At 39.4% G+C, this 144179-nt stretch overlaps 4 protein-coding genes across 10 annotated transcripts; 2 read left to right on the top strand and 2 right to left on the bottom strand.

Moving 5' to 3' along the window:
• The first annotated feature begins 2630 nt into the window (after nucleotides 1-2630).
• Nucleotides 2631-43017, top strand: RARRES1 (retinoic acid receptor responder 1). Its single transcript, XM_065876767.1, has 6 exons — nucleotides 2631-2910; nucleotides 28734-28796; nucleotides 31232-31415; nucleotides 34962-35098; nucleotides 42572-42634; nucleotides 42714-43017. The coding sequence occupies exons 1-6, from the start codon at nucleotides 2632-2634 to the stop codon at nucleotides 42861-42863; spliced, it is 876 nt and encodes a 291-aa protein (XP_065732839.1). The 5' UTR covers nucleotide 2631; the 3' UTR covers nucleotides 42864-43017.
• A 4703-nt stretch (nucleotides 43018-47720) lies between these two features.
• Nucleotides 47721-89768, bottom strand: GFM1 (G elongation factor mitochondrial 1). 3 transcript variants are annotated; one of them, XM_065876106.1, is made up of 18 exons: nucleotides 89563-89768; nucleotides 88094-88246; nucleotides 87114-87246; nucleotides 86461-86665; nucleotides 84386-84502; nucleotides 80671-80821; nucleotides 76858-77012; nucleotides 76202-76286; nucleotides 73720-73857; nucleotides 71850-71951; nucleotides 70132-70188; nucleotides 67033-67170; nucleotides 66059-66141; nucleotides 55577-55739; nucleotides 53819-53963; nucleotides 49048-49208; nucleotides 48219-48272; nucleotides 47721-48061 (listed from the first exon to the last, which is right to left on the bottom strand). In XM_065876106.1, exons 1-18 carry the CDS (start codon nucleotides 89659-89661, stop codon nucleotides 47930-47932), a joined length of 2271 nt encoding a protein of 756 aa, XP_065732178.1. In that variant the 5' UTR covers nucleotides 89662-89768; the 3' UTR covers nucleotides 47721-47929. The 3 variants fall into 3 exon arrangements, with proteins under 3 accessions (XP_065732178.1, XP_065732179.1, XP_065732180.1); XM_065876107.1 differs by lacking the exons at nucleotides 84386-84502; nucleotides 89563-89768 and having other exon boundaries at nucleotides 47930-48061; nucleotides 88094-88237; XM_065876108.1 differs by lacking the exons at nucleotides 84386-84502; nucleotides 86461-86665; nucleotides 87114-87246; nucleotides 89563-89768 and having other exon boundaries at nucleotides 47930-48061; nucleotides 80671-80817; nucleotides 88094-88237.
• LXN (latexin) lies at nucleotides 59917-66021 on the top strand. Its single transcript, XM_065876469.1, has 6 exons — nucleotides 59917-60269; nucleotides 61594-61656; nucleotides 62775-62952; nucleotides 63274-63410; nucleotides 65358-65420; nucleotides 65690-66021. The coding sequence occupies exons 1-6, from the start codon at nucleotides 60141-60143 to the stop codon at nucleotides 65786-65788; spliced, it is 669 nt and encodes a 222-aa protein (XP_065732541.1). The 5' UTR covers nucleotides 59917-60140; the 3' UTR covers nucleotides 65789-66021.
• A 4717-nt stretch (nucleotides 89769-94485) lies between the features above and the next one.
• Nucleotides 94486-129396, bottom strand: MLF1 (myeloid leukemia factor 1). Of its 5 annotated transcripts, none has more exons than XM_065876356.1 (7): nucleotides 129265-129396; nucleotides 111171-111318; nucleotides 101441-101524; nucleotides 100215-100343; nucleotides 98050-98209; nucleotides 96327-96465; nucleotides 94486-94785 (listed from the first exon to the last, which is right to left on the bottom strand). In XM_065876356.1, the coding sequence occupies exons 1-7, from the start codon at nucleotides 129309-129311 to the stop codon at nucleotides 94680-94682; spliced, it is 813 nt and encodes a 270-aa protein (XP_065732428.1). In that variant the 5' UTR covers nucleotides 129312-129396; the 3' UTR covers nucleotides 94486-94679. The 5 variants fall into 5 exon arrangements, with proteins under 5 accessions (XP_065732428.1, XP_065732431.1, XP_065732432.1 ...); XM_065876359.1 differs by lacking the exon at nucleotides 129265-129396 and adding an exon at nucleotides 106949-106983 and having other exon boundaries at nucleotides 94664-94785; nucleotides 111161-111305; XM_065876360.1 differs by lacking the exon at nucleotides 129265-129396 and having other exon boundaries at nucleotides 94664-94781; nucleotides 111171-111311.
• Between the last annotated feature and the right edge of the window lie 14783 nt (nucleotides 129397-144179).

The raw sequence follows: 144179 nt of genomic DNA, 5'->3' as shown, positions 1-144179 counted from the left end.
TGAGAGGCCCGCGTACCGCAAAAAAAAAAAAAAAAAAAAGGCAGATGCTTGCTTTTCCAGCCTCCCTTTCAGCTAGGGTTTGCTAGTGTGACCCAGTTCTGGCCAACGAGATGTATGGGAAGGTCGGGTGGGGAGAAGAGTGGGGGGAAGAGGTTCCAGAAAAAAAAATTTCCTTCTCTGATGAAAAAACAAAACAAAAACCAAAACAGGTGTATGATGTAGAGCTCTCTTGCTACCCCGGCAACCTACACTGTGCTACCTGCCTTTGGTTGCAGCATGTGACGATGTGGTGTCTGGAGCTGGTACAGCCATTCTAAAATTATGGAACTACTCTTCAGTCTATGGACAAAAAGCCAAACAGCTGAGGAGAGCTGTGTAGAAGGTTGGAGAGAGCCTGAACCCTTCAAGCCATCCCCGAGACCTCCCACTCCACACCACTGCAGAGTCCACAACGTTAATCAGTTTTCCTGTCGTTTGCAGCTGAAAGCAGCCCAACACCCACTGGGACTGAAGCACTGAAATAGAGTAAGGAATACTTAGTCTTTATAAGACGTAGAGGTGATAATTCTCAAGAAACCTACTACTATTACCCCTTGGAGGGGAAGATGACTGAGTTCTGGGAAGATAATTATCTGCGTTAGACTGCCTCTGAAGGCAAGAAACAGAACCTCCAGCTTCAAGGAACATAATAAATAAGCTCCAGGGTCAGCTGATCTGGGTGCTCAACAATGTCATCAGGAACCCAGTCTCCTCCCCTCTCTCTGCTCAGCCATTCTTCAGATGGGCTTCATCCCCAGGCTGTTAGCAAGATAGGGGCATAAGGAGTCCGCCTGCCGGTGCAGGGGACGCGGGTTCGTGCCCCGGTCCAGGAAGATCCCACATGCCGTCGAGCAGCTGGGCCCGTGAGCCATGGCCGCTGAGCCTGTGCGTCAAGAGCCTGTGCTCCGCAACGGGAGAGGCCACAAGAGTGAGAGGCCCGTGTACCGCAAAAAAAAAAAAAAAAAGATAGGGGCATACTTCCACGCGGCACACCCAGACACAACAAGGGTCTACCAAGTCCTGCATGCTCTGCCCCCTCTCCATTATCCCTCAGACTTCGCATCCTGATACTTTCCTCCTTGCCCTCTCCCTCCAGCTGCATTTGCTTGCTCTTCTTCAAACATGCCGGTGGACTCCTGCCTCAGGACCTCTGTACTCGCTGTTCCCTCCACCTACAGTGCTCTTCCCATACATGTCCATCTGGCGCCCTCATCTCCTTCAGGTCCTAAGTATCACCTTCCCAGCGAGGCCTGCCTTGACCACACTATTTAAAATTACAACCAACTCCCCATCCGCTTTCAGGCTTAATTTTTCTCCAGCATGTAACTGCATCCATCATTCCTTTGCCTCTCTGATTGTCTGGGCTCCCCTTGCCCAAAAGGTGTGCTCCAGGAGTACGGAGATGCTTATCTGATTACCCTCTCTTCACCTCCCCCAGGGCCTAGCAGAGTATGTGTTCCATAAATTTCTGTAGAAGAAAAGACAGACAAGAGATGGACAACATCCAGAGGGAGAAGTGGGGGAGGGAGGATGTTTTCAGAGATGGTGACCCCATCGCATCACCCCCTCCCCAGGCTTCCCCCGGCATATCTCATCCAGAATCGCACATGTGGGGCCTCAACCAGTCACTGGCAAGGAGAAGGGACTTCCTTTAGCTCCACAGTGGGGCTGGGGTCAGCGGGTGTTGGGGAGAGGTGGACCCCTGAACAAAATAAAGAGAGGTAGGAAAAAGGATGAGGGGAGTGCATCTACTTCCTGGTTCTCCTGGGCTTTCTCTCTGTGGCCTAAAAACAATGGCCATCTCATCCCTTCACTGCCAAGCGCCTAAAAAGAGTCGTCAACCCTCACTGCTTCCACTGCCCTACAGCCCAATCCATGCCTCACTTCCCTGGAATCTGGCTTCCACGCCCATCTGTGCCGCACCAGGGTTATCAATGTTTCTAAGTCCACTGGGGCCTCTGGGGCCTTATCTGGCTCTGCCCTGCTGGCCACGGCAGCCTCCTCTCCAGCCCCAGTTCTCTGGCGACCTGTCCCACTTCCAAGGTCATTGTACTATAAGGACCCCCAACAATGCCGGCTGCGTCCCGCCCCCTTCTCCACCTGTTTCCAATTATCATCTTCTGGGAAATGAGCTCCAAGCCTTGGAGAACTGAAGCAGGTTTGCTCTGAAACCCTAAGGGCTTCGAAATCACAGCAGCCTACGGGGAGAGAAACGAGGTCCCCAAGCTGGGTTGGGGGCGCGGGGTGGCGCCAACCCGGCCGCTCTCCCTTGGGGGAGGAGCGTCCACTGCTCCCCTCGTCCCCCTGCCCGCGCGGCCCCAGCCAGATACCCGGGCCCCGCGCCGCGGAGGCGCCGCCGCGTCCGCCGCGTAAGGAGACTGGGCAGCGGGAGCCCAAAGCGTAGTGGGGCGGGGCGGAGGGGCCCAGGGGCTGCGGGAAGCGCCGAGAGGGTGCGGCCGAGCGGGACCCGGACTCCTTCCAGCCGGCCGCCCCGGGGGCGGAGGGGAGGGGCCCGCGCGGCCTTATTGACTCGAGCGCCGGCGCAGCCCGCTCTAAGCCTCGACCCGTCGAGCGTCGCGCCAGCTCGCGCCCATGCAGCTCCGCCGGCAACCGCTTCCCGCGCCCCAGCCGGGGGACCCGTACCTCGCCGCCCCGCTGCTCGCGCTGCTCCTGCTGCTCGCCCTCCAGGGGGTGGCGGCGGCGCCCGCGGGGTCCGGGGAGCCCGAGGACTCCGGGTGGCGTCAGGACGCGGAGCTCCCGCACGGGCTCCTGTCGCAGGCGGCGCGCGCGGCGCTCCACTTCTTCAACTTCCGCGCGAGCTCGCCCAGCGCCCTTCGAGTGCTGGCTGAGGTGCAGGAGGGCCGCGCGTGGGTGAGTACCAGAGCGACACAGTGGGCGCGCGCGGGGACCGGCCGCGAGCCGCGTGGGTGGTGACGCCTGGGGACACGCGTCTGTGCGCCCGGCGGCGGATCCGCGAGGGAGACTGTGATGCGCCAGGCCCCTGCTGGGATCCCGGCTCGCGCCTCGGCGCCGGGAATTGTTTAGGCGTGGAAAGGCCAGTCAGTGCGCGGAGTCAGTAGAAAGCTGGCTCGTTCCTTCTGGCATTTACGAGGCCGTAAAGATTTTTTACAGGGCAGCTCCCATACCTGGGAAAGAGGTGCATGGGGAAACTGAGGAACAGGCCCAAAAGGCAAGGCTTGATGTTTTCTGCGACTACCCAGAGTTGGTTGCTATGGGGTGGTCACGGAGCATTAGTTCAGGGCGGAATTTCCAAAATCTAAGCCAGTTTCCAGGCCGAACCGCTGAAGTTCCCTGGTTAATTGCAGGCCATCTTGCAAGGGCTTCAGGATAATATTGCAATTTACGCGTTGGCCTGGGCAAGAACCTTCGTAATCCTGGCGTCTGCTTTAATCTAATGGGAGTGAGTGAACCAGGGCTGTTTTCTTTGTGAACGGAGTGAATAAGAACGTGGCAGTTCGTTCGGTTGCTGATTTCAAGGCACTGGCTGTAGGTACCATTTTGTGCCTGTGGAGCTACGTTGCTTTCATCAAGTAGAGGATTACGAAAGTTACAGAACTACACTTAGCCTGTCCCAAAAGTGACGATGCTTTTTCCAGTAATCCTCCAATATTCCACGAAGCCTGTAGACTCAGCCTTAAGGAATCTAGAGTTTAGTAAATAGTGTAAATAGAATTTTAAAGAGTGGCTGTAGGATTTTTCTTTAAGACTGTTCTAGACGTGGTGTTAAGGGTGTGAGAAAGCCATTTGGAAGTTCGGCCTTGGTTCTTTAAAGACTTAACCCTGCACCCAGCTTGTCTAGATTTATTGAATGGTGAAATAAAATTTTTCCTAAAAAAAGGCAACCTGTGCTTGTCACCTGTTCTAACAGATCTTGCTGTGTCAGGGAGGAAAAAGTTCAGTTTACCAGCCCAACAGAGAAGTGAGGGAACAGAGCTTGAGAACTTTCTATCAAAGTAAGGGAGTTGCCACCTCCCAGAGCCCAAAGAGGGGCCCCCCTGAATATTTCCTCCCTGGTTATCAGTGGCAAGGATTCCCTACAGAAAACCAAGCTCAGATTTCTAAAGTGCACCAGGAATTTTTCACGTCCTAGGAATTTTTTTTCTTCCTTCTAAGACCATAAAAATAATTAAATAATAAAATAATTTGCATTTTCATGCATTTAGTTAACCTCTTATTGAAAAAATAAAATACTTGGCACTTTTCATAAAATAAACTAAATCCAAGTGAGTTAAGAAAAACTTCCTGTCTTATCCACAGAGAGCTCAGTTACTATTTTCGTCTGTAATAATATAATCCTGAATTTCAAAGGGATCTCCTTTTTTGGCCTAAAAAAGCTGGGAGGGATAATAAATTAGAGGCAGGTATGCTTGAGAGAGATGAGGAGTTAAGAAGTAGAAGAATCCAGGACATTGACCCGAAGAAAAGGTACCTTCCTCGATCATCTGGTTTACCTTTACATTTCCTCCCAAAGTGATTATAAATGTTTTAACATCAAGGAGCCAAGGAAGAGAACTTAGTGATTTTCAGGGCCAAGACTCTAGAGACTAAAGTGGTTTCAGTTTCTCCCTGGAATTCAGTGAAATTGCTTGATTGATTGAAACTGCTTGAATGAGGAGAACAGGCACCACCTGCAAGGAGCCTTCAATGCAAGGAATTTCTGCTTCAATTACAAGAGCAGTCGTAGCATTGACAAGAGGTGGAAAATGATAGACCCTCAAAACTCTTTATCCAATCAGTGCATTATTAGAGTGAGCACTGAGTTGCTGGACAATATCTGTCGTTACTCTAGGACTGACCCGGGGTTAGCAGGTGGCTGGGTGGGCGAGAGAAGTGTAGCTGATAGCATCCTTCTCCATCCTCAGGGTCAGTGCATCCCTTTGTATTACAGATGAGAGGCTGGGACCAAGTCAGGGTTTTTCAAACTAATGGCACACTATTGGGTTATGAAATTTATATAGTGGTTGCAGTTTTTTGTTTGTTTCGTTTTAAATGAAATAGTTTGGAATACAAACTGTTTAGAGTGCATTGCAGAAGACAGGGTAAGTAGTGCCTCAAAATGTTACAAACATATATGTATGAACTGGGTCATTATGAAGCATGCGGTTCTTGCTATGTGTTTCAGCTGAAAAAATTTTGAAAGCCAGTGAACCAAATGATTCTTAAGACCTCTTAACAGCTCTGAAATTCCTTGATTCTAAGTGATTTTTCGGTTCTGCAACAAACCCTCATTTTAGGAACACTGTTGCCCTCTAGTGGTAAAATGCAGTAATAGCTGTGAAGGAAGTATTGAGAAGAAATCAGAGCTAGCTAGCGAGCTTGCAAGCATTCTGTTTTGTTTAGTTTACTAATTGTAAGGAGAGATCACAGACCATGACTTGTGTTCCCTCATTGCCCTTGTCTGATGACATCTCTTTCCTGACCATACACTACCTTTCCACGACCAGGAGGCTCCTATTTTTCTGATGCCTTAGGACCCAGAGCATGGAGGGGTGGTGTTGAGAGCTCCTATGCTACCCAGGGTATCCTAGATCAGCCCTGCTCCCGACGATGTGGGACTGTCTCTTACACTGAGACAACTATCCTCTGGCCAATCGTAAGTCCTATGACAACTGCCCCTGCCCCAAGCAGCCGGTGAGAGGCCAGCCCTTCCCTGGCATTTAGAGAGACTGGCGAGATCTTTGTGTGCACAAACTTCAGGAGAAAGGCAACAACCCATTTGAAATCAGCCCTTGCTTAGGGATTGCTCTCAAGGACCGGGCCAGGACCAGTAGTTGGAAACATATCAATAATTGAAACAATTGACCAAAGGTGGGGCAGGAGGGAGTTACACCCAAACCTTAACTGCTTCAATTTAAGTTAAACTCAGTAAATATAAAACCATCATCTGTCTTTTTGTGTAGGGCGAAGGCCATTAATTGGCACTGCTTGCAGTCTTTCTAGCGAGCAGACACACCCATAATGGGCATCTGTGATTTCCATTTTTGTTTCCTTACAGTGGAGGGAGCACTTACAAAGAATACAGTTCAGGATCCTCTCCTTTCACTTGTTTTTTGACTTTTCTTGCCTAACTATGACTCACCCATACGCAATTTACCAGCAAGAGTTTTAGAGACTTGATTTCATCAATTCTTTCTACTGCATTTAACTTGGATTTTGTGGACATGACATCTTTTTTTGGTGCCCCCTCTTCACCAGAACATTTAATTATGCAGCTAGGTAATGAGTACACCTGGCATAGGTAAGTTTGGGAGCAAAACAGCTGACCTCTGGTGAGAATCGCGCCGCCCCAGCGCAGGTGGGCTGGGCTGCTGCCCCGCCCCCCCACCCACCCGCCCCCGCGCGCCCGGTGTGTCTGAAGGCGGAACAGAGCCGGTCTGATGAGCCACAAGGCAGCTGGGAGAGCGCCTAGTCTACTAAGAAAAAGCTTCTTCTTTTATCCCTTTTCAATCTATGAAGCACGTTAATGCAGCACAATTCATCTAATTACTGCTCTCCTTGAAGGCTTCTCTCCATTAATGTCAATAATTTAGAGGTGATGGTTCACAAGAATAGGAAAGCAATACATCAAGCCGACCATAGAAATGAAAACTGGAGACTGAAGAAGGCCACAATGAATATGGAGGGGAAAGATAAGTGATAAAACCCTTAAGTGAAAGAATCTCTGCTTTCACGCTAGCAAGGCTCCTACGTGCTTTTACAGCCCTCATGAAAGAACAGTAGGGGGTGGCTGTCGGCAGGATGCAGGTGGCTCTCCTCAGCGCCCTCTGCCGTGAGGAAGAAACATAACAGTCCTGAAAGCACAGAACCGAGGCCCACGCCCGCCCTCCTTTCCGGGCACTGCCGCTGATGAATTGGCACAGGTGCCCCCAATGGCTCCGCTCACCTCCCACCGCGGCGCCCACCTGATCTTCAGGCTCTGATTGCAGAGTCTGGGTCCAGCATGGGGGTGGGAAAGGCCACTGGCCCTGAGGGTATACTTAGGCCTTGGCCTTCCTGGCGCATGTCCCTCAGTCGCTCAAGCCAGCTGCACGTGGATGAACTAACGCTTTAACCAGCCTGTAAGAATTTGTTTTCGAACAGCAAACTTTTTTTTTTTTTTTTTTTTTTTTTTTACCAGCCCACAGCATTTCCACTTGTCTTGCCACACGGGGAGTCATAGCCAAGGGTGCGTGTGATCGTGAAGCATTAGTAGTGATCCCAAATAAATTAGGCCACCGTTGGTGGGTTGTAAATTTAGCCATCAGGAGTGTGGCTTGGCTGCATGCTCTTCCTTGAACGGCCTCAGTGGTTCTGCTGCAGGTGGAATGTCAATAGCCCTAGAATGACTAATCTTAATGAGACAAGGAATGTTAAATCCACGCACATATACACACACACATGCACACACACAGTCTCCCAGATCCAGCCTGACCCTTGATCTCAATTCATCAGCATGAATCACCCTAAAGATTTATTCACAGTTTCGCAGCTGTGGTATTTATTTGCCTTTGTGACGGCCCCTCAGTTGAAGAGGTTTGCACAGAGCTGGTCCCACAGTAGCCATAGCAGCTCCCCACTCTGGGTTACTGCTTAGGATGGCCCAAGACGCCTCTGGCCAGTAAAGTCGAGTTATGAAAGAGTCTTGTACCGTAGCTGTGTACGAGATGTATATGAATCCACAACGGCCCCAAGAGGAGGTGCCAACACAGAACACTATGTAAAGGATCACGGGTAATTTTGTATCTGTATTAGTTTCACTGCTGTAACAAATGACCACAGACTTTGTAGAAAAAAAAACAAAACAGGACAACTCCCATAAATTTATTCTCTTACAATTCTGGAGGTCAGGAGTCTGAAATAGGTCTCACTGGGCTAAGATTAAGGTGTTGAAAGGGCTGCATTCTTTCAGAAGATTCTAGGGGAGAATCCATTTCCTTGCCTTTTCCAGCTTCTAAAGGCCGCCCGCACTCCTCCATCTTCACAGCCAGCAGGTAGCCTGAGCCCCACCTTGAGCTAGAGGGGAAGCGGAGGGGAACACTGCCTCTGGCCACTTCTACCCTGGCTCCTTTGGAAGAAGGGTCAAGAACTCGTACTCAGAGTTGGCCACACAGATTAACACACAGTATTCTGTCTCTTTTTCTCCACTGCTCCTTAGCCTGATGAAGTGTCCAGTGCAAAGATCTCCTTGGACCCCACAGGATGGGGCCTGATCTGGAGGTCATTGACTTTTGTTCCGTAAACTGCAATCGCCTTATCTGGCATTGCCCGAGAGAAGGAAAATGCAATGAGATAATTCCAGGATCTAATGTAATACGCTGATGTTCTCTCTGTCCAGAACATAAGAGCAGCATAGCAATTTTTGTCCACAGATGAGTTGTTTACTTGCCTCCAACTAAGCCTGACTCATAAAACTAACCTTATAAAATGAAGAAGTTTGCTTTTCCCGGAATGGCATGACATTTATGTTTTCTTACCAAATGTGGAGGCTGGAGGGGACATTTAGAAACCCAGTCCGTTAGGCCATTGAGGCCCACTGTGTGCCCGAGGGGAGATTAGCATCACCATTCGAGCTTTTGACAACTGGTCTGTCCCCACTGCCCACCCCCTCAATGTGGAAACATGAAGTTTAAGGCTGTCACCACCGGCTCTAAGGTCACATGAAGGAACCATAACTAGGAACCAGTGGCCGAGAGAAAAAACAAGAGACAGGCTTCCCCCAAGCACAGGGTTTTCTGTTTCCTTTTTTTTTTTTTCTCGCTGCGGGGCATATGGGATCTTAGTTCCCCAACCAGGGGGCAAACCCACATCCCTTGCAGTGGAAGCGCAGAGTCCTAACCACTGGACTGCCAGGGACTTCCCAAGGGTTTTCTTTCTGTAGATGAGCTTTGGGCAGAATCTTATCTTTGGAGACTCCCTGAGTCGCGGCGTTTTCGTGACCCCTGCAGCATCCGACAGCAAGGTTTCTCTGGGTACCGTCCCTGCTCTTATATTTGCCCTAGGTTTTTGTTGTGTTTTTTGAGTGCGTTTAAAGGGGGTGTTAGATTTTTTTAAATGGGCTCTTAGAATAATAAATACCTATTCTCCATCCCTTATCAAGTTCCTCAGTTTTATGTCCAGTACTCACACCCAGTATTTCAATGACTTAACTTTAAACAAGCAAGCAAATGTTGTATAGTATCTAATATAAAGATAGTTGGACACATGCTGGAGGAGACATCTCTGATCTACTGACATGAAAACAGAAGCTTTGTGTTTTACAGAAGATAGCTTTGTACTGAAAATGAGACATGGCTTAGTAGAGTTGCTATTGGAACATGTAACTTTTAACTTCCTGGATATAAATGGCATTACATGGCCAAGTCGTTATCAGTGTAGCAGGAAGGAAGGGGTGAATTTTCTTCAAAAATGATTTAAATCCAGACTGCCTTCTCCACGTGTTCCTGCTTGAAAAACAGCACATGCTGTGTTGCCACGGAGTTTTACCAGCTGCACCCCCTGAAGCAGAGGGTCGATCTGTCCCGTGAACTTCCTAAATCATCATGACCTGATTTGCCAAAGACTCCAGGTGGACCAAACTTTGAGATAACATTCCTCCGTTTCATTTAGTTTCACGATACCCTCAAACCTTTGGAGAGGATTAATTGTCATGTCCTTAATCTCCTGCTCATCTGTCTTCTAGTGACAGTCACTGGAGCTACTTGTTACTTCCTGTCCCTCCCTCTGGACTTCAGTGGTTCCACTCAGTGTCTAGAGAGAAGTTCTCAAAGTGTGGTCCCTGGACCAGCAGTAGCAGCATCAGCGTCCCCTAGAACTTGTGAAAATGCAGGGTCTCAGGCCCCACTCCAGGTTTACTGAATCAAAACTTGGGGTGGAGCCATCACACTGTGTCTTATTTAGTAAGCCCTCCAGGAGATTCTGTTCCAGCTCAAGCTTGAGACCCATGGCTCTGGAATAAAGTCCCTTAAGGGACCTTCTCTAATCTGGCCCCATCCACCATGGTAACCTCCACTCCAAGTATCTCCCCAGCCTGGCTGCTCACCTGTCTTCCTGAGTGTCCTCGCCCTCTCTCTCCCCAGTTGTCTCCAGCCTAGTCGTCCTGGAGATTGCCCCCTCCTGCACTGCACTGGCTCAAGCTCCCACTTAAACCCTGCCTGAAAGAGTGCATCCAGGGACTCCTTCCAGAGTCTCAGATCATCGTCACTTCCATACTGTTGTGGATTGTTGTGTCCTCAGAAAAGATACATTGAAGTCCTAACCCCCTGTACCTGTGATTATGACCTTACTTGGAAATAGAGCCTTTGCAAATGTAATCAAGTTAAGATAAGGCTATCCTGGGTTAGCATGGGCCCTAAGTCCAGTGACTGATGTCCTTATAAGAAGGTCATGTGAAGATACAGAGAGAAGAATGCCATTTAAAGACAGGCAGAGACTGGAGTGATCCAGCTCCAAGCCAAGGAAGGCAAGGATTGACAGCTGCCACCAGAAGCTCGGAAGAGGAAAGGAGGGATTCTATCCAGAACCTCAGAGGGAGGCCAGCCATGACAACACCTTAATTTTGGACTTTTGGCCTTCAGAACTGTGAAAGAATCGATTTCTGTTGTGTTAAGGTACCCAGTTTATGGTACTTTGTTATGGCCACCCTAGGAAATGGATACACACTCCACTCCCTGCCTGGCTCTCTCCCTTCCAGAAGGTCTGCGTGGTCTTGTCTACAGGAACTGTGGTTTTAAGCACAGTCCAACTCTCTCAATTCCTCTCTCTCTCCCCCTCCGTCTCTCACACTTCACGCCCGCACACACACTCACACTTCCCACACACACACCAGGCAGCTTTCTTTCCGCCCTCTCTTAAAGGGATTGACTGGGTCTGTTTGTATGACCTCTGTGCTGTATAAGGGGAGAGCAGGGCTCTGGAGCCAGGCTTCGCTACTTACTGGCTCTGTGACTTTGGACAATTCCTTAACTTTGGGCAAGTGCCTCAGTTTCTTCATCTTTAAAATGGGGATAAGATCAGTATTTACCTCAAAGGACTCTTGTGCTGTGTTAAGTAGTTCCTGGGCACTGTGTTAAACCACATGAAGCATGTAGTGAGAGCTCAATATATATATATATATATAAAACGTATATATTATAGTTTTTATCATGATTCTACCCAGTGGCTAGCAGAATGCTTTATACACAAGTGCTGAATAAATGCTTGACATTGATTAGATAGGGATTTGAGGAACATTTTTTTTGACCCCCCCTCCAAAAAAATCTAGTGAGATGAGTTTGTCCTATGAAGGCATTCTATGGTACACTTTCTTAAACAAGACTTTAAAAGTGGCCTGTTTCCCTCCGGACTGATTGCAAGGGAAGCCCCCAAACAGTGCTGGTCACCCTCCTAAAGAGCCTGTCCTGAGGCAGGGCGGCTGCCTGGGGCTACCCTTCCTCATGGCCTTCGGGGACAAAAACCAAGGAACCTACAAAATCAAGCAAACACACAAAAAAACAGGTTAGAACATAAACCACATCATTGGTGGTCCGTGACTGTAAAGCATTTAGTTCTAGGCCACAGTACATAAGTCCTCTTTTACACGTAATTAAAAAGAAATTAAAAAGTAGCAAAGAGCTACTAATTCATTCCTTCAGGTTATACAGCCATATAGTAATTTGCTTTGTTTGCCAACTTTTTCTTTACATAAAAAGCTTCATTCCGGAAAAGATTAGAGCAAGATGCTGTGCCCCTGGCTGTGCTTGGACAGGGATGTGAACTTCCTAATCCGTTTGGCATGTGGGCAGTTTGGGCAGCGTGGGGATGGGAGAAGCAGAGCCCCATGATCCGCTCTGTGGGAACACTCCTCACGTCAGGAAAGCCAGACCTGCCTGTCACCTTCCCTGCGACAGCCTAGGCTCTTCAAAAAACGTCTGTGTAGCTTTTCAAAAGATGTCTTTAAGTGAATGGATTAGCTTTGCACCATCTGGCCGTCACCACACGTGTTGTCAGCACAAAGGGAGGAACACCTGACCTTGAGAGTTTGGCTTTGGCTCCTTCCCAGGTACGGAGCTTCTAGATTCAAAACCACTCTAGCGGGCAGTTTACCTCACTCTGCAAATCTGATCACACCAACAACATGAGGGACAAAAACACAAGTTTAGGATACGGGGTGGGGACATCCATACCGAGTTACTTCAGACTTAACGTTTTTTAAATGACTTTCTATCTTGTTAAAAGCCCATTCATGCACTTGTTGGTTCCAGGTACAAAGCTGAGGGAATAACACCCTCATTACCGTTGCTTCCTGGAGACCCCTCTCTGATGGCTGTTTATTCTCTTTTATCCCCTTTCCCATTGTCGACTGAAAAAAAAAATGCACAACCTATAAGTTGAGAATTATGATTTATTCGATGAGCTTACTGAGAACTATAGCCCAGGATACAGCCTCTCAGAAAGCTCTGAGGAACTACTCCAAAGAGGTAAGGGAGGTGCCAGGATAAGTAGGAGTTTTTGCTGGAAAAAAAACAAAAACAGGGGCTTCCCTGGTGGCACAGTGGTTGAGAATCTGCCTGCTAATGCAGGGGACACGGGTTCGAGCCCTGGTCTGGGAAGATCCCACATGCCACAGAGCAACTAGGCCTGTGAGCCACAACTACTGAGCCTGCGCGTCTGGAGCGTGTGCTCCGCAACAAGAGGGGCCGCGATAGAGGCCCGCGCACCGCGATGAAGAGTGGTCCCCGCTTGCCGCAACTAGAGAAAGCCCTCGCACAGAAACGAAGACCCAACGCAGCCAAAAATAAATAATTTTAAAAAACCCCCACAAAAACAAAACAACATGTAGTTCAACGTCAAAAGATTACTGCTAATCACAAAAACATCTCAAGTTAGTGATTTTAGTGCTTTTCTATGTATGGGAAGATGCAAGAGTCTGGGCTTATGTAAATCATTCCTTTGATAAGTATCTTAAATATTTAGGGCCAGTATCCTGTGTTTCTCCATCCTGAATTCCCCTCTTTCGGGGGTTTTAAGCCTGCAACATCCTTTGTTTACTGAAATGGCAGGCGACATTCTTTGTCCACAGTGCCTCTTCTTTCTTTGTCCACAGTGCCTCTCCTTGGTCATAAATTTGACCAACATTTGGGAGGCATTTCATGACCAATTTTGTCCCGTGGCTCTAGGAAAGCTCATTCCTAGATCAGGTGAGGATTCTGTGGATAGGCCACTCGATGTGCTAAATTTTTTGGATTAGGCCCTGTCGATAATCTAAAATTCTCTGGATTGCCTGTTCTACTAGTCTGTTATGATCCAGGAAATGTTTTCTCTTGTTGCTTCTTCCCATATCTACAGTTGCACTCTTACCATTATTCTACGTAGAGTTATTATGTGATTGATTGCCTCAAGACATTTAGCCATCAGTTTTGTTGGAGGCCTGGTTACACGTTGGGTAATGCAAGAGACAATAATCTCATAAAATAGGATGTAAATAATACACCTGTAATGTTAATAAAGTATGGCAGAGAAAGGCACAAGCCATAAATAACTTGAAAACAACAAGAGAACAAATTAAAACAATGATTAGTATAACTAGTTGTAATCTGGTCTCAGTAAGCCACCAAACCCACAGGGGAGCCAGCTGGATAAGCCAAATTCTGGAAGGATCATGTAGAGAGAAAAAGGTAAATGTTTCATCTTTGTTTACAAAGGTCCACTTTATCAGTTTGTTGTAGATCAAAATTAGCGTAAAGAGAAAGATTTTCTGGAAAAAATTAAAAGCCGGTATATTTCAGAAAAAAGTCATAAAATTATAAACCATATTTATCAATTCATTCAGTCCCATGTAATTAATTCCAGTTGATCTGGATGAAGTCATCAGGTTTTCCATTAGGGTTTTGTAACTTAGTACTGAGTCCAGTGGTATGATCTAAAAGTTATCAGAAACAAATTTGTCAAAAGTCATTTTTACGAATCCTCTTGAGAATCTTCATTTTATAAAAGCATCAGAGTAAAATAGTGATTGTCTATAAATGACAGAAGACTTAAAATGGCATGGTAAAAGATCTGTTCACAGTGTAACTGACAAGAAACTTGGTTATTTCCGTGTCATGACATTTTAAGATAACAACTAGAATTATAACTGATAACATTATATCAGGACATATCAGATTTTTAGGAATTCCATATAAGTTTTGGAATATCTATATTAATGACATTTACCCATAAAATAAGAAGGTTTTATCACACTTATTTGACAATGTTTCCCGTGTAATTTAACATGGCAAATAAACCTAATTAGTTTAATATCTCTCCTTGGGATGTTTCAGGGGTCCTTTGAAGCATCCCAAAGTTAGTTGGAAAGTCAAAAGAATCTTAATTAGAATTTGATATTTGGGAAGTTTGTTATAAAAAAAAGTCAAGTTTTTAAAACACTTGGTCAAATAGGATCATAGGTCACTGTGAAGCAATAGTTATTCACTCAACCAAAGTGACAGTAAAAGATTTTTAAGGCAAATAACAGATCATTTAGAAGGCAAAGAAACTCACAATCTGTTACCAAAAGTATTTAGTTCAACATTCCAAGAAAACTCTGTTCTCTTAACACGGAAAACCAAACTCCAGTCCTGCACCAGCCCACCCTGAACAACAAAATTCACTTACCCAATTAAATTCAATCCAAACCCAGCCTGACCATGCATGGAACAACTTTTTCAGAGCTGTCTTTCTACAAACCTTTCACACTTTCTATATCCATTTTAGTTTGTCACTTACTTTTCCGCCCTGAGACAACCAGCTCTAGGACAAAATCTCTCTCTTCCCTTAACAAAATGTACTTCCACTCCTCATACCTTCTTTGCCAAAAACACTCATCCTACTTTCCTTGCATACTAGATCATGTGAACCTGGAATTCATTCTGGCCAGTTTCCTTTATATTTGGAAATATTTAATTTGTAAGTGCTTACTAGTTAATTAAATAGAGCTCTTTTATAAGTTTAATTTTGATAATATTTTCCAGAGGTAGAAATACCTATATGTGTAATGTACACACTGACATAAACAAAAATAGAGATATCATAGCTTCACTTTAACACTTAGTTTTGAATCAGGTATTACAGTATAAACTTACTAGTTTATAAATAAGTTGGAATAAGTCAAATTTATTTTCTCAGATGACCAAGACTTTACTATTGATATTTGTGGAAAAGACTTCTAAGATTTGTATTTGTTCTTGATAATCCCCTAAGGAAGCTGTGAATTAGATTTTGAGCGAGGGAGCCTTTCCAATGGTTTGAGTTTTAAAAGGCCATTTTTTTCCTTTTTTTTTTTTTTTTTTTTTTTACTTGTATCAGGTTTTACCTGATTAAGCGGATTAGGCTCAGTCTCAGGTCATTGTAGCTTATCTACATTTCTGATTTGTAGAGATGTGAAACACAGACTGTTGCTTTTAATTCCCCAGAGAACAGATCTGCTGCCTAAATTATACTAGAAGATTGATTTGTCCAAAAACATTTTCTTTAAGTTGCTTTTTTTATATCAGTGAGAAGATTTCCAACTAAACTGAAATTCAAGAGTTCTATGTCCTAGAATTTTAAGCTTTTATTTATCATGCTTTCAAAAGTTTGCATAAGGGATTCAACAAAGGCCCTCTTTCTAGAGTGCACAGGTTAAACCTAGAGCAAGAATCTCCATTATTGTTTGTATTGGCCCCTGAATATTAGCACTCAGTTTTTATTTCATATTGTGTGGTCTCAGGTAACCCTGTTGGTTTCTTTTAGAATGTTTAACTAATATTGTCTGAGGGGCAGATTTATATGCCCTGTCTTATACCAGGAAGGGGGAGACATAGTGTCTGTCTTACAGTATAATTAGGGAAAAGAGGTGTAACCACCTTATAAAGCCCATTTAAACATACCAATTTATGTAAGCTTTCATCTCAATTCTATCAACTTTTATACCTTTAGCTTTAGTTTCCTTTAGGACCCCATCAATAAGTCTTGGTCTTACAAGGAGTCTTAGATGCTTTTCCTTTTTTTAATCTCCCAACCATTTAATCTATTTTTGTATAAAAGGCTCTGGGGTCCCCAGTGAAGGGCTGAGCTGAGGGATTCAGGCCCTTTTGTCAATCTATTAACTTGATTAATTGGCCTAACTGTCGCCCCAAGCAATTGCTGGTCAGGTATCTCAATGTAATTCCGCCCCCGGCCCCCAGCCTTTATATATATAACTGGGGTAAATAAAGCAGACTTGTTTGGGGCCTTTTATGTTGGGGACCAATAGGGGTCCCTTTAACCTACCCAACCTTAGGTAGTGTTGTATCAAAACCTTTTGTTTTAATCCCATTAACATCTGTTTTATTTATCCCATTTCTTAATAACCATCTAAAGATTTTTATCCTTTTGGAAGGAGTCCCTTTAAAATTTCCACCTTGCTGGGAAGAAGTCTCTAGACTTTCCCCTCAGTTTTTTCTCCCTCCCTCCCCATTAATCAACCTAATTTACATTAGTTAACCTAATGTTTTTATTAGGATTTGTTAGACCCACTGAGGGGAAGCAAAGGCCACAAATAAGACATCCCAAACTGTTTTTTTGTTTGTTTAAACTAAGGGAGTGGGACTTCCCTAGTGGCACAGTGGTTAAGAATCTGCCTGCCAATGCAGGGGATATGGGTTCGATCCCTGGTCCAGGAAGATCCCACGTGCCGCGGAGCAGCTAAGCCTGTGTGCCACAACTACTGAGCCCGCTCTCTAGAGCCTGTGAGCCACAGCTACAGAGCCTGGAAGCCACAACTACTGAGCCCACGTGCCACAACTACTGAAGCCTGAATGCTCTAGGGCCTGTGTGCCGCAACTACTGAGCCTACATGCTGCAACTACTGAAGCCTGCGTGCCTAGAGCCCGTGCTCTGCAACAACAGAAGGCACTGCAATGAGAAGCCTGCACACCTCAACGAAGAGGAGCCCCCGCTCACCACTAGAGAAAGCCCACGTACAGCAATGAAGACCCAATGCAGCCAAAAATTAAAAAGAAATTAAAAGAAATTAAACTAAAGGGATTCTTATGATTAGCCATTTTATATATACATATACCTATACATCTCCACCTTCTGATTTGTTTTTTTTATAGGTGCCAATAAACTATATAATAAGAGCTCTCTAAAAATTTACCAATTTTGAATTTCTCCAATTTAAATGATCCATCATCTGGCCATTAACAAGATATATCTTAATAGTGACTCAAACTAGGAAGATGCAAGAGGCATCCCCACAAGACAGTGCAAAGCCTACACAAGATACAGAAAGTTTACTCATGGGAATCCCCTGGCAGTCCAGTGGTTGGGACTTGGCTCGTTCACTGCAGCGGCCCAGGTTCAGTTCCTGGTCAGGGAACTAAGATGAGGCAAGCTGTGCAGTGCAGCCAAAGAAACAAGAAAACTTTACTCCCCAAAATAGTCAAAGAAGGTAAAGACCTTTGTTGCACAGATTAAGATGACAAAGCCCCTGAGAGTTGGTACAGCCAGACAAAATGACTTCTCAGAATCCCAGCCTATTCCACCGACTGCCAAATGTGCACCATATGTGTACTTTCCGGTCATATGGTAGTTCTATTTTTAGTTTTCTAAGGAACCTCCATACTGTTCTCCATAGTGGCTGTATCAATTTACATTCCCACCAACAGTGCAAGAGGGTTCCCTGTTCTCCACACCCTCTCCAGCATTTGTTGTTTGTAGATTTTTTGATGATGCCATGCTGGCCGGTGTAAGGTGATACTTCATTGTAGTTTTGGTTTGCATTTCTCTAATAATTAGTGATGTTGAGCTCTTTTCATGTGTGTGTTGGCCATCTGTATGTCTTATTTGGAGAGATGTCTATTTAGGTCTTCTGCTCATTTTTTGATTGGGTTGTTTGTTTTTTTTGATATTGAGCTGCATGAGCTGTTTGTATATTTTGGAGATTAATCCCTTGTCAGTGGCTTCATTTGCAAATATTTTCTCCCATTCTGAGGGTTTTCTTTTCGTTTTGTTTATGGTTTCCTTTGGTGTGCAAAAGCTTTTAGGTTTAATTAGGTCCCATTTGTTTATTTTTGTTTTTATTTTCATTACTCTAGAAGGTGGGTCCAAAAAGATGTTGCTGTAATTTATGTCAAAGATTGTTCTGCCTATGTTTTCCTCTAAGAGTTTTAGAGTGTCTGGCCTTACATTTAGGTCTTTAATCCATTTTGAGTTTATTTTTCTGTATGGTGTTAGGGAGTGTTCTAATTTCATTTTTTTACATGTAGCTGTCCAGTTTTCCCAGCACCACTTATTGAAGAGGCTGTCTTTTCTCCATTGTATATTTTTGCCTCTGTTGTCATAGATTAGGTGACCATAGGTGTGTGGGTATATCTCTGGGTTTTCTATCCTGTTCCATTGATCTATATTTCTCTTTTTGTGCCAATACCATACTGTCTTGATTACTGGAGCTTTGTAGTATACTCTGAGGTCAGGGAGCCTGATTCCTCCAGTTCCATTTTTCTTTCTCAAGATTGCTTTGGCTGTTTGGGGTCCTTTGTGTTTCCATACAAATTGTAAAATTTTTTGTTCTAATTCTATGAAAAATGGCCTTGGTAATTTGATAGAGATTGCATTGAATCTGTAGATTGCTTTGGGTAGCATAGTCATTTTCACAATATTGATTCTTCCAGTCCAAGAACACGGTATATCTTTCCATCTGTTTGTGTCATCTTTGATTTCTTTCATCAGTATCTTAGTTTTCTGCATACAGGTGTTTTGCCTCCTTAGGTAGGTTTATTCCTAGGTATTTTATTCTTTTTGTTACAATGGTAAATGGGATTGTTTCCTTTATTTCTTGATGATCACAAGAGATTTCTGTGTATTAGTTTTGTATCCTGCAACTTTACCAAATTCATTGATTAGCTCTAGTAGTTTTATGGTGGCATCTTTAGGATTTTCTATGTATAGTATCATGTCATCTGCAAACAGTGACAGTTTTTTGTTTTTTTTTTTTTTCGGTACACGGGCCTCTCGCTGCTGTGGCCTCTCCCGTTGCGGAGCACAGGCTCCGGACGCGCAGTCTCAGCGGCCATGGCTCACGGGCCCAGCTGCTCCACGGCATGTGGGATCTTCCCAGACCAGGGTCACGAACCCATGTCCCCTGCATCGGTAGGCAGACTCTCAACCACTGCGCCACCAGGGAAGCCCAACAGTGACAGTTTTAATTCTTCTTTTCCAATTTGTATTTCTTTTATTTCTTTTTCTTCTCTGATTGCCATGGCTAGGACTTCCAAAACTATGTTAAATAAAAGTGGTGAGAGTGGACATCCTTGTCTTGTTCCTGATCTTAGAGGAAATGCTTTCAGTTTTTCACCATTGAGAATGATGTTTGCTGTGGGTTTGTCGTATATGACAAAATTTATGTTGAGGTAGGTTCCCTCTGTGCCCACTTTCTGGAGAGTTTTTATCATAAATGGGTGTTGAATTTTGTCAAAAGCTTTTTTCTGCATTTATTGAGATGATCATATGGTTTTTATTCTTCAATTTGTTAATATGGTGTATCCCATTGATTTGTGTATACTGAAGAATCCTTGCATCCCTGGGATAAATCCCACTTGATCATGCTGTATGATCCTTTTAATGTGTTGTTGGATTCTGTTTGCTAGTATTTTGTTGAGGATTTTTGCATCTATGTTCATCAGTGATATTGGTCTGTAATTTTCTTTTTTTGTGATATCTTTGGTTTTGGTATCAGGGTGATGGTGGCCTCGTAGAAGGAGCTTGGGAGTGTTCCTCCCTCTACAGTTTTTTGAAGAGTTTGAGAAGGATAGGTGTTAGCTCTTCTCTAAATGTTTGATAGAATTCGCCTGTGAAGCCACCATCTGGTCCTGGACTTTTGTTTGTTGGAAGATTTTTTTTTTTTTTTTTCAGTATGCGGGCCTCTCACTGCTGTGGCCTCTCCCATTGCAGAGCACAGGCTCCAGACGTGCAGGCTCAGCGGCCATGGCCCACGGGCCCAGCTGCTTCGCGGCATGTGGGATCTTCCCAGACCGGGGCGTGAACCCCCGTGTCCCCTGCATCGGCAGGCGGACTCTCAACCACTGCACCACCAGGGAAGCCCTGTTGGAAGATTTTTAATCACACTTTCAATTTCATTACTTGTGATTGGTCTGTTCATATTTTCTATTTCTTCCTGGTTCAGTCTTGGAAGGTTGTACTGTTCTAAGAATTTGTCCATTTCTTCCAGGTTGTCCATCTTTTGGCATATAGTTGCTTGTAGTCTCTTATGATCCTTTGTGTTTCTGCGGTGTCAGTTATAACTTCTCCTTTCTCATTTCTAATTTTATTGATTTGAGTCCTCTCCCTTTTTTTCTTGATGAGTCTGGCTAAAGGTTTATCAATATTGATTATCTTCTCAAAGAACCAGCTTTTAGTTTCATTGATCTTTACTGTTGTTTTCTTCGTTTCTATTTCACTTGTGCTGTGATCTTTATGATGTCTTTCCTTCTACTAATTTTGGGTTTGTTTGTTCTTCTTTCTCTAGTTGCTTTAGGTGTAAGGTTAGGTTGTTTATTTGAGATTTTTCTTGTTTCTTCAGGTGAGATTTTATTGCTATAAACTTCCCTCTTAGAACTGCTTTTGCTGCAGCCCATAGGTTTTGGGTCATAGGTTTTTGTTGTCATTTGTTTCTAGGTATTTTTTTTATTTTTTTTTTTGCGGTATGCGGGCCTCTCACTGTTGTGGCCCCTCCCGTTGCGGAGCACAGGCTCAGCGGCCATGGCTCGCGGGCCCAGTCGTTCTGCGGCATGTGGGATCTTCCCAGACCGGGGCATGAACCCGTGTCCCCTGCATCCACAGGCGGACTCTCAACCACTGCGCCACCAGGGAAGCCCCTTTCTAGGTATTTTTTGATTTCCTCTTTAATTTCTTCAGGGATCCATTGGTTATTTAGTATCATACTGTTTAGTCTCCATGTGTTTGTGTTTTTTACAGTTTTTTTTTCCTGTAATTGACTTCTTATCTCATAGCGTTGTGTTCAGAAAAGATGCTTGTTATGATTTCAATTTTCTTAAATTTACCAAGGCTTGATTTGTGCCCCAACATGTGATCTATCCTGGAGAATGTTCCGTGTGCACTTGAGAAGAAAGTGTATTCTGTTGTTTTTGATGGATGTGGTATAAATATCAATTAAGTCAATTAAGTCTGGTCTAATGTGTCATTTAAGGCTTGTGTTTCCTTACTGATTTTCTGTCTGGATGATTTGTCCATTGGTGTAAGTGGAGTGTTAAAGTCTCCCACTGTTTTTGTGTTACTATCAGTTTCTCCTTTTATGGCTGTTAGCATTTGCCTTATGTATTGAGGTTCTCTTATGTTGGGTGCATAAATGTTTACAATTGCTATATCTTCTTGGATTGATCCCTTGATCATTATGTCCTCCCTTATCTCTTGTAATAGTCTTTATTTTAAAGTCTGTTTTATCTGATGAGTATTGTTACTCCAGCTTTCTTTTATTTATTTTTAACATTTTTATTGGAGTATAATTGCTTTACAATGGTGTGTTAGTTTCTGCTTTATAACAAAGTGAATCAGTTATACATATACATATGTTCCCATATCTCTTCCCTCTTGCGTCTCCCTCCCTCCCATCCTCCCTATCCCACCCCTCCAGGCGGTCACAAAGCACCGAGCTGATCCCACCCCTCTAGGTGGTCACAAAGCACTGAGCTGAGCTGATCTCCCTGTGCTGTGCGGCTGCTTCCCACTAGCTATCTACCTTACGTTTGGTAGTGTATATATGTCCATGCCTCTCTCTCACTTTGTCACAGCTCACCCTTCCCCCTCCCCATATCCTCAAGTCCATTCTCTAGTAGATCTGTGTCTTTATTCCCATCTTACCCCTAGGTTCTTCATGACATTTTTTTTTTTTCTCTTAGATTCCATATATATGTGTTAGCCTACGGTATTTGTCTTTCTCTTTCTGACTTACTTCAGCCTGTATGACAGACTCTGGGTCCATCCACCTCACTACAAATAACTCAATTTCGTTTCTTTTTATGGCTGAGTAATATTCCATTGTATATATGTGCCACATCTTCTTTATCCATCCAGCTTTCTTTTGATTTCCATTTGCATGGAATATTTTTTTTCCATCCGCTCACTTTCAGTCTGTATTCAAGTTAATGAGTTTCATGCTTTTCTATGCACGGGAAGATGCAGGAGTCTGGGCTCACTGAAATCATTCCTTTGATATGCATCTTAACTATCTAGGGCCAGTATCCTGTTTTTCTCCATCCTGAATTCCCCTCAGGGTTGCGCGGTAGGGGCTTTATGGCTGCAGTATCCTGTGTTTACTGACATGGCAGGTGACATTCTTTGTCCACACCTTCATTCCATTGCCCTCCCATGGCAGCCACTTTGAAAAGGGCTGTTGTATATTCTTCTGTCTGTAAGTGCTCTTATAAAAGATACTGTTGGTGTGTGTGCAAATTTTTATTTAAAACATTTTTGTAAGTGCTATTTTGCCATGCGTTTTGTTGCTTCTGTTTGCACTCCCAGCCTTGAGGATCTCTGTTTGTTGCTGTATGTATGGCTAGTTGGCTACCTCTCCCTGCTGCACAGCAACCCCATTTTACCTGCCCACCCCCAAGGGACGCACACCAGATTGCCTCCCACTTCCCACCACACAGATGATGCCTCAAGGAACATTCTCCCACGAGTCCCCTGTAACAGCATCACAGTTTCTCTGGGATACATACCCAGCAGTAGGTTGTTGGATCATAAGGTGTGTGCAGTCTTGATTTGACCAAGTCAGCCAGACTGCCTTCCAGCAAGACTGCACCAAGCTACCTCCCCCCAGCCAGGTGGCAGGAAGGAGGACCCCTTCCAGGGCAGTCGGCTCTTGTTCAGCACTTGGAAACGAACTGTCGAGGAGACACCCGTGCTGACGAAGCAAGAGACTTTATTGGGAAGGGATGCCTGGGCAGAGAGCAGCAGGGTAAGGGAGCCCAGGAGAACTGCTCTGCCACGTGGCTCGCAGTCTCAGGTTTTACGGTGATGGGGTTAGTTTCTGGGTTGTCTCTGGCCAATCGTTCTGACTCAGGGTCCTTCCTGGTGGCACGTGCATTGCTCAGCCAAGATGGATTCCAGCGAGAAGGATTCTGGGAGGTTGGTAGGACATGTGGACTGGCATCTCCTCGCTCCTTTTGACCTTTCCCGAATTCTTCCTGTTGGTGGTGACTTGTTAGTTCTGCGTTCCTTACCAGGACCTCCTGTGGCAAGATAACTCATGCAAATGGTTTCCGTGGTGCCTGGCCAGAGTGGGCGGTTTCAGTCATTGGTTCCCCTATCAGCCATGAACCCCCCAAACCCGGCCAATGGGTTGGTCCTATGCATTTTCTCATTTATTGCCAATCTAACAGTTGTACAGTGGTCCCTCACTGCTTCTTTAGCTGGCACCTCCCGATTATTCACTTGTGCGCAGGCCTTCAGAGCTCTGTTAGCCCAGGTAAAACATGTGATGTGCTTAGAACCACACCCAGCACAGGCCCTAGAGGGTGTCTGTTGTTGTTGTTGTATAAATACAAGTGTCCTTTAAATGATGGTGGACATAATAATGTTGTCCTAATACAAAACATGTATTCTAGTGATTATTTCTGATCTTGAGTGATGTGACTGGTCAGTTGACCTGCTAGTTAGGACTTACATCCACATCTGTCCACCATAAAACTTCCCTCCATTTCTGCTGTCCCCAACCTGGTTCATCCACCCCGGTTCATCCACCCCCTCAATGAGCCTCCTGTAGTCTCTGCATTCACTCTGGACCCCTCCTCACTCCAGCACCACCAGTTCTCCATATGTGGGCTAGAGGGATCTTTAAAAATCTCTCATTCCTGTTCGTGGCTTCCCATTTCTCTTAGGAAGAAACTCTAACTGCAGCCTGCAGGGGACGGCCCCTGAGCACCCGGCCAGGGCCAGCCTCTTCCAGATCCTGGCTCCCATCTTTCTGCCCTCTGCCCCCCAGCTGCTCCCCAGCACCTTCAGCCCCATCTTCCCTCCATGTGGAATGTTTGCCAGTCCCCCACCTTCACCCTGACACCCCAAAGTCAATTCCTTCTTAATGATCAGAGTTCAGCTCAAATGTCACGTCGCTGATCCCCAGACTAGATCACTTCTCCAGTTATCCTTTCATAGCTCTTAAGTCATCCATGACCATATAATCAGCTCTACAGCCATCTATTTGAAGTTCTCTTCCTGCCACCTGACTGCCCTGAGGGCGGCTGTGACAGTCTCTGTTCCCCGTCATCACCTAGCCCTGGGCTCACACGTTCAAAGCTCCTGGGGTAGGTGTTGAACTACAAAGACCTCTTCATCACAGGATAGTTTAATTAAAGGCAGCCGCAGGGAACTCACAGCCCTAAAATGTCCCGAGGAGCGTGAGACACTTTGTCCCAGACAAGGAGGCCCTGGCTGCTTTGCCCAGGGCCTGAGGCTGCTACCTTATCTCAGGAGAACCAGCAAAGCTGCCTCAGGGGAACTTGTGGCTCAGAGGAAGGGAGCCGGGAGAGGCCTTTGTGGGAGAAAAAAGGGCTGTGTCTTGATAAAGGATAAAGTACAACCAAAAATATGAAAGTCTTATTTTGGACAGAATGTAGATGCCTTTAAGAGTGCCTAATTAAAACAAAAGAAGGAGATCAAATCGGGAAGGAAAAAATTACTCTTCAAAAGGACAGCTAAGGGAAATTCCCTGGTGGTCCAGTGGTTAGGACTCTGTGCTTCCACCGCAGGGGGCGTGGGTTCGATCCCTGGTCAGGGGAACTGAGATCCCACAAGCCGCTGTACAGTGGGGCCAAAAAAACCAGACAGCTCCATTCAGCTCACAGCCTTGGTTTGGTTAATCCACTTGTTCCTTTCCCTGCAAAGAATAGGTACTGGTACATCACTTTGCCTCCGTGTGTTTTCAAAACAATGTTGAGTTCAAATAATATCTTAAGTACTTTATCTAAAATATGCACATTTATATCAAGAATGAGGCAGATTTTTGTGTATCCTTGTGGGTAGCAAATAAGTGTGCCCAGTTTATTACCGATGGGAAGATTGGTGGTCCTCAAGATTCTTCTCAGTGTACACACCTTCCCTGGGGGAATTGCAGCCAATTCTGTGGCTTCAACCACCACCTCTACTGAATGTATTTTTATGACATGCAGCTGCCTCCTGGCCGTATTCCATGTCCCTGAGCACAAAGAATGTAGCGCCAACGCTGCTGCCCCTCCTCTGCCCATGAATGGCCTCACCACCCACCCCACTCACCCCCGGCTAGCAGCCTGAGGGGCATCCTGACTCCTGTGTAGGAGGCTGCGCTTAGACCCCTAAGTGGACGGGAAGGGCAGACTCTAGGTCGTGCATGCAGCAGGCCAGAGGGCCCTAGGACTGGCGCAGCAAGCAATTTAAGCTTCAGACCTGCCGGCTGGCGGAAGTGTTGCCTCCTTTGAGTCTCAGCTGTTGGTGCCCGAGTGGCTCGGGTGAGTGTTCCATGTGTCTCTCTAACTCGGGTGGGGCGACGAGGACACTGAACTTTAGGAGACTTGGAGACGGATGTATGGAGCGCCTTGTGCAGCCACTTGCGTGCAGGCCCTATTTACACCCTTTAATGATTCACTGCGAGCTCTAGGCAGGAGAAAACCAATGTAAGAAACAAGCTAGATGGAGTCTGTATCTCAGCCTTCCCTAGCCGCATCCTTGGGCCAGACCCTGCTTTCCAGCACAGTTCTTTCCCTCCCTGATGTGAATACGTTTTGTTTTCTTTGTTTTTGCATTTTACTTTTTTTAATTTAATTTTTATTTCATATTGGGGTATAGTTGATTTACAGTGTTGTGTTAGTTGCAGGTGTACAGCAAAGTGTTAGCTATACATATATCCATTCTTTTTCAGATTCTTTTCCTGTATAGGTTATTACAGAATATGGAGTAGAGTTCCCTGTGCTATACAGTAGGTTCTTGTTGATATCTATTTTATATATAGTATTGTGTATATGTTAATCCCAAACTCCTAACTTATCCCTCCTCCCCACCTTTCCCCTTTGGTAACCATAAGTTTGTTTCTGAAGTCTGTGAGTCTATTTCTGTTTTGTAAATAAGTTCATTTGTATCATCTTTTTAGAGTCCACATATAAGTGATATATAATACTTGTCTTTCTCTGTCTGACTTCACTTAGTATGATCATCTCTAGGTCCGTCCATGTTGCTGTAGATGGCATTATTTCATTCTTTTTTATGGCTGAGTAATATTCCATTGTTTTTAGGTACCACATCTTTTTTATCCATTCCTCTGTTGATGGACTTTTAGGTTGCTTCCACGTCTTGGCTGTTGTACGTAGTGCTGCAATGAACATTGGGGTGCGTGCATCTTTTTGAATTATGGTTTTCTCAGGGTATATGCCCAGGAGTGGGATTGCTGGGTCATATGGTAGTTCTATTTTTAGTTTTTTAAGGAACCTCCATACTGTTCTCCATAGTGGTTGTACCAATTTACATTCCCGCCAACAGTGCAAGAGGGTTCCCTTTCCTCCACATCCTCTCCAGCATTTATTGTTTGTAGATTTTTTGATGATGGCCATTCTGACCAGTGTAAGGTGATACCTTGTTGTAGTTTTATGTTTTGGCTGCTGCTGTGCGGCTTGTGGGATCTTAGTTCCCCGGCCAGGGATTGAACCCAGGCCCTCTTCAGTGAAAGTGCTGAGTGCTAACCACCGGACCGCCAGAGAATTCCCATGTATCCTGCAACTTTACTGAATTCATTGATGAGCTGTAGTCATTTTCTGGTGGCATCTGTAGGATTCTCTATGTATAGTGTCATGTCATCTGCACACAGTGACAGTTTTACTTCTTTTCCAATTCGGATTCCATTTCTTTTTCTTCTTTGATTGCGTGGCTAGGACTTCTAAAACTATGTTGAATAACAGTGGTGAGAGTGGACATCCTTGTCTTGTTCCTGATCTTAGAGGAAATGCTTTCACCTTTTCACCATTGAGAATGATGTTAGCCGTGGGCTTGAATAGGTTTTAATAATGCCAAAAAGAGTGAGCATATGTTGGACTTTTACCCCGACCCAGGCACAGTCGAAGCTCTATTTGTGCTGTGTCTTACTCTCCACAACAGCCTAAGTACTACATTATGTTAACTGGGGCTCCCACAGACTTTGGGATCAAGTTCCAAGTTGATCCCAAACTTTTTTACAAAAAAAGAGGCTTTTGTGACCTTGCGCCAACCTCCCCAGACAGCCTTTTTTCTAGCTTCACTGCCTTCCCTGGAACGCCAGGCCCTGCACCCCATTCCCACATCTTCGCCTGGGCCCCTTGCTCTAGATAAGCCCCCCCTAAACTGAGTGCCCGGCACACATGCAGCTCTGGCCACATAGATGAGCTGCACTGTGTAGCTGTTGATATATCTGTTTCCACACAGGAAGTAGGTTTCTGGTCAAGCTGGACTGGATGTTCTGTTTCCTTGTATATCTCTGGTGCCTGGCATAATAGGTGGCAAAAAGTGAATGAGAAGACAGACTTGTTTGTATGAATTCTATAATTTGTATGAATTTGTCATTGAAATCAATGTTTCAGCTTATACCAGGGCTTGTTTGAAGACTGAGCCCTAAGCAAACTGCTCTCGTACATGTGCTCTGGGTGCCCCCCGCGCCGTCTCCCAGCAATATCCATATATCCACATGTTTAAATATTCTTTACATAAATAATTGCCACAGAATCCTCGCCCTCCATTCTCTGGTTTCCCAGAATTTTTAAAAAATCTGTGATGGGAATAGATGATATCTGGTCTACTTCAAATAAGTCAACCCTGTTTGGTTGTTGTGTTCTTGATTCAAGGGGAATTGTTGTTTCCAGAATCGAACTTAATCAACACTATGTGAAATAACTTCAGCTCCAGGCTTGCGGGAGTTTCCTTTCTTCTGTAGAAAACACTCCTTTTACTGAATGGTCACTGTGGTGTTTAAAAAAAAAAAAAAAATGTTGGCCAATAACATAAAGTTCTTCTAAACAGTCTAATATGCTTCAATGATATGGGTATATATACTCTAAAACTATGCATTGGGTGCACGTGTGGGTGCCCCCCGCCTACCCCAGGTCCGGGTGTGGCTGCTTCCATACTGTCCCTTTGTTTGGCCTCAGCTGAGGTCTCCTCCTCCCAGATGCCTTCCTTGACCACCTTAAGAAAAGTAGCCACTCTGCCCCACCACTCTCTCTTCACCATTTGAAAACCCATTATTTATTACTGGGTGCACCTTTGTCGCTGGATCCCGTGTTCAGCTGTGAGTGGCAGGAGGGGGGCCGCTGATGGGGCCCAGCGCCCCCGCACAGGGCGTGGAGGGGCACTCCACGTCTGGGGAAGGAAGGAAGGAAGGAAGGACCCCGCGTCTCAGCCCTGTGTGCTCACATCTGTTTCTCTCACCTAGCTGCTTCCACAAAGCCAACTTGTAGCTTCAGGACCACTGCTTCCCCCGCTCAGCCTCCCTCCTTGTGAGGAGCTGTCAAATCAGCCAGCAGGGTGTCATGATCAGCCCAAAATTTGGGATCTTTTCTCTTTGTAAAAAATCACCGATTTTATTCAGGTACGAATGCTAGAGCTGCAATTTGCATGTCATGTTATTCTCAGAGAGCCAGCGGTTCTTGGATATGAAGGTGTTAACAGAGCTTCCACGAGGCTAAAGTTCTACTTCTGTGTTTCAGATTAATCAAAAGAAGGAATATAAAGTTGACCTGGTGTTTACCACGGAGCTCTACAACCCAGAGGTAAGCTGCCATGGTTTGTGAAGTGTGCTATTAACAACTTGTATGAATTTTTTTTTTAAGTGAGAATCTTAATACGTAGTGACCTGGAGGTTTGCCTTTTTTTTTTTTCTCTTTCCTGCTTTGTTTTCTATTTGTTCTCCAGAATTGAAGACAGCGCTAGGCAGGACCACTTCATGGTCTCACACAGGGTTCCTTTTACCGCGTCCACACAGCCGCCGTCCCCTCCTTCCTCTGCCGCTGGGAGGGCGTTTCACACCCCCTTTGGACCCGGTGCCCCTCCCTAGCACCTCCGAATCCCCAGAATGATTCACTCTCAAATGCCAACCTTCTCTCCTGTCAGCTGGTGGCATTTCTCGTTAGCGGGCCGGCATAGCACGAGGCCACCTCCAGGAGCTTCCGTGCACAGAGGCATTCCGCAACTCAGAGCAGCCCACGTGCGCCGCAGGCATCTTCAGCCTCTCCTTCTGACCCAGTGGGCCACGGTCGCCAAGTTTCCTTTCCCCACCACCTCCCCCTTCGCAAGAAGAGAGGAAACAGCGGACTCATACAGAAATTAGAGCCAGATGGACTTCCCAGGGCTGGGCCAGGCTGGGGGGCAGGAACCGGGGTGGAGGGACCAGCCCAAACCCCTTTGTGTGGCGCGGAGTCAGAGCGGGGGATGAGCAGGCAGCATAGGCATTATGGTGTCTCAGGAAGGCGGAGCTTCGGAGAAGGCATAACGCCTCCGCCGATGCTTCTGGAAGAAAGCTTACCAGCATTCACAAACAAGTTCTGACAAGAAAACACTACGCCAACTTTGCTAATTAACCTAAGAATTAACGTTTTCTTAAAGCATAAGCATAAGGAAGGTGCTTTTGGTTTCTGTGTTGCAAACGGAAGTGTTAGATTAAAGCTAAAAGGAAAACAATTACTAGATTACTTTGACAAACTGTGCTTCTCTGAAGGGCTAGCTAATTGAAATGCTTCCTTTCGGGAGGTAGGGAGAGTTCTTTCATCTTCTGGCAACTGTTTTGATTCTGTGGAGCTGGCGGGGGGGGGGGGGGGGGGGGGGGGGGGGGGGAAGGGAAAGAAAAACAAAAGGGGACGATACCTATTGCCTTTTCTCTTCCCTGGAAACGGTTTTGACATCAAGAGTCCAGGTACCAGCCCTGTCTTCTGCCTTTCATGAGCCTCTTCCCCATCGCCCCCTTCACCATTTTCCTGTATTGCACCGATCATTAGGATTTTAATGTACCACTTAAATTTGCTCTCTTGTAAACCAGCACTATGGGAGAAGACGTTGCCTACTGGAACGCCTATTTCAGTTTTTTTGCATTAGTTCAAGGAGGGGGCTTATTTAGCAGATCCAATTTTAAGTATGGTTTCATTGTGGGCTTTTTCTTTTTGTTGTCTTAACTGGGACTCCACCCAGTTTAAATGACTGTAAACGTGAAAAGAACTCAGTTGCTCAACCAACCATGTTGTAACAGGAGTTACAGCCCATGGATGGGTTTTGAGTGCCGCCATGAACTCCCTCAGATTCTAGGCCCAGTGGATGGTATGAGTGAATGTGCATTTTTCTGGGAAGCGGTTCCCTGGCTTTTATTGTCGGGTTAAGGAATCAGTGACCTAAAAGAGTGGAGAAGCACCGTCCCAGAAATGAGTTGTACCCTTGATGTCTACTTAAAGCATCCAGCTTACCCAGCTCCATGTGTCTCTGGATTGGAAAGTAAGTAAGGGAGATCCCAGAACACTCAGTGTGTCTACCTTTAAATATGAGTGCAAGCAGACTTCCCTCGGTCACTCAGGTAGTTGAATCAGTCCCATTTGGGTGATCTGTCCCTCCACTTCTTCTAGATTAGACCTCGGAGTAGAGAGATGGCGTTCTCACAGAGCTGGGGCCCTGGCATCACACAAGACACAGCTCAGGTCCTGGCTTACCACTTACTAGCTGTGAGATGTGGAGTAGGTTTCTCTTTAAACTTGTCTTAAACTGTAAAATTGGAACAAGAGGACTGATTTCATCAGGCAGCATGAAGACACTGTCATTTGTGTTGATGGGAATCAGCTTCCTTTTGGTTCAAGTCGGCCGGCTTGAGGGCCAAGTAAGCATGATGTTGGTTGGTCCACGGTAGAGAGGCAAGTACCTCCATCCTAGCTAGAGGTTTGAGCCGAGTAGCACTCACAGATGTCAGTGGTATTTCTCTGGAAGAGGCCCAGCATTCTTTCATAAGGGCACCATCAGAAAGCAGGAGTTTTTAAAATGACAGCAAAGACAAGATTGTTGTGTTTGGCTGTGAGCACAGAAATCATTTTCTACAAAGCAAAGCATACTACATATGGATGCCAGTGCATACCTGCCATGTACAAGGAACTCCCCGATCTTGTGTGTGTTTTTCATTGGAGTGAGTGGGGAGTGATAAGGAACCATTCTAATTCCAAAATCTTTATTTCAGGAAGGTAAGGAACATCTGGGGAAATGTTCTGCTCGAGTGTTTTTCAGGAACGAGAAACCCAGACCGGCCATTAATATAACGTGTACTCGGCTCATTGAGAAGAAGACAAGACAAGAAGAAGATTATCAGCTCTACAAGTACATGAAGCAACTTAAAAACCTCTTGGATGTTGTCAGCATACCTGGTATGAACCAATATCTGGAATTTTTATATTCAGGAATGCATGTCATTACTATATCTTAAAAAGAATGATCATGGAAGCAACCTAAATGTCCATCGACAGATGAATAGATAAAGAAGATGTGGTACCTATATATACAATGGAATACTACTCAGCCATAAAAAGAAACGAAATTGAGTTATTTGTAGTGAGGTGGGTGGACCTAGAGTCTGTCATACAGAGTGAAGTAAGTCAGAAGGAGAAAAACAAATACTGTATGCTAACACATACATATGGAATCTAAAAAAAATGGTTATGAAGAACATAAGGGCAGGACAGGAATAAAGACGCAGACACATAGAGAATGGACTTGAGGACACGGGGAGAGGGAAGGGTAAGCTGGGACAAAGTGAGAGAGTGGCATGGACATATATACACTACCAAATGTAATAATAGCTAGCTAGTGGGAAGCAGCCGCATAGCACAGGGAGATCAGCTCGGTGCTTTGTGACCACCTAGAGGGGTGGGATAGGGAGGGTGGGAGGGAGACTCAAGAGGGAGGGGATATGGGGATATATGTATGCATATGGCTGATTCACTTTGTTGGACAACAGAAACTAACACAGTATATTGTGAAGCAGTTATACTCCAGTATATTGTGAAGCAGTTATACATGTTTAAAAAATGATCATCTAAAAATGTATCCCCCAAATGGCAATTTAATTCAACTACAGAATGTGGTACACCTGATTATCTGAACAAACTTCAGAAGTATCCTTTTCCTGTTTTCCCCCTTGAGTACAATATAGTGACTTCATTGAAAACTATCTGTGCCCCTTTAATCTGCCCACTGCTCATCCCAGACGCAGGGCAGGGCAAGAGCCGGACTCCAGGGAGAAGAGGTGGAGGTCTTTGCAACAGGACCCACACGTAGGGGTGCAGTTCTCAGGGTTGAGTCCAGAAGCTGAGGAGAAAAATTCTAGAGGTTCTGGTGGTGGCTTTGGAAACTTTAGGTGATGGGACCCCGTCCAGGGCCTCTGTCGTGTGCATCATGGCCTTCTGCACCAGGGCCGGGCGAGCTGTCTCGGGGCCTTGCTGGGAGGCTGCAGTGGAGTCAGGCTGATCTCATTTTAGGTCCAGGGCTAATGGGCGGTGGTGCCGTCTCTTATAAGAAATGAGCCCTGCCTCTGAAGTGACTCAGCTGAAGTGAAGCAGAGCCCATTTGCGCTGGCACTCAGCAGGGTCTGCGGACAGCAGCTGACACTCGGCACTTACTGGCAAATCCAATCTCCAAAACCACACAAGTCATCTCTGGACTTGCACTGGGGTATTAAGCTTGACATCTGACCACCACAGCGCTCCCTGCCCCACTGTCTCTCTCTCAGTTCACTCATTTGCCCGGAGACTGTGACAGACCCGCGTCAGCGTGGAGGACCTGTGGTCTCCATTTCTGGCCGCATCTGTGTCCCATCCATTACTGAGACTAAGTGTTCTGAAAAACCCGGAGGTGGGATACTGCACCTTGGCGTTGCTCAAATTCAAAAGCTTGGCTCGTTCGCATTATAGTTCTCTGACAACTTGGATTAAATCCTGTTCCAAAGAATTATGAAGAAAATTCAGAATCTTACATTGTAGTAGCATTTGATTATATTTAACTGCCTGAAATAAATGGGCCAATGACTAATACTTAAAATCTACGGTTATTTAGGGATTGGTCCCCTCATTAGCATTAGTTGGGGAAATAGGGTTTTATATATTCTTCTTAAAACACAAATTTTAGAAATCGTATTGGACCCTTTCTTTGAAAGGGTCTCAGTCCTTTTGCCACAGGGTCTCTAGATTTTGGACAATTTTTAATAATGCAGGTTAACCAGATCATGTTAAGTCCTATATGCCCACAAGGATTATTCTGTAACAGTCTAACTTAATGTGGCTGCTATGAAGCTTTGAAAAAGTGTTTTGCTTAATATAGGGCACGTTTTCATCAACAAAATCTACAAGTTCTCTTGTCACTTTAAATTCAGCAGAGATGTTTAATGGTGCTTATAGCCTGTATATCTAAAATTATCTACTTAAAACTGAAAAGGTTTGGTTTTAGATAAGTTGAATCAAAACCTATGCTGGAGCAGCCAGTTCAGATCTCAGCAGATCCCATTCAGTATTTAAATCAATCCAGGGTATTTGACTGTTGAGCAGTTTTCTCTACAACTGCTAAGTGAGAAGATCTAATCCATTTTAGGCTATCCTTGCTCTGCACTGTTTTTCCACTAAAAAAAGTAGTTGTCTGGTTTTTATGAAGAGTAGGAATTTCTCCTCTTCTAATGAATTCATAAACTTCCTATAGATGAGCCCAACTATATGACATACAAAAGAAAAGACTGGGGACCTGGGAATAACCAACGTCCTAAGTGACTGTAGCAGTGCTACTGGCATTTATAACTTTCAGTTGTCCTCATTATTCACAGTATTTTGTATAACTAATTCTTCTCCTATGGTAATTCGTTTTGATCTCACAAGTTAAACTCCTAGTGGCACTGTAAGATGAAGGAAGTCTGTCACTCTCTCGCTTCCACACACACGACAGGAATTCAAGGCTCAGCTCAAATCTCATCTCTGTGAAGCTGTCCCCAACCTCTTCAGCCCAAAGAAACCTCCCCCTCCCTGTGTCCCCTCAGCTCTCTGATCCTCCCTTTTTCTTAAGGAAGGTGTCAGCTGCATTTCCACAGTCAAGTGGAGGGTAGGGCCTCTCTTTGCATCTCTCACAGCACCCAAGCAATCAGTGAATGCCTTTTGAATTGACTACCACTATAAACCAGCCAAGTCTAGTTCTACCAATACAGAGCAGAATTTATGCGAAAGATTATTTTACTAAGGATTCATTTCCTAATAAGCTGTTCGTATTCCTCACATATTATACTATTATTGGGCTTTAATATACACTATCTCTTTCAAACTGCATAAATGATGGTCCATGAATAGCTCATAAATTACTTGCTAAAATTTGAGTTCCTGAAAGTCACAAGAGGTAATTTATTAGTCATTGTATCCCTACCTATAGCAGTATCTGATATTAAGTAGATTTTTTTATAAATGTTTGCTGAATTTAAAAGATTACAGTTCCAAAAACAATGCCACAGGAAAAACCCACTTGATTTCTTCATGTGGTCAAAAGTGACAGATGCTGCCAATACACAGATTAGCTTTAACGCCAGGGATCAGAGAAGGACAAAGACGTTTGCTAGATTGTCAAAGACCAGCACATTGACTGTAGACCCAAACCAGAAGGTAATGTGGAGAAGATAACCGATAGATGTTTCCATCTAATTAAAAGATTTTAGATTAAAGGTTTTAGATTAACTTTGAGTATCATTATAGCTCTTAGTTTGCATTTATATTGTACAGCAAATAGCCCTTAAACTGTTTTATAGTAGCTTTACTTAGCAGGGCAAGTTGAAGCATGTAAGATTCCATACAATACAGAAACAGATAGTCACACTTCACTACTGGAACTTGTAATATTTTGTCCTGAAAACGTCTTAATATGAATGTACTTTTTTTTTGTGCCCTCAGATAGTCATGGACATATTGATCCCTCTCTGAGACCCATCTGGGATTTAGCTTTTCTGGGCAGCTCTTACGTGATGTGGGAAAAGACAACACAGTTTTTACACTACTACATGGCACAGCTCAGCAGTGTGAAGCAGTGGGTAAGAAAAACTGACAATTAACTTGTACCACAAGAGATACAACCAATGCAGTGTTCTTAGACTAAATTAATGTGAACTTCTAGTTCTGTGGGAAGAGTTTTAATTGCATTTCATTAACTCAATAAATATCTGAATGCCAGGTATGGTTGTGGGGACTGAGGATATAGCACTAAACAAAAAACTCAGTGTAGCTCTCCTTATTGAGACTAATTCTAGCAAGAGAAGAAAGACAGTGAAGCAATAAACAAGTAAATACGTGGTAGGTGCTATGGAGAAAAATAAAGTAGGGAAAAGGGAATGCAGGGTATTGACAGAATTAAACTTTAGTCTAAAGCAAGGCCCCTCTAATTTAAGCAGAGGTGACACTGGAGCAGAGGCCTAAGGGAAGTGAGAGTGAGCCACGCCTCCAGAAGGGAAGGCATTTCAGACAGAGGGGACGGAGGCAGCATTGTGGCTGATGGGTTGGAGAAACAGCAGTGAGGCCGGTATGGCTGCAAGTGATTGAGCAAGGGGAGCGTGCCGGGAGATGAGATCGGATGGAGGCGGTCAGTTCATGGAAGGCCATTAGAAGGACCCTGTCTTTTACTCACTACAGGGTTTTTAGCAGAGAAGTGACACGATCTGACTTACAACAGGATCATTCTGGCTGCTGTGTTGAGAACAGACTGTAGATAGACAAGGGTGGAAGCAAGGAGAGCAGTAATGTATTGCAGTGGCCTAGGCAAGGCCTGGTGGTAGCTCGGACCAGGGTGGCAGCAGTGGATGCAGTGAGAAGTGTTTGCATTTTGAAGGTAGACCAGCAGTATTTGTTGATGGGTTAGATATGGATATATCCAAGAATGAGAAAAGTCAAGGATGATTCTTATGATTTTGGCCTGAGTAACTGGATGGAAGGATAGAGTTTTCACTTACTGACTGGGGAAGACTACAGAGGAACAGATTTGGGTGGAAATTAGCTTGAGTTGGAGCATTCTAAATTCCATAACCAAGCAGAGAATTTGTATCGTCATCTGGACATAAGAGTCTGAAGTTCAGGGGAGATGTCTAGGCTGGAGTCATCACCACATAGATGGTTTTTAAAGCCTCAAGAGTGGATGAGATGAGAGAATGAGTGTAAACAGAGGAAGGTTATGTAGGGATTGAGTCCTGGAACACTTCCAACTTTAGAGGGTTTAGAGATATGAGAAAAAAAAAGTGTTTCAAGGATGAGAATTGACTAACTATCAAATGCTGCTGGAAAGTCAAGAAAGATGAGGACCGAGAATTGCCATTAGGTTCAGGCAAGCTGGAAGTAGATGGAGAGCTTATCAAGAGCTGCCTCACTGGCACAGTGTGCGCAAAGTCCTGATTAGAATAGGTTCAGGAAAGAACGGGAGAGGAAGTGGACACTCCATGTCTTTCAAGGGATTTAGCTATAAAGCGGAGTAAAAGGGAGGGAGGGGGCTAGAGCTGGAGGATGCGTAAGCACAGGGTTGAAGGAGGGTTTTCCGTTGTATTTTTAGATTGGGCAATTTAACGGCATATTTACTGGATTTTTCTCATCAACATATAGAGAGGGGCAAAGTAGGACTTGTACGGAAGAGAAGGGAAGACTTGTTGGAGTTAACATCTTTGAGGAGATAAAGAGAGGATATGATCGATCCAGGAGATGACTGGGCAAGGGCACAGAGTTCACCTGGAGCAAGGCTTTCAATGTGGCACAGATGCTGGCAGGAGGGTGGGTAACACGTGGCGGCCTGTGGAAGTTCATTCCTGACTGCTTCTGTCTTCTCAGTGAAAAATGAGGCAAAGTCACCAGCTGAGCGTGAGAATGGAACAGGAGGTGAGAGGGGGTGGGAGTGCGTGGATTCGAGCATCACGCAGCACCGCAGGCCTCTGAAGGTCTGGTCGCGAATTTAGAGAAGGGCCAGTCACTCAACTGGTGGGGTGCGGACAAGGAGGTGGCTGAGTGGGGGGTTTTGTCAGGCTCTTGTCATGTGGAGAGGGAGGGGCACTTCCAGAGTAAACAGTATCAACTACTCAGAGGCAGGCTGAGCCAACCGTAAGTACACATTTCTAAAAGTCGTTTTCTTCACGGGTGGCTGAAGCAGTACATTCGCCATGGATGGAGAGCAGTGAGTATCTTCCGAGTACAAGGAGTTGCCTGGCGTCCAGTCAGCATTATTCATGCCGGTAATAGCTCGGTGTACCTTTCAAAGGCCACTTGTGAAGCAGACAACTGTTTGAAATGTAGTTTCATTGCTTATCGAAATGAACGTTTCTTTCCCCTATGGAGTGGCTTTGATAGAAATGGCCGTGTAATTGACTGCTGTTACACCGGGAGTTAGGGCACAGCACCAATTCTTTGGCTGCAGGTAAAAAGTTTCTCTCGTCTACCAAGACAATCACGTCCTCAACAGAAGGCTTTTCCTTTAACTGAGAAGTTAGGGGAAATTTTTTGTTTAGTGTAGAAAATGGCGTCAAGATAATAGAACTAATTTTAATGAATGTCAGAGGAAAACTCAAGAATAGAGCAACAGGGACACAAGAGAAAAAATTAGGATCTTTTAATGGCATTGTTTTCCATTCTTCTGCATTTATAAATGACACATCACCTAAGTAAACACCAGGACGTACTATGGACGTACTATGGTTTGAAAACAGCCCCATTTCTCACTCATTCTAGCCAGTCTGTCTTTGATGTCCATCATCTGTCCATCAATATCCCTACAAGTAGGAAAGTGGGGACAAATGTAGTTGTAGAGCTAAGAAAACAAAAATGCAGGGGGAACAGGACTTTTAGATTTTTTTACCCTGTGGTGTCTGTGTTTTAGATAAATAGTAATTGAAGATGCAGCTGACTTGGTTGGGTCACCTAAGGCAAATGACTTCTTCTCTTAGGGCTATGAAATGAGGGTCAACAAGCTTATCGAATGAAGCCCTCGAAACTAACATAAAGCTAAAATACTGAAGCAATTGGGAAATTTGGATTAAGGTTGATAATGCATTTCAGATTAGAGTTTTGTTTTGTTTTAAAAGCCTACAGCACCCAGTATTCCCAGGCGGCCTCCCATCCAAGTTACTAATCAGGACCAACACTGCTTAGCTTCCAAGATTAGAGTTCTCTTAAATAAAAGCATGCACATACCCACATAGATTTTCAAATTCTGCTATTTGGTGGCTACTAAAGATTCTTGTGATCGTTCAGAAAAATAAGCAACATAACAACAAGCAAAACCAACAATTTCTAAAAAAGTCACTACGATCAGAAAGTCTAGGGACTGTCCCTGGAGACTAGAAGCAGGACAGTAGGGCTGACAAAGCAAAGACAGAGAAGCAGGGAGTGACTGGAGATGCCCGTGGCCCAAGGTAGCTCAGGACTCTCTATAGGGATTATAGTTTTTTCCAAAAGCTTACTCGGTGGGAATTACTATCTCTCCACTCAGGGATAATCCAATTGTGTAAGGCAGTGCAGCCTTATAAACTTCACAGCCCCAAATAAACACAGCCTGAGAGAAGAGTGGGCTAAGAAATAGCTGCAATACAAATATAAGACCCATCTTACCGGCAGTTATTGCCTTAGGACTGAAGAACAGATGTCATTCCCAAACCATGAGGACTAAGCCAAGGGCAGGGGAGATACTGATGGCTAGAAAAAAAAGAAAAACGGATAAGGACGTTCCTGACACCCTTTAGCCTTTCTTTAATGTGAACTGAGAAAAGTAAAACTGTTACTTTTCCAGGATTGTTCCAAATCTTATCAGTACCAGATACTGTCAGCATCCCAAACTATCTAACCGGCAGCACATCACTGGCAGCCAGCCCAAGTCTTCACCCTAACTAGAGGCCTCCATCAGCCGACAGTACATTACAGAAACCATCGTAACTACCTTATCTGCTAAGAAATCTACTTTTGACTTGACACCATAAAACTCCTTGAAAAGAACATAGGCAAAACGTCCTCTGACATAAATTGTAGCAATGTTTTCTTAGGTCAGTCTCCCAAGGCAGTAGAAATAAAAGCAAAAATAAACAACTGGGACCTAACCAAACTTATAAGCTTTTGCAGAACAAAGGAAACCATAAACAAAACGAAAAGACAACCTACGGAATGGGAGAAAATATTTGCAAACAATGCGACCAACAAGGACTTAATTTCCAAAATGTACAAACAGCTCCTACAATTCAGTATCAAAAAAAATCCAATCAAAAAATGGGCAGAAGATCTAAAGACATTTCTCCAAGGAAGACATACAGATGGCCAACAGGAAAAGATGCTCAACATTGCTGATTATTAGAGAGATACAAATCAAAACTACCATGAGGTACCACCTCACACTGGTCAGGATGGGCATCATTAAAACATCTACAAGTAACAAATACTGGAGAGGGTGTGGAGCAAAAGGAACCCTCCTACAACTGCTGGTGGGATTGTAAGTTGATACAGCCACTATGGAGAACAGTATGGAGGTTCCTTAAAAAACTAAAAATAGTTACCATATGATCCAGCAATCCCACTCCTGGGCATACATCCAGAGAAAACTATAGCTTGAAAAGATACATGCACCCCAACGTTCACAGCAGCACTATTCACAATAGCCAAGACCTGGACGCAACCTAAGTGTCCGTCGACAGATGAATGGATAAAGAAGATGTGGTATAGGCACACAACAGAATACTACTCAGTCATAAAAAAGAATGAAATTCTGCCATTTGCAGCTTCATGGATGGACCTAGAGAGTCTCATACTAAGTGAAATAAGTCAGAAAGAGAAAGACAAATACCATACGCTATTACTTATATGTGGAATCTAAAATATGAAACAAATGAACTTACTTACGAAACAGAAGTAGACTCACAGATGTAGAAAACACACGGTTACTAAAGGGGAAAGGGGGTGGGTGGGGGAGGGATAAATTAGGATTTTGGGATTAACAGATACAAACTACTATATATAAAATAGATATGGACTTCCCTGGTGGTGAAGAATCTGCCTGCCAAGGTAGGGGACATGGGTTGGAGCCCTGGTCTGGGAAGATGCCACATGCCGTGGAGCAACTAAGCCCGTGCGCCACAACTACCGAGCCTGCGCTCTACAGCCTGCGTGCCACAACTACTGAAGCCCGCGTGCCTAAAACCCGTGCTTTGCGACAAGAGAAGCCACCACAATGAGAAGCCCGCACACTGCAACGGAGAGTAGCCCCCGCTCACCGCAAGTGGAGAAAGCCTGAGCTCAGCAACGAAGACCCAACGCAGTCAAAAATAAATTTATTTTAAAAATAAAATAACCAACAAGGACCTACTGTATATCACAGGGAACTAGATTCAATATCCTGTAATAAACCATAATGGAAAAAATATTAAAAAGAATATATATAACTGAATCACTTAGCTGTATACCAGAAACTAACAACACTGTAAATCAACTAAACTTCAATTAAAAAAATACCAACTTTTGATAGCGTATATTAATAACCTAAGCCAACTTATTCTCTACTAAAACCACACTGGTTCTGTTAGGGATCATTCCTTTTTTTTCTAGTGGGGAGGGGAGCAGTAGGGGTAGGGTAGGTCACGAGTAAGTATAAGGAAACCAAATTCTTCATTCTGTCTCTAGGAAGATTAAAGTGCTAGGTTATCAGAAAAACGTGACAGTAAATCATCAATTTGGACTATAAGGATTTGACATATGTGATGATTTGAACAAAACCAAGGAGAGTATTAAAAATGATGGCTTCCTGGCAGAGCCTTGCTTGGTGTGGGCAGTGCCCCCTGGGGACTTTGCCAGGCTGGGCTGTGCCATGTCTGGGCTGCAGCTCTTTAATAAGGCCTGGTTTGGTTTGGTCTAAGGGCGCTTCCCCCTGAAGGAGGAAGAATCTGTGAACAGAAACATGAGGTGTGTCTCAGGAGCCTTACTGAGGAAGGTCTTAATTAAATGAAGAGGGTGCCCAAGCATTATAATAATCCAAATTTTTGTTGGATTATTAAAAAATGGGTAACACTTGGTATTGAGCAGAAGTTTGTCAGATGGACTTGGAACGCCATGATTTTTTTTGCCTAAAATCTGGAGATTGCCATGATCTCCTTAACGCTATTTTCAGAAACAGAAAGAGGCACTGTCCTGAAAAAGCACTTTATAAGACCAATTTTTTAACTGTAGAAATACATGGTAAACAGACCTTGAGAAAAAGTGCAGGCAGCACAAAAGTCTGAGACAAAAATTACACAGCACAGCAGCCAGCTGTGTCAATATAGTCCAAGGTCAACATCGTCACCAAATAAGAGTCAGACAAGGCTAAATGGACCCCCAAACCCAGCAATGCCCAAGTGATAACTGGAGCCTCCAGAAACTGTTCCTTTAGATAAAAGATGCTGAATTTTCTCTCATGAATTCTGACTTTGCAGCCTGTGTTTTGGATATTTGCTTTCACCATTCATGGGTACACTGCAAGGCAGAAGGGAAACCTACCCAATGACGCAAAGCACCACAGAAAAGCAGTCACTTTCTGATTGATCCAGGCCCTCTCTTGTATCATATCCCTCCAGTACCCCCTCCACCTGATGGAAACTTCATGGTTTGTAAAAGTCTTCATCACTGTAAGCAAAGGGAAGATAAAACTTAATGTCAAGTCTTTTGTTTTTGCATATTCTTAGTCTCAATGAAAGCCTGGTAGATTAAAATCATAATCCAAATTAATTTTTTTACTCCTTCTCTTCCATTTTTACTAGTAAAGGGATAAGCACTTTTGTGCCCCAACCTTTTCCCCTCAAAACAGTTACTGTCAAAAAGAAAGCAGGAAATCAATTTAGTCACTCTTAAAATTTATAGAAATCAAGAGAATAAAAGAGCTGAGGGAGACTGCCTGCTTACCTATAAAATGTGCTGGTTTTAGAAGCAGTGTGGTACAGCATGAAGGATGTGGGTGGTGGAGTCAGTAGATCTGGGTTTGAATCCCCACTTGTCACCTACTAGTTGTAACCTCAAGTTGCCTTCCCTGTAAAAGAAGGCTCATAATACATATTCTTGCAAGACAGAATTCCGTAAGAACATGTATAAAGTGCCTAGCAGAGAACCTGGCCCATGGTGTCCTTCTAGAAATCCTGATTGCCCTGCCCCTTGTCTTACTGCCTGGCACATCAGGGCTATAAATTAGTTTGAGGTGCATATACAGTATCTAGATTCCTTAGGTTGTCAAAAGATTCTCCCTATTCTCATAGACCTTAATCTCCATCAAAACCCATAAATATTAGAAAAAGTGACAGAAGGACCTTACTAGATTATCATGACAGTGGCAAAACAGTAAGAATCAACAACTTCCACATCTTAATGCAGGATACCACCAAAGGAGATGAGGCTAGAATCAAAGAGGTAGCAGGTGATTCAAGGCACCCATCCACCCATTCAAGGCAGGTGATATAAGACGAGCCTTCCAAATTCTAAGCTAATATAAACCCACACTATCTATCGCACTAACTCTTTCTTTCTTCTTCTAGAAAACAAATGAAGATGCAATTGATTTTGATTATACTGTTCTACTCCATGAATTCTCAACACAGGTAAAACAAAACGGTATATAGAACTGTTTAAACCACAAGTTTTTGCAGATCATAATATTTTAGAACTCTTATTTCCCAGGAAATGATTCCCTGTCATATTCACTTGGTCTGGTACCCCGGCAAACCACTGAAGGTGAAGTACCACTGTCAAGAGCTACAGACACCAGAAGAAGCCTCTGGAACTGAAGAGGCATCAGCTGTGGCACCGACAGAGCTTAGTAATTTCTGAAAAGCGAAAAAGATCTGTTTATACCAAATTCTGAACAAAATGACTATACTAAATAGCCTAAATCATTATTCTAGTAAAATAGCCAAGGTATAAGGCATTCTAATCATTTGGGAAAGCCTGTGATTACAAGTAAATACTCAAAAATTAAAAGATACTGGGATTTTTGTTTTTCGATTGGTTTGGTTTAGTTTTTAACTGTGGGAGCACATGCAAACTGAACTCTGCTCAGTGCTAAACAGTTACTCTGCAGGTTCCTCAGGGTTTCAGCCCTAAAATGTAAAACGAAGTCAGTCAGTGTATGCTGCAGCTGGACCAGTATTTTAAAAACATAACAATAAAACTGATGGTCACATCTATAAATCTGCATTTCTCAATATTTTGAACATATTGTAGCTAACTATTCTGTGTTGTTAAATTGCTTCTACCTAGTATGTAAAAAAGATAATATATTTCAATGAAAGCAAATTGTAGGGAAAATATTACCTGTTTAAAAGGAACTTTACTATGTTTTATGATTTTGAGCAAGTATTCCTTTTAAGTTTGATATCTACTTTTAAATGTTTGTTTCTAAATAAAATGTGTTACATGTGTTTGTAGAGATTTGTCTATATAGGCAAAATTTGTGCTAAGCTGGAATTAAAGGATATTTATATATTAATAAAAACTTTACAAATAAAAAGAGTGTCTCAGAGATAAAGCCGAGTGTCTGCAAACATGTATTAAATGGAACAGTGATATAACTGAAAGTACATAAAGTATTTACAATTTTCATTTGTACGGACAACTTGGACCCAGTGTTGGCCTAAGTAATTTATAAAAACAAACAATATGTACCATTATCAGCTTTGTGGAGTACCTCCCCAAGGCAGGAAGAATTGATCCAGGAAATGTGGCCAGCGTTTGCCTCTCAAAATTAGTATTTAATGGAATGCTTATATTCATGTCTCAAAACCCCTAGCCGGGTTCCTTGATCAGTAGCTGGTTAGGAAGCATCAGCCTTTTTAAAACATATCAAAATGTTACCTTTATGTCTGTAGTAGAAAACTGAAAATGTTTATACTAAATAGAAAAAATTTTAAGACATGGACTCTTACAAAATAAAAGTAAGATGAATTATACTGTTACTTTTTAGCAGAGGCAGATGATGTATTATTCTGTTTAAAACCCCAACCCCTCTGCATTCATCTTCCCAACATCCTCTGGATTTAAGGACTGTAAGTTTTCCAAAGCACTGGAAACAATCATTTAAAGAAAACATCAGATCTCCCACATATATGATAATGCAGAGAAAATACTTTCCCTAAGATATCAAACAATCTAGTGATAAACAATGCCAGAACCAAGTAATAAACTCTTCTAACTGAAGTTCCCTAAATATCTTGGGGAAAAAAGTGCCAAGAGCATTATAAGAGCATATTCAATGTACTGTGATTTTTAATCTTTCAGTGTCACGTTAAGAGCTAGAAAGGGGTTTCAGCTTTCTTGTCTCAACTTTCTAAAAGTCCTCTCATCCTTGTAAAGGCATTTTAAATTAGTGAGATTAGGCTCACAAATGTGATCATAATTCAATCAGGTAAGGAAGCTAAGGTGGTAACCCTTTAACAGATTTCGGTATAATAGATTATGAAGGTGAATTCTACACATATGACATACAAAAAGATTACCTAATTTATAAATTTACAAAACCTTTAAGTTAAACCAACTAAAAACTTTTCAATTTTACCACCAGAACATCTTTTCTAGCACAAACTCTAGAACTGCTGACTTGATTTTACTAATACTGATTTTGCTAGCTAACAGAGGGGAAAAATTACTTCATCTGCCTTGACATAAAATGAAAACCTCTAAATTCCCTAAGCCCTCTTTTATTCATTAAGAGTCTAAAGAATTCTGAATCACTCTGACCCCATGACAGTCACAGAGAGCATCACATTTATTTTCCTGATCTCTTTAGAATTTTCAAAAATTTTAAGACATACAAAATAACACCAGGATTTTGCCTGCATTCCATTGGATTCTACTTACAGTTTTGTTTTTCCTACCTGAGTTATGAACAGTTAGAAGTTAAGCAAGTTCTTCTGAAAGTCAATTGAAAGTTTCTATATTGGCCCTTGAATGGCAGTGCTTCATGACATGTGAGTTTATCACACTGATTTTTCTCAGCTTAGAAAATTCTATGACCTGTTCTGTGACCTTTCCTAACTTTCAAAGTGCTACAATCACTAGCTTGCTGCCTGGCACTTATTTGAAAGGATAGATGAACCCCTGCTCACAATAAATTGCCTGTGAAAACATGAACTATTTCAGCGATGCATTACAGTTTTATCTGAAGACGCTTTAAGCAGCAATTAAAGCTCTAGTTCAAAAACTGACAGTTCCAGCAATGCAAGTAGATGTTTTCTACAAAGGGATATATTCCTACATGTCACAATTTACTACTTACCTGGTGGCTGCCTCACTTCACTGGCATCAATTTTAAGTCTCATCCAGATTTCAAAAGTATTAAAATCTGAAAAATCCTAAAATTTCAGTATTAAATTTTAGTGACTTCACAACGTAAATCTAAGAGTGAGCAAGGAGGCAAGGAATAACAGAAAATTGACTGTACATCTTTAAAGATAAACTTACCAAGCTAAGAACCAACAGCCCAATCACTAACGTCACACAAAAGAATACTAATAATGTGACACATCTGAACAAATCCTGCATTTCATGTTTTGGAGGTACACGTTATACTGCAATGGTCTTTAACCTTGCCTGTATACTAGAATAAGCTAGAAAACTTTTGATCTTGATGCAAAGAATCAGAGTATCTAGGGGTTGGCCTGGGTATTTCTCTTTAAAGCTCCCCAAGTGATTTTTAAAGTGCTGCCAGGGTTGCGAATCAGGGCGCTACTGCAGCAGGCCTAGTGCTGCTACCATTCTCCAACACGAATCATGCTGTCTTTAAATTAGCCAACAATCATCCTTTACAACAGTAGTATAAAAGAAACCCTCATTTATGAATGTTCTCATTAATTTTTTCCTTATACAGACTTTGGCTGGTATGTGGTCTTTACCAACTCTAACCAAACTAATGAGTTAACAAAAGATGTGGGTTCTGGTCCTGGATGGGTTCCTATGTGATCCTATTCTAGTTACTCCCACCAGCTGGGCCTGTGTCATTGCCTGTGAAACGCTGGTGTTGTGTTAGGTATCTTGACTCTTTTCTGGCACCATATCTTCATAACCAAAATGTTTTAACAAGTTAAAAGCACTTCCAAATTTATCCATCTTAGTTCTAATATTTCTGACTGTTAGCAACAGCAAGAGGAACTGTGCTAAATTCTATGAAGGTATTTCCTCATCAGGAACAATATTCAAAGTCAGTGTGAATAGCATGAGATGCTGATGAAATGCCAAAGCAACACAATTTTTCAGGCTTGATGCTACTGTAGCAACAGACATATTCATGGGAAAATGCACTTGGTTTGATAAGTATCATAACTGCATTATCAATTTGAAAAGTTAATGAGCTGTGTGGTCTTCGATAAGTTATTTACCTTACTCTGCTTTTGCCTCCTCTATTACAAAATGGTCATAATAATAGTACCTAGTTTCATAGGGTTGTGAAAACTAAAATGGATAATGCATTTAAAGCATTTAACAAATGCCTTGAAAACATTTGCTCAATACTTTTTAAAGGTCTTTTTTTCTAGGAACCTGAAGTTATAGAGCCAAATCTACAAATCAAGAAAAACAAAGGAATTTAAAACAGTTATTTCATGTCTACTATCCACTAAGGGAAAGGACTAGGATATGTCTTTCACATCAGATGGTTTTTGGATGAAGCAGTTCTGCACAATATGGTAGAACTCCCTGGCAATGTCCAACATTCTCTAGCTTAACATTTGTTCTTTCACAATCTCAATGAATACAATATATGATACATTCCAGCAGACTCTAATTCAACTAGCATTTAATAGGTAGATGAAATAGACTAGCCACCAACCCTGTAGGTTATTAGTTCCAAGCTGCAGAAACAGTAAAATGAACATAGACAAGAATAGCATATGCAAGGGCCTTTTTTTTTTTTTTACCTCACAGGTCTGCAAAAAAGTAACATTTATACTCCTAAAAACAAGCAGTTCAAAATCTGCAGAAGCCACAAACTGAAGCAATCAGCTCTATATAAAACAGCTAGAAATTTAGCTAGCATTAGAAAATCTGAAAAGTGTTCTCCATTTGTTTTTAAGAAAACACTTTATCCCTGGGCCTCATTTATTTCATAATGAAGCTTGCACCTTTTCATCTCCCTCACCTATTTCACCCCTCCTGCCCCTCCCTCCCCTCTGACCACCATCTACTGGGTTGTTCTCTGCATCTGTGAGGCTGTTTCCATTTTGTTATGTTTGTTCACTTGTTTTGCTTTTTAGACTCCACATTTAAGTAAAATCGTACACTATTTGTCTTTCTCTGACTTATTTCACTTAGCATGATACCCTCTACGGCTAGCTATCCAGGTTGTCACAAAGGAATCCACTCTTAAACAAAAAAGGTGATGCTCCAAGAAGTGTTATGATATACGCAATTCACTTTCAAGTATACAGCAAGACAACTTGAAGAATGGAAGTATGCAACATAGATGGACAACAAACAAAAAGCAAATATGACAAAACAAATTATTATCCGATAAACACTTAACAAAATTGTTCATTGTTGAGTCTAGATGGAAGGTATATGGCTGTTCTTTGTAATATTTTTTCAGCTTTTCTGTATGTTGAAAATTCTTATGAAAAAATGTGGACGTTTATACATGTTCTAAGCTTATTCAGTATAACAGAAATAAGTATCTTCCTCAAATAAATATTAAATATATTTCAGTAATAATCATATTTTATTTGAGGTATAAAACCAATCAACCATTGAGATATACACAGAATTAACTATGATATAACAGAAGCTCCTGAATATAATAGGAAGGGCTTCTAAAATTACTTCTTTTCAGGCTGAATTTATTCCATGAATCCATTAACATATCTAAACCTTGCAGATACAGTTAAAGTTAGGCAACGAAGTGAGCAAAGTTAGTTCTTGGCGTTTCCTTTTTTTACAGGAAGTTGACCTGTAGCTTCCAAATACTTATTGATAAGGTCTTCTTGTGTAGCTGGTAAACATGGCTGATATCTGCAGTACTCCATTGTATATTCTCCCTTCCCCTGGGGGTTTAACACAAAAACAGAAACAAAAAGCAGATTTTTTTTTTTTTAAACGACTATCAAGTAAAGTCATGAAAAGACAAGATTTCACAAAAATGATGATTTTGCAGGATGGTCTCCTGAAGAACACTGAAGTAAAATTTAAACACTTGCTTACCTCTGTGCATGACCTAAGTTCAGTAGAATAACCAAACATTTCATTTAGAGGGACCTGAAAACATACACAGTAGGTATTTCAGCATTGCTTATTGAAAAATATTTGAGAAAAATACAAAGACTTAGTCATTTAATTCCCTCCTTTAGACTCAGGATTCAACTAACTACTCCTGGTTTAAAAGAATTAAAAGCCAAATAGAAACCTGTTTTTGTTTTACCACAGTAGAAACCCTATTTGAAAATAATTTCATTTGACAGACACAACTAGAAACCCAATCTTTCAGTTTTACGGAGCAGACGGACACCACTAACAGCCGTCCCTCTCATCCCCACTCCACGCAGCTGCAGCTCAAGCACTCAGAAGTGTTTCTTCTGTGAAAATGTGAATACAACTTTCCCTTGGACTCCTCAATGATAGGCCATATGCCAAGGGTAGTGTCTTCTAAGAGGCCTTAGGTAACGTGATAAACCCTTTCTCCCATGAGATTTAAGTAAGGGACAGGCAAGGGAATTAAATATTATCCCAATAAATTAGAACATAATAAAACGGCTATGCAAACAAAGCTATAATGAGAAAGGTAATTATGCATCTAAGAAAATGACATACTCACAAAAGGCCTACCTGAAATGAATCTTATTTTTAGATTTTGCACTTAAAGAGATACTCTAACAGCAAAGTACAGAAATTGCCACATACATATAAGCCACAAATTCAACACTCAGCCATGGAAATGTGCCAATCTGCTCTACAATTTCCAAAAACAAAAGCTAACTCTGATTTCCTCTTGTGGATAATAAAAGCAAGGTTGTCAGTGACTAACAGTACTTACATCTGCATATAGTGTAAAATAGTCCTCAATTCCATCTTGTCCCGTGATTATTCCATGGCGCCGGTTAATTCCTGCAATCACTGGTCCCTGAAATTCATTTGGAGCTACAACTTCCACAGACATAATAGGTTCAAGAATACATAATGTGGCATTTGCCAGGGCTAGGGTTTGAAAAAAAAATAAATTGGTTTATTAATCTTTAAACAAACTGGAACTCTTTCCTATCCACATATACAAAAGGGAAATAGAAAGTGCTCTCCCAAAGGTACACACATAAATGATATGGTTAAAATATGTGATCTGGACTCATTTTTCTAGTAGCAGCAGCAGTCACTCTTCTAAATGGAACTTACAGTAAGACAACACTTAATTCTAATATTAGTATGCCCATTACATATTTTTATCCTAAAAATCATTAGGTTGCAGAAATAATATAAAAGGGTCTTAAAACAACATTCGATCAAGTCCCTTCCCATTTAAATTATGCAGTTGAGGGTTACTAATTCTTTCTGAAATCCTTCGGGAATAAAGACCCTATCTGTTAAGCCTCCGACCAAGGTAAATCAATTCTTTCTTGCTGGTCCCTGGCAGACAGTTACTTATACTTGGAGACAATAATCAAGTCATGCCTGAGATATGTCTAGGCTAAACAATTTCAATACCCGATTGAGAATTAGAAAACCAAGTTTCTAGTTTCTGCTCTGCCTCTAATAAGTTATATGCCTTTTGGAAAAACACAATCTGTCCAGGTCATGTTTCTTCACCTACAAAATAAAGACATCGGCCTAGATGCTAAAGGCCATTTAAGCACTAAACCCCAATGTGTTTTTTATGTGTGTTTTTTTTAATTAAAAAAAACTTATTTTTTTAATCCCACTTAGTACATAACAAGAACACGTCTTACTGTGACAAATGCTGACTGAGGTTGAAAATGTAACAGTGTGGAGAGAATATAAAAAAACTTCAAACACTCATATTTAATTTGGACATTATGATAGTGTGGAATAATACTTCAGCCTCAGACTGGATGAATTATCTTTAAATAAAGACTTTAAGCATAACATGAAAAGGTGACAAAGAAAATGTTTTGTTTTAAAATAATCATAATTTTCCAAGCATCAATTTGTTTATAATAATCTAGTCGGCAATTATTCTTGTATATTCATTAAAGCACTTGTTCTAAAGACACTATTAGTTTAAGTGCAATAATTATAAGAACAGCCATTTAATATACTTGCATTTCTTTGAAATGTTTTCTAATTCAAATCATATCTTAGCTCAGACCTAACTGACTCATTACTCCTAATTCGTGAATTTTGTTCTGAAAAGAGGAATAACTGAACTCTGCAGACTCCTAAGTTTCATTAGCTAAGCCTGCAGAATTCTATGTAGACAGCTAAAGCAGTAGACTAAAAATTCTAGACTGCAGAAGAAGTTCTATTTCTTGTTAACTTCTTGGGTTACCACAACAGCAGAGCTTCCTTGGCTCTAAATAAATGTAATTAATGCAGAAGAAGGTACCCGGAAAGAGAGATGTGAACAGACATATTAAAATTTAGTTACACATTATCTAGTGTTTTCAATAGGTCAGTAATATAAAAGAGCTAGAGTGTGAGACAGTCATATTCTAAAGAGAAAGAAGGGGCCAAGTATATAGTGTATAGTATATAATTGTTGAGGACGACCTGTCCAGTTCTGAGTTTCATATTCCCTCACCCTGCTCCTTTCAACTCCCTCTTTCTTCCTAAAACCACCTTCTGATTCACCTCGCCCTTATTCATGCTTTTCTCTGTCCCATTCCATATGACAAGATACCAGAGCTAAATTCATCCTGCCATTTTTTAATAGTCACATGGCAGCCAAGCCCTACAAGCAATTTTTCCGGAAGTAGAATAAAAAGCAAGTGAAAATACCCACACCATCACAGGACCTTTTAAGCCAAAGTGGTGCGTAGAGATGATAATGTTTCTATTTCAGTCCCCTAGGGATAAAGTTGATAACACCAGGCTGGGTGCTAACAAGGTTGTGTGAGGAGGTGGTCAAGGGCTAGGCTCTGGTCTGGGTTTAACTCTCAGCTCCACCACTAACTAACATGTAACCTTGGGCCATTTGATTGACTACTCTTGAGTCTCAATTTTCTCATCTATAAGGCCACTGTTGAAGATATGATAATTCATGTACTCAACATAATACACAGCGCAAAAGTGATCCGTAAGCGTTATTATGACCACTCTGAGACCAAAAGCTGGCAAATGGGTGGCACTGCAGTGCTAGGTCAAAGGTAATGTGAAGGGAAGAGGGATTAGCCTTCACTATGCCCAAATATGTGTGTGCAAGTGTTTTCAAGTACATTCTCATCTAATACTTTGGCATTACTATCTCCAAACAGCCTGGACTTGCCCAGTTCCACAGAGTTAAGTATGAAGTAGAGCCAGCATTCAAACTCGAAGCCCAGGAGATCAGAAAGGGCACACTGCTGAGTAAAATGAGCTCACGTGACTCTGGGTAGGCCTTTATTTCTCTTGTAGAGTAGCTACAAGTTCAATGTTTCTGCAGAGACCAAGCACAGCGGTCTAAAGATTGGCCATAGACAATGATGGCAACGGTTAATATCCACGGGGTGAAAACAGTCCCTGAAAGAACATTCAATTTCACGTTTCAGTTTTAGTTACATCACTGATTAATCTCAGGGGCAAAGTTTACATTGTGACTGAAAATAGTTCCAGTTTTCATTTTTTTTTTAATGAAAACTATGTGAGAATTTGAACGATTTTTCTTCCAATTTTGATAATAGAGAATAGCTCAAAAGTATAAGCTAATCTGATACTAAGCTCATTTATCAACATTTTCCACCCTAAAACTCTCACATGATAATCAGTGGAGGTATATGCATGCATGAAAAGCTGATTTTCTTAAGAGCCCAGCAAAAATTTCCTTTTACCCTTCTATCTTTCAGTCATGGAGAAATAAGAATCAGATGATGATACAGCAAAGTAATTCATTTTTCACACTTGCAACCTGTTTATTTGCACATATTTATCTGGCAAAAACCAATACTCCTCAACTCAATTATTATCTGGTGCTTTTCCTTTGCACCCCACCAGGCAATCATCACACATAACAGTATTTGTACACTTAAGTATTTACAAACTGAGTGTACATATTTACCTGTTTAGTTAATATGCATAAACATCCAGACTTTTTTCATGGCTATATATGTGTATGTTATGGGCATATAATCTATATTTATTTATATTTCATATAGGTACAATTAAAAAGGTTGAGGCTCTTTGTTAATTGATTTTACCAATTACCTTGCTTTATGTAACCTCTATCCAGGAAAGCTACCAATTTCCAGTCAAGAACCAGCATAGAACAGTTGGTGATTTCTAATTTGTTTTAACTATACTTTAAAAAAGTATCACAATGTATACGTTTATCAAATCATTACTTTAAATATTTTACAGTTTTGTCAACTGCTCAATAAAGCTGAAAAAAAGAATATGAAGTGATTACAACCAATTTGCCAGTTTAAGATTTATTAAAGTGGTGAACCCCTAGAAGGCAAGAGGCAGGTGTTATCAGTACAATCTGAATCATGCCTAATAAAGTTTTATTTTCTTTGTGACTTTATTTCCCTTTTTCCTATTAATACAACTGACAGACTGTGACAAGGTTTCTAGATCATAAATTTCGAATGCATTTTTAATAGCTAGCTGGCATAAAGAAAATGGAGGATTCTCTCACCCTTTCACAACTGAGAAACAAACCCACAAATTACTAATGGCTCCCATTAGTTTAATTAAAATAAGGAATTAGCAACCTGGTCAAGGAATAAGCAACCTTCTCCAGCCATTGCCCCACACCTGGTCACAGATGCAAACAGACCAAAACCAACAAAGTCCAAAATTCATACAATAACATCCTGATTTTCTGAATGTCTGGAAATGATGTGTTAGGATTAATTTTCTGCTATTTTGACCCTCTTTGACAAAAATATCTCTGAAATGTTTTGTGAATCATAATGTAATTCTCTGCAAAACCCCACTTATGGACATAACTAATGAATTACCATATAACGGATATGGAAGAGATGACAAAGAGAATGAATTTTCTGGCTCCCAGTTACGACGTAAAAGCCCCCAATGTCAAACTGCTGTGCCGTCATTTGCTTTTCTCTCTTAAAAGCAATGAATCAGATATACCTGCAATTGCTTAGGGTTCTGTTTCATCAGGGTTTTAACAGACATATTACTCTATGTGGAAAAGGTTGACAATTTTAGCAGTTTAACAAGAAGTCTGCACTGAGAATAAGGTTTACTGAATTCTTTCAAATGCCTAAAAGCCTACAATGTCATATATGAAAAAGTTGTTTACAAATTTATAGATTTTTTCTGACATCTGAAATCACTAAAAACAGGATGACTATAATGTTTCTTTAAAATAATTCTGAGCATTTCTGTCTTCTCTATTAAAAGTAGAACGTACAGATTATCTATGAATTTAAACTTACAAAACATACCAGGTAATTTAGGAGAACAAAGTAGGATTTTAATTTTGTAAGAAAGAACACACAGTAATCTATCCTCACTTTGATTCTATGAATACTTGCCCAGAGCCTATCCATGTCCCCTGGTGTGCTGCTTACTGCTCTGGTGGGGTGGGGGGGAATGAGAAGAAGACCTAACCAACACAGTGCTGCCTTCTGCGGCTCTGATGGTCCACCAGGGAAATAGATGCACTGATGTGGCAACTGCTAGACACAGCATACCTTGTTTAAGAGCACCTTCTCCTGCGCGGATGAAAGAGATTTCATTGGAATCCACCATGTGATACGCTCCATCTTGCAGGACAAACCGGAGCCCAGAGAGCTTGTGACCAGACAGAGGGCCCTTCTCGCAGGCATCCAAAAACCCCTGTTAATGAATGAACACAACTTCTGGAGTGAGTGGGTTTCACTCACAGAAGCATTATGAAAAACCCCCAAACGTTTTAGTATTCAGAAGTGTAACATTTTTACGTATATTTCATTCTTTAAAAATAAATTTTTTTTTTAAGTTGAACAGCCTATTTAAGTATTATTATTGTGGAATCTAGATGAGCAATCCCTTGCAAAAGTCTATTACTTAAAGGTGAGAGCTGGTTTGAAAGTGATGCTGAGAGTGCTAGCAATCACTTTCTCAACCTTTTCTTCAAGAATTACTAAACTCTCATGATGCATTACAGAGACAGCATGATCTTAATTTTACAAGGAGGAAACAGAGGAAAGGCAAATCTAAGAAATTCTCTAAAATAAAACTTCAATCAAAACTAACATCTAATCAACAGCTGTGTCTTAAGCTCCTACTATATACCTATCACTGCTCTGCCTCATTGGCAGATCACTACCTAACAGCTTTAGTGTTATACAATGTCAGTAAGAACTAAAATTAAAAGCTAATTTCATTTTTCCAAAGCAATTCCTTTTTTAAAAAAGCAGCTTTATTGAGGTATAACTGATATACAATAAACCATACATATTTAAAGAGTACAATTTGATACGTGTGCAATTTTTTTTTCCATTCAGTCACTTAAATACTCGTAGAGCTCCTACAATTCAAGATAGTTTTTCATGGCAAGACAATCACACAGCTGCACATGTAGTACAATATATTTCTGACATTCAAAACTGTAAACTTTAAATGCTGAAAAACACCTGAGCTTTCCTTCACTTACATTAATCCTGGAGAATAAAAGATAATTTAAAAGTGTGTGAATGACACACTATTGTCTTGAAATAAAGTATAATGAATGAAACACACTAATCACAAAAAATGCTACCAAAATTAATGCTGAAGCCAAAATTATGATCTGTTAATAAAGATTTCTAAGTTAAAAGGTTAAAAAAACCTAAAAATCTCAATCTACAAGAATAGACAGTTGCTAAAGGTTTACAACAGTCTTAAAGCCAGTTGACCTAGAAAGTCAACAAATCACTAGTAACCCATTATATGTGCAAATCACTTCACAATTCCCAAAGAAATATCAGAGTCTTATCTGATCCTTGAGTTTGTGAGGGGTTCCGAATTAAGTACTATATGCTCAGTTTACAAAGAAAGTGGCTCTGAACACCATGATTTACCCAAGGGCATGTTAATCACTAGCAGAGATGAGGACAGCACCCAGGTGTTGGGAATCTTAATGAATGTACATTCTACTACATCAGTACACCTGAAACTTTCATAAACCCCTAACAGCTACTGCAAATTTCAAGTGCTGATTATAATCAATGAAGTAGTTTCAATTTATCAAGAGAAATACAATAACCATGATTAAGAAACAGAATGACTTCCCCTCATCATCATAGCATATATTTATAGCTCTTGAACTTAATGATTCTAATCAGATGGAAACTTAATGAGAAAAAGAAGCAGAACTGTAGTGAAAATGAACCACAGAAAACAATGTGATAGCAATGTGCTTTGATACCTAATAGACTGTTTTTGATTTTTTAAAAAATGCAATCAAGTTTTTTTTTGTTTGTTTTTACCTTTTCTACGGCAGGCACAAATTGCTTTGGAACATTTGACCCGAATGTTTCATCTGAAAACTCCAACTTAGTGTAGTTCTCTGGGTCCAGAGGCTCCAGTACACCTATCACTTTTCCAAACTGGCCTGCACCACCTGATTGTTTTTTATGTGTAAACTCAAACCTGAAAGTAATTTAGGAAGAAGAAGAAAAAAATCAACATAGCATTATATAATCACCAAAATGAAATAACTCCTAATTTAAATGAAAAACCAACTCTCATCATTTTTCCTTCAAATACGATGGCCTTGCTATAAAATTATTAGAGAATTTATTTAAAAAGTAATCCTGTCCTTTCTGTTCTTACTTGGAGGTGAGGGTGGGGCACACCACCAAAGTAATCCATGGTTTTAATTCTGCTAATTCTGAATTTCACAAGTAGAAAGTAAAAGTCAACAAATTAAAATAAAAAGTCTGTGTAAGGTTCTTATTCTATTAATAGTAATCTACATTCCAAGAGCTTACCCATTTCTTTTGGAATGCCTCCCTTCCCTGGGACACAGTGTTCTCTCCTTAAATCTCTATGAGGACAATTACCTGAAAATAGGAGCTATGCAGTTAGTTCATTGAGATAGTTGCTATTTGATTTTACAACTTGTACACTATGGATTGAGAAAATATGAGAGAAGGGAGTTTCAGGCGGAATAACTAACACCTGAAAATGATTAATGGCAAAATGATCATGATTAACATAAGTCATTCAAATAGACACACAGGGCTTCCCTGGTGGCGCAGTGGTTGAGAGTTCGCCTGTCGATGCAGGGGACATGGGTTCGTGCCCCGGTTGCCGCGGAGCGGCTGGGCCCGTGAGCCATGGCCGCTGAGCCTGCGCGTCCGGAGCCTGTGCTCCGCAACGGGAGAGGCCACAACAGTGAGAGGCCCGCGTGTCGCAAAAAAAAAAAAACCAAAAAACAAACAAATAGACACACAGGTCAGTGTTTACTTGAAACTACTAATGACACCATAAATAGGATGAAATAATCACCTTACATGCATACTAAATATATGTAAACACAGGCTACAATATCATTGAAAAAACATTTCATGAGTATCTACTGTTTGCAAGGCATTTTTCCTTTAAACTGAAACCTTCCTCAAGACCGTAAGATGTAAGAAGCTGGCTGCTTTCAAAGGTGTCTGCAGATAACTGCAGGTAAATGGGCATTAATGAGTGTGTGTTCCTGCGTACAGATCTGTGAATGGTTTGGAAGAAGTAAACAGCAAATTTCAGTAGATGTCAGCTTGGAATAAGCAGTTTCCATAGAGAGCCTAAGCGTGAATGTGCCTGATGAACTGCCTTTAAATAATCTTCCAGCAGCCAAGAGCTTCAGGATAGGCTGGGAAACAATGCTGAACGGTTGATTTTCCCGGGAGAGAAACAAACAGCTATCAGAACCGAGAGCAGGAAAAGGAGAAGAGACACAACTGCCAAATCACCACAGAATTACTGAAGGGATTCCAAAACTGTGGTCCACTGACGTATTTTCTAGTATGCTCAAGTTCTCTGAGACATTTAAAATTTTGTTTTCAATTTGACAATAATATGACATACAACATACTCTAGATCTGTGCTGTCTATATGGTAACCACTATTCATGGATATTTACATTGAAATTAAATAAAATTTAAAATTCAGTTCCTCAGCTGCACTAGTCACATTACAAGTGGTCAACAGGCAGGTGTGGAGAGTGGCTACTGTCCGGGACAGCAGAGCCAAACATTTCCATCACTGCACAAACTGCTACTGGACAGCAGTGCCCTGGAGGGCCAGATCACAGCCAAGCAACCCCTGCAGTTTCAGGGACCATGGCTGCGTTTATAATCAAGTGGATGCCAAATAACAGGACACTTATGTGCCGGGCTTGTGCTAAGCACTTTTTATGAACTGTCTTACTTGTTCTTCACCACAGACCCCAGGAAGTAGGCACTATTTTTTATTATTATTTTACAGGTGAGAAACCTGAGGGTCAGAAAAGCTAAGTAACTTGCCAAACGTGATACAGCTCTTAAGTGGTAGAGCCAGGATTTGTACCAAGACCGACACTCTTAATCAAACATGTTTCTAAAAGGCCAAGAAGAATATAAACTGATTTAAGCTGCACACGATGCATTCACTTCAAAAGCTGTTAGAAGACACTGCACAAAGAGAGATTTTACTGTAGCTTAAATGGAGAAGTGGCAGAACTAAGACATCACTTGATAGGCACTGAATAGATATGCTGAAGGCAAAAGAATCCATGCTCCTGTGGTCAGACCACTGGAATTTTGTAAAAGACAATTTCACTTTGACAAAACATCATCATCTCTCACATTAAAATTACTGTTAATTAGAATTAGAATTGTGTTGGTTTTATTGTATACCTCTGTTTTGTAGATTTATTTTGACTTCATAGTCTTATCAAAGTTGCAAGCCATAGGCATTTTTACTTAAGTTTTATGTCCATACAATTATTTAAAATAATAATTTAATTTGCCCGATCCCAGAGACCCATAATAATTTTGCTACTTTCAAGGTAACTCATACATTATTCAAGTTTGCAGATAATGATCTCCTGACTTACCACTAATGAACTTTTAGTAAGTAAGATTTCAAGGACTCAAATATAGGAATAAGATTCTCTCAATGCAGTTTATTTACTTAACATCTAAATAGGCAGTTTAAAAATTTTAATATAATAATTATATTTTAAAAAGAACCTAAATTGGTATGTGTACTTTTAGTAAATAAATGCCTGATATGTCACAACCTCTGTTACTAGCCTTGATCTACAGAGATGGTAACTGTATCCATAAAGCTTCAAAAGGGTGATTTCATCTAGGAAGCTCACATATTGTACTCCTCACAACTCTAACTGGTAATAAAACAGATGTTAACTAGCTACTTGTGAAAACTTTAAAATTTCATTATCAGCAAAAAAGCTCTTTCTGGGTAATTAGAATGTATTAGGCCACTCCTTCTTGGACACTATCAAAGGAGCACATAATTCATACAACTAACACACAAATACAATGACAACCTAAGAGGTTGGCTGATAAATGAATGACTCACACACACCCCCCCTCCCGCCCCCGCCCCAAAACAGAAAAACAAGCTTCAACTTTTTATAAAAAGCCTTGAGGAGAAACTAACCCTTTCATCCTCTAGTTACTTGATGGTTGTTGGCTAATATAATGAGAAAGAATGGGAATGCCTTACTACTTACTATTCTTTAAAAATCTACTTACTCCAAATACTTTATTTATAAATAAATAAAAAAGGGTATTTGAGGAAAACAACACATTACAAATACATTTTTGTTAACTTTTTTTTAAAAAAGCAACACAATGTATGTCTACCCAAGGAAGCTTTAAAATTCGTTTTGGGAAAATAGCAAAGAGTCTATTTCTAAGCCAACAAGCTACAGTGTCAGTTTGGCTATACATTTGATGGAAAGAAATCTTAGCTGGTAGATCTATAGCAAATCCAAAGAACAGCATAGACTATAGTTTCTTTAAAGCCCACAGGAGGTAATTAAGAGATCTGGAGAGTAAAAATGCACTGCCTACTAAAAGTCTGTGCTTGCTTAAGGAGCTTTAAAAACTGCTTTTGTTAGAAGTTACTTCAATGTAGTGCTTTGTATAAATTCAGTTTTTAAGTAAGTTTTAATCCTCAAAGTAAAATTTTCAAAGTGATTCAGGAAGTTGGAAGCATGGTGTGATATCAAAACCTCATCTTTCGAAGATCAGCAAAGGGAGAGGAGTGCAAGCACCTTTTAAAATTCTCCTGACCTAAATTACATAATCCTCCAAATTAACGCTATCGTTTGCAGTCTCTCGTACCCTGATTTGGGCAGAACTGATACACCACCACAGAAAGCTGGGTATGAGCAAGCCTGTTCCTGGCCAGGGAAGGGAAAAGAAGGAATCACAATGACTCACTACCGGGCGCTCCTTTGTACTTTGCCCCGTGCCGGACACCGCGGATAGTGTATAAGGAAGTTGCGCTCGTGCCGGACACTGTGGGTCGTGTATAAGGAAGTTGCGCTCCAGTCTGCAAGTAAAGTAACCAGCCTCCTTCCACGAAGAGGAAACTTGAAGCCCCAGAGACTCTCCACTAAGGCGAAGGCCCGAAAGCCCCTCCCCAAGCTTCTGTAAAGGTTAATAAAAGGAAGGATGTAGTCCCTGACAACCCAGCCCAACGACTCCCTCCTCACCCCGCCTTAATGGAGGAGGGGGCTCTCTCTAAACAGGGACCAGAGAGTAACAGTAGGCGGTAGCAGGGCGGGGCTCCAAGAGCAGCCTCGGTAGGAGCCAGCTCCCAGGCAGCGGCTTGCAGAATCGGAAGGAGGGAGACAGGGACGGAAGAAGGGAAGGAGGAAGACAGGGAGGGAAAGAGCTGGCGGCCCCGCCCCAGGCCCCGCCCAGCCCGAAGAAGGAGGGCTGACTTTTCCGCCTGGGGGACTCGGTAGCAGGCAGGACGGGGGTGCCCTTCCCTTCCTGTGAAGCTCGAGCAGCCCCACGCAAGCCCAGCCGCCGCTCACCAAGAATGGCAATCCCTCCGACCCACTACCCGGCCTCCAGGGCGGCCTCGGTGGTAGAGAGCTGCATCAACTACCAGCAGGGCAGCCCCCACAAGGTGTTTCTGGTGCAGACAGTCAAACAAGCCAGCCTGCAGGTGAGTCGGGCAGAGGGTGGTGGCGGCACCTGCTACCGTTCCCCCCACCGTCGAGGGTCTCAGCTCCACCTGCTCCTGACTCCCCACACCCCTTGCCCGTTTTGGGCCTCAAGGCTGGCTGTCTCTCTAGAGGAGTTGGCTTTTCTGGGCTTGGGCTACACTCCAGTCTCTGGGGACAGCCCCGGGGCTGTTTGTTGTTTTTACGGGAAGGCAGAGACACTGATAGTTTTTATGGGCCCTGCTACAAGGAAATCGGTAAATGTTCTCAGTTGGGGCGGCTTCTCCCCTTTCCCCAAGTGAAACCTATAGGAACCATTTTCAAAAGGATCTTAAAACTGGCGCTATGTTTAGCATCTACTACTCCAATCTGGGCCAAGAGAAGCTCCCGTCTTGCAAAAGATTCTTCACTGCCGGAATTTTAAGATCAATCCTTTATTAGACTCTTAGACCAAAATGAAGGGGTAAACAAAAAGCAACAGAAACAGACAAAGCAGAGTAAAAGTACTGGGGCCTGAAGCTTCACTTCAACCATCCAAACACTACTGCCACTGACTGCTGTGAATGATGGGCCCCCTCTGGCTAAAGGGTTAAATTTAAACTGCTCAAGACCTCAGCAACCACTAAGCTTGTTTCCGTTTTACTAAAATCTAACAGATTTGAGACTGTCCCTTATTTATCTGACAGAAGTTAACTGCTAACAGTCTTTAAGAGCTGACAGGGAGTAAATGTTATCTCAAAACCACACCAGATAACATAATTAGGTACAAATTCTCAATTACATCTTGATTCAAAAGTGAAATACCTAAACGTCTGTTATAAAATTTGTTAACGCATCATTTTGCAGGTCCACTAACATACAAAAGCAGTACCTAACATTCTCTAACCACTTCGCAGTAAGCTGCCTCAAAATGGAATTCATCTTCATTGAACACTACTTGGAGGGTACATAAGGCTTTATGAAAAAGCTTTTCAATGGTGCATCCTATTTGTCACCTTTAGAATTAAAATTTTCAAAATTTCTTATGTGGAATTTAGGATCACAGATCCAGAGGTTAGAGTACTCTGATGATTGAAAGTGAATTATAACCGATTTTATTTATATATGCTTTTATCTCACCCTCTTGTTCTCATCCAAAATAACCCTGCTAGAGGACCTGCTAAATTAGATGTCACAAACATGGTGACATTCCTTGGTCAAGGTGTAAGGCCTTAATCATTTACCCCCAACAGTCAGCACCACGCCCAACCAGATGAGAATGGATTCTTCTAACAATGTAAAGAATTGAGTTATTGTTATAATAACACCACATTTTCTTAATTTTAGGATATTCCGGGAAGAGGACGAAAGTATTGCCTTAAATTTTCTGTGGAAGAAATTATCCAAAAAGTAAGTGAAATGTCATTTTATTATGAAATAAAATTTGATTCCTAATATTCCATATCACCTCTGCTGATCAAATCATAGGATTAATTTGGTTTTTAAAAGAGTTGTTGTAAAATCCCTGCCTCAAAAAAAAAAATGATCACCATACAAAGGTCAGTTTTTACTTTTTGTGTATTCTGAGATACACTTAGTATTTCTATAACACTATTTAGAAAAGAGACTCTATATACTTCAGTTCAAATAAATTTCCTTTAAAAATGTTACGTACTCATAGGCCAGTATGAATTTTTGCCTAATATGAACAAGTGTAATAATGAACTCTACAATCATCATCACTTTTTTAATGTCTGTTTCATTCTGTTTTTCATTTCTTTTATTTAAAGAAAGCAAGTGCTTTCTTAGATATTTATGAGCAATAGAATGGCCAACTGATACCACTGTGTTCAGATAAGAATCTTTCAGTAATGGTGCAGGGAAATTTAAAAAATATATACACCTGTCAAATTATTAATGAGACAAACTAAAAAGGAAGGAACTGCCACTTGTACCATAACCATTCTGAAATTTAAAAAAGCTTGCCCTTTTGTTAAGCATAATTAAGAAGAGATACAGGCTAACATAAGGAGATTCATTAAAAGGCATTTGAGCTGCTTGATAGTCATCTTTACAAAGCAGAACCAATGCTACAATCTTCTCATTTTATATTTGGATATAGATTGCAGAATCTGAGTTTGAGAAAATTTCTGTTATTTCAGGAGGAGAGAGTAAGAGTAATGGACAGACTTAAAAAAAGTAACCAGAGTCTAGAGTTGGTATATAAAGACAGACTAAACTCTGCCTTACAAATGGACTTCCCATTAATACTGAAATACATAGTTTTAAAATGAATTTACAAGATTATGAGACCTTATATGTTATAAAATAAGTTACCTATTTTAGATACCTCTAAGAAAATTATTGGGCCACCACCAGTTAGATACCTCTGGAATAGGTACACTCAAGTCAAGTCTGAAACAACATCATTAGGGGGGCGATGCTTTAAATGTTATATCTCAAAGAACAATAATCAGTAATGGACGGCCATCTACATGTAAAGATCTTTCACAAAATGTTTCAAACAGCAAGTTACAGTGAATTGCACAGCTGAAGTACTGTACCCTCCAATGGGACAAGACACTGCACCAGAAGTCAACTTCACATTTGAAGGAGAAATTGGAAAGAACCCAGATGAGGAAGATAACACATTTTACCATAGACTCCAGTCTATGAAGGAACCACTAGAAGCACAAAATATTCCAGGTATATAACTTAACTATATGGCACGGAAAAATATTTTTTTCGACTTTAAGATCAATATCAATTACCTATGCTCAAAATTGTTAGATGTTAACATTATGCTGGCAATAGACTGACTTTTGCAAAAATATTTATTACTGATCTAATTCAACAACAAAAAAAGCCTTGAAACTTTATAGATCAATCTATGGCTTAATTAAATTAATTACTTTCTGTACACATTTGAAGAAAACTAAGACATGACTTAGAATTTAGATTTTTTTAAAGGTTAATACTGTATATATAAAACAATTCCATTTATCATATAAATGTTTCCCTCACCAGACAGTTTTGGAAATGTACCTCCGGAAATGAAGCCAATTCAACATTTAGCCTGGGTTGCCTGTGGTTATATAATATGGCAAAATTCCACTGAAAATACATGGTATAAAATGGCAAAAATTCAAACTGTCAAGCAAGTGGTAAGTAATTTCTATAAAATACACTATTAATACATTTAACATTTACTGAAGGTGTTGTAATTCATGATTGGATGAATAGTGCCCCTTTAGTCATTTTGTATTTAAGATAGTGAAGTCAGTGTTTGAAGGAGAAGTCAGTTATCAAGGCTAGAGAAGGTGAAGCTGCAGCTTCAAGAGAGTGAAGTCTTGAATTATAAATAATTTGGCAATGGTTTTTGTGTGCAGCCTAATACAGATTATTTCCTTTCGCAACCTAAGTTTTGTGTTCAAATTACTATAATCATGTGATACTGAAACCACCTCTGCTTTTCTCCTCTAGTGAAATGGTAGTGTCAGAGCTAGAGATATGGCTGGATTTTTTCCCCCCAGGATCAGCTGGAACAAAAATATTAGCATCTCAGTCTTTGTGAAGCTTGCTGTATATAACTATCTTTTATAACCCATTTAGTCATAACTGACAACCTCATATCTTACTTGTTGCTAGCCTTGTATTTTAAGTCTGATATGACTATTCCAAACTGCCTCTTTCTAGACCTTAAAGAGATTAAAATAAATTCTTTGAGTTTAGCTTTATTAAGAGGTTTAAAAGAAAAACAAAATATGTCACTAGTAGTATTTAATGGAATACAAGAAAAATACTCTGTAAGAGAAAAGCACTTTCCATTGGCTTGTTTCAGTTTGTTGATAACAAACTGCAAGGCAGTTGGAGCACGTTTACTCCACAAGCTTTTGCAGCCACTTATTAGATAACTTTGGACACTGGAGGACAGGATACCAATTACAGTACTCAGAGTGTAATGCCAAATACCTAGCATCACTATTTATAACACTTTAAGAGAGCCTTTTTCTAATGCATTTTTGTAGATAGCAACCTTGGTTACAACACTCCTATAGGGGCATTGAGGCTCAGATAATTGAGTAGCTGGGTCCACGTTACAGAGGATATACAATCACAATCATGATTTTCAAGCCATGTTTTTATAGCAAAATATGCAGTGTTACTGCTTTATGAAATAAATTTCCTGTAAACCTTCACTAAATTGAAGTTTTAAAGCATTAATGAAAATCCCAACAGAAGAGTTTAACCACTGCTTCAGCGTGTATATATTATATATCTTTACCTATTATGATCCAACACGTAAGAAACCTTCCTGATTTTTACCTTATCCTTGAAGGACATTCTTTGTTGATATAGTCAAAGAAGGGATTGCTTCAAGATACTATTAAGGAGAGAAGAGTATAGTTTTATTTGATCCTGGGGCCATATTTATAATTACTGTCAACCAAAGGAGCCACAGGAGTTTGTGCTGCCTCTTGGAGTCTAGGGCTTGTTTCAATACATCAGTTATAAGCCTTAAAGAGCCTTGTGTGAGTACAGCAAATTTCTGACGACCATGGTTTGAAACTCTGTAGATGCAATATTTCTGTGCAGCTGATAGTATAAATACTTTATATGTCCAAAGCAATAAGCAGCATAGATCAAAGCTTTAGTTACAAAATCAAACATTACATTTTATTATTTTCAGTTTTTAAAAGAGAATTTCTATTATAAAATTGGTTTCCTTTAGTGTAAACTCTCATTTCAGTAGTTTATCCCTTAAACGATGCTTTTCTGAATAATGGAAACATTAAGGAATTTAAATGACAAATTATAGACTCTAATGTTCTTAAGTAGCTACCACAACTCAGAAACTAAAAACAGAAAGGGTAAATGATTTTTAGAGTAACAAATTTTTTAAAAATCATGATTTTAAAATGTAGTTTGAAAAAAATCTTATTTATAAGAGGATAGTTTTTCTGCCAGGCTAAATAAATTATGACATTCAATTTTTAATTTTACTTAAGTGGAAGTATTACTGTCATCTACTAATGAAAGCTGATTCTTAAAATTATCATTTTTGCCAATGATATCAAGTTTTAAATGCAGGTTTTTATATTTTATTATAGCAAAGAAATGACGACTTCATTGAGTTAGACTACACCATTCTACTTCATGACATTGCATCTCAGGTAGAGTATCATTTTCCTTTATTTGATGCTACTTTGAAAATTGAGACTCATTTTGTAGCCACAGTATGCCTTATTAATTTTGACTCTAAATCAGAATTCATATAAATTCAAATAGGCACCAGGCTGAAATATATTACACTTGCAGCAATTTAACTTGTTTTGTGCTTTCTTTATGAGGACTGTTTTGTTTCTAACAAAATATAAACCCAACTCTGTTTTCTTAAATGTTTTCTGAATTTTATCATAGCATCAGTTTCCTTTACTTGCAGGAGATTATTCCTTGGCAAATGCAAGTTCTCTGGCATCCACAATATGGTACTAAAGTAAAACATAACAGCCGTCTACCAAAGGAAGCACAATTGGAATAAATGAAGACTGTAACATTCGATGAAGTATAAACATGCTTATTAATGATGTGTATACCAGTCTTCATTGATATCTAGCTTAAAGGGTCAGACAAATCTCATAAGTGTCCCTTTGTATAAACGGCCTGAACTACAGAACTATATAGCTTCCATAATAAAGAACATCACAATGTAAAAGTGTCTTATCAACAGTAATAGTGCTATGTATATCCCCTAATAAAAAGCTTTAAATTCCAGCCTCATAGTTTATGTTTAATCGTTTTGCATACTTACGGGACAGGGGCCGTAATGGTTTCTCTGAAAGCAACTTTTGGCTTTCCTGTGATACAAGGACAGCCATATTCTCTTTCCATCCTCTAAAAAGAGCAGGAGAGATCTTTTTGGTATATTTAAATTAAAAAAATAATAAACTAAAGGAAGAAAAATCCTAAGAATCTCAACTACCTTAGAAGCATTCATTTAAATATGATAAGCAAATGATAAATCTTAAATCACTTAAGTACCTTATGAGGATAAATACATGATATTAAGCAATACAAACTGCTTTTACAGATTTTATATAAATGAATTCTAATTTAGACTGATTAATTTATACTTACCTCCAATTAATCTATCCACTAAAACTTTATCTTTGCTCCATTTTATTACATATTTACTGGAATAGTATATGAATCTGTTGTCATAATTTTCTACTATCTCAATTTCAAAGATATAATCAGAACCAGAATTTTTAATCGTAAGTCCTATATATTTTGTTTTCGTTCACATATACACAAGACCTTTCCTAGGTAAGCAGGGGCCCCATCTATCCACTTGTTTATCTCCATTATAATGATCTTCAAGTAGTGACTTGAGAAGAAAACAGGCAAGAAATGGCCTGAAGAGTGGGTACTGGTGGGCCGACTTTCTCAGCAGGTTTCTCCCTAAGGTTGTCTTCCTAAGGCTGAGACCAGGATACACTCGACCCAAGGGACCATAACCTAGGGATGGATCAATGGTCTTACTGCAAATCCCCTGAGCCTTGATTCTAGAAGTCTGCAGTGTTTTACGAATAAAAAGATTTAGAAACCAAAAGTAATTAATTAGTAACACACACTGGAAGAAGCAGTATACCACATCTAGATACAAAAACCAGAGTGAAGCTTGAAGAACCACTATTAGTTTACAACCATTAGATTGAGAATTATCGACTTTTAACAAAACATAGACATAAATAAAGTGAATTTAACCTCTTTGTTATTCATTACCTGAGCATAGATTTCCAGGTGTAATTCTCCCATTCCAGATACAATTGTCTCTTTGCTCTCAGTGTCAAAGTGGACTTTAAATGTGGGATCTTCTCTTGTAAACCTGCCAATGCCTTTTGAAAATTTTTCCAGATCATTCTTTAAAAAAGAAAATCATTACACATTTTACTAAGCAATGAAATTGTTGAAAAAACTTTAATGAATGAAATCAAATACACGAACAGTTAAAAAATAAAAATGATCTACCATCTGGTTTCTAGGCTATATCCTTTTAATATGAGAGCTTGGATACCACACAGCCAAGACAGCAGGGAATAGCTAACTGAGAGAATTTTCTTTTCACACCAAGATACAGGAGTCCAAGACTTAACTCTATGCCCTTTCCTATTATATTGACAAAAACTGTCCATTTGTGGAAAAGTGCCCATAAAGCGGAAAGCAGAATCTGTGTTACTGTGTTATATTTTAGAAATCCTATACATAATCAAAGGAATCAGCATGGTTACCAAGATTCTACTGTAGATTCAAGAGGGCAGTTGAGACCAACACTAGGCAAATGCACATGAAACCTCTCCCTTTCAAAACTATCTGCTTGGATGTGGTCTGATGCACCTTTATTCTCCTTAGATGTAACTTCCTTATGTGGTAAGCAGAGTAACGGTCTTCTAAGGACATGCCCTAATCCCCCCAAACCTGTGACTGTTACCTTACATGGCAAAGGGGACCCAGCAGATGTGAGTAAGGTTACAGACTTAGAGATGGGGAGATTATCATGAATAATCTGCACAGGCCCAATTTAATTGCATGGGCCTTTAAAAATGGAAGCTGAGGGACTTCCCTGGTGGCGCAGCGGTTAAGAATCCGCCTGCCAATGCAGGGGACACGGGTTCAATCCCTGGTCTGGGAAGATCCCACGTGCCACAGAGCAACTAAGCCTGTGCACCACAACTACCGAGCTTGCGTTCTAGAGCCCACGAGCCACAACGACTGAGTCCACACGCCGCAACTACTGAAGCCCATGTGCTCTAGCGCCCATGTGCTGCAACTACTGAGCCTGCATGATGCAACTACTGAAGCCTGCATGCCTAGAGCCTGTGCTCCGCCACAAGAGAAGCCACTGCAATGAGAAGCCTGTGCACCGCAATGAAGAGTAGCCCCCGCTCGCCACACATGCACAGCAACGAAGACCCAATGCAGCCAAAAAAAATTTTTTTTAATAAAATAAAATAAAAATGGAAGCTGAATGAAGAAAGGTAGTGGAGAGATGGGAAGAGAAAAAGAAGAGACAGGAGATATTTGAAACATGAGAGGGGCTCATTTTGCTGTTGCTGGCATTGAAGACAGGAGGAAGGGGGCTATGAGCAGCCTCTAGAAGCTACAAACAGCCCTCAGGTGACAGCAAGGAAATGAGGACCCCAGTCCTACAACAAGGAGCTGAATTCTGCCAACAATCTGAGTAAGCAAGGAACTAAACTGTCCCCTAGAGCCTCCAAGAAAGAAACAACACAGCCTTGCCAATACTTGATTTTAGCCCATTAAGAACTGTGTCCGAATTGTGACCTACACAACTGTAAAATAATACATCTGTGCTGTTTTAAGCCACTAAGTTTTTGCTAATTTCTTACGGCAGCAAAAGAAAACTAACACGCCCCAATCACCAATATTAACAGCTATCACATGTGGCTTAAGATGTGTTATGTGTTTTGTATACGTTATCTCGAATTCTAACCACAAGGCTGCACGACAGAATTATCCATGTTTTACAGGTGAGGAAACTAGGTACAGACAAGTTGCTCAAGTCCACAGAACTAGCTGGGCTTGAATCCTGGGTTAGTCTATCTCCAAAGTCATTTCCCTTTTCCCTGCACTAGCCAGGGACTCTCAACTTACTAGAAGATCACCCCTGCCCCACTACTGAGATTCAGGATTTTATGCAGTGATTTCATTATTTGATGTATATTAATTTTCCAGGAAGCAGACAACCCCAAGACACCAAAAAACCTTTTGAATATTGATGCGTTTGATTTCCCTCCATGATTGTGAACTATCAAGAGTTAAATGTCTTACATGAACTCTGGAGTTAGGAATAAAGAAGAATAATATCTTTAACTTCTAGTCTCCTTCATCTTCTGAAGGGAAAAGCAACCAATCTGGCAAAGTACTTGGAACAAACTGTGGCATCTCACTGTGGTAAGATGTAAAGCTCGCCTTTCAACTTTCTGAGATAGAGTGATTGAACGCTTCCTGCCACCTCAACATTCTCTTTTCTATAATGAGAAGGGCCTGGAAAATCTCAGTTCCTCAAAATAGATGAAGTAGTTGCTGTTAATATATCCACAAGACAATAAATCAGAATACGTTCTGTAAATGATAGTACCCAGATGACAAGAAATCATAAAATATTCACTCAATGCATGAATGAGTTAATGTCAATATATCACGTTAAAATGACTGTTATGAATGTAACTAACTTAAGAACTAAACAATTGTGTTTCAAGATCAGGACTAATTCCAATGACAAGCAATGCATATGCAGAACCTATTCAAGCAATTTTGGCTAAAAAGCTAAATGACATCAAATCCAATCATAAAACTTTGTATTTGAAAGTGAGTCCAAACAGCCTTGTTTGAAGGCCTTCCATGTTATAGTCAGACATTTACTTCATAACTACCACAGATGTAGAGATGTATTATAATCCATGAGGCAATTAATCTACGCAATATTTTAATATACTTTACAGTGAGGTTTTTCTGCAACTTAGGACAAATGCCTCAGTTGCCTCTCTTCCATCTCTTATGATCTGAATCTAGGAAGTTACTCACACTTAACACTCCAGAGCCAATGATATACCTTTACTATAGTAAAGAGTTATAAAGTACAGTCTCATGAATACTTTAATACCATCAACTTCTTCAAATATACTGTGAAGTACTTACTACTAATAGACTGGTAAATTTTAAAAGGTGATCTGAATACCAAAAGAGGAAATAGAGACCATAAGACTGCTGGTTATCACAAGACACCATGTGCATTGTGGAGACAGACAAAAAAGAGGTCAAGTTTTTACTGTGATATACTGAGCGTTATTAAACTCCTACCTTGTTAGAAGGCTTCACTGCTATTGAAATGACAGGATCAGGAACATGAATTGACTCCTAAAATATTTTTCAAAGAACAGAGAAGAATTCAAATACAGTACCGTATGTGTCAGGGATGGATTAATTTTAATGTTCTCCTTTACAACAGAACAAAAGACAAATACTAGTCAACATCTTAGGGTAGACAAATATATCTTGGTCTGTTTTTCCTTAAATAAATGAATATATTAACATATATAGGTGTCCACTTATATGATCTCCTCCCTCCCAAAATAACAAAAATAAAGCATCTATTTACTTACTTAACTGTTTAAGACCCTTAAGTTTGTTGACACTTTCAGTTTAACATAATCGTTACGTATAATGAATTCAAATGCTGAGATGTGGAATACTTGTTAGCTAGTGGCTACATCTGCTATAGCTATCTTCTGATAAGTTATTTAATCAAAATATACTGCCATCACTGATAAGCAGAGAAAGGGACTAGACTCTTTATACATATGATATTCATTTAATCAGTCACAACTCTGAGAGGCAGATATTATTATCCCCATTTTACAAATAGAAGCATTAAAGGCTTGGCAAGAAGAATAACTAACTTGGCCAAGGGCCAGCAGGTAGCACAGGGCAGAGGTAAGACTGACCAGGGTCTATTTGCCTCAACACCTGAGTACTTCCCACAACCTCCAGTCCCTTCGTATTGGTAATGACAAGTTTAGAAAAAGCCTTATCAATAATACTTGTCAAAAAGTCCCCTTATCTAGATCCCCCAAAAACCTTTACAGAGTTATGATTTTTGCAGTGTCCTAACTTCACATGTAAAACCACAGACATTAGAGAGTATTTTATATAAAAAAGCTAAATTATAAAATTAAGAATTCATCATATGGTACAGGAGCTATTATAGTGCTCACCTGTTAGGTTGGACCAGTTCTTATATAAACAACCCACTGTAAATTCCTTCACTGCAAACCACCTATCCCCTGTGTACTCATGTTCGTCCTTTACTGAGTGAATTCAGGAGAGGGAGCACCCTCATGAACACATGGTCAGACTGTGCAAGAGCCTACTGTCCTGTGGGGGCAAAAAGGGGAGGAGTAAAGGGGACTGAAAGGCGGGGACTGAAAGGCAGGAATTGCCCGAGCATGCTCTTCCCTTCAGTCTCCCTCAGTGATGAAAAGGGACCTATGAGTTCCACAAGGCAGGCTGTGTACAGTAAGTGGGACTGTCTAGTTGCATCCTGCCTGCAGGGCAGGGTTCTGTTCTGTCATGCTGCCCCTGGAGTCTAGCCAAAATGTTACAGCCTGCTCTTACAGTTCTCTAGGGGATTGAGGGAAGGGTCCAATCTCCAGCTGCCGAGTTAATAAGGAAGGAGCTCTTGGCTGGGACTAGCCTGATGATGGTGACAGCAATTAGAGGTGTGCCCACAATGGGGAGGCAGATCTCAGGGTAGGAGTCAGCGCTACACATCCCAGGTTACCTGGTGGAGATTTTCCCTCCATGCTAAACCCTGGAGAATGGTGGAATGATTTTACTACGAAAAACCAGGTAAGTTAGCTAACAGAGCACTTGTTTAGTTGACATTAAAAGAGCCATAACCAACCTACACTTGATGCCCGTGGCGCTCAATGAAAACTTCTGTGGTTGTTTTTCTGAAGTACTAAAACATAGACTTTTGAAACGCAAGTGATAAACAGCTTTGAAGTTAAATGACTTACCATAGAAAGGCCACTATTATCTTTGTTTGTGAATGTGTCTCCACTAGCACAGTCAATGCCAAACAATGCACAGATGTCTCCGGCAAACACTTCCTCAATATCCTAAATAAAGAATACAATACGATACTTGCAAGTAATACAAACCAGGACATAACTAAAAAGTAATTGCACAATAAACACATTGTACACAAACAAACGTGGCAGAATCTCACCATGAATTCCACAAAGAAGGAATCAGACAGAATCGATGCAACATCAACAATCAACCACGGCAAGATATACCTTCAACAGGGCCCTTATTTAAACCACACCTCAACTGACAAGATTTTACTTTAAATGGAAACTCCGAGCTATGGCATCTTTACTTGGAGGATCTGCAGTACTGACAGAACACAGAACTTCATGGTTCTAAAGTTATTTCTATAGAATTAAAAAGCATGTAGTATAGAATGGATAAACAACAAGGTCTTACTGTATAGCACAGGGAACTATATTCAATATCCTGTGATAAACCATAATGGAAAAGAATATGAAAAAGAATGTATATATATGTATAACTGAGTCACTTTGCTGTACAGCAGTAATTAACACAACATTGTAATTCAACTATACTTCAATTAAGAAATAAATTTTAAAAAGATAAATTCAAAAAAATAAAAAATACAATTCTATCAGAAAGAAAAACAAACAAAAAACATGTAGTACTATATGTGCTGCCACAGTCCAACAATGAGATGTGTATGACAAAGGCATACAAGGAAAACCTGCAAAGGAAGTTTTGGAAAACAAAGGCAGGAGAATGGAGTCTACTGTACTTAAAATAATCTTAATTTCTCACAGATGCAGGCAGTTAAAAAAACACAGGAAATCTAAGAATAAAGCACTGGTGCCTCTAAACTTCCTAGTCTTTTTTTATATTGACAGTTCATTAATAACAGCTGTGGCTGTGAATGAGCAAGTGTGTGTGTCTTGCTTTACTGGTTACACAGCTGTACAGATCGATCTCCTAGCTTCTGGCCCATGAAAGAGCTGTAACAATCACTAATCCCTCTAGCCTGCCCCCTGCTGCCTATCTCAAAAAAGAGCAATGATGTCTAATTTTGAAAGACTGCCTATTCATTTTCCAGGAGATAAAAAAGTTATGGCCACTGAAAATTTCTGAATGTCGTAACATTTTGCTTAGACTAATAAATTTCTCTAGGAATATAGAGCTGAATTGAGAAAGGGTGCAAGAAGGAGACAACCTCACACACTTGGTATTCCTGCCAAACCTTAACCCTATGGACCACAGAAGGCTAGGACAGATTCAGAGCCAATTCAAGAATTCAAGCCATAAGCCAAAGTTTATCTCCCAGACTAGACCCTCAGAGGTTTTAAATGCTCAGATGAATTCTGGCATCAATATGGCCCTTCTGGGGGTTGGTTCTACTTCCATATTTCAGGAAGTAAATCTACTGAACAATGTGGGAAGTTATGTATGAATTTATTACTCTCATTTACCTTTGAGAACCACAGTTCCACTGTCCTAAAAACCTATTATACTCTTCGTAAGGATAGCTCTTGAGGAAAGTGTTGAATCTTGTGCTCCGAGTCTTAGGGAACTAATGTCCCTTTTCCTTAACCTTGGCCACTGAGGAAATACAGCTAACTCACAAATGGCGGTTTAAAATGTGTTCCTGACATTTGCTAATTTAGCCTACACCAAAGTGCCACATGAGAATTGTAGCCCACCTAACTAAAAAGGAAGAAGCTAGGAAAACACATTCAACTAGAAGTGATTTTCTTGTGGGGCTCAGGATACCAAGAAGGTAGATATATTTCACTTGCATTAGAGAAATTCCTGACCTCACAACAATGCCCAGGTACTCGCCTCCATCATGTCGGCATGCATGTGAACCAGCCGTTGCACCCGTACTTTCTTTCTCGTCCTCGTATTATAGATGGTATCACCCTTCTTCAACTGTCCTTGATAATTTCGAACATAAGTTAACTGTCCAAATCGACCTGCCTAGAAGTCAAGATTGGATAAGGTCAGAAAGAATAAAAAAGAAACACAGGAATCAAAGTTAAGAGGGAAACTGCACAACTACCTTCAAATATTTGCTATCAGTTTTAGTAGTACAACTTATATACATGCTTCAGTTTGTTGTCATAAACTACTTTAATACTAGTTTTGAATATAGATAAGTTAAATGGTTGTTCTTTGATATCAAAATCCAAGATACTACTTTTGCTTCCTCTAAGTTATTAGAAAAAGTTTTAAAATTTATATAATAAGGAAGTTATTCCATAAGTTCAGTTTAATACAAGAAGACATAAAAATAAGGTATAATTATTAGAAAGACAACAATGTTGGAGAAACTAACATTGTTAGTTAGACTACATGTTAGAGAAACTTTGAGAGTCACCTGAAAAGCTACACAAATAAGAGTTCTGTAAAGTGACTGAATATAAAATGAATAATCAAGGATCATTTCCTCCTGAATAGTAACACTAACTTATTAGGTAAGTATTTAAAAGTTGCCAATTCTTCCCATGTTAATTTACAGGTTTAACACAATAGCAATAAAAATCAGAAGAGGAATTTTTAAACATTTTATTAGTGACTTTAATATTAGAAGAATGGATAAAAATAGAAAATAACTCTGAGTGATATAAGAATATATTAAATACTCCAAAACATAAATAGTATAAAACTAGCACAAATTAAACTGAACAGCCCATAGGGTATAGTATAAATAGCTAAAATGTTTAATTCATTTGTCAATAGAAGATAAATGACACATGACAATCAATGAAAAAATATAACATTGTTCAAAAACCAGTTTTGAACATTGTTCAAAAACTGGTAACTAGACAATTGTTCTTCTATTTGAAGGCAGAGGAAATACATTTAGATCCTACCTCACAGCATTCAGCAAACCAAATTCTAACTGGGTTAACAATGAACAAAACAAGAAACCCCACCACAAAAAAGTAGAAAGAAAAGTAAATATTTACAAAATATAATCAAAGAGGAAGATTTATAAGGTTAAAAATGACAAAATGACTAAAGACAAAGACTGATATATTTGTCTATGTAAATTTTAAACTGCGAATTGTTTTTTAAAAAACTTTATTAGAGAAAGGCTCATACAAATAAGTAAAACACTTTGACTCTAATTTTAAAAAAGGAAAGACAAAAGAAATAAAGAGGCAATTACAAAAGAGGAAATACAATTCCATAATGAATATATGGAAAAATGTTCTCTATTATTAGGAATTAAGGCAAGATGAAGTATTAAAATACTATTTTCATTTATGAAATCAGTAATGATTTTTAATGAACAATACTCAATGCTGATAAAGATTCATTGAAATAATCTAACATATACATTAATTCTGAGAGTATGAAAGCAATCTGGCAATATATATCATTAAATATTAAAATATTTCATACCTGTTACTCAATAATTACATTTCTGAGGATCCTAAGAAAAATATTCCTAAATATATATTTTTAAAAGCTTTATGCATAAAAATTGTTACTGCAATGTTATTTCTACTTTTTAATTTAAAATTACTTTTTCTGGTTTTAGAAGTAATAAAAAGCATATTGTAAAAATTTAAAAATAAAAACTACGAAAAAGCCCCCCCAATATAATTCCATCCCAGAAATAACCACTCTTTAACACTTTCAACTTATCCAACTTTTTTCCCACTTAAAATATTATACACAGAAGTAATAACACAACAAAAAGCACACCCAGTCCCCAAATGCTGGTTTCTAATACCATTCACAATTAAAAGAAATCAGGGCTCTTAGAGAAATGGCTGATTCTAGGGCTGGGGCAGGGAATATACAACGTAAGCCTGGAGAATCCTGTAGTGCCAGAAAGTAAGGAAGTATTCAAAAAAGCAAAATACGGTGGAATGTCTAAGGGGCACAGAAGCCAAGTGAAACAGCTCCAATGGCCAAAACTGGTCAATCTGGCAACAAAATAAGTAACATACCACTGGATTATAACTCAAAGTACAAAATAAATATCCATGAGTCCATACTGATAAAAATAAATGATTGAATAAATAAATATATGGGGAGAAAACACAATTCTCCTATACAGAAGAATCTCAAGTAACTTACATAGATACTGCTCCCTCAAGGAGGAAGAAAATAATTCCCAGCCCTTAAGTGTGGGCTGTGCCCAGGAACCTTCTTCTAAAGAGTCAATATGGAACGGGGTAGAGGGGAAAGTAACGTTACAGTGGAAAAACCTGTAACCAAATATTTCCTAAGTCATTTTATAATAGGAATAAAAGCCTAACAGAAAATTTCTATATATAGCAGTTAAATACATTAGAAAGCAACTTACCTCCAGTTTAAAAGCCAGGCCTACAAATGGATGGGAACTGTCTCTTCTGGGGTTCATTAAGATTTTGGTTTTCTCTTGTGAGTCACTTAAAATAAAAGAAATACACATTTATGAGATGCAATATTTGATATTTCTTTTGTATCAATTTGTTTCATCAGAATATTATCTGAGAAGAAACACATGTGCAGTAAACATTTCTGGGCTGATTCATAAGTGAAATTTCACTGAAACGGATCAATAAGAATAACTTTTCTGGCCTTAATTACTGCATTGTGACAGGACCAGAGCAGAATAAAAAACACAAAAATAGTCTGGCAGAAAAAGAAAAATTATCAATGAGAACTTCAAATTTTTTGTTTCTTAAAGCATTAAAAAAAATACAATTGGTTCCAAATGAGTAAATTTTCTAATGATGTAAACTTTGATAATGAAATAAATCATATTTCTAACTTACAAATAGAATATGATATGGGAAGGTATAATAAATATTTTTCTCTATGCCAAAATTGTTACCCAAATAGAAATGGAGATTGATTTTTGTAAATTATGGGGAAAACCCCACAATCGCAACTACAAGAACCATTCTTAAATACTTTCCCAGTGCACAAATGTTAAAGTCTTTGTGCATAAATTAAAAATCAATTTCCAAGACTTACTCCTGATTGAGAATAGCATAATTTTGGACTTCAGATGGATTTGGGAGGTATTCTAAAACAGCATCTAAAAGAGGCTGAACTCCTTTGTTCTTCAAGGCACTTCCCAAAAAGACAGGAGTAAATGACCTATTTAGAGTGGCTCTTCGAATTGCGAGCTACAAACGAAAAAAATTAATGATTAGTTTATCTTAAAGTTACATTTTGTGTTTCAGATCAATTACAAAGCGACAAATGAATGAAATGAATTGATACTCTTTGGAGTACTGGCTCTGGTGAAGACTGGAATCAGGTTCTCTATAACTTAAGATCAAAATACAAAAAAAGAAAAGAAAAGAAAAAAGGCTATTTAACTTTCAACACTGCAATTGCTTTCAACACTCCTGGAATGTCACTACCTTTCAATTTGGCAAGAAAAAGATATATATATACACACATAGAAAATAAACACACAGAACAGTGTAAACAGTATGTGAACAATTGTGTAAAATAGAGGGAACAGCAATACACACACACACACAGGTCTCTGGAAAGATACACCAGAAACTATTAACCGGCAACCTGTTTTAGGGACAGGGCAGAGAACTGGGCAGATGGGAGCCAGGTGGGAGACTTTTCCTGTGTACCTTTGTATAGTTGTTAAATGTTTAAATGATACGAAAGTTTAAACGATATGAAAGTATCACCTATTAAAAAAACATTTAGGGCTTCCCTGGTGGCGCCATGGTTGAGAGTCCACCTGCCAATGCAGGGGACATGGTTTCGTGCCCCGGTCCGGGAAGATCCCACATGCCGCGGAGCGGCAGGGCCCGTGAGCCATGGCCGCTGAGCCTGTGCGTCCGGAGCCTGTGCTCCGCAACGGGAGAGGCCGTGGCGGTGAGAGGCCCGCGTACCGCAAGAAAAAAAAAGAACAAAAAACATTTAACTGATTTGTTTTCTTTTTTTAAAGGACATACATATAGGAAGCCAAATAGTACAAACTGCTCATAAATTAAGGGCAGTGATAGTAACAAGGCTCTAAAATAACGACCTCCTGGTCGTGTCCCAACCCCTCGTGCAAGCACCGTCCATGTGTCCCAGCCTCAATCCTTACGGGCTACTGGCCTCAGAGGGAGCAGTGGACTTTAGCTCTAGCAGCTGGAAGAGGCCAACAGCAGTGCTGTGCTGTGGCCACAACCCACCACCGCAGAAATATGCAGCTGCATACAATTATTTCTCAGTCCTCAGGAAAAACAGAAAACTAGTTATCCTAAAAAGCTTAAAGCAAAACATTTATAACCACAATTTCTAAACATCACAATGAAAAGTAGGATAACAGCTGAGCACAATAAAAGGAGTATAAAAAGGAGAAAATAGGCATGGTAAGAAAGCAATTACTATTTGGAGCTATCTTAAAACACTTGCCTTTGCTGTTGCTAGGGACCAGAAATGGCTTGGTCACTAATCACTTAGGCTACCCTAGGCCACAAGGTCATGTCTTTGACTTTCCAACCCTCCCTATATGCAGCAGTAGGAACATATGAATCTTACCACGCTTAACTTTATATCCATTGAATAGAGAAACACATGGGGGTGGTTGATAAATAGAAACAAGGAGAAATTAAAGCTAACCCTATACCAGCCTAACAAAAGCTTTATTTTCCGGAAAATTTCCCTTACTTTTATAAGAATCACATTCATACTTGAAAACCGTTGCCTTTCCACTGTCCCTAATAACAATATATCCAACAACATAGAAACTAAAGTACATCCATGTATCCTGGCAGAAAACAGTAAACACAGCAGGGCTGAAACTGTCCCCCTTATAAAGGCCTGCTTGCAAGGCTGGGCCCCTGGCTGAGGCCTGGGGATCTGGATTTCTGGGAGTTTCCCAGCATTCCCAGAACTGGTAAGACTGGTTCACTGTGCCTATACTGTTGTACAAACACTGTGATGTGTGCTAAACACCTACTTTCCTTCTGGGAGTCTGGAATTTGGTACATGCTAGGCAACGGGTGTCTATGTGACCAGCCCCCAGTAAAACCTTGGCACTGAGTTTCTAATGAGTTTCCCTGGTAGACGTCATTTCACAGGTGCACTCACAACTTTCCGCTGGAGGAAACAGGCAAGCACTGCAAGACTGCACTGGATGCCTGGGAGCTTACGCCTGGTTTCTTCTGGACTTCACCTCATGTGCCTTTGCCCTTTGCTGATTTTGCTTTGTATCCTTTCACTGTAATAAATCATAGCCATGAGTGTGATTATGTGCTGAGTCCTTACTCCTAGTGAATCACAGAATCTGACATATTCCCTTTCATAGATCGAAACCTAACTCTCTACTGTGGTTCCTGGGTTACGGTGCTTGACTTTAATTAAGGCCCAGACCTATACTTTCCTACGTGGTGCTCCTTACTCATCAGAGAGCTGAGGTGATAAGGCCTTTGTGAATGGTAAAGAACTCAAGCTATAAGATATATTAGTAATCATCTCAGCTTCAATAGGGTTCTTTCCTTGTGCATTTGATCTATAAACTCCCTGACTGCAATGTCTTACACACAATAATTACTTGTCTGATATCTGCTAAGGGCACCAAGTGGTTTGGCAAAATAAATATCAGTCTTTTTATGATTTTTATTTTTATGATAAAATATACATAACAAAATTGACTATCTTTACAATTTTTAAGTGTACAGTTCAGTGGCATCAAGTACATTCACATTGCTGTTACCACTATCCACCTCCAGAACTTTTCACCGTCCCAAACTGGAACTCTGTACCCACTAAACTTCCCATTCTTCACCGCCACCCCCAGCCCCTGGTAACCACTATTCTACTTTCTGTCTCTAGGAATTTGACTATTCTGGGTACCTCACAGAAGTGGAATCATACAGTATTTGTCCTTTTACGTCTGGCTTATTTCACTTAACGTCATGTCCTCAAGACTCACCCATACTGTAGCATGTATAAGAATCTGATTCCATTTTAAAGCCAAAACATACCCTCCATTGTATGAATATACCAATTTTGTTTATTCATCCATTGATGGACATTGGGTGGTTTCCAACTTTTGGCTATTGTGAATCACGCTGCTATCAACATTGGTGTACAAATATCTGGGTCCCTGCTTTCAATTCTTTTGGGTACACAGAAGTGGAATCGCTGGATCATATGGCAGTTCTAGGTTTAATTTTTGAGAAATCACCATACTGCTTTCCACAGTACATGCATCATTTTACATTCCCCAGCAATGCACAAGGGTTCCAATTTCTCCATATCCTCACCAACACTTATTTTGTTTTTTAAATAATAGTCATCCTAATAAGTAAAGTGGTATCTCATTGCGGTTTTGATTTGCTTTCCCTAATGATTAGTGATGCTGAGCATCTTTTCATGTGCTTATTGGCCATTTGTTATCTTCTATGGAGAACAGTCTATTTACAAACTGAATACCAGTTTTAGGCAGGGATCTTCTCTTTATTTTTTAAGAGCTGAACAATCAAGTAAAAAAATCTATACAGCCTTCCAAATAGTACAACAGGGTACATTTCTAATTTATCTTCTTTCTTCTTAATAAGACTATGTCCAAGAGGTTGGCAGTGTAAGTATCTTTTTTCCTAGAACTATGACTCTTTTCCCATTTTACATAACTCACTACTTAAAAAAAGAGAATAATTTGCCATGTCAAGTATTTTTTTAAGAAACCAATTATGTTAACAACTTTGCTCCGATTTCATTAATAAAACCCCTGCATAAAAGCACCATGTCCCTTCCCTGCAAAAAAAAAAAACCAAAAGCCCTTTTTCTTATTAATATAAGATTAATTTTGAGAGCACTTGCCTTTAAATCGGAAATTGAGGGAATTTTTTCTTCCAGAAACATCTCACCAAGTTGCTCATCTGAATTAGCAACACATTCAATCAGCTCCTGCCGGTGGTCAGCTGCCGCCGCCCTGAATTCTGCTGGAATTTCCCCATATCGAACAACCTGACTAAAAGTAGAAATGTTTTATTTTGGTACTTTAAGAATATTCAGTTAAATTGTAAATCAACTATACTCCAATAAAGATTAATTTAAAAAAAGAATATTCAATTAAACATATAAGCACCAATGAAAAAGATAAACTAATGGCCAAAATATTTTTTTAGATAAGAGCTCTGATATATTTGCGTTAAAATCACAAATAAGAAAACTGTGAATCTTTAAAATTCAGAATAGTGGGCAAAATACTTTAAACAAGCAAAGCAAGCTGCTCAAGGTTGTACTACTAGTAAACAGATGAGCCATGATTCAAAGCTAAACTGACTCCAAAACCCATGAGTACAGGTGACCTTTGAACAACACAGGTTTGAACTGCACAGGTCCACTTATACACGGATTTTTTTCAATAAACATGAAAAAATATATGTGTATAACATTGTATACAAAACTTGTATTGAAGTGGACAGCCTATCATTATATAGGAATAAGATAAGTGATATTTAATATGAAATTAATGTGTTAGTTTTCTTACTGTTTTATAGCTTTGCTTTCAAAGAATTATATCACCATACAGTGTGCCTTTCTCACATAATTAAAGAAACTGTGTATCATCACAAGTAATTTTTTTTAAAGTCACAATGCTTCCAATACTGTATTATGAATATGATTATATGATATGCCGTAAAAATTCTACGACGACTCATTCATTAGCATACAGACAGGCTACTGCATTACATCCATTATACCAGGCTACCATAAAGCAGCAGAGTGCTGCTTCTTCCTTATCAATGTAGGAATTGTTATACCTGTATATAAATATGAATTTCTTTTCATATTTTATCTTTTCATTTTTGATACCTAGTGTTAGTAATACATATAACATCTACAGTGCTTTGACTCATATAAGCTTTTACTGATGTAGGTATTACTTTCCATATTGATACATACAGTACAATACTACAAATGTATTTTCTCTTCCCTATGATTTTCTTTAACATTTTCTTTTCTCTAGCTTACTTTATTGTAAGAATACAACATGTAACATACAAAATATGTGTCAATCAACTGTGTTACACGTAAGGCTTCCAGTCAACAGTAGGCTATTAGTAGTTAAGTTTTGGGGGAGTCAAAAGTTATACTTGGATTTTCAACTGCACGGGGGGATCAGCACCTCTAACCCCCACATTGTTCAATGGTCAACTGTACTTGAAAATTCTATTAACCAAATTAATCAGAATATCACAGTCGGGACTTCCCTGGTGGCGCCGTGGTTAAGAATCTGCCTGCCAATACAGGGGACACGGGTTCGAGCCCTGGTCTGGGAATATCCCACATGCCGCAGAGCAACTAAGCCCATGAGCCACAACTACTGAGCCTGTGCTCTAGAGCCCACAAGCCACAACTACCGAAGCCTGTACGCCTAGAGCCCATGCTCCACAACAAGAGAAGCCACCACAATGAGAAGCCTGCGCACCGCAAGGAAGAGTAGCCCCCACTCGCCACAACTAGAGAAAGCCCGCGTGCAGCAACAAAGACCCAATGTAGCCAAAAATAAATTTATTAAAAACTCCATGTATCAGTAGTTTTCATAATCTTTAAAAAAAAAAGAATATCACAGTCTCTGACAAGCAGGATTAGAGACTTGACTATTCCTTTTCATTAATAGCAGTTTTTAACACAGAACACTCCATTCTGTAGTTTAAAAAAAAAAAGGTTACTAATTATGACAGACTCTTCAACCTTGACCTCAGTTCTCCATCCCTGTAGGGGCCAGACAGGTAAGAGTCACAAATAAAATACAAAACAGAGAAATGGATATACTTGATATTTAGAAACATCAGTCTTAACATTTTAAAAGGATTTCTTTAAAAATGGAATCTAACGTCGAAAAATAACAAGCTTTTCAGAAAACACATTCCTGGGGGAAAAAAAAAGGGAAAAGAAGCCAATTGCAAATAATTGCAAGTAGTCAGAAAATAATTCTTATTGTCCTAAAGAATGCTCTTCAGAACTTAATTTTTTCCATTCTGGCAAGCTCCCTGCTTCTTAGTCTTTCACGTCAGAATCTTCCTTTCAAAATGTACATACCCAGTGGTCTAGGGCTGGGAAAGGGGGCAGGTATGTTAAGAAGTTCCACCTGGGCTTCCCTGGTGGCGCAGTGGATGCAGGGGACACGGGTTCATGACCCGGTCTGGGAAGATCCCACATGCTGTGGAGCGGCTAGGCCCTTGAGCCATGGCCGCTGAGCCGGCGCGTCCAGAGCCTGTGCTCCACAACGGGAGAGGCCACAACAGTGAGAGGCCCGTGGTTCTGATGTACAACAATGTTTAAAAGCCTCTGCTTCAGTAGACAGAAACCTGTGCCCTGGTAATTCTGAGGAAGCAGATTTATTCATTTACTTAAAAATCTTTTCTGAGTCTCTATTTTGTACCAGACAGTTCTAGGGCTGGGTACACAGCAGCGAATAAACCTGATAAAAATCCTTGTCCCTTACATTCTAAGGAGTGAGAGATAAACTTTGCTGTCATTACTTAGTTGTCAAACAAAAAGTAAGAGTGAGAAATGCCTTGTCCACTGAATAGGCTTGATCTTTTTCCCTACCTACAAGACGGTCGATAAGGATAAATTCTATATAGTTAACTGATCACAATGCCTTTCACCCACCTGCCAGACCAGCAATCTCAGTTCCATAGCAGAAAAAGGAAACCCCTAATAAAGGACCTTCGGAGAGAACTGCCAGGCTACTGGGTCCACGCTTCAGAACAAAGGTTCATTTATGACTCCCCAAATTGTCTAGAATAGTGCCATTCAAACTGTGGTCTGCAGACCTGAAACATCAGCACCACTTGGGAGCTTTCCAGAAATGCAAACTCCAGGCCCACCCTACAGCTACTGAATTAGAATCTCTGAAGGTGAATCCAGAGATTTATGTTTTAATAAGCTCTCTAGGTGACTTTTCTGAATGCCATGGTTTGATAACCACTGCGCAGTTACAATGCTTTGTATGCAAAGGTCTCTTCAAAAGTTGGTTGACAGACCAAAACCATTTCAAAAGTTACCAATTTGCTTTTTGTATTGCCTAAACCACATGTATACAAGTTTTAACTTCTTTTATATATTAATCTTTTTATTTTTGTAATCCCATGAAGTAGGTAGAGGAAATATTTATGATTCCTATTTTCTTCCCAGTTTTTATAATAATACCCAGAACATAGTAGCTGTTCCAGAAAAGTCTACAGAATGAAAGAATACATGGATGAATGCATGAACAAGTAGAAGAAGAGATATTACATCACTAGCCCAAGCTGAAGGCCTCCTTTCACCAAACCGTGTATATCATAATGCGATATAAATATATCATCCAAAGAGTAATATACTCTCCCTTGGAATGAATACTAAGCAAAATGGGAAGTAACTAGGATTAAAAGCATTAAAACAAAATCATCTTAGAGGATATTCTTCCAGCCACATTTCAAAAAGAGAAGTTTATATTTAAAGCACTCATCCTTTTCCTTCTCTTTGATACTTTTTAAAATATAAGATTTTAATAGAATAGTATATTTTTAACACTTACCCAAAGTCTCCATCAAAATAGATGGCTCGTTCCTCAATAAGATCTATAATACCTTTAAAATCACCCTCCAAACCAATGGGTAATTGCACAAATGCTGCATTATGACTTAGTTTAGACCTGAAAAATAAAAATACATGTTTACCCCTTTTTTTCTCCCCAAATCCCTTTGAAATGACAAAATAAATATAAAAAGAAATCAATGGCAGATCTGTGGAACTGATCAGCAGGTCAGAGCGGAGGATACAAAAGCATTTGGGAACAGACTGACAGCCAAACTCACTGTGCTCAGGAAGCCTCAACCCTATTCGGGCAACAAAAAGAACTGTAAGATACGTATTTTCCCATCAGATCCCCAGAATACCCTGGATCAGAAACAGAAGAGGGGAAAACAGGTCATTGAGTGGTTGGCCAAGAAATTAAAGGATAGTGGGATAATTGTACCCACATCTCATTCTTGGATCAGCTGACTCTAGTGAAGCTGAGTATAGCTATCTGAAAAGGAAGTTCCTTAGGGGGAAAACCCTTAGAGTGGGTATTAAAGTCAGACACTCATCATCGGCCTGTACCCTCAATCAGGCACAACCACCGAAGAGAAATCAGACTCACTGGCAGGGATTTACACTCAAGTAGAAATATGCTCTAGCTAACTGTGCTCTAGATTCTAGGTACCCATCTATAACTATGGATAGATAACTAAGAACCACCAAATATCTGAAGGAAATCAATAGCTTCCAAGACAGGTGGGAGCTCAAGAAATGGTACTAACCTCCAAGGACAAAGTTACTAGAAGAAAATAAAATGTAAAGATCTAAAAAGGAATTACCTCTATTAATAAAGATGTCACAATAAAAGGAAAGTTTATAGAAATTAACTACATAACTGCTGGGATTAAAAAGAACAAAAAACAGGCTAAATAACAGAAGGGATGCAGATGAATACCAGATTAGTGAGTTGGAAGACTGACCTCAAAAATTCTCTCCTAACCCAGTGAAAAATTAGAAGGAGACAAAGTGTGAGAAAGTATGGTAGAAAAGTTAAGACACAGAGGCCAGATTCAGAAGTTTCAAGATCTGTTTAATGGGAGAATGAGGTAACGGGTAAAAGGGAGTGGTGCAAAGAAAGAACCAAAGTAGTCAAATAAATGCTGAAACAGAATCTGCCTGGAATTCAGGAAAAAACTTGGTGCAAAGAGACCATCTATTGCCAACCACAAGTAAAATATAATTAGAAAAAAAAAGTGAAAACGTTTCGTTATCCCAAGTAAGTATTACAAATGCCCAATAAAGAAAAAATTCACTCTCATGTTCTCAAAAACATCACTTCCATCAGAGAGCACACAGCAATACTGTCAGTTAAAGTTCCTCAACACGGTATCTTTTGTCATCAGACACATCACTCTTAGTCTCTCCACTACCATAAACCTTACTGCCTACATCCATCAGCTCTGCCACGTGCAACTTGGGTAGGAACTCTACCGCTACATTTACAGATCTACAAAAGGTGAAAAGTGAAACTCCGACTCTTTTCAAAGGCTGTGTGAAACACGCAGTATTGTGCAAAATGTAAAATCATATCAATACCACTGGGTTATGTCTGATTCAGACAGGAAGTACTGCTGTTGTCTTAACAAATATGTTAACAAATAAAAGCAAGAGAATATAGCGTACTAATTTAAGTCATTAAAATTCCTCAAATGAAGGTTAAAATTGAAGATAATCCTCTAGCTTTGTCTAAATAAATGCACAGTAATTTTAGAATCTAACCTAGATTATAACTTCTCTAATTAGAGCAAAACACTACAAATTGCCAGATGGTTTTCTGAATTCACCTTCAATCTCCCTAAAATTTAAGTCATATTTCTTCCATTTTACAGAGAAAGTAGTTGATGAAATCACATCACAAACCAAACTACGGACCTTAGTGTTCCATTTACTATAAGTCATACACATAGATGAATTTTAAAAAGGAAAAAAAATTTAAGGGGATAAAGCTTAATGACACTGAATTAACTGTCCTTCTGGATGTGAGGTTTGTTATCTGGATCATCACCCCCGCTCTGTTCTAAGGTTCAGTACCTCATTTGCTGCAGGGCCCTGGCTGGGTTGGAGCCCATTCGGTCGAGTTTGTTAATGAAAGTTAGAAATGGAACACTGTAGCGCTTCATCTGACGATTAACAGTCATGGTCTGGCACTGCACCCCTCCAACGGCGCACAGAACAAGGATGGCACCATCCAGCACCCTCAGGGCTCTTTCAACTTCTATTGTGAAGTCCACATGCCCTAAATGAGACAGAGAACTGTGTCGGGGTCTTAAAAAGCAGTATGAATTTTTACAACATGTACAAGTAAAAGTTCTTCTATCTCTGATCATTACGTATGTCTTCTAAATAAAATATGAACTCCTTAAACCACCAATACTGTTCACTTACCATAAGGTTCAGGGGCTCAACAAAATCACTTCAAAAGATACTAGGGCATGGGCATCTTTGGAATCAGCTGCAACATGTAAAAGGCAAGAACATTCCTATTCACAATTTCTTTGCACTATTTTTCAAAGAAACCACTTAAAGATAAAGTATTCTAGGTCCCAAGTCAGATTTCTCTAATAGGGAATTCACAGTCACACTTTTGAGTATTATTTTATACTCAAAAATGAGCAAGATCATGGTAAAGAACTAAATATGCCACTGCCAAAACAAGCTGCAATAAAACCAAGAACTTAGCTCACCAGGAGTATCTATAATGTTGATATTGACATCTTTCCACATGGTATAGGTGGCCGCTGACTGAATAGTGATTCCTCTTTGTCTTTCTAGTTCCATGGAATCCATGACAGCACCAACTCCATCTTTACCTTTTACCTAAACACAAGCACAGCAATTCAGATTTCTCTGTCCTGCATTCCAAGAAATCTTCACAGATGGAACCAGAACACAGATAGTTAACTGATGCAATTTTCAGAGAAACCTAATTGTCAAACCATATCATCTCATGGAGTAGAAAATTGATTACAGGTTTTGCCCTCTATTAACCCTAACCCTTTTTTCATTGCCATTTTTAGCAGCTGCTACCACTGAGCATTACCTGGTCTTAGAGCCATCCTTGCTCCCTCTGCACTGTTCCTGCCCACCAGCCCTATGTTAGTCTGTGAGCAGATATGCAGAGAGAGATTTTTCCCTGCTGTGTTTCTTGTGGACTTTGAGGTCTGGGTGGGAAGAATTCAGCTTTTAAAGTCTGTGATTTAATGAGATGATCTTCATCTGAAGTAACATTTTTAAGTGGAGAGTTGAATTACTCAATAATATGTAATGTCTTCAGGAGAGTTTCAAGGTTTTCTAAAATAATTCTTTCCTGACATATGTATTTTTTAACTATTAAACGCATTTTAAACCCTTTTTCCACTTAACATTATAAACATCTCTCTATAACATTAAAAGTATGTACACATTATTTTAATGGCTGCTTAAGGGTACATCATACTGACTTAACATTCTTAAAAAACAGCCTACTCAGTATACCCACAGTGATGGTCTCTAGAAAGATTCCTCAGAGCAACATTTCAAGCCAACCTGATCTATCCATTTTGTGACTCTGATTAAAGATCCACTGTTACCATTCTTTTAATCTTTCAGGTTTGTAGTTTCTTAAATCCTTATAAAACAATTAAAACCAAGGTCAAACTAATGGCATCAACCATGAACCACATACCTCATGCATTTTTGCAATTCTGCCAGTGTAGTAAAGCACTCGTTCTGTTAATGTAGTTTTCCCAGAATCAATGTGAGCTGAGATTCCAATATTTCGTATCTTTTCATTAGGTATCACCCCTGATGAATACCATCGGCAAATCTTCCAATTAGCCTGAAAAAATAAGAGAGCTCAATTCAATGCACTTTTCATGAGAAAACAGTGGATAATTAGAAAGGGTTTAGTGGACATCTTTCCTCCAAGAAATCTCAATGGACACAAAACATCGTATGTGATTGTCTGAAAAGGCAAAAGAAGGAATGTCTCAACCTGAAACTCCTGTAACCAAAGAAGAGGCTGCAAGAGAGAAGAGAAAAGACATACTCTTAAAAATAAATAAGTCAGAAAAGATATATTCAAATTAATTAATTAAATAAATAAAAGGGAACAGATACTTTTACCGGATGGCACAAGTTTGAAAATATACACTGGGGCTGATAAAATCAGAAAAACTGCTCCCAACAACTACTTTAAAAGGAAATATAGTTTTTACTCTAAATTTTACTTTGATTTTTTCCCCCTTCCTCCTTACTGTAGTTCACAGCTAGCAAGGACGTTTGAGGACTTATATGCTCTATGCAGTGGTGCCAATAGCTTCAAGGCAGCCCACAAAAGGTCTCCAATTCCTTTCCATCCCCAAACAATTAGTAACATTAAAACAACAACAACAACTTTATTTTACTCTGGTGGTGATGGGGAATCCTGCATTTATGGAAACAAAACACCATATAAATCTCTCTATATAGGACTGCCCATCCAAAATGCACTGCAGCCACTTCTGGGAAAAGGGAAGAACTTGGAAAACCTGGGTAAAATGGAATCTGGGTGATGGGCACTTGGTTGATTAAATCCCACGGATATCAGCGAGCAAAGCAAAGGAGGTTTGCATGACAGGAAAGGCTCAACTCCTACCTAATCCTAGTCCACTCTGCGCTCCCCGCGCCCCGCACAAAAAGCAGACACAGAACCAAAGAAAGGTACTGGGAGGGTCGGGCTCCAAATCAAACAACCCAGGGTCAGCTGAAAGAGGGATCAGTCAGGCCAACGACACTCTGTAATGAAAAGAGCACGGCATAACGAGTCAGAAGCCCTGGATTCGAGCCCTAGACACACTAATTTTTCTCGAGTGAAGGTTGTCTCGACCTTCACTCCAGTCACCTCTCCTCTCTAAGTTATACCAAAACTAAGAGGCTTAACCGTAAATCGGAGGCCGCCGAACCTCCCAGCGCACCGAGACGCTGCTCATTAATAACCAGCAGCTGTGCAGATACCGAGGGGCTTTTCAGCGCTGAGGTCGACAGCTCACATTCGGAGCTGTCAGTAAGGAGGTGCCAGGGAGGGTAGGAGTGTCACTTCCTCCCTGGCTCCGGACACACCGCAAGGTCCCGGGAGAGTCCGTGGTGCGGTGTCGCCCCGCCGGACTCCACTACCTGCTTCCATTGCCAGCACAGGGCGGCGGGGACCCGCGGGAGCGGCCGGCTCTCCACAGCCGCGGCGGCGGCGGCAGCGGCGGTTCCCAGCAGCCTCATGGCTAGCGCAGAACAGACGCGAAGTTCCCGCAGCTCCGGCTCTGCCCGGCAACCAGCACCACCACCACAGGCGTTCAGAGGCACGCCGGCAACCCGTGCCGGAAGAGAACTTCACGTGCGAAGGATGAGAGGGCGGGGAGAAAAATAGAGAGGGGAGAAGCTTCCGGTTGTCAGAGCCGAGCAGCACCCTCCGCTGCCAGGATGCCCTCTGCCGACTAGGAAGAGGAAGTGCAGTCACTTTGCGGAGCTAATCAGGGTTTTGGCACGCTACCAGAAAGATGCAGCCTTTAAACGTGGTTGTTTTCCCCATACAGCAGAGTGCAGAGACGTTTATAATAGAATTTACGTTAAAAAAATACAAAATTGTTATCTATGCTACTACAGAAATATGAAAAAATAATTGATCTATAGGATGACCTGTAAAGAACGTGGAAAAATAATGAACTATCTACAAGTGCTTTTTCTCCTTTCAAAATGTTCCACCTTTGTTCTATGTTAAACATTATATGTCCAGTCCATATAGAAGACAGCATCCTTGAGGATTCCACTTGGATCTCTTAGAGGCATCTCGAACTTAATATGTCCAAAAAGGAGCTAATGATCTTCCACCAAAACCTTCTTCTGCAGTCTTCATCCGATAAAAGGAAACTCCGTTCTTCGAGTTGCCCAGACCAAAAATGTCACTTTGAACCACTCTTTGACTCTGCTGGTCTAGTCTGTCAGCATATGCTATGGGAACTACGTTCAAAAATAGATCCAGAATCGGCAGCTTCTCTCCACCTCTCAAAGCGCTGCTATCTCGAGGGAATTACTGTAATAGCCTAACTGACCTTACTGCTTCTGCCCTACGACTGCTCAGTCTATTCCCAGCACAGTAACTAAAGGGATCCTTTTAAGCCTGGCCATGTCATTTTTCTACTGAAATCACTCAACTAGTGAATTCACTGTTGCTGTCATCTCTACTTTTGTGTAGGCTTGAAATTTTTCATAACTAATTTTTTTAATCTGAAATTTTTAATGACCTTAAAAATTTTAATAAATTAAAAAAATATTAACCTTCAGAATAAGCACCTACATTACAAGGTCTTGCTTGAGGAGCCACACCAGTGTAACTCTACTTCACTTGCTCATTTTCCTCCAGACACATTGGCCTCCTTGCTGATCCTCACATGACCAGAGCCTGTGCTCTCCTCTGGATACCAGCATGGCTCTTTCCCTTACCTTCTTCTCTCTGTTCAAATATCCTCTATCAGTGAGGTGTTCCCTGACCAACTCTTCTAAAACAGCAAGCTCTTCCCTATGTTCCTGCACTACTTCATTTTCCTTCAGAGCTCTTCTTAGATACACCCAGACATTTTACATAGCTGTCTGTTGTCTGACTCTCCCGATGAGAATGTAAGTTCCACAAGGACAGTGATTTGGTTTTGTTAATTGCTGTACCCCCTGCTGTGCTAGGTGCTCAATAAATATTTGTTAAATGAATAAGATCAAGTAAATGGAAATCAGAGTAAATTACAGGATACAAGGAAAGAAAAACCAGAGATTCAATGATGAATTTTGTACTTATTTTTTGTATATCATCCATGTATTAATTTTTAGTAAAGGATTTACTTTGATGAATCAATCCATTAATGTTGAATACTTTTAAGTAAACTTTTTTATTTATAGGCTTTCAAAAATTTAGTCTTTATAAGCCTGTGTATTTGTTTAAAATATGTAAATTAAATAATAATTATGTAAATAGTAATAACATTAAGGTTTTACTTTAATTTTAAGATATAATTACGTTAAATAAAAAAGTATATCTGGGGCTTCCCTGGTGGCGCAGTGGTTGAGAGTCCGCCTGCCAATGCAGCGGACACGGGTTCGTGCCCCGGTCCGGGAAGATCCCACATGCTGCAGAGCAGCTGGGCCCGTGAGCCATGGCCGCTGAGCCTGCGCGTCTGGAGCCTGTGCTCCGTAACGGGAGAGGCCACGACAGTGAGAGGCCCGCGTACCGAAAAAAAAAAAAAAAAAAGTGTATCTGTTACTTTTGAAATTACCACTTTAACAAACTAAGTTTCCTGAAGTAAAAATTCATACTCATTGTCCTCTGTGTGTGTATATATATATTCATATTTTTCTGTAATTATTATACCAAGTATATTTTTATATGGGTACACATTATAGATTACTTCTGTTAGGTTTTAAAGTGGCAAAGTACACATACATTATATCATTCAAAGCAGTTACACATTCTATTAATTCATAGTCATTTTATAGCTTTGCCATAACTTTGCCAGTTATATGTTATAACTTTTATATCTTATCTTTATAAGAATAAAGATAAATTCAGTGAAGGTCCTGATTCACTGCAGTAAGGGTCTAGGTCAAACCTCAGTAGAATCTCCAAATTGCCCGAGCCCGACTAGCCTAAGACCATTGCCTTAGTCCATTCAGGCAGCTATAATAAAAATACCATAGATGGGGTGACTTGTAAACAACAGAAATTTATTTCTCATAGATCTGCAAGATGGGATCAAGATCAAGGTTCCAGGAGATTCAGTGTCTGGTGTGTCCCACATCCTGGTTCATAGGCAGCCAACTTCTCACTGTGTGGGCACAAGGCAGAAAGGGTGGAGGAGCTCTCTAGGGTCCCTTTTACAAAGGCATTAATCCCATTCATGAGGGCTCCACCCTCATAACCTAATCACCTCCCAAAGGCCACACCTCCAAACACCATCACATTGCCACACGTAGGGCACCATCTGATATCAATGTGCTCCTGCCACTGCCCTGTAACAATAAAAGATAAGGAAGTCCTAAAGATAAATAATGAAAACCTATCACTGAGACTGACAGTTACCAGGAAAATCACTAAAGTAGCAAGGAGCCTAAGTTTTCAACTTGGACTTATTGTCAAGGCCACATTCACAAAATAGTTAATATCCTTACATTCCCCAAAGACCCAGCGTTCCAGAAAGATCAGTGGTTGTCAATAAAGAAAAAATAACATGTGAACTACAAGCTATGGCGAGCCTTCTTTTTTATACTAGTTGACTTCAGAATGAAGATAAAAATAAATTCTGAAAAAAGTTAATTTCAGCATCGTGTGAACATAAAGAATTAACATTTTATCTCCAGATGTCACATATTTTGTAAGTGGCCCCTTAGGAAGCACTGTGGCGTAGGAGGAAATATATATCTAATTCAATTTTAATTTGATTTCTATGGTAAACAAATTGAGATGAAAAAAGCATCTATGAATTCTCTGTTATATGATGCATAGAAGCTGTACTGTTTTAAGTATAATTATTTATTAAAATGTGTTTTCATATTTGAATATAATGATTCACGTTAACTTCAGTGTAATAATTTAGGCAAAAGGAGAATAATTACAGTCTACCGGGATTTTGCTCTGTCTAGGGAATTTATGCAGAAGTGTTATTTCAAATGGATGCCTTATGATAACTTCCCAGTGTGTAATAGTATGTTATTAGTATACTAAATTATCCATAAGAGGAAAATTTTAACATCTTTAATACTTGCCCAATTGCTTTCCATTATAAAAATGAATTGACACATATGCATCTTATTTTAGTGACTAATTAAAGGCATGAAGCACTGACTAGTAAAATTAACAGGATATGATATAGAAAATTAGATGAGTATAAATAAGCAAAATCACACAATTCTACTTCCAAACTTTAAAAGGGAAGATATTAGGGTTATATAGAGTGATAGTCGATTCTGTTTTTTCCCCCCTTGAAACGACAAAAACTTAAAAGTTAAGATTATATATTCTCACAAACTTCATGCCTAACTTTATAAAAACAGATTAATGCTCGCATTCTAGAATGAAAAAAACCCAAGACCTGAATTTTTAAATAGTATACTTAAAAAGGGAACAATTGAATTATTAAGTACCTTGCTCAAACACACTTCACCTGTCTAAGAAATTTTGAGACAATCAATCATTCAGGTTTGCAGAATACCAAATGCATTTTTCTAAATGTCACAAAAAGGCCGAGCAGAGTTTCTCCAAGGACACTGCAACTTTAGAATGTTAACCGTGGAGATAGATTAAGCTGTCTGTGAGAAAGGAGAACAGAAATATGCTACCATAAGATGTTAAAGAGAAAGGTCAATATAAAGTCTGTCGAACGTTGAAAATGTAACACAGAACAAAAAAAGAATACACTGTATAAAGAAACGATAAGAAAATTCACGTATATTAACAATTTAAAATCTCTTTGAAAAGGAACTATTTGATTATTCTTTATGTTCTTTATCAAAACAATAACTAATTTTTTGTAAAAGAGTACTAGTATAGTTTTGCTTTATTTAAAAAAATTCTTGGGCTTCCCTGGTGGCACAGTGGCTGAGAGTCTGCCTGCCGATGCAGGGGACACGGGTTTGTGCCCCGGTCCAGGAAGATTCCACCTGCCGCGGAGCGGCTGGGCCCGTGAGCCATGGCCACTGAGCCTGCGCGTCCAGAGCCTGTGCTCCGCAACGGGAGAGGCCACAACAGTGAGAGGCCCGCATACAGCAAAAAAAAAAAAAAAAAAAAAAAAAAAATCTTTAAGCTAGCTGGCTACATAACACATTATAAAATTTGAGCTAAATAATTTTAACCTTTGTTAACATCACCCTATTATAGTGTTAGTAAAAATTGAGACTATTTTTTTTACAGTTTATTCTTTTAACTAATTTATATGATAGAACAGCTAGCTGTACATTCAATCTTGAATATATAGGGGAATACATAGCCAATAGGAAAATAATTGTGAAAGCAAAATCAGCATGTGTTATGTTTTAAAGTGTTATAGAATGTTTAACAGCTTGCACTATTGAACATTAAAGTTTTATTCCTAAAGTAGGGACAATATAAAGCTAGCACTTCCAAGAAAATTCAGAAGAAAGTTGCTAAGAACACAGTATTGATTTAATAACAAGCAATTGGTCTTAGGTGTATTACTCAGCACCATTACTTTCTCTGTTCAAACAACCAAAACTAAACAAATCAAGTGCAATACGATTTATTTTTTGTTGATTTTCACAGGTGATCCTTTGATGTTGAGTTTGTCCACATAAACATTTGATCTTCTTCCACGTTCAATGGCTGGACTTTGATGCAGTTTCTCCCTGAGAAATATACATGTGAACATTAATACCATTTTTAAAATGGTCATTAAAAAAATCAATACAAACATGATACAGACCACTGTAATTTAAGGTGAGTTTTATCTTAAAGGTTCCTTAATAGCTTTGAAAAACATATGGCAGAGTATTTTACTTAACATTTAAGAAAGCAACAGCTGCTTTCCTGAGATAGATTTAACTGTTTACCGTTGAACCATGCTGTCCAACATGGTAGCCACTAGCCACATCGTTTACATTTAAATTAATTAAAATAAAATAAAATTAAAAAATTCAGTTCCTCAGCTGCATTGTTTACATTTCAAGTGTGATTCAATAGCCACATGGGGCTACTGGCTACCATATTGGACAGTACAGGTGCATAACATTTTCGTCATTGCAAAAAATCATTTCAGAAAGTTCTATTGGACAGTGCTGGTTTACAGAAAATGCCACTGATAGGCCATAAATTTATAGATCATCTATAAAGAGCATGCTTTTCTCTAACTGGGACCTGGATTTCATAGTCAAACTTAGCACTGTTAGGTTTTTATCAATAAACTTTTCAAAGTGAGACAAATATTAGCTAAAATTAATATGAGAGCAAGATTTCTAAAGAAAACATTGGGGCTCTAAATTCCTAAACAAGTATTTTAAAATAAAAGATGCTAGCACATGAAATTCTGCACAAGTCTTCTAATTTACTTGGTACCCACTTGTCGACCGCTGGTTCTGGGAAGGCTTCCACCTTCTGCAGCAATTCTCCACTCTCTTAGAGCCTAGAACAGATTTCTGTTTTCAGGCCTGCTGAGCCCTCTCTCTCTCGAGTCTAATTTTCAATAGGATTTAGGTAGTGTTTTCAATTGTTCCCCCAGAGTATCAAATAAAATTGTAACTCTAGAATATATACTAAATGTGTCAAAATGTCTATAATCTCTATAAAAGTGTGGTATTAGCACGTTCATATTTCGCAGCTATTCCAAACGGTAATTCCAAAGGAGGCTAAAGTTTTTGCAAAACTCTTCCAAAATATTTGATATCTAATACAGATACTGTTACATATTATACAAGGGTCTAAAAATCTTTTTACCATTAAATGCTCAATTTTGACTTGTTAGGGAAGTTTTGTTCAGCCTTTTAGCTACAGTTCCTCTCCCCTTACCATATCCCTAAACACCAGTATCTTTACCTGGTACAAAATGTATGACTCCTACTCTATCCAGATGAAAATCTGTTTCACAAGAATAACTGCATTATAGTATATTGCTTTACCTTAGGAGGATTTTAGCCCCATTGTCTAAAGCATAATTTGCTAGTGAGGTACTAGTCATATAATCCTAAAATACTATTGGTTTTCAGATACAAATTTAAATTTGTGTTGGAATACTCAGAAATAATATAAAGTTATTACATCTTTCACAAAAGATATTATTGATACAAACAACTTGGATGTTAATCAAAACTTCCTGATAACAGAGGTAAAATTACATAACTTCTCTTCTAATTTGTCTTTAAAAAACACAGCTTAGTTTAGAAATAACTTTTACCTTCTTTTAAGTTCTCGGGATCCTGAATTCTCATGACCAATGCTTCGCATCCTAGAGTTTTCTAGATTGTGCCATTGTCCCCTTGGTTGGTACTTCAGAACCTCATTTTGCCACTCATCATCAAAAGCATGAGCATCACCTACATCCAATATCAAAATAAAGGGGTAAGTATTAAGGTATCAGCTGTCAGTAACTGCCTTGCTCCCCACACATTTCACTCTAGCCTGGTGTTTCCATCAGCCTAACCTTAAGGTAGAAGCAGGAAACTGCTTCACATAAAAAGGCCTTTGACTCAGAGTAATATTTCCTTTTCTCTTTGTTCCTCTCCTATTTCTGTTGATAATTTGGTTACGGATGATCTGGTTTTTCACACACCTGCCTGGATATCACATTACTTATCCAATGGACCTCATGACCCAGCGACACTAACAGGCTTTCTTCCTGGGTCATCTCATGGTGATGCTACTCTTCCTCTTACTGGGAGGACACTCCTCCGGTGCCTAGCACTTCCTGTCCTCAGTTTGGCCTCACAAGCTTCTTTTTCAATTTCCTGAGACAGGTTACTCATCTGACAGTTCATGTTGTTATGAAGTAGGTAATCTAAATTCCATAATAACAAAAAGTAAATGATAATACGTGTTCTTTCAGATTGCCTTTATAATAATGTGTTACTTTACTAAAATTTTCTTCAGTATGTTCATTATTGTGAAGTACTCTGTATATATTTAAATATGGCCAAATTACAAAGGTTAAAATTAAAGAGAGGTTAAGATGTTGTGGCTTCCATCTCATTGCATAAGAATAGTTTTATCCAGCTCCAAGAGAATTTCTTTTTCTAAAATCATATAATTTAAACCCTTTACTATGATAAAACATTTTTATTCAAAATACTTTCTAAAAACAGGAAATGAATACAGCTTAAAAACTATAATGAAAAAAGTTAGGAAGTCTTAAATGAGTTGAAGAATGAATATAAAATCTAAGAAATGGAAAGCTTTGCTTGATATATATGTGATTTATTATCTAACAACACCAGAAATTTAAATCTTATCTATACAAAAGCCTAAGTGCTCCACAATACAGAAGAGTTGAAATAAATTATGGCCAATTCATGATAAAACTTTTAGGTAACCATCTAGGATGTTTCTGAAAAGTAACATCCTAGGTGACTGTTCACAATTATAGTGGGGAATTAAAATAATCACAATATAAACTATATAGATAGTAAAATACAAATTTTGAAAAACAGTATGTGTGATTGTATGTTTATATATATCAATACATAAAACTATTAGGAAGAAATACACTAAAACATTAATAGTAGTTATTTGGGGTTGGAGTTATGAATAATTTTAATTTTCTTTATACTTTTTTATACTTTTCAAATGTATTTCTTTGATATCAGAAATAAATAAAAACTCGATTTCCTACTGATAGTCTTACTAAAAAACAATTCAAAAGATTCCATTTTCCAAGTATAAAACAAAAAAATAAATGATACTCAACATTAACAAAAATCACTATAAAAAACAGATCTACAATGAAACACTGAAACCACAATTTTATTACTATTTTGATAACGTATTCTCTACATTTACAATTCATAAACTGTCTGAAACAACATCATATAAAATGTTTCTATAAAAAATATTCACCAAGTTCTATGGGTACAGCTGCTATTTTAACTTTGAGAGGAAGAATGCTATTTTCTCTGATAACTTACTTTCATTCATATTGATGAACTCTTGATTGACCTCTTCATCTCCAGTCTTCTTGTTCTTTGACTTTTTAATGACATGAGCTCGGTCACGGAGGTGATGACCAACAGCCATTTTTTCTAGTCCACTCTCAGAATCTCTCAGTGCTCTCCTAGTTTCCTTTACCTGTGAAAATGATGAAAATAAAAATTAGTTATTACTGAAATAAATATAGACTATAAACTCCTCAGAACCTGTTTACCTATAGAGGTAAGAATATAAATCTACTGCTCTAAAAATAATGGGTACTCAGTTCCACTACCAACTTGTAGTAAAATTATGGTAATAGTTCTCTGATATTTCCTGAACTGCTTACAATTAAAATGTCTAGGACAAACAGAATCAATATAATTATTAAAACAAAGAATAACTTAATTATATTAAACTTAGTGCCTTCAACACTGTCCTTGACAATTAATAGATGGGAGTACATACTAGCATTCCTACAAGAAAGGGCAACTAATTATTCAGCACTCATGAAATGACTTATATATTCTATTTTCATTTAAGTCACCCATTAGACAGGCAAACCCAAATTTTCTTTACTATAAGTACTAACAAGGAAGTGGAGAAATGGGAACTCATACCAAAGTCTGTGGGAGCTAATTGTCTCAATCACTGTGTGATAATAACTTGGTGATTTCTAGGTAAGGATGAAGACACACATCTCCTCCGATCCAACAATAGCATTCCTAGCCCTTTTGCAAGAGGAGACAGGTATAAAGATGAATAGGTGAAAAATTATAAACACCTAAACATCTATCAATAGAAAAACAGATTAAAAAACTGTGGTATAGGGCTTCCCTGGTGGCGCAGTCGTTGGGAGTCCGCCTGCTGATGCAGGGGACACAGGTTCGTGCCCCGATCCGGGAGGATCCCACATGCCGTGGAGCGGCTAGGCCCGTGAGCCATGGCCGCTGAGCCTGCGCGTCCGGAGCCTGTCCGCAACAGGAGAGGCCACAACAGTGAGAGGCCCGCGTACCGCAAAAAAAACCAAAACAAAACAAAAAAAACTGTGGTATATTCATATTTTAGACATTTATATAGAAGTTAAAATAAGAAACCAGAGCTACACATATCAACTTGAATAAATCTCAGAAGCAATTACTGAGCAAAGTCAAGCTGCAGAGGACACGTGCAGTATGAAACCATTTATACAAAGTTTAGAAACCTGTAAAATAATTCACTGCATTGTATATGAAGCATACATAAGTAATAAAATTATAAAAGCATGCATGAAAATGATAAATTCCAGGTACAGGCATACCTTAGAGATACTGCGGGATCTGTTCTGGACCACCGCAATGAAGGGAATATTGCAATGAAGTGAGTCACACGATTCTTTTGGTTTCTCAGTACACATAAAAGTTACGTTTATACTATACTGTAGTTATTAGGTGTGCAGTAGCATTATGTCTAAAAATGCAATGTACATACCTTAATTTAATAACACTGTATTGCTAAAAATTGCTATCATCTGACAACACAGGGTTGCCACAAACCTTTAGTTTGTTAAAAACACAATTTATCTGTGAAGTGCAATAAAGTGAAGCCCAATAAAACGAGGTATGCCTGCATAAGAAAATGGGAAAAGGAGGAGGAGGGAGGAGTATATTGGAAGCTTTAACTGAATCTGTAACATCTTTGCTTAAAAAGGAAGCAAAACAAGAGACAACTTAAATAGAGAAAAGTGTTGATGATTTGACTAAACTGGACTGAAGGAGTATGGGGTACTTATATTATTCTCTATGTCCTTTCTGTATACTTGAAATATTTTTTGAGTTAAAAAATTCATTTACTTCAAACAGAAACTAAAAGTAGACATTTATTTCATGAAACAAAGACTTCTTATAGTGTCTACTTACTTTGTCAACATGTAAAGCTAATAAACATCCATGGATATTAACATGAAAAAAGGCACCTGGGGCAGGGATGGAGGTAGGTGGGGGAGACAAAGAATGCCTCAAAATAAATACATAAATACAGTTCGTTTTATTGCTTTTCACACTGACCTGTGTTTTCTCCCCCCATCCCTTCCCCTGACCAGTACCAGGTCAAATTTTAATAGTTAAAATTTGATATAGGTGATCTATGATTCCACAACTTTATAAAGTTCCAAGAAAATACTTACTCCTCCTGGAGCCCTGCGGGTTTGAGTTGAGGCCTGGAAAACCTTTGGTGGTTCATCTCCTACTTTGGAATAAGTCATAACTGAGGAAGAACTAAACGAATGTCCATTTGGATCCGTTGAAAGGTGACCCTAGAGGTAAATATAAATTGTAAATCCAGTGAGTTCAGTCAAATACGAAGAAATAATGTCAGAGGATTCAAATAAAGTAACAACACTAGCTAGAAGTTCTACTAAAGATAGTATATATGATCAGTATGATGTCCAAATGGTACCCCCATGAAGGCCCTGACCTCCTTCCATTTTAGGTACCAATTCACACTCTCCTTGTAAGGAATAATAAATAATAAGTGATTCATTTAGAAATCCTCAAATCTTTGAGGTCAAAGACTTGTGGCTTAAATTTATAGATGCCGTACCCTGAAGCATGTAATACTTTTATAGTCAGTGGTTGACTTTTGTGTGCAATTTTGCCAATGTTGAGCCAATTAGCCATATGCCAAGAAGTTTTATACCTTCTGTGGGTACCAACTGCTACATTTCTAAAATCATTAATAATGTCCTAGATTTGGACATTCTGAAATGATCCTTAGATTTCAAACTGGATGACTAAAATAATATGGGTGGTCTTCATACTGAATCAAGTTATTTTGATTAATATCATGAGTAGAAAAAGTAAAAGAGTATTAGTACTAGTTTATAAGTGTTTGGATTGTATGAATCTAATCCAGTGCCTAAACATCATTCCTGAAATTTCTATTTTCAGAGTTATTTTTTAACACTAAAACTTAATTTCTTAGATGCTACAAATCTTTTTAAGTAGAGAAGTTACACATAATAAAAAAATCTAAATTCATATAAAACATTCATTTACAATAGTGATCTTCAGCAGAATAAATGTTTTTGAAGTTGAATGTTTTTATTTTGAAAGTTTAATTAACGCTGCTTTTCAAACTTGCAGGTTCTGAGATCATTTTAGTAGGTTGTGACCAGGATTTTTAAAATATGAAGTAAAATAGAAAATATCAGCACATGCTGTAAACAGTATGATTATTTTCTCATGAAATTTTTATTTCAGGTGTAAAATATATACCGTACCCAAGTACTGTCATGATGTAAGATATATTTTTCAATCACTGTGGACCATGGTTAGAAAAAGGCTGAAAGCCACTATAATATAGGATACCAATAACTGAAAATAACATTCTCATCAATCTTTTAGTACTTACAAAGTTTCTTTGTAATTCCTGCATGCTGTTTCGCATATTTAACATCATTCGGTCCATTGCCTGAAAAGGGTTGACATCTGTACACTATAGGATATTAGGAAGTATGTTATTAACTATAAGCACGACACAAAGGAAGCAAATCAACATTCCTAAAACAGCTGAAATTTTTTTCTTTTTGATTTTTGCTGTGGGGTCTCATGCAGTGATCGACCAGGCAAAGATAATTTAAGGACTATATAATGAAAGTGATTTGTTAAAGAAGAATTTGAAGCATATACAATCCTAAACAGCCAACATACAAATGGTTAGGGAGTTGTAACACTATAAATACATGCATACATACATGTGAATATATCCACACATATATACATGCAAGAACATATAAATACACACACACATAAAATTCAACTTGCTCATAACATAATCTGGTTAATATTTAAACACTGAGCGGTGTATCCTTGGCTGTGGGACAGCTCTAGCATAGACTAGTCTTCCAATTTTTCCTTCTTCCTTCTGGATATCCTACCAGGCAAATAAATAAAACCCAAGATGACAGTGTTCCTTCCAGCAGTCCAACATGGGTGATAGAAGCTGCCTCTGGAGTAATCAGTCCTCCTTTCCATCAGACTTGGACCCAAGTGATATACGTTAATTCACTCCACTAACAGTCCTTGGATTTGCTGCCTACCACTCCAGCTCAGTAGGGCATACACTTGAAGCATGAGGTATGCTCCTTTATTTGTTTATTTATTTATTTATTTATTTTAATAGACCTTTATTGGAGTATAATTGTTTCACATTACTGTGTTAGTTTCTGCCGCACAACAAAGTGAATCAGCCACATGCATACATGTGTCCCCCCATCCCCTCCCTCCTGAGCCTCCCTCCCACCCTCCCTATCCCACCCCTCTAGGTCATTGCAAAGCACTGAGCTGATCTCCCTGTGTTATGCTGCTGCTTCCCACTAGCTATGTATTTTACATTTGGTAGTGTACAAATGTCGATGCTACTCTCACTTCGCTCCAGCTTCCCCCTCCCACCTCGTGTCCTCAAGTCCATTCTCTATGTCTACGTCTTTATTCCTGCCCTGCCACTAGGTTCATCAGTACTTTTTTTTTTTTAGATTCCATATATATGTGTTAGCATACCGTATTTGTTTTTCTCTTTGTGACTTCACTCTGTATGACAGACTCTAGGTCCATTCACCTCACTACAAGTAACTCAATTTTGTTTCTTTTTATGGCTGAGTAATATTCCATTGTATATATGTGCCACATCTTCTTTATCCATTCATCTATCGATGGACGTTTAGGTTGCTTCCATGTCCTGGCTATTGTAAATAGTACTGCAATGAACGTTGTGGTACATGTCTCTTTGAATTATGGTTTTCTCAGGGTATATACCCAGTAGTGGGATTGCTGGGTCATATGGGAGTTCTATTTTTAGTTTTTTAAGGAACCTCCATACTGTTCTCCATAGTGGTTGTATCAATTTACATTCCCACCAACAGTGCAGGAGGGTTCCCTTTTCACCACACCCTTTCCAGCATTTATTGTTTCTAGATTTTTTGATAATGGCTATTCTGATCAGTGTGAGGTGATACTTCATTGCAGTTTTGATTTGCATTTCTCTAATAATTAGGTGATGTTGAGCAACTTTTCATGTGCCTCTTGGCCATCTGTATGTCTTCTTTGGTGAAATGTCTATTTAGGTCTTCCGCCCATTTTTTAATTGGATTGTTTGTTTTTTGATATGGAGTTCCATGAGCTGTTTGTATATTTTGGAGATTAATCCTTTATTGTTTCATTTGCAAATATTTTCTCCCATTCTGAGGGTTGTCTTTTGGTCTTGTTTATGGTTTCCTTTGCTGTGCAAAAGCTTTTATGTTTAATTAGGTACCATTTGTTTATTTTTGTTTTTATTTTCATTACTCTAGGAGGTGGGTCAGAAGAGACCTTGCTGTGGTTTATGTCAAACCACATATATGGTTTGTGTTTTCCTATGTTTTCCTCTAAGAGTTTTATAGTGTTTGGTCTTACATTTAGGTCTTTAATCCATTTGAAGTTTATTTTTGTGTATGGTGTTAGGGAATGTTCTAATTTCATTCTTTTACATGTAGCTGTCCAGTTTTCCCAGCACCACTTATTGAAGAGACTGTCTTTTCTCCATTGTATGTTCTTGCCTTCTTTGTCATAAATTAGGTGACCATATGTGCATGGGTTTACCTCTGGGCTTTCTATCCTGTACCATTGATCTATATTTCTGTTTTTGTGTCAGTACCATACTATCTTGATTACTGTAGCTTTGTAGTATAGTTTGAAGCTGGGGAGCCTGATGCCTCCAGAGGTATGCTCCTTTAGAAGAACAGTTAAGAATTCCTCCAGAACAGTAGTTTCTTAGCCAGGAGTGATTTTGATCCCAGGGGGACATTTGGCAATAATTATACTCATTTTTGTTTGTCACAGCTGGGGAGGGTATATGACCGGCATCTAGTGGTAGAGGCAAGGGATTCTGCTAAACATCCTACAAAGCATAGGACAGCTCCCCAGAACAAGAATTATCCAGCCCAACGTGAAAGTAGTGGTGTCAAGGCTGCAAAACTCTGCTCTAGAAAGATCTGCTATTGATTTTAGGTTTTATCACTGGAACAATCACCAGGAATCAAAAAGTGAAGCACATATTCTAGTGTGTCACCCAAAGCATCATCTACTATTATAAGGAGTGTTTAGTTCAAGGAACTCCCCTGCTCAAGCAGGAGGAGTGTTTTGAATCCTGTAAGGCACTGTTATTCAGTGCTGGTATTTCAGCCCTTCTGGATATTCTTTTGCTTTGTGCCAAGCTGGGACTCAGTAAAGAATCATCAAAGGCCTGTTTATGTCTCTGCCTTCTACTGGGTTTTTATTGCTAGTTACAATAGGAAATAGATGAAAAAAGCAAATTCCTTTTTAGAATCTGCACTTAGCACAGTAGGGAACAACAAAGACACGTTTAGGAGATACTGATACATCCTTAGGATGCAAAGGACTACAATAGAATTAATCTGCATTTCAGAGATTCAACACAATTCAGGAAATGTTGCGAATTTTTTGCTTCAACATTAGGTTGAGAATCAAGGCTGTATAAGAGAGAACAATTCAAGAGAGACAGAAGGGCTGGCCTAAGGAAGGAGAGGAGGAGAAAAAGATCCGATGTTTGGGGTATATTCTGTCTCTTCTTAATTCACTATCAAATCAGCCATCGAAAGATGAATCTGTACTTGCTATGGGGTGGCCCAATGCCTTGACAAAAAAGTGGAGCTACAAATTAGAGCGGAGATTCCAGTGGGCTTTTGAGGCCTTCAGGAACTCTGTACAGCTGCTCTTCTCTGCCTAGAATGTTTTCTCCTGACTCTCAGTATAGTTTCTTCTAATCATTCAAGTATCACCTCCTTAAGAAGCCCACCCATCTAAACTAATCTCTGCCTCACATCCACCTGTCACTATAGCATTACTCCATCTCCTTCAGAGTACTTTGACAATCTGAAATTATTTTGTTGTTTATTGTCTGTCTTCCCACTCTGTAAAAATAATCTCTGTGAAGGCAGGGCTATATTCTCTGTCTTACTCACTACTAATTCCCAATACTTTAAAAACAACTCCTGGCACATAGGAGGGCTCAATAAATATTTGCTGAATGAATGAACTAATTATCTCTAATTAGTTAACTAATTAGCTCAGCTCAAACCCATATATCCAACTGTTTACCAGATAAATCCCACCTGGATGGCCCACAGATGCCTCAAATGCAAAACACCCAGAATTGAAATGACCTTTCTGAACACCCCTGTCCTCATACCTGCACGGCATCAATGCTCTGTTCCTAACTCAGTGGCATTCCCATCTACCTAATTCCTCATGCCACAAAAATAAGCATAATACTATCCTTCTCCCTCTCTACTGATCCATCAACTCAATTTATCAACAAGTTCTATCCATTCACCTATTTAACTCTTTCTCAAAGGAGATTATTTCTCTTTATCATCACTGCTATTACCTGAGTAGAAGCTATCACTAATACTTCCCAGAATACTTGATCAGCCTCCTAGTCTCCCTGTCTCCGCTGTGATCCCTTCTAATCTCTCTCCTTCCTGCAGGTACAATGATCTTTAAAAAATGAGAACCTGGGGGCTTCCCTGGTGGCGCAGTGGTTGAGAGTCCACCTGCCAATGCAGGTGACACGGGTTTGTGCCCCGGTCCGGGAAGATCCCACATGCCACGGAGTGGCTGGTCCCGAGAGCCATGGTCGCTGAGCCTGCGTGTCTGGAGCCTGTGCTCCACAATGGGAGAGGCCACAACAGTGAGAGGCCCGCGTACCACAAAAAAAAAAATGAGAACCTGATTCTACTACTGTTTTGATGAAAATTCATCAATGGCTCCCCCTGCTCTTCAGATAATGTCCACAATCCTTACCAGGGCCAAAAGAAGTCCCCCTGGTTACCTCTCCATCCTCATCTATACACACTCTCCAACTCACATCCTAGGGCCAAATGACCCTAAACATCTTTGGGCTCCCTAGCCTCTAGGTTTTTGCACATGCTGTTTCCTCTGTGTTGAGCACTCTTCTACTCCCCTCCCAGATTTTCCTGGCTAACTCCTATTAATCCTTAAGGTTCAGGAAGTGTTCTCTAGTTGACCTCCACTCCACCATCCCAAAAGGTCTGGGCTACAGGCTTTTTTCTGCCTGTGCTCCCACAGCATGCTGAACTTCCTGATCATTTTTACTGATAACTCTGTGCTATAGCTGTTTTTTTTTTTCCTTCATCACTTGCCCCACTAAAAACTCTGGTCAGGAAGGACAAATGTTATATGTCAAACTTTAAGGAAAGAAATGGCTGAAGTCTAGCTCAAGAGAATAAAAAAACTTTTCCATGAGAGCATAGGTGCATCCATAGGAAATGTTCTAAGGTGATGCTATTTTCTGTTACTCCTCAGATTGCCTTTAATGTGTTAGAAGCCAGAGCCACAGAAAACAGGACCAAAGGCCTGGAGAAACAGGGGTGGGAGAAAAGCTGGTTGCAGAGTAGCCATGCTTGAACATGGGAAAGGAAACGCATGAATGAATTGGCAATAGAGTCCTAGAGAAAGCAGCCAATCTGAGCTTTTCCAGATGTGCTTGTCTATCTACAGTTTGGTGGTTTTTCACCTTTTGAAAAGTCTTCATAAGCTTGGGGAAGTTTCCAACTTTTAAACACAACTGTGGGGATCCCTTTTGCAAATCAAGTGAGTAGTCATCAACTAAAATGTACTATTTCTTTTGGAAAACTGATTTTATTATGTTGATATTACTTACTTCACAAAACACAGGCCGAAACACTCTAAGATAAATTTAACACATGACACAAGTTTTCAGTAACAAATGCTAAAAAGCCATTATGAAATTGGGCATGCCAATTCAGTTTGCTTGAGTTAATGAAAAATAAATATTTGTCAGAAAATATTGCTCAAATGGTTTGTGTCTTATGATATGAACCATACTACCAAAACTGCCAAAAGGCACAAGAGAACTCATCACCTAGAAAAAAAATCCAATTAATTTTGGTTATGATATTTATTATATAACAATCTCTGAAAAAGAGAGAAATGCACTGCATAATCACACAGTTCAGAGCTAACCAAATTACAGAAACTTTTAATCAAAAAGAATTCAACATATATTTTTAAAGTTATCTGCTTATTATTCATTGTAGAGCCTGACAGGATCCTGGCAGGCAAATAGAGAGACCATATATCACTTTTAAATAAGACTACTCTAGTATTTGTTAAAGGAAGTTGAAAGAGAAAGTATTTGCTATGGATTGAGACAAACATTTCTCAAAGGAAATGCAAATTCACACCAAAATTAACACATAAGGTACAATGATTAAGATTATATCATCTTTCCTTTGTTCAACTATTCCATATTTTTAAAAAAATCAGTTAATCTTTCCTTTAACCTGTTAAAAATCAAAAGTATCTAAATTAATAACATTTCAAAAAATTAGTAGAGATAGTCGGCCAAAAATTTAATGAATACCTCCTAAGAACTAATTTATGGAATAAGTAATATGGACTTCAGAAAGGACCACACATAGATATTTAAAGATATTTGGAGTCTTCGATAGGAAAAAGAACATTAAGTATAATAGATAGAATAATCAAAATTAATAGTTCATAAATTATATTTCTCAATAGGTACAGATGAATGAAAATAAATTTTTAGATTCGTATACAAATTAAAAACTTTCATTACTTGGAAGTTTTAAATGTTGAAAATAAATTTTGAATTTCTTGGTAAAAGGTATATATAAAGTTTTACCATTATTCTGTGATAATTTTCTCCCTGTGTAAGTTATGACCAAAAAACTAGAGAAAACTGTGTTGATATATACTTATACTGTATATGTAGAACAGTAATCTCCAAAGTGTATTGATGTACCAGTAAAATTCCTCTTTCTGTTTCTTTTTACTGAAAGGAAAAACAGATTTTACATTGACTCTGGCACCACCTCTCAATCTAATTGTCAAATGGTCACATGTCATATCTTGAATTATAAACTGCCTAATTAAATAAATTTACAGGTTAAATTATAGTTTTAAACAAACCAATCCTCTCAAAATGGACAACTGGCTTAAAAGTATCCCAATAAAGAAATCATGAACTGAAGAAAATGCTAATAGTACAAACACAGGAAAGCGGCAAAGCTGATGCTTCTTCTACTTCTGTAGGTGTCTCTGTTTTCCCTCCTAATAGGGCTGTTAAAGATGACAAACGTCAAGAAATGGGCCAAAAATAAAGAAAAAAAGTTATCAAGTGTCTATTTGAAATATAAATTTTCATCCACTATGCTTAAAAGCATCAGCATATGGCTCGCTACTTAATCAAAATACTCATTTTAAAATTTATAACTTCATAAAAAGAGAATAAAAAGTTTGTGTAAACTGTTAATAAAAGTTCAGATAGAACAGCCAGCATGCTCAAAAAGTCTACTGTTTTCTTCACTGTGCTCTTTTCAAACTAGGCAGCCATCTTTTTCATCTTTTGCAGTCAATTTCTAACTTCTGTTTCTACTTTCACATCTAGTTATGAGACACTGACTTAGAAAAGTCAAGTTAGGATACAGGCCTTCTGTTGCTACTGTTGTTTGTTTGTTTTTGTTTTCTTTTAATTAATTTATTTAGTTTTGCTATTACATAACTCTTTCATACTGAGACATAAATATGTCAAATGTATCACACCCTAGGGAAAAAAAGGTGAACCATATCTCACCAGTATAAATTATAATGTACCAGGAAAGAAAAAGTGTTTTGGCTAAAAGAGAAGCTGAATGTTCCTTGTAAAACTGGATGAAATTTCTATATTTAAAAATTACTACTGCCCCAGGACAGTGCTCAGTACTCTTGGTTGGCAAAGAGTTTTCATAGTTTGAACAAGAAAAAACCCCACTGGTGTTAGCTTTCTAAGACAGTTGATACAATATAATGTAACTGAAGAAGAATGTATACTACTTGATTTTAGATGGGAGAGGCAACTAAATACTACCTAGCAGTATTGACTATATAAAAAGTTATAAAACTCAAAGTTTTATGAAATGGTTTTGTCTAAATCTGATATAGTAAAAATTACCATTTACTTTTTATTTAATAGGTAGATGAGTACTGCAGTTTTTCTTGGGAAAATGTTTAAAGAGATTTTTATTAAATTAAAACATAAGACGACAGGTTCACATATAGGTGATTAGTGTACTTTACTCAGCATTGGTTTAAAAAAAAGCTAAAAGCTTTCCAGTCTATTTGAATATCATCATGCTCTCCATTAAGGTAGCCAATAGCCACGTGTGGCTATTTAAAATTAGTTTTAAAATAATTAGAATTTAATTAAAAATTCAGTAGCACTAGGCACATTTCAAGTGCTCGATAGCCATATGTGGCTAACCACACTGAACAGGGCAGATTTAGAACATTTGCATCGTCCAGAATGTTCTATTGGATAATGCTACAGACTTTAGCCTACATCTATGATTAACAATCTTACACAAAAGTTAATTTATGTCACTATAAACCAGACAAGGTAGCAACTATTTTAGTTTTTCATTCAAATGTTGTTCTTGGCCTTCCTTTATATTCAGAGTTGTTTTCCTGCTTGACTTTCCTTATTCAATCATCACATTTATGCAACCATATTACTTCAGCTGTGTGGGTGTTTTTGGTTCCCCAAAACTTGATTTCAAGCCACATTGGCAAGGTAAATATGAGGCAAGCTAAAATACAAATAGTTCTAAATTATGAATCGTATAAGCTACAGTTTCACAGAAATTTATCTCTTTATTTGGTTCCATATATTTCTTATTCCAGCTCATTAAACATTCCGATGTTTTAAGCACAAGTACCCAGGAAAGAAACATTTACTTCTACTTCCAATGGATGACCAGCAGAGTTACAGCTTAGGCATCCTCAATAAGAACTTTATAGCTGAATTATAAACAGATCTCCTTTCTATGCTTACAAGGGAATAAAATTGTCACTTCTTTTTCTACAAAGGCTACAAGTAGCTCATTTATGCACGTAAATACAAAGCACTATGTACAGCCCTACTCTTTCTTTGCTGTGGTTATAGCAGATATATAAAATGCTTCAATGCTCATGTGAAAGATAAAATTTCAGAATGTCATATTTGATTTTTCTGCTCTCTTTGACAGTTTTTTCCTTTGACCTTAATTTTCAACTTTTATGGAAATTTATAGCCCTAACAGTAAAAAATATATATAATGATACCACATTAACTAATTTAAAAAATAACTGGAATGTAATTAATATATATATTGGAATAATATGTATGGGAAAAAGAAGGTGAAGATTACTTTCATTTAAATGGCAAATGCAATGTTATCCATCAAACGTCTTAGGAGTATTTGAAACATTTTGCTCTATTTAAGACCACTGCAAATAGAAAATACGAAAATGTTTTCCTGGAAGATTCGGGAAGTTTCCCAACTGACCAATTCAAAATGTTTACTGAGTTCCAAATATCTACATTTCTATTGCACAGATTTATCTTTTAGAAAGAAACTCCTGTGGATTTGTTGTTCTAGAACTGCCATTCCTGAGGCTGAAGAAGCAATAGAAATAAGCAGAAAAGAAGATACTTAAGGTATATAAATATCCTGTTTTTTTGGTTTTTTTTTTTTTGAGTTGAGTATGTTTGTAACCTTTTAGTTTTGCTCTCAGACAAGACTTCTGAATATATATTGTAGTTTTGCAAGGCTTTTGAATACAATTAAAAGTTAATCTCAGTTTTGAAGGTCCAAGGTAGCCACGCAGAAGACTGGTTTTTCCTGGTCCAATAGAGATAAAGCATTATACTATCATTTTTTATTTTAAAGTGGGTAAAAAAAGTGTTGTATGCAATGATATTTCCTTGCCTGTTCTAATGTAAGACATGCGAGTAAATGATGAGGTGAGGAAAAAACTATATACATATGGAAAACAATGTTTTAAGTTTGGCTTGTAATATATAACTTTATGGTGCTAAAAGTTTTAGTAGCACAGTGGAATTCTATACAATTAACAATTCATTGTTAAAGAACTCAGCTTTCCAACCGGTCCCTCCTTTTACATAAGTTATTTCTATAACATAAATATTAGTCATATCCTGTTGTCAGAGGTATATTCTTCTGTAATACTTTTCTTTACTAACTTTAAAATAAAGAACTTACAGTCAAGGAATTTTCTCCATCCTCATGTCCCGTATGGTTACGAGCTCTTCCTCTGCCATCAGAGATGTTGAACAGGTCTCTTCCAAAAGGTTCAGAAAAATTTCTCATCATCTGTCGCATACTTTCTTGGTGTGCCATAAAAGAATCACTGTTGAAAATACATATAATCATGTAAGAGTAAGTGTTGGAATTTAAATAATAAGTAGGCAGCTTAATACTACAAAGAATGATTTTGGGCTAATATGCTTGTTAGAGAGACAAAAGAAGAGTTTAGGAGAATAGAATTATCTCATAAAGACCCACTATTCATGAATACAAAACCTGTTGTTTGCTATCTACCATAATTCACTTATGTATAATAGTAAAAATATACCTTTATTTATCTCATTGTATGAAATTGATAAACACAAAGTAACACATTTCAGGTAGCTTAAGCCAGCACTAAAGGAAATGGCAAAAAAGGACTGAAAAATATTGCTACTAGGTAGAGGCCACTTTGGGCAGTCTACATACATTCTAGTGAGAGCTAATAAAGAATGCTGGCTTGTTTATTTTTTAACTCTTATTTATTAAATATGAGCATTGAGAACTATAGCTATGTTATGAATACCATAAAAGATAAAACATTATTTTTTTAAAAACAGGGCTTTTTTTGTCTTAATGTTATGGAGTTGTAAGAGTTCTTTATATATTCTAGACATCAGGTTTTTATTATATATGTCTTGTAACTACTTTTCCCCCCAATCTTGGACTTGCCTTTTCATTTTCTTAACTTACTTAACTTACATTTTCAGCTTACTGAGCCACATAGCCAGGATCCTTTGTTAGGTCTTCAGTTTTCATCAGACTATGAACTTTGCATGGAAATTTTATTTCTGACTTAGTTTTCTATCTCTGCCTTTCATGTTTAACTAACTCCAACTCCTGTGACATTTTACATATCTCCATAAGCGTCTTTTGTTTTTAGAGGATGAGGAATAAGTAGAATTTAAAACATGAAGGGAAGAATTGTAATAGAAAGTCAGAAGTGGACAATCTGAGGGGAGTATCGTATAAAAGAGTAAATTGTGTTGATTATTCACATCTTCTAACATGGGAGATTTATTTGTAGTTTTCTTTTTTTTTTTTTTTTACAAAATGTTCTAATATTACTGAACTTAATTTCAGTTAGGTATATTATAAACTTGATTATCTAGTCTCTGATGAACCAATGAACTCACTAATTTATATGTGTGGTACCCAGCTTCTAAGAGGGCCCCAATGATCACCATTCCCTGGTATTCATGCCCTCATGTAAACCTTTACTCCCCTTAAGTATGGCTGGACTTACAGACTTGCTTCTAATAGAATATAAGTGATGGGATGTCAATTCCAAAATTAGGTTTTTAAAAAGACTGTGGCTTCTGCTTGTGTGCTCTCTTAGCATGATGGCTCACTCTGCAGGAAGCAGCTGCCACACTATGAGGCAGCCCTGTGGGGAGGCCCACATGAGTGAGCTTAGGGGCAGGTTTTTGAGACCAGCCAACAGCCACGTGAAGGAACTTGGAAGTATATTCTCCGTCAGTCAAGCCTTAAGATGACGACAGCCTTGACTCACAACTTGATTGCAGCCTAACAGGGCCCGAGTTGGCACCACTAAGCTGCTCCTAGATTCCTAACCAACAGAAGTTACGACATAATCAATGTTTGTTTTAAGCTGCAATAGATAACTAATACATATTACATCCCAAAGAGCAGTGTATAACACATTTAAAACTGCCCTTATTCTGTCAATTTTGGTAGTTTCATCTAATGACTGGGAAGGAAATGAATACAAATCTATAAAAATAAGTAGGTCTGTTCCTGCATCATGAGAAAATGTTTTATAGATTTTCACCAAGTTTTGAGACTATGTTTGGGATGGTATGAATATATATATAAGCTTCTATGGCATAAAACAAACCTCAGTTGAGGGTGGTGTTTCTTAGATAGGTTTCTTAGATAGGTGGTCTTACTCTAGAGCAGTTGAAACTGAGGTACAAGAAGCCACGGAACTTGTATTCTATTTATTCCTCATCTTCTAAAAACAAAAGACGCTTACGGAGATATGTAAAATGTCATAGGAGTTGGAGTTAGTTAAAGATGAAAGGCAGAGGTAGAAAACTAAGTCAGAAATAAAATTTCCATGCGAAGGTCATAGTCTGGTGAAAACTGAAGACCTAACAGAGGATCCTGGCTGTGTGGCTCAGTAAGCTGATGTTAAGAAAATGAAAAGGCAAGTCCAAGATTGGGGGAAAAAGTAGTTACGAGACATATATAATAAAAGCCTGATGTCTAGAATATATAAAGAACCCTCACAACTCCATAACATTAAGACAAAAAAACCCTGTTTTTTAAAAAGTAATGTTGTATCTTTTACGGTATTCATAACATAGCTATGGTTCTCAATGCTCATATTTAATAAATAAGAGTCAATCAAAAGTCACTAAGGAAGAAGTTTGGAACTACAGGTACTGATTGCAACGGAAATGCTTCTCTATGTAGCATGCTCCCAGGTGAATGGAAACTTTATTTAAGAACAGTAAGCAACTCTCCCAAGAAATGGTGGCTAGACAATATGATATACGGGTTCAAGTTCAACAAATGTTTATTTTGTATATTGTGCATCAAGCATAAAGGTTGATTACTGGTCTGGAGGAACTTCTGGTCTGACAGAGAAGTGAGACTTTATGTTTTAAAATTAAGATTTTAAAACTTAGATATTATATTAGTTTACTATTGCTTCTGTAACAAGTCACCACAAATTTAGTGACTTAACACAAATTAATTTTCTTACAGTTCTGGAAGTTAGAAGCCCAGAATTGGCTAGAATCATTGTGTTGGCAGGGCTGTATTCCTTCTGGAGGCTGCAGGGGAAAATCAGTTGCCTTTTTCTAGCTTCTAGAGACTGCTCGTGTTCCCTGGCTTATGGCTCCTTTCCCCATTTTCAAAACCTGCAGCATAGCATCTTCAAATCTCTCCCTGAGGCTTCCATATTTAAAAGACTCGTGTGATTAAATCGAGCCTGCCTGGATAATCCAGGTTATTCTCCTGTTTTAAGGTTAGCTGATTAACAGAGTTAATTCCAACTATAACCTTAATTTCCCCCTGCAATGCAAAATGACATATTCACAGTTTTGGGGGATTGGGACATGGGCATCTTTAGGGGGGCATTATTCTGTCTACCACAAATACATTCCTAAAATCACTTTATTTAAAGCAATTTCCAATTGTTCCTGTCAGTCTGCATAAAATAGTCTTAGAAGATTGAAAAGCTATAAAATACAGCTTGTGATAAACCTGGCACTAGTGTGCTGAAGGGGATTTCTATGACTGATGATGAAGACAACAGATTAAAGAACTTGAACCTGAATTAGGACAAGCCAAAAGACATCAGCTCTGAAAGCATCAGCTCTTGAAGAAGTATCCACCCCAATGGCAGCATTCTCTCTGACTAATGGCCTGATTTGTAACTATTATTTCTTGTTATAATTCAAGGGGACTTTTGAGGTCCTTTATTAGACTACTAAATAATTACAATTTTTAAAAAGTAATTTATGAAATCCATGCCAATGCAAACTACCTTCTGTTCTTAAAGTACCAAAGAAAGGCTTCTGTTATACTTTGCCTCCCCCTTCCCCCAAACCCTTTCCTGATACTTTTCCAGCTACTGTCTGCTTTCTTTTAGCACTTAAAATCTTCCAATAGTCATCTATACTTGTGTCCTTTACTTCCTTGTAGCTCATTTCCTTTATTTCTTTAAAAATGCCTTTTCCTTCCCTTCACCTCTGCAATAAAACGCCAATGATTCCCTTAACCTTCCAATTACTGAAACCCAAAGGTCATCCCTAGTCCTTGAATTCTCCGCAGCATCTGGAACTTTGGGGGCAATGCACTGTTCTCAGCCTTGTTTGATAAATTTCTCCTTTAAATTCTCCTTTCCTTCTCGCCCTTGATGGAGCTTCTTTAGTGTCACAGATAGATTACTGATGTGTCAAAATGTTGATACCTCATCCTTGCGGCAGCCAGGTGGGGCCTGAACCTGCCAAGGTCCCTGGTGCTGGTTACTTCCAGCTTCTATCAGTCTCTCCTCCTTCGTACTCCAAGGTGCTTTGCAAATATTCTCTAATTGTAAATGATGTTAAAATGCTGAAAAGCACTGCCCCCTAAAGACATACTTCCTCTGGGCTTTACCTGGTCTTCTTTTCCCTGCCCTCTGTGCATTATTTCTTTTAACTTGACCATGCTTAAAAGTCACCAGAGGTACCCATTAAAATGCAGATTCCTGAGACATACGCCCAGGGATTTTTGATTCAGTATATCTGGAGAATGACCCAGCAATCTGCATTTCAGCAAGCATTTCAAGTAACCCTAATGCAGATGTTCCAAGGACCTCAAATGAATAAACACTATAATCTGTCCTCTTCAACCACTTTATCAGGGACTGTAGTTCAATTTCTGCTTGTTTTGATGCAAATGGTCTCCATTTATTTAACAAATATATACTGAATACCTATATAGAAGGCCCTGTGCCAGGCAGTGGGTATAGAGCCCTGAACTTTGGAGGGCTAAAATCAATTTCAATATCCTATTGGCCAGGAAGTTGTAATACTTTTTGAAGTACTCAGAGTATAAATTACAATGATAAAGCAATTATTGAACATTTGCCCATTTCTATCCAAATAAGTCTGTGTTTACTGAAGTATAGCTGATTTACAGTATTATATTAGTTTCAGGTATACAACATAATGATTCAATATATTTATAGATTATACTCCATTTCAAGTGATTATAAAATACTGGCTATATTCCCCGTGTTGGCCAATACATCCTTGAGGCTTATTTATTTTACACATAGTAGTTTGTACCTCTTAATCCCCTCTCCCCACCTCTCTTGCCCCTCCCCTGTGCCCTCTCCTCACTGATAACCACTAGTTTGTTCTCTATATCCGTGAGTCAGTTTCTGTTTTGTGATAGTCTTTGTTTATTTTTTAGATTCCACATATAATGATAACATACAGTATTTGTCTTTCTCTGTCTGACTTATTTCACTAAGCATAATACCCTCCAGGTCCATTCATATTGTTGCAAATGGCAAGATTTAATTCTTTTCTATGGCTGAGTACTATTCCATTATACATATACCACATCATCTTTATTCATTCATCTGTTGATGGACACTTGGGTTTCTTCCATGTCTTAACTATTATAAATAATGCTGCTATGAACACTGGCATACATGTATCTTTTCAAATTAGCGTTTTCATTTTCTTTGGATATATACCCAGGAGTAGAATTGCTGGATCATATGGTAGTTCTATTTTTAGTTTTTTTGACAAAACTTTGTAGTGTTTTCCACAGTGGCTACAAAAATTTACATTCCCACTGACAGTGTACTAGGGTTCCCTTTACTCCATATCCTTGCCAACATTTGTTATTTGTAAGCTTTTTAATGAAAGCCATTCTGACGAATGTGAGGTGATATCTTATTGTGGTTCTGACTTGCATTTCTCTGGTGAGTAGTGGGATGTTGAACATCTTTTCATGTACCTGTTGGCCATCTTTATGCCCATCCAGTGAATTTTTTTCCTAAAAATACTGCATTTTTCACTTCTAGAATTTCTATTTGGTTGTTTTTGTTTTATAATTTCTCTTCCTCCACTGAGATTTCATATCTTTTCATTCATTGTAAACATATTTTCCTTTACATCATTGAGTAAAATTATAATAATTGTTTTAAAATCCTTCTCGGTTAATTCCAACATCTGGATCAGTTTGGGATCAATCTCTATTGATTATCTTTTCTCTGGAGAATGGGTCGCATTTTCCTGTTTTTTTTTTTTTTTGTCAAGTAATTCTGGATTGTATCTGTAAATTGTGGCTATTATGTTTGGGAGTTATATATCTGTTATATTCAGGAGTAGTGTGGGTTGCTGTTGTTGTTTTAAGCAGGCAGTTATTCTGGCTGGCCTTAATATTAAAATTCTGTCTCTTGCGTGGCAGCTCAATTCTCAATATTGTTTTTATCCTTGGCTGAACTGCTTTATGTCTCTCCCACGTATACAGGTGTAAGGCTCAAATGGAGACTTGTGCAGAATTTATTAACAGTTCTTAGAGATCACCCTCTCTGATTCTCTCCCCTTTTGGGACTTCACTCCTCATTTTCCTGTGACTGTGGCTGCACTGAACTTTGAGCCTGGTTCTTAGCTAGACAGTTTCAAGTCTTCTATCAGAGTTTTAGCCACCCCTACATAGCACAGATCAAGCTTACCCATAGGCTACCATTGCTTTCCCTTCTTCCAACTGTTGAGTCACCTCCAGTGTATGTCTGATTTTGGTCATTTTCCAGTACCTTCTACGGAAAGTTGTTTTTGTGTTTTATTCTGGCATTATACTGTTATCTGAAGGAGGGTTGGTACAACTGGAGCTTTCTTGGCTATGCTAGAAATGAAGGTCTCCTGAAGGTATTAATCTCACATTCTATAGTCTTTTTTGTTTCATTAGTTTTGTTTCCTTAAATGTTGGTTCTTCTGTTAGGTTAGTGTAGCTTCTGTCTTTCATGATGTTAGTTTTCCTCAAATGTTTGCAGTTATTTACATATTTAGAACAAGATAAAGAAATAAATGGATGCAGGGACGTGAGTGGTTAAAAGTATTTTAAGTGAGTTTATAGATCTGAATTAGGAGGGAGAAGCTGGAATGTGTGCTTAGTCCTACAGTTTGGTTCAGTATTTGAGATTTCCTGTTTTAACCTCCTCCCCAAACCCTTTCAATCCAAGGCCTAATAGACTAGTTTCTCTTTCTTCTATCAAATTAGCTTCTCTAGCTTTTTACAATTTCCTTTTATTTTTACTGTGGTAAGAACATTTCCTATGAAACCTACCCTTTTAAGAAAATTTTAAGTGTACAATACAGTACTGTTAACTACAGGCACAATGTTATACAGCAGATCTCTAGATCTTATAATTTTCTTTTTCCTTCGTCCCTGAGACACAGAACAGCAAAGGAGTACCTTGGGAGCAATAATTTATCCCCCTAAAAAGGAAATGAGGGGAGCGTAGCATGACTGTAGACTTTAATCCTCCCCATCATGTATAGTTATTTTCACTTACCTGCTTTAAAATAGCAACACAAAGGAGAAAAAGACGTTCGGGTTGGAAGGGAGCTACAGATTGGAGGAAGGGGAAGAGGATATAAAAGACAGATTGGCATTCAATCATTTCAACTTCCTTTCAATGTGCCTTTTTATACTGCAGAAGCTCAAAAGGTAAAATTTAATTTCCTAGACCCCACTGCAGCTAAGATTCTGGATTTAGGTTCTGCCAATTATGGACAATGGATAACTGGAAGGTAGAGATGTGGGAGAGTCTGTATGTACTATTACTTCTGTTTGTTGGTAAACATGATCACAGAGCTACGTAGTTTTTCTGTAGCAGTATTAGCAACTCAGAGTGTCTCATCACTAGAGCTTTATGGGTATTGGGGGACAGGAAGTGAAATCCATTTCGCTGATATGGTTGCTAGCAGGTACACAATGGCTTTGGAGTTAGAAGTAGCAGCAGCTTCCCAATTTAGTGATCCCTAACTTGGGAAGTGGCAGTTGCTTCCCCAGTGGTCTGGATGTGATGGGATTTTGAGGGTCATTCCTGAAAGTTTAACCTAGTCTGTTTCTTCAGCCATCACAGTGATTCTCTAAGCCATCTAATGCCCTGTAATAAATCATTTTCTGCTTCAAGTTGCTAGACTAAATTTCATTTTCCACAATATCAACGTAGGTGGGAAGGTTTACTCCTTTTATTTTCGTCAGCCTTAATCCCATTGCAGCATGTCTGAACAGTACTGACTGTTTCAACTATTTTATTATCTTTCTTTTATGTACTCCTCAATATTTTTTTCTACTTTCTTTTCTTTCCCTTGAAGGGAAGGCATAGGTTACCATTATAGGGAGTCAAGGGGAAATTTTTTTTTAAATTTAAGTTAAAAATAAAGTCTTGCTATTTGTGTTAGTCCTCTTTATAAAACAAAGACATTTGAAAATAGAATATCATACAGAAAATATTATTTGTCTTTTCTGCCCAATTAGAAGCTTCTTGAGGAAAGGGGACACATCTCTCTTGCTCCCTCTACTGTACAAAATTATCTGGCCCACAGATGTTTCTGGACTGACTGATGGAACAATAACCAAAAAAGGATAGGAAAAGAGCCATTGAAGACTTTTCAGCACTTTAAAAGCATTCAGATGGAATATAATGCCACCTTTAAAAGTGCAAGGCAGATATTTATGTATTGATATAGAAGGATTAGCAAGATATGTAGTATACCTCCATTTATATTTTAAAAATTCATGTACATATGCTTATAAATGTATAGAATATATCCCTAGGAGGCTATGCAGCAAACTGGTCATAGTGGTTGCATTCTGAGAGGGTGGCTAGATGTTTGAGGGCCAAAGGTGGGAGGGTCTTTTTTTGTCTTAAATTATTTTATTGAAGTATAGCACATATAGAAAAGTGCACAGATCAATCACAACTGTACAGCTCAATGAGTTTTCCCATTTTTAAATGTACAGTTTAGTGTTAACTATATTTGTTTTGTTGTGAGGAGGGGTCTTTTAATTATGTACTCTTCTGTACCTTTTTGAGTTTTTGCCACAAGCATGTTTTACACATTCCAAAAACACATTTTTGAAAATGTAAAGCACCTTGATACTTTATAAAATAAGGTATTAATTGCTGGATGTTGGATGTTATTAAATTTTAAGAGATTTTCCTCATTTTTTAAAGTCTTATAGTGCATGTGTAAACATGGAAAATTGAAATGGGAAAAAAGTTCTACTCCCACTAAAATGCTGTAAAATAAAGTACACCAATTTATTTCTGTGAAAACCCTAAAGCTTGTCAAATTTTGGTATTCATGGTAAGATCTTACTAAGTTTTTTACTTCAATAAATTAATATTTCCCATCTGTTTTCAGTAAGGCATTAGTTTTAATTATATGCTAAGACAGAACTTTACTCCAAAAAATATTGTGTAGTTCTGAAGTCTTATTGCCTTAATTCGACTTGAACATAATTTCTGAAAATTGAATGTAGAAATTTATGTCGAATGTTTCAAATGATTAAATTGATTCTACAATAACTGGTGTAAAGGTGAGTGTTTTTAAGTTGTATAAAGGATTTCCAGCAATTATAGTCTTCTACTCAGAAAGCAGTGCCATTTCCAAGGTACATGTGATGATATTACAAAGTATTAAAATAAAAAGATGAAGGCTTCCCTGGTGGCGCAGTGGTTGAGAGTCTGCCTGCCGATGTGGGGGGCGCGGGTTCGTGCCCCGTCCGGGAAGATCCCACATGCTGCGGAGCGGCTGGGCCCGTGAGCCATGGCCGCTGAGTCTGCACGTCCGGAGCCTGCGCTCCGCAACGGGAGAGGCCACAACAGTGAGAGACCCGCGTACCGCAAAAAAATAAATAAATAAAATAAAAAAATAAAAAAAGTATTCTCTAAATATATCTAATAGGGAGGCTGTTTATGAGAGTGTTACTCTTGTGCAGTATCAATTGTTTTAAAGGAAACTGGTTAAGTAGAGAAAGAAATATATTTATGAATGACAAATAGCAGGTCCTCTGCATACCTGACCGAAAGGATAATTTTCAACCACCCCTGCATTAGGACCACTGCTGGTCTGGATGATTGATCCATATTCTTAAAAACTGTAACATGTCGGTACTCTTACTTCTTCATTTGTTCTCCTACTGTCACTCCCTTGTCCTTTACACACCAATCCACTTGCGGACATTGCTCTGACTACTTTCCAGCCTCCTTCCTGCTGACAAACTTTATGCAAAGTCATAAAAGGAAAGTGCTCTCCAGTGTGTGCAGGTTGAGGATGCTCTTAGTGCAACAGAACACAAAAATTTCAACAGGAGTCCAAAAATTAAACTGTTCTTAACCAAATTAGTAACCGAATCTCTGAGAATGCAGAGTCTCTTTAGTTGAACGTTCAGTATTAACTACAGAAATGTACTTGTACTAAATTCATTTAGGAAATAGGATAAACTGAAGACACTAGAGCATTAGGTTTATTTAGAGATTATTCATATTTAATTCTTTCCAACTAAAAACAGACTCTAACATATTACAAATAATCAAGTAAAGATATTATACACACAATGAAGAAAAATATCATAAATAATTTTCCCATGAATTCTTACAGAATTTTTAGTTTTGGATTTTTGTCTTATTAATAGGAGCTATGGGCACGGAAAATTTAACAGACTACTATTCCTAGACCTGCCACCTGTTAAAAGTTTGAGAATCACTATTTTAGCAGAATTATAGGCAACTGGTACTATGCGGAAGTTGTGACAATTTAAAAATTAAGTGGGTCAATGGCACACAATGAGAATAGAGGGCAGAAACAGTTTCCCAAAATCAAGTTTCCCAAATCAAGACATGAAGATCAAAAGTTAGTTTACAATTAAGGAATCAGAATTTGGTGTATGTATCTCCCTCCTTTTTACTTAAAGAGACAGAGTTTCACGTAGTTCTAAGACAAATAAATGAGTTGTCTAAGAAATAATTTCTAGTTTTTACCTTAAAAACCAGACTGTTCCTAAGTATTTCATATCTAGATGATATTCAATGCCAGATGATACCAAGAAATTGGAATTATTTTTAATTTTGTTAGATGTAAATATGGCATTGTGGTGATGTAAGAATACAACAATATTTTTCAGAGATGTATTTAGAAATACATATGAATAAGATGACAAGAAGTCTGGAATTTGGTTAAAACACTTTGGGGACTTCCCTGGTGGTGCAGTGGTTAAGAATCCTCCTGACAATGCAAGGGACATGGGTTTGAGCCCTGGTCCGGAAGGATCCCACATGCTGTGGAGCATCTAAGCCCATGCGCCACAACTACTGAGCCTGTTCTTTGGAGCCCGCGAGCCACAACTACTGAGCCCACGTGCCAGAACTACTGAAGCCTGCACGCCTAGAGCCCGTGCTCCACAACAAGAGAAGCCACTGCAATGAGAAGCCCGCACACTGCAACGAAGACCCAAGGCAGCCAAAAATAAATAAATAAATAAATTTATTTTAAAATACCCAAAACGCTTTGGAGACAGCAGCAGTGATAGAGATGGGTAAAGCAGGTGTAAATTTTGAAATTCTGGGTGCGGGGTATGCAGTGTTATACTGTTACACTTTTGTAGTATATATTCAAAATGTTTCATAAAAATCTTTAAAGAATAAAAAAGAAATAGAACTATGTAGAGTTAAAGAATTTCATACCATCTGATGTTTTTAAAATGGATGAGTCAAAAGAGAGTCCTTTTGCTGAGATCTCTATACTCACTGGACTTTTAGAGCTTAGAATATGGGTACAAGTATGAAGATTAAAATATTCATTCTAATTAATATGCAGTTACTTAAGAAAACCAGTCAACTTCCCCTTTAGATACGTGGATGACATTCAACTGCATGAAGAAAGATACTTCAGGGAATACTAGTTTTGCTCAGTGAATAAATGAGTATTAAATAGCTATTATTTTCCTATAGAAACATAACATTCAGTAAGATTTATTTTTCTGATTGCATTATAATTGGGTTAAAAATGCAGCAACTAAATGTGGCTCATTTAAAATGTTGCCCAGGTTTCTCTTTATTTAAATAGGAGTAGGTATATTTATACATAGAGCAAATGCTAAAAAAATCTTAATATTTTTATTGACATGAACAAAAGGCTGCTTGTTGGAAAAAGCATTAAGACAAAAGTGGGCTCACAGTCTGGCTTTTGCACCTGTCTGAACCATTCAGGAAGAAACCTGGCTGGACCCTGAAGTGAGTTCAACTCATGTCTACCCAAAACAGCAGCTGCTTGGAAATAGGACTTTAAGATTTCTCCTGTTCAAGCTTGAATTTTTTTCTTTTTTAACAAAGGCAAAATCTCTTGTGGTAGCAAGAAGTTATTTTAATATTTTAAAAATTAATCTAATAGAGTTTGTTTTCTCAGGTAGGAAGAGTTTTTACATTTTTCTACATATTCATATTGTTCTCTTTTGAAAATTAATGTTTAGGGACTTCCTTTGGTGGTCCAGCAGTTAAGACTCCACACTCCCAATGCAGGGGGCCCAGGTTCGATTCCTGGTCAGGGAACTAGATCCCGCATGCAGCAACTAAAGATTCCACATGCCGCAACAAAAGATCCCACAGGCCATAACAAAGATCCCACGTGCTGCAACTAAGACCCGGTGCCGCCAAATAAATAAATAAATAAATATTTTTTTAAAAAGAAAGAAAATTAATGTTTTATTCTTCTAGGAAAATAAACTAGAAATATGATGACACTTTACAAAGCTAATACCCTATAAACGGGTCATACTGTGTACATAAACTGGTCTAAAGTAATAACTTGAAATGTGGTTAAAGATGTATATGAAAAATATTCTTTGTACATCCACAGGATGCAGTATTTTGCATCCACTAAATTCATGCTTTAAAGAATACCTAAAGACTAGGGAAATGCTTATGGTATATGTTGAGGAAAAGCACAGTATATTTATTTTTATAAATTTATTTATTTATTTTTGGCTACATTGGGTCTTTGTTGCTGCGCGGGCTTTCTCTAGTTGCGGTAAGCCGGGGCTACTCTTTGTTGCGATGCGCAGGCTTCTCACTGCGGTGGCTTCTCTTGTTGCGGAGCACGGGCTCTAGGTGCGCAGGCTCAGTAGTTGTGGTGCAGGGGCTTAGTTGCTCCGCGGCATGTGGGAGCTTCCCCTACCAGGGCTCGAACCCATATCCCCTGCATTGGCAGGCAGATTCTTAACCACTGCACCACCCGGGAAGCCAAAACAGTATATTTATAACCATAAAGTTTGGTTCCAATTTTGGAGAAAAAAATTCATATATGGAAAATAGAAACGAAATACACCAAAATAATGATAGTAGCTAAAATCTTGAGTTGCATGATTTCCTTTACCAAATTTTCTATAGTCTTCAGATTTGCCATGAGAATGCATTTTCATTTAAATGAGGAAAAATTTACGTATACTATTATAATGGCCATACTACTTCTTTCAGCATTGCTGACACAAACCACAATCAAACAGAATGAAATTTAGCACCAAACATATGTTTTCTAATCCGTTATATTTGCCTATCAGAAGCTAGGAAAAATTGTTGCCCCCTCCCCCGACAAAAAAATCTTAACTCCTAGATTGATTCTGGGTCTCTTGGGATAACCTCAACATAAAAGTGTTTTTTTTTAAGGGCTGGTAATGTTTCACTTCAGAATAAGTTTTTTTTCTTTAAGATTCTCTCAAATATATATATGTTGTGTATATATATATATAAAATATTTATATTATATATACATGTAATATATATTTTTTACCAGAATTACAATTTTACTGGCCTGTACAAGAATATAGATATTTGTGCTTCTAAGTAAAAAAGCAGTACACTATTCTTTATTACACAAGGGTCTTAGATAACTGATACGGCAGTCCCATTCATCAAGGGAAATTCCTTCCTTCCACTATACATGGTAGTGGCATAAGCAGATTGCTATGGGTCTTTGATCACAAAAAAATGTTTCCTAGTCTCAGTAAGGTGTATGGGTCCATAAAGAAAATAGATCAGATGATATATTTTCAACACTAGAAATAATGCATACAACCTTCGTAAGAGAATCTTTTAGGGCATGGACCATGACTTCTACAAATTTATAACAAAGTCCATGGGGCTGGGCATATAGTAGAAAACTAAGAAATACTTGAAGAATGAATTACATTTCCATAGGCAATTTTATTTGCCTACTGTTTAGAAGCACAGTTTAAAATGGTGGTGTGGCAGAAGGCTTTGATATTGTAAGAGATGTAGGAATGACTATGGCTCCTTCCCATCCTGTAGGTACTCCCCTACTTCTATGTGAATGCTTACAAAGTCACTGATAGAACTAAGCATTATGATATGATCAGATGGTACCAAATGGCATTCTTTGACTATGTCATAATCATGTTGTGCTCCTTGGCTCCTAACTCAATGGTTCGTACTTAACGAGCCAAAGAATGCCCCGAACAGTCTAGCTTATTTAATAAGGTGATTTTGTTTTATTTTCTGCCGTGGCAATATTCTCAATCAAGAAAATATCAGTCAATGCCTGTCTTGTATGTGTAATACATTCACTTTCAACTCAGTAAATAGGTCAAAGCAGTGTCCTCTGACTACCTCCAAAGTGCGAAATAAATAAATTTTTAAAAATTAAAAATAGAGATTATAGATATGTAAATTTTAGCCCCTGATGAGAGTGAGGAGATAGAAAAAGTAACATCCTAAGAATATATGCAGGGCTTCTCTAACCAAAGACTGGTCATCACAGTATGGTGCCCACATGAAGAGTTTGGGTGGCTTAAAGAAATGCTAACAAGTTACTATGAAAAATAAGGCTGATTTACCTTATTAAAGGCTGCTTAATGTCTAATAGCTGATAAGTAGTAACATAGCTATTCTTTGTAGACTTGCACAATCAGAATTTCATTTCCGTAGCTCAGAAGATTCGAAGTTCATGTTTCTGTACAAAGTAGAAGTTTCTAGATTGTACTAAATATATGTAAACTTTTACATTTAATAATCAATGTTTTTTAGGGTGTAGGATAGATGCCAAAATCATTTTATTCTCAAATTAATTTTTCTGTCCATACTTGCATATTTCTATTCTTAAGAAAATGCAAACGGGAGGAGAAAGTAGTATTCTTGAGAGAAAACTGCATGCCAGGAAGTGCTAGCTTTTAGCCTTTGTGTTTTTAACCAAATTACAAGTATTATTTGTTTAAAAAGGTATATGTGAATGTATACTGTGAGGCAATTTTCACTGAAATAACTTCAGCTCTGAAACATATTGACACCAAAAATGTCCCAAATATATAATAAAACAACAAACTTTAAAATATCACGTTTAAAGTTTCCCTTTAATTTTCTAATGAAACATTTAATATGTGCTATTATAGGAAGGTAACCATTAAAAATGAATATATTTGAATTCAAAACTAGATTTTGTTTTTTACTCAAATCTCTAAAGTGTTTGACAATTTGACACTGTATTTTACTAGTCCTAATTTATTTAATAATTCTAATTTTATATCCAAGAAGTATATACTTTTTGTCTGCCCACTTTTAATTAGTAAATTAGTAGAGTGTGCTTATTATTAATATCTCTGATTCTGAACTAATGAATTATTTAGAAAATGGTAGTATTTAAATTAGAAAGTGCCAACATCGACAATGGCACCTGTTGAATGCAAATACAGATCTTCCTCTACTTGTGATGGGGTTACATCCTGATAAACCCATCATAAGGTGAAAATAACCATAAGTCGAAAATGCATTTAATACATCTAATCTACCAAACATCATAGCTTAGCCTAGTGTACCTTAAATGTGCTCAGAACACTTACGTTAGCCTGCAGTTGGGCAAAACTAACACAAAGCCAACTTTATAATAAAGTATTGAATACCTCGTGTAATTTACTGAATACTGTACTAAAAGTGAAAAACAGAATGGTTGTCAGTGATGGGTTATTCACTCTCGTGATCGTGTGGCTGACAGAGCTGAGGCTCACTGCCCCTGCCACTGCCTACCTCATCACAGTATTGTACCACATGTCGCTAGCCCGGGAAAAGACTGAAATTCAAAATTCAAAGTATGGTTTCTACTGAATGTGTATTGTTTTCTCACCATGGTAAAGTTGAAAACTCTTAAGTGGAACCATCGTAAATTGGGGACCATCTGTAACTACTTTCAGCAATCCAGCAATCAACTAAATACCACATTAACTACAAGACAGAGTAAAAGACGCCAGATTGTCATTAAACAATATCTCTTGAATACTTTCTACATGTCAGACATTAAAATAGCCACTAGTGAACCCAATGACCAGACATATAATGTTAGCAATAGGGATAATATTTATATAAAAGATGGTGGGCATGGAACCCTTCTGTGCTCCTTAAGGTCAGTGGATGATTTAATAAGGAGTCTATCACCTTTATCAATTCCTTATGCTTGACTTGTATTAAGTAGTGGATTCTCATTTTGTTTGGGGTTCGGGTAAAAGGGGTGGGTCAAATGACACATTACTTGAAATAAATATAAACTCACATTCTCTTTCTCCCTTGTCTCCCCTAATTATGTTTATTCTCTATATTGTTAATTGTGGAGCAAAGAAATTATAAGTCAGTTTTATAAAGTTAATTAATTTTATCCCAGATTTCTAGGATATGGCTGCCTACATCTGAAGAAGGCTACAGAAAATGATGACTGAAAAACCTACTGACATTTAACTGATGGTCCTATCCATCCTAAGCCCATGGGAAGAGTGTTCTTTGATGTATGCCTACTACTTGTGGTCTGTTACTATTTCTGACCCTGACTCTTGGGTTCATTGCCTTTGCTCAGAAAGCGTCACCCAAGAGTTTAAATTACACTTTTGCTAGACGTTTTAAAGAAGGTACTAATTATACATTCATGGTTTAGTTTAGTTCATTGCTCTTTTGATATAATCAAAGACAATACAACTCAAAAGTTGTCTGTCATGATCTTCTTAACTGTCGCCCATTGTACTGATGTCACAATTACATAAGAGCCACTTCAACAGCTCAACTAATCTATGGATATATTTAGTCCCTACTCTCAGAGGCTTTTAAAAGAGCAAATCATAATCCAAAATTTGAAATGTGTTAAAATGACACTGGTCATAGGCGTCCCAACTGCTCCTAAAAAGTTAAAACAGCATGATAAATTTGCTAGAGTCCATACACCCCTTAATTATAATGAATAATCTTTAGAATAAAATGTTAATCATTTAACTTTTTTAAATTTATCATTTCATCTTTCTACTGTTAATTTTCTTTCAGTTATTACTTTTATGTTATTTGGTTTTAATATAGTACTAATACATTTAAGCCAATATATAGTATTTTTCTTTAAAAACAAACAAAAAAATCGATGTAGTAAACTGTTAACATTTTAACTTTTTAAAAAGATGGTCCCCAAGCTGCACAGATAGAGAATTTAAGTGATCAAAATAAATTAGGACAGCAAGTCAAAATTCAAACTGACAAAACACTTGGGTAAAAAAGTAACACAAATCTTCCTGTTTTAGGGCTCACTAGATTGTGTTATTACTTTTATATAATCGACAAAGGAAGAACTAAAGAAAAAACAAGACACAGCAAAACCCAGAAACTTAGATCATAATGAAACAACTAATTTCTGGATGCCTTCGTCTTAAGGCATCATATTATTTCACTTGGAACCATTCACTGGGTTGGCACTTGTTTACCTGAGGTGTTCAGTGCACCTCTCTCTGCTTCCCTGTCCTATTTGTACTTTTGACAGAAAGAGGAGTCTCTCTCCAAACAAGGCTAGCTTTGTAACAAAGCAAGTAAAGGAAACAAACAGGGCACTTGGCAATTTCCAACCACTTCCAGGGAAAGACAGCAAAACTCTCCAAGTGCTCTTATAAGCACGTATTATGGAAAATACTTCTTTAAAAAAGAAGTTTCCTTTTTTGAAGACTTATTAAACATTCCCTGCCCCTCATTTGGAATAGAAGCAGGTGTGGAAAGGGTCCTGTAAGTATAATTCTCTGCATAAGTTCCACCGAGAGGGCAGTTACCGTCGTCTGCAAAGCCTCTGCGGCTGCGAAGACGGGACTCCCAACACCAGAAGCACAGGGGTTGCGGGGCGGGAAGTATCCGAAGTCTGGCCAAGTTGAGAGCAGCCGGCACACGGGTTTGTTGGGCGGGGAATCCCCCCACCTCACGCCCGGCAAATTTCTCTCCCCTCCTTCTCACGTCCCGAAATCCTCCTCTCCTCTCCCTCACACGCCCCTAAATCTTCTCCGTTCCCTCTTACGCCCCCCAAGTCTTCCTCTCCCTCAAGCTGCCTCCTGGAGTCACTCGGATTCCCTCTCGCCCTCTTGAGTTTTAACTGACTCTTTTCCCTTAAGATAGCTCCGTTCAAGATCCCCGAGTTCCCGCGCGACCGCCGGCTCCCGGCCCGCCGACACTCACGAGAAGAAGGGATCATCCTCAAAGCTGCTGCTCAGCATCCCGAACATCCTGGCTCTGTCTCGGGCGGCGGCGTTTGCGGACAGATTGGAAAACGATGTAACGCCGCGGCCGCGACCCGAGCCAGCCGGTCCAGCACTGTCGACGCTTGTCTCCCAGTCGCTAAGGCAGAGCCCGTCGGGAAAGGCGGTGCTTGACGCGGAGCTGCTTTCCCATTGGACGCTGGTCCCATAACGTCACCAAGATGAGGCGGGGAAACAATGTGCCACTGCCATGGCAACCGCCAACACAGGAGACTGGAAGTCTGGCCACGCGCCAGCCAGGCAACCCATCGTGAAGCCTGGGGTAGCACAAGATAGCTTGTTCTCTGGGCTGCAGGAACACAGAAATCAGTCTACCCCCTGTGTGACCTTGGGCAAATCCCCCTCGGCCTCGAACCCCAAGTCTCTTTTCGGGAAAATGGAGATGGGTCAAGATTTAGGCCAAATGGCGTCCAAAGACCCATTCACCGGCCACATTTTGTGATCCACAGCAGAGTCCTATATCCGAAATGCTCTGTGGTGGTTGGTCGGACACTGTGAACAAATAATAAGAAAAGATATGCAAAAAGATTTTGAGTACAGTTAGTAAATAGTGTACCCAGTACTTGAGGGAAATGGGATGAGGCCTATCAGATTTCAACAAACAATCTTTGCCTTTTGTGAGCCTGAACTGAAAGTGGTGTTTCCCAAAGTGGGAAATGCTTAAGTTTTACGTAGACATGTTATTTAAAAATAAGATGAGAATCTTGCTCTCTTCCATCCTCTTTCCAGTCCCTATTTCAAGAAGCAAGTCTCACTTTGATGCTGGTATGTCTTTAACACCTTCTCCAGCATTCCTTAACAGAGTAGGACTCAGGCACAAGGCCTGCAGCAAGCAGCCATAGCCAACTAAAATTCCATTACTGTATATTTTTGTTTTAATTGTATTTATATCTGAGCCTTCTGTTTATGGCAAGTGAAACTGATTTTAAATTTAAAGCAGTAACTAGTCTTTAAACACTAAGTGAAAAAGTGAGCTAATTTAAGGAAACAGTACAGGTGGGATTTGGATATGTTGGGGGGGAGGGGGGAGGGCATCATGACAGTGGTTCTCATACTATTGAGCTTTGGAAAACACTGTCCTGAGAACTTGCAGGAGCCTAGAGAAAGGTGGAGAAGAAGAAAGAAAGAACATTAAAGAAAGAGAAGAACAATTGAGTCTAAGAAGAGAGAAAATGCACCTTGCACGTCCATCCTTAATTAAGTGGGCTCCCCAGCCTCTCTAGAGGGCTGTCATGTGGAGACAGAGTGTTATCCATGGCTCCACAGGGCCTCCTGGGATTGGGCCAGAGAAGTGGCACTCTGCCAGAGTGAAGAAGCGTGCAGGGCCTGATTTGGAGGTGGCAGGAATACTCAGGGTTATTTTGGGAGCCAGAAATTTAATCCTTTGGACCTTTCACCTCCCCACCTTTAGCCAAGTTCTCTGGCAGCCCCCCTTTCCCGATACTGGTGACATGAGGTTGGGCAGCCTTCACAGCCCAAGTTGAGATAGTATAGCCCTTCTGGGGAAGAGGATATTTTCTTCCCCAGCCTCAGAATGAAGTTCAGAGAGCATATACATATTAGGGATCTTCTTGATTAGTTTCAAGGCAAAAAAAAAAAAAAGTTTTAGAAGACCTGAAATTATTTTCTCTTTAAAATAATACAAACCAAGATGTTAAGGAGGCCACGCTTTAAAAAAAAAAACACAAAAAACTTAAATGAAATGGGGTAAGTTATTGGTGATAAATGATAGGATTAAAATAGTTCTGGATTAAGGTCAAATAAAGCAACTTGTGAGAAGTCTTCCCCTCTTGTTCCCATTGGGATTTTTCTTAGAATTGCACTGTTAAAACATGAAAACTTTAGTCCAGGCACAGGTTAGTCAGGGAGTTACCTGGAGCTTCTAAAAACAGTTTGGGCCTAATGGCCAATGCTTAAAAAATAGTAGAGGAAAAAGGACAGTTGAAGCTAAAGAGACCTCATCAGTTTCAGATCAGATAGGTAAAGAGGGAGGAGGTGAAAGACGAGGTGGGTGGGCAGAGGATGAATACCAGAGGAGGGGAGAATAGAGATGCAGAGCAGGACTAAGGGGAGAAGGTCCTGGACTTGGCTGTAGATAGAAAAACAATAGCTCATATTTACTGAATGTGTGCCAGGCACTGTGATAGGCACTTCATGTGTATTAACTCATTAAATCCTCACAAGAGTTTTATGGAGTAGCAATGGTTTTTTATCTCCGTTTATAGGTAATGCAACCAAGACACAGAGAGGCTAAGAAAATTGCCAAAGTTCACACAGCCAGTAATTGAACCATGTAGGGTACCTGGAGTTTTCCCTGGTGGGGGCTACTTACACCAATGTGGGTGGTGGCCACACTTAAAGATGCAGGATGAAAGCAAGTTATTATTTCTCAAAATTATGCTGACAAACTAAAAAATGGACCTAAATTAAACAGTATAAAATTCAGTGGGAATATATTAAAATCAATTCAATTCAATTGTACAAATATCTACTGAATGCCTACCTTCTGTCAGTGATTGATCTAGACACTGAGTTGTTGGTGAATAAAACAGACAAAAATCCCTGTCCTCCTGGAGTGTATATTCTTGTGAGGGCAGAATGAAAATAAATAACATAGAAAGTAGTATGTTAAAAGGTGATAAGTGTTAGGGGAAAAAACCAAGCAGGGTAAGGGGGATGGAGGTGTGTAGTTATAAACAGGGAATTCTGTGTAGGCCTCATCGTGAAGGTGAATTTGAGCAGGCTCACTGGAAGGAAGTGGACATGTATTGGAAGAGCATTCCAGGCCAGTGCAAAGGCCCTGAGGTAGCATGTGCCTGGTGTATATAATGCACAGTCTATTCATAGGTCCTGAAACTTACCTTCAGAGGAATGAGGTAAGTCAAATAAAGTGAAAATTACCTATTAGGATAATAGCTCCTGTTTGTACTTCTTATGTTCCAGGCATTGTATTAAGTGCTTTGTATACATTTTCTCATTTAATCCTTACAACAACTCTGTATACTAAGACAGAGGTCCCCAACCCCTGGGCCGTGGACCGGTACTAGTCCGTGGCCTGTTAGGAACCGGGCCACACAGCAGGAGGTGAGCGGCGGGTGAGCAAGCGAAGCTTCATCTGCTGCTCCCCATCGCTCCCATTGCTCGCATTACCGCCTGAACTATTCCCCACCCTCCATCCCTGGAAAAATTGTCTTCCACAAAACCAGTCCCTGGTGCCAAAAAGGTTGAGGACTGCTGTACTAAGATGTTTATCTCCATATTACATATGGAAAACCTGAGACACAGAGAAATCTGGTGATTATCCAGTCAATTCAAATCCAAATTAGCCCTATTCCAAAGCTAGTATTCTTGCCACCACCCTACTTTATCTCCCTATAAAAAATTAATCATTTACTGAGTATCTCTAAGTACTAGACCCTTTTACATATATAATCTCTAGAGAAGCAAGAATAACTACAATTCTGCAGCCTGTGGAACGAAAACCACATTCACAGAAAGATAGACAAAATGGAAAGGCAAGGACTATGTACCAGATGAAGGAACAAGATAAAACCCCAGAAAAACAACTAAATGAAGTGGACATAGGCAACTTTCCAGAAAAAGAATTCAGAATAATGATAGTGAAAATGATCCAGGACCTCGGAAAAAGAATGTAGGCAAAGATCCAGAAGATGCAAGAAATGTTTAGCAAAGACCTAGAAGAATTAAAGAACAAACAGAAGAATTAAAGAACAAACAGAGATGAACAATATAATAACTGAAGTGAAAAATACACTAGAAGGAATCAATAGCAGAATAACTGAGGCAGAAGAACGGATAAGTGACCTGGAAGACAGAATGGTGGAATTCACTGCTGTAGAACAGAATAAAGAAAAAAGAATGAAAAGAAATGAAGACAGCCTAAGAGACCTCTGGGACAACATTAAATGCAACAACATTTGCATTATAGGGGTCCCAGAAGGAGAAGAGAGAGAGAAAGGACCCGAGAAAATATTTGAAGAGATTATAGTCGAAAACTTCCCTAAAATGGGAAAGGAAATAGCCACCCAAGTCCAGGAAGCGCAGAGAGTCCCAGGCAGGATAAACCCAAGGAGAAACACGCCAAGACACATAGTAATCTCTAACCACACTACAACTTAGGTTTCACTTGGAAAGTCACTGACCAAGTTGAGAGAATACAAAGAAGAGCATGAAACCCACGACAACGCTACAACTCTATTAAAAATACCAAGAGTTTGAAATGTCAGTGTGCCCTCTTTTCTTTCATCTATTAATTCATCAACTATTTATTAAAAAATAGCTATATCCCGAGCACTATTCTAGGCATTGAGGATTCACAACTCCCTGGCCTCTTGGATCTTACATTCTAGCAGACGGCTCTTTTACCAGCTAATTCGGCAAGTATTATTGTTACAGCACTTCAGAATTTTCAAAATGCTTTTGAAGACATTATCTCAAGTGTGCAAGAAGAAGTAAACAGGTTCTTGAGTGCTGGACTTTCAGACTTAATTCTAGCTCTGCAGAGCCATGGGTGTTAGGCCATGATAAATATCTTTACTCCAGTTAATTTCAATGTGTCTAGGGTTTCACCGTCTTAATCCGTTTGTCTTAAACTGTGCACAGAGATGCTGCAGGAGAGTTACAGCAAATTCACAGGGGGTGCCATGCGACATTTAAAAATTTGAAGGAGGACTTCCCTGGTGGTCCAGTGGTTAAGAATCTGCCTGCCAATGCAGGGGACACGGGTTCAATCCCTGGTACGGGAAGATCCCACATGCCATGGAGCAACTAAACCCGTGAGCCCTCACTCTAGAGTCCGCAAGCTGCAACTACTGAGCCCATGTGCCTCAACTACTGAACCCCACACGCCTAGAGCCCATGCTCCACAACGAGAGAAGCCTCCGCAAATGAGAAGCCAGTGCACCACAACGAAGAGTAACCCCTGCTCACCACAACTAGAGAAAGCCCGCATGCAGCAATGGAGACCCAGAGTAGCCAAAAAAAAAAAAATTTAATTAAAAAATTTCAAAGGAAACAAAAACTTGACATCTGTCAGATGTTGTGAATCTACTGGCTTGAGATAGTTCACATATTTCAATACTGTGCTACATTCCTTAAGGTGATGCCATAGCTTTGGAAAGCTAGGTTTTTAGAAATTACCATGATGACAAGGAAGTACCTTGTGAAAATCAATGTGGAAAAGGAAATGTCGATGGCAAAGCTCAATCTGTTCCCAAAGTTAAGCCATGCTAGAGTGGCACACATCTGTCAGTGTGATTATTTAAGAATGATATAAAATTTTTTTTTCTTTCAATGTATGTAATTTTTAAGGTTACTGAGTTTCTAGGACATACATATTTAGGTTGTTTGGACTTAAGTTGTTGGTAATAAACAGAACCAACTACTGAGTATTTCTTCAGACCTAGGGGGCACAGTGGATACATTACTGAGGCACTAAGGGCTCATGACTTGAGATCATTTGGGGACATCTGTCTTAACCCCATGATCTTTCTTTCTTTCAAATTTTTAAAAATTAAAAGTTGTATCACAAATCCAATTTTTCTAAAAGGTATGATTCATTTTCTTTTTAGTGTTTATTCTCTTTTCAACTAGCCATCTTACCAGCCCTCTTACAAGTTTGCTTTATATTTTTATGAAAGATGGGGAAATCACACATAGTGATAAAAGACATATAATAAAACATAGGTCCAAGGTGTTCAAACTCCCTGTTGGGGCCACCTCTGGTCCCTACAGCATCATTGTTCAAATTAGGAACAGTTGCCTCCCTCTCAAGATACTTCCATTAAATGGGACAATTGTTTAGTAAATTTATAAATCTACAATGTGTACGGTATGACTGGTGCCCCCTTAGGTGTTGCACACTTGATCACGGTAGCCCCCTCCCAAGCACGAATTCTTTCTACTTGTCAGAAGTTAATGTACCCAGCTCATCCACAAATTCATGAGCAAGAAATGTAATTTTATTTTCCTGTAGCTGAACTTGATTTATATTCTGTGTTCCCATTCTATTGGGGGTGACCCTTCCTTCTCTCCCAGGGAGACAATGCCAAGGTGGAGTTAGCTGCCAACTGTGCTGCATCCCTGAAGGCATCTTTCTTCCACTCGCTGGGTGGAGTCAGGACACTAAGCGTCTCACAATGTGTGGCACAGTCTGGCACAATGAAGAACCGTCTTGTCCTAAATGTTAATAGCATTCTTCTCCCTTGAGAATCATACTCTCTAAAGCAAGTTTTTCCTCCAGTGAAGTAAACCTTCAAAGCAAATTTGACTTCACAGAGAAAAAGTTTCAACGCTAAGTCCTCCTTTTTGGTGCCCGCTGCTGAGGTGAGAGCCAGGAGTTGTGTTCACAGCACGCCACGCATAAGCAGCACACTTTTCCAGTGGTGTTTACGTTTATAGCTCATTTTCTCTGTGGACACGTTATCTTGCACGAATTGTAATTGTCATATTATATTTAGAAAAACATTGAGAAAATGTCACCTTTGAGGTATTGGTAACAAGAGACCTGCCTCTGCTGAAAGGTGCTTTAGGCAGCCCCCTGGGGGCAGAATCCCAGGCTTTAGTCCCTGGGCTGGGGTCCTAATGTTCAGGTGGCAAAAAGGAAGTTTGTAGGAGAGAAGCAGAGGAATGTTCTGTCCTAGTGATGGAAGGCCAGAGAGGACAGAAAAACACTGGGGAGGGAGTGAAGGCTCACTGTAGGGTCGGGGCTGAACCATGGATTATACTGTTGTTAAATATGGGCAAAATTTTGGCCTTGCCCACATTTCTTAGATGTAAATCTTTGAGACTTTGATATTTTGAAGCACGTGCCATGTTCTTTTTAAAGTATAGTCTTAGCTAAGGGCTCACTTCCATTTACTAACAGTTTCCACCTAAAAATTGTCTACCAAAAGTTTTACAAATTTTATGCTAATTCTCTCAGTAACCCTGTGAGGGAGGCACCATCTCCATTCTGCAGAAGAGAACACAGATTCAGGGAGGTGGAGTGATTTGCCAAGGTCCTCTAGCTGGAGACTGGTAGAAGAGGGATTCTGATCCAGATGGGGCCACTTCAAGGACATTTTCTTCTCACTACACCCCTAGGTAGTTCTCATAACGAAAAAGAACCTGATGGAGTGAAACGGCATATATGTGAAGCTGCCAAGATTGTCCAAACTTTGGCATAGCTTGTTTGGTTTAAGTACATCAAAACTTTGGCCTGTGTTTTGAATTTTCTTTAAAAACAAACAGTAGCAAAAATGTTATTTAATGAATAAAATGAAGGCTATTACTCCAAAGACAAGGAATCTGAATGACAATGTCAAGTAGAAATATGTTATACTAATTTTTTTTTTAAGTGACAAACTTTCCACAGAGACCATAACAGAGCCATGTGTAGTTATGGAAATCCACACCTAAAGACTAATAAGTTTTTTAACTTACTTTTTAATTGAGGTGTAATTTAAATATGGTAACGTCCACTAATTGTAAATGTACAGCTCAATAAAATTTTACATATGAATAAACCTATGTAGACACCACCCAGTTGAAGATACAAAGCATTTCAAATACCCCAGAAAATTCCCTAGTGGTCCCTCCCAGATCATCTCTCTCAAAAGTAACTAGTATTCTGAGATTTGCTTAACATTATGTTTGCAAAATTCACTCATATTATTGCATGTAGCAGTAGTTTATTATTTTTCATTGCTGTGTAATATTTTATTGTATGAATTTACCACAAGTAATTTACCCATCTACTGTTGATAGATTTTTGGATTGTTCCTTTCTTTTTCTTTTTCTTTTTTTTTTTTTTTGGCATTTGACTAGAGCTGCTATGACCATTCTTGTACATGACTTAATTTTTCTTTTTTTTTGGCTGTGCCATACAGCTTATAGGATCTTAGTTCCCTGACCAGGGATTGAACCCGGGCCCGGCAGTGAAAGTGCCGAATCCTAACCACTGGACTGCCAGGGAATTCCCATGACTTAATTTTTAAAATCAATTTAACATTCAGCTGTTTTTTCATCTTTATTTTCACTGAAATTCGGAAAGCTTTCTACAGACAATAATTTCATAAGGAGGATTTTTCTATTGAGTCAACTCTTTGATGTTTGCAACTGTCTATATTTCTTTTGTGTCTAAAATAGAAGGAACACTTTGTTGCGTCTTTACAAAACTGAAAAAGTTTAGTATCACGAAGCCTAAAACAAGTTGAATAGTAGGTAGCATTCTTTAAGAAACACCGTTGAGGTCATCTGTTCTCAGGAACTGTTTAATGTGACTGTCTAAAGCATTATTTTAAAAGTTATTTTTAAACCTTTGATAAGATTTGGAGAGAATTCAAGCTGTGGGTGGATGTCCCACTGTGAAGGCAATCATATGAGAAGGCTGTCCAGGGCTTGAGGGAATTATTTTGGAAAACTTTAAGAACTTGAATGCCTTCATCCTGGTCATATGCTTCGATGCTTTTACTATTTGAAGTGTTAAAAAATTTGCTTCCATCTTGGAAGAGTTGTTTTTAATTTCAAGGCCATGCAAGTTCTAATGCTATCTGGGGTACATACTTGGGCATAACAAGATAAAGGGGTGACAGGGAGTTAATCATAAGTAGCTCCAAGCTATACCTGGTTTCTTCCTAATTCATTTATCACCCTCAGACATGGAATCTCCCTTGGGATACAGCCTCCAGCAGGGCTCATACTATGGAATGGCACTGGAGCCTGTTGGGAGAAACTGAGGTGGGCCAGCCCTGGGGTTGCTGGTGGGAGGAGAATGCTGTGGTCTGCTGCATGTTCTTAATGATAAAAGCTAAAACCTACTATGTGCTAGGCACTTTAATTCACAACAGTTCCATTACTCCTTTATAGAAGTAAGTAAACAGGCTTTAGAGAGTTAATATGTGTAAGAGCATATTGCTAGGAAGTAGTAGAGTTGGGACTGGGAGCCAGGTTGTCTGGCTGTAGAATCTGGGCTCTTGATCGATGCACTGGTATAACCCCTGCTGCCTTGCTGTCTAGCACACAGGAGACTAGCTGTCTCCTTTATCTCCAACTGAGGAAGGGGCTTTGCCTGGAGCCACAGTCAAAAACACAAACATCAATAAGGACCAGGTAAGTAACGAAAGTGAGAGAAGTGGAATAGGTAAGATGATAAGGAGAATAAGAACAAACATTTATTGTTTCCACTGTGTGCCAGGCACCACTCTAAGTGTTTTACATGTTTTAACTCTCTTAATCCCAAAAACAATCTAATGAGATAGACACTATTATTACACCCATTTTACATGAGAGGAAGCTAATGGTCAGAGAAGAGCACTCATGTGTTCAAGGTCACACATCCAGGAGAACCCTGGGAGTCTGGCTGGGAACCCACACTCTTATCCCTGTGCTGTATGGCCATGGGTGCCTGGAAGGGCGTGACAGTGGGCACTGGAGGGGGCTTGTCTCCAGCAAAGCGGGGAACTGCTACTCAGCTCCAGATGACTGCCCTGCAGAAATTCATGCCCACTGGTAGTATGGAACTTCACATGAAATCTTCCAATTTTCTAAAGTTAGCAATTAATTAAGAACAAGATACCCTAGCAGGCCAAACAAAACAAGGCTGTGGGCTGAATCTGGCCCGCAGGATTTGAGTCTGTGATCTAGTTACTGTGAGCTTGAGTTGTCACGGTAGGAAAGGATACTTGAGTCCAGTAGCATCCACGTACTGCCTTCTGAGCATAGCTCAAAGCTGCGCTGACAGCAAGGCCTGTGTTGTGAGAGCTGAGAAGTGCCCCGACTCCCAGCTGAAGGCCTTCGTGAGTGGATGCCAGTTGCCACATCACTGGCTGTCCATATCTTAAAATACTGGCACCATAAAGCAGTAGTTTCATTTCTGCAGGATATTTAGATTACAAACTAATGTTTTTCATCTGGTGTGCAAACATTTAGCACAAGTTTATCAGTTTGGGGTATTACATTACCTTTCTAATTCTGTTGTCTTAAAGTAGACCTGAGATAATCTTGCCTGTGCTCTAAAATGCTTGCATCCCAGTTTTGTAAGTTGAAGTACTTGTGGTTTTTGACTCTAGCTCTAGGTTAGGCCCTCCCTCAGTTGGAGGTAAATGAAACAGCTAGTCTCCTCTGTGCCAGAGAGTGGGTCAGCGGTCCCTGTAGAGCTTTGGGAAAAATCAGACTTTCATAGCGTATGCAATAAAGTATCAAAAGCCCATTTATCCATATAAAAGCAATCTGTTAAACTAAATGTGATTGGATGCTTCCAAGAGCTTTTTCCCCCTTAATATTTGTTACTTGTTTACTTGCTACTTGTTTTGTCACTAGCCAGAAGGTATAGGAGAGCTATATATTTTAAACAAAAAGCTTACTAGGCAACATTTTTGGAATTTTATTTCTTTTACTTAATGTTTCTCCCTTCGAATCCTTATTTCCATACTGGGCATGTACTCCGGGTTCTTAGAAAGAAAAATGTTTAAGGGTTGTATTAGTTTCTTGGAGCTGTCATAACAGAGTATCTGGGTGGGTGGCTTAAACAACAGCAATTTACTCTCTCACAGTTCTGGAGGTTAGAAGTCAAGCTGTCGGCAGGGCCGTGCTGGCTCTGAAGTCTCTGGGGAAGAATTCTTTCCTTGCTCACTCCTTGGCTTGTCCCCATATCTCTCCAGTCTCTGCCCCCATCATCAAGAGGCCTGCTCCCCTGTGTGTTTCTGAATCCAAATTTCCCTCTCCTTATAAGGTCGCCAGTCACTGGATTTAGGGCCCGCCCTAATCCAGTATGACCTCATCTTAACTTGATTACATCTGCAAGGACCCTATCTCCAAATAAGGTCATATTCACAGGTTGCAGGTGGACATGAATTTTGGGGGGATGCTATTCAACCCAGTGCATGCATCCATTAGTAACTTGTACAGAAATAATCAGAATAGGCAGGGAACATATTTTTCAGAACTAATCATCATATAAAACTTGGAATATAAGCCAACAATCAGCTGGCAAGCTTGAAAGTTATATAATTTTACAGAACTTTACAGCATGTGTTTAGGATATTAACCTCATTCCAACTTCTTCCTGCCTTTTCTACTCTCATTCTCTCCCTGGCCCTATTTTTTTCACTGACTTGTTAGGATTTCTCTTTTATCTGCTCATAGTCTTTGAATTATTATAAAATACCTGATGCTTCTCTGGAACAAGGAATGGAAGGAATAAATAAATAAATAAATAAAATAATGAAATAACCACCATCAATTTAATGGTAGTGTTGAGATATTGGCCTCCATTTGAGAACAAACTCATTATGAGAAGCTTTCTAACATGAGAAAATGCCAGTGTAGATCTCAGAGTGATGTCTCTAATTGCCTAGACCTTTTTACATTAGGTATCTGCATGAGTTATAACTCTTTTGTGAAGATAAAAAGGCTGCTGCAAGAAATAGCCCCAGTGCTGTAAGGGCTGTCAGACAGGAGGGCATCTCAAATGAGATTAATGATGTCTGCCTTAATATAAGAAGATTTAGCATAACCAAGATTATGGATTCTGCAGAAACCTGCCAGCACTCATTTATCTGGAATAAATACTATTTTTAATTAAAGTCCTAAGGTAGGTTATTCCTGAACTAATGAGATCTATAGCGATTACCTTTGCGAATTAATTTTCTTTCTTAATTCTCAGTCATTTTGATGATTATGGCTTATTCAGTCTTACTCATGGCAGTCAGCTTGTAGGACAAGCCGATTTCTAGCTAAAGGCACTAAATAACCCAGTATTTGTTTTTACATGGTACTCTCATTTTCTAATTATATTTATCATTTAACCCAAATACTCTTATAGATCTGTCTGTCCAACTGAGCTTTATGAAATGAGATCATTCACAAGAGCATAAAGCTTCAATCCAAGTGAAATGGTAGGGAATATAAAATCAGAAAATTACAGCACTGCTATTCTTAACTATTTGTTTAATTGATCCTGGTTCTTTGCTAGGCACTGTACTTTTTGAGTGTTGTACACACATCAGCTCTAATCCACATACAAACTCTGCAAGATAGGAATTACTATTCCTGTTTACTAGATCGTGGAACAGAGGCTTAGGGGGTTTAGGCTTAGGTTTAACTCTATAGCTCATTTCATACCACCATGCCATGCAGTCTCTGCTAACAGTGGCAATCACCCAGCTTTCAGCAGACCTCCATATAAACATCAGTGTTTATCAGTATGTGGTTCAACCAGGTTTTCAGTGACTCAATAGGGTTGGTTATTCTTGCGGTGTTAACAAACCACCTCAAAACTTTGTGGTATGGAGGTGCCATTTTAACACATTCATAGATGCTGTGGGTAAGGAATTTAGACTGGGAAACGAAGACGGCTTATCTGAAGGGCCTCAGCTAGGGGGACTGTGGCTGCAGGAGTCTGCACTCACATGCTGGTTGTTGGCTGGAACCTCAGCTGGAACTGTCAGCCAGGACATCAACATGCAGACTCTCCATATTGCCTGGGTTTTCTCACAACACGGCAGCCCTTGAGTAACTGGCATCTTGTATGACAGCTCAGGGTTCTGGGGTGAGTATCCCAAGAGAATTAGGCATAAGCCTTTCCTGAACTAGTCTTGGAAGTTATGCTGTGTCACTTCTGGTGTGTTCTGTTGGTTAAAAGCAAGTCACCAAGATTGACCCAGATTCAAGGAAGGGGATATAGACCCCTCCCCGCCCCCTCAATGGGAGAAGTGTCAAAGAATTTGCAGACATGTTTTAAAGCCATCACAGTGGGTAATAAATACTTAACTACATATTGTTACCTGTGGCTTACATGTTAGAGTTGAGGTTCTCATCTATCTCCCTGCCCCTTCCGGACGGCTCACCTGGTTGCCAGAAATATAAGCAAAGGCACGCTCCAGGCAAATGCACCTCTATTACTAGTTGGGACTCCTGCCCCTACTTTCTAGCTGATCTACGACTTTGATATATTGGCTGGTGAAGAGTTGAAGCACTGGGAGCCTCCTTTTCAACCTTTCTTCCTAAGACAGAGAGAATCAGACCATGCCTCTCGTTTACCTTAGATGGTTCTGCTTGGCTTTTTGGGAGTGAGAGCAGGCTGAAAAAATTCATATTTATTGCTTCACTCACATGAGATCACACACCTGGTTAATTCAATTTTTTAGTAAGTTAAAATATTTGTTGACAGGAAGATCCTGCTAGTGGAGACAGAAATCATTGATCAAAGGTTGGCTGGTAAATGTAGAATGAGAATTGAATTGAGCATTTTCCACGTGCTTACAATATAAGATGAATGAAAGGTTCTTTTTTTCCCTTCAAGGAGAAAAAGTTGAATAGACATGGAAACTACTTAAATGGAAAAGGAGGTGATTAGGCACATGAGTTAAACGGATGATTTGGTGCCTCCTTTCCCCTGGGCCCTCACCTCAAGACATCATACCATTTTGACACGGAGTCAAGCTGAAACATTCATGCCAGACCTCTCTAAATGGGATACATTCAGGCTCCGAGAACTACTCTTAGCCGATGAGTACTGGCCTGGGATAAAGAACTGAGGAGCAATGGTGATTAGGAATTCTCAGGGTTGAAATGCCACTCACTCACTTCATGTTTGAAATGTTTGTACATAAAGCTACTGCTGTCACAGCTTACTGTAACTGCATGAAAAGGATGCTTGTCAAGCGGCCTTTGGAGAGCTGGAAACGGGAGTATGCCACCCAGCAGCATTTGATGGAACTATTTTCTGAATTAGCAAAAATTTGAATGGGCAGATGTGCTGTGTAGCCAGGTTTCTTTAGGATCTTCTATATTTTTAAAGGAAACAGTAAGATTCATAATTATCAGGCTATTTTCTGCTCTGACAAGCTGAAATACATTTCCTAATCTCTCTTGCAACAGGAGAGTAGTCAGGTGACTAAGTTCTAAGGGATGACATACAAACTTCCAAGTTTCCTTTAATTTTAACTTCTGAGTCTTCTTAAGAGGAAAGGAGTAAGTACATCCTTCACACTGCCCGGAATGTGGGCAGTGGGATGTGAGTACGATGGCTAGAGCCGGACTGAATCACATGGTGGAAGCCACCTACCTAATGAGGATGTTAGAGCAAGAGCCAGGGTTCCTCACATGTGAAGCCACCATACCTGCCTTTAAATGTCTTTCATTTGAGAGAGAAATAAACGTTTTTCTTACTTAAGCCACTGTTTGTTGTTACTGTTGTCATTGTTTATGAAGCTAAAACTAATTGCTAAAATTAATCCTAATTGATACACTGCCCTTGCAGATAATTTTATCTGCTTTGGTCCCAGCAGGAAACAAATGACGTACTCAAAAGAGTTTAACGAAGGCAATATATACAGAGATGTGAGCAGGGTTAAGGAAGCCAATCAGGGACTAACAGCTACCGGAAACTGCCCCAGCCTCCAGGTCAGAAGGCAGGAGGAGGGAGCTGTTACTATAACATGGTGGGAACTGTGTCCTTGAGAGAGGGGCTAGCCACACTTAGGAAAGCAACCACAACTGAAACAGCAGGGGTACAGAGACCCAATTCTCTCTCCTCCTTCCTGTGATTTCTTGCTAGTGCCTACTATTGGCTGAACCCAACCAGAAGCCAGAGGGCAAGGGAAACTGGGTGATATAGTCTGTAAAGGTCAGCCTCCTGGGACACTGCAGAGAACAAAAGACTGAAGAATGATTCTGATGGATGATGGCGAGAACTAGCTACATATAATGTCCTCTCATTATAAAATGACTTTTTAGTTCTTGAGTGATTTGAAGATAATCTTAATTTGCATGAAATCATACAATTTGAAAGAACTTATTGTTGCTGTTATTTACTAGTTAAAATGTGAAAGG

This window comes from Phocoena phocoena, chromosome 4 (assembly GCF_963924675.1).
Source record: "Phocoena phocoena chromosome 4, mPhoPho1.1, whole genome shotgun sequence".
Taxonomy (NCBI): Eukaryota; Metazoa; Chordata; class Mammalia; order Artiodactyla; family Phocoenidae; genus Phocoena; species Phocoena phocoena.
The sequence above is the reverse complement of the archived record's forward strand: the minus strand, read 5'-3'. Positions and strand labels throughout refer to the sequence as shown.

Coding starts and splice junctions, on each gene's coding strand:
- RARRES1 (XM_065876767.1), top strand. CDS start 2,632: ATGCAGCTCCGCCGGCAACCGCTTCCCGCGCCCCAGCCGGGGGACCCG. Junction 28,797..31,231: donor CGGAGCTCTACAACCCAGAG/GTAAGCTGCCAT, acceptor TCTTTATTTCAG/GAAGGTAAGGAACATCTGGG. Junction 35,099..42,571: donor TCAGCAGTGTGAAGCAGTGG/GTAAGAAAAACT, acceptor TTCTTCTTCTAG/AAAACAAATGAAGATGCAAT.
- LXN (XM_065876469.1), top strand. CDS start 60,141: ATGGCAATCCCTCCGACCCACTACCCGGCCTCCAGGGCGGCCTCGGTG. Junction 60,270..61,593: donor TCAAACAAGCCAGCCTGCAG/GTGAGTCGGGCA, acceptor TCTTAATTTTAG/GATATTCCGGGAAGAGGACG. Junction 62,953..63,273: donor AGAAGCACAAAATATTCCAG/GTATATAACTTA, acceptor TTCCCTCACCAG/ACAGTTTTGGAAATGTACCT.
- GFM1 (XM_065876106.1), bottom strand. CDS start 89,661: ATGAGGCTGCTGGGAACCGCCGCTGCCGCCGCCGCCGCGGCTGTGGAG. Junction 80,822..84,385: donor TATTTTGATGGAGACTTTGG/GTAAGTGTTAAA, acceptor TTCTACTTTTAG/TCAGGTTGTTCGATATGGGG. Junction 55,740..66,058: donor ACCATTACGGCCCCTGTCCC/GTAAGTATGCAA, acceptor AATTACTTTCAG/GTTTGAGTTTACACATAAAA.
- MLF1 (XM_065876356.1), bottom strand. CDS start 129,311: ATGTTCGGGATGCTGAGCAGCAGCTTTGAGGATGATCCCTTCTTCTC. Junction 96,466..98,049: donor GTTCATCAATATGAATGAAA/GTAAGTTATCAG, acceptor TATTGGATGTAG/GTGATGCTCATGCTTTTGAT. Junction 94,786..96,326: donor TCCCGAGAACTTAAAAGAAG/GTAAAAGTTATT, acceptor TATATTTCTCAG/GGAGAAACTGCATCAAAGTC.